Source organism: Meleagris gallopavo, chromosome 5, assembly GCF_905368555.1.
Source record: "Meleagris gallopavo chromosome 5, MGAL_WU_HG_1.1, whole genome shotgun sequence".
NCBI lineage: Eukaryota > Metazoa > Chordata > Aves > Galliformes > Phasianidae > Meleagris > Meleagris gallopavo.
Genome location: NC_139408.1, coordinates 51,567,189 through 51,693,552, shown reverse-complemented (window position 1 = coordinate 51,693,552; position 126,364 = coordinate 51,567,189). Strand labels below are relative to the sequence as shown.

At 44.3% G+C, this 126,364-nt stretch overlaps 2 protein-coding genes across 2 annotated transcripts; one reads left to right on the top strand and one right to left on the bottom strand.

Annotated features, from left to right (window-relative positions):
* The first annotated feature begins 52,082 nt into the window (after window positions 1-52,082).
* AHNAK2 (AHNAK nucleoprotein 2) lies at window positions 52,083-108,793 on the top strand. The gene is given in 9 exon segments (XM_085225742.1): window positions 52,083-52,176; window positions 85,160-85,230; window positions 85,846-85,935; window positions 86,666-86,722; window positions 87,270-87,411; window positions 88,149-88,330; window positions 89,188-93,064; window positions 93,067-95,259; window positions 95,262-108,793. Coding segments are annotated over 9 exon segments (18,903 nt in total). The 5' UTR covers window positions 52,083-52,097; the 3' UTR covers window positions 107,474-108,793.
* Window positions 108,794-111,964: 3,171 nt separating this feature from the next.
* PLD4 (phospholipase D family member 4) lies at window positions 111,965-123,974 on the bottom strand. The gene is given in 13 exon segments (XM_085225743.1): window positions 111,965-112,306; window positions 113,695-113,791; window positions 114,749-114,914; window positions 116,513-116,606; window positions 116,609-116,651; window positions 117,020-117,111; window positions 117,114-117,219; window positions 117,397-117,524; window positions 118,380-118,500; window positions 118,901-119,084; window positions 119,380-119,585; window positions 121,090-121,179; window positions 123,855-123,974. Coding segments are annotated over 13 exon segments (1,539 nt in total). The 5' UTR covers window positions 123,858-123,974; the 3' UTR covers window positions 111,965-112,097.
* Window positions 123,975-126,364: the final 2,390 nt, after the last annotated feature.

Here is a 126,364-nt window from a genome sequence, read left to right as displayed (position 1 = left end):
TTACCCCATTACTCCTTCAAAAAAATCAAACAAAACAACAGTCTTTATATAAATTGTCAGTATGCTAAATGCTTCAAACATGGACTGTAAACTTATATTTAGACCCTTCAATGTATACAGCAAGTAAAGCAGAACCTCACTATTCAAAACTTCACCACTACAAATGGCTGAATTAACTGAACACTCACCTGCAGCTTCTGATGCCACAATTCCTACTGGAAATTTGAGTTTAGAATAATCCTACGGTATATGTACTTTTTCTTTTCCTCATTTTTTCCTTTAGAAATATATATATATATATATATATTGCAATAAAGAACCTCGATAGAATAGCTGAAAAACATTTACTTTCACAGAGATGAGTTCTAAGCACTGGTTTAATCGATCAGCTGTGGCTTCATTTGGAAGTACACTTCATAACTCCATTGAACTCCCTCCTGGAGAAACAGTGATGTTGCCATACCTTCCAGCTTTGCACCACTTCAAAACATAAGTAAAATGCTTTGGCTTTTTCCTGATTGTGTAGCAAGAATAGAAACACTTCAGGGCAAATTTTGCTTCTCTCCAATGCTAGATGGGCCTGGGTTTCCTGCAACCCCTGAAAATATTACTTTGTGGGATGGAAGGAGCTGGCATTAATGAGGGACCTACAGCAGTTACAGTGTCCGGGCTAAAAGATCAACCAGAATGTTTTCAACAGCAGGTGGCAGCTCTCCCCTATTATCTCTTGTATGCATGTAGCAATACACTGATACTCCCTCTGAGTAAGGGAAGAAATTCATCCCCTCTACACACTGTGTTAAAGAGGTATTGGACCACCTGCTTTATGTGCTGACAGCAGAAAAGCCATTTCACTGATGGGCTGTCAGTGTAGAAAGGTACTCTGGGCATGAAAGATGAACAGTAATACACCTCCCAGAGACCCTAAAAATGCAAGAGATGTATGTGCCCTGGCTTTAATGGCTGTGTTTAGCAATTTCATCCAGCCTGGCAGTGTTATTTTAAATCAAACCTTGCAGATGCTCCTGTGGCTTTTTAGAGTGATTTTGAAGAGCTCAAACTAAATGACTTCTTGGGAAAAGCAGTCAAATACAATTACACTCTGGAAGCTCATGGATACACCGTCTTCCAAACCTAGATGTGGGCTGCACTACTTTATGAACCTCCAGGATGTTACCTACCTAACACACGTGTCAAAAGAAGACTCAAACCATTCAGAGTTCCTGCAACATCCTGGGGTAGTTATTGTGCCATATATGAAGCCTTCAACTCTTTGCTACCACTCCATCACCCATTGACACTTCTGGATGGAAATCCTTTCCTGTCTTAAGCTGCTTTCCCTTCTGTTGTCAATCCCACCTGCTGAACCCCTCATCTCTTTCATCAGATCTCATTTTTTCCACCATCTACCAGCCCTTCTTCCTTTAGCCTCCTTAGAGAGTTGCATCTTGGGGCACTAAGGAAGTGATAGTGCTTGTTAATCTGTGTGCCAGTCTCTTGTGTAGCAGAAATCTAGTGGTAGAATCAGGAGGCTGCTGTATAATGGCAACCTCATGGCAGTTGCTGTTATGAGACCACTGGCAAGCAATAGTCCGTAGATTTCAGGAGCATAAAAGTCACCTTCTTGAAGTCCCCTTGCACAACAACCATCATAAACCCTCATAAACTGCTACGAATGGCCCACCCAGTATGGATGGCTTTGCCTCATAACCACACAACTAACACTATCATCACAGGATCGTTTAGGTCAGAAAAGACCCTTAAGATCATCAAGTTCAACCACCAGTAACACAAATCCACCACTAAACCGTGTCCATAAGCGTCACATCCACACATTTCTTATACACCTCCAAGGATGGCAAATCTTCACTTCCCTGGATAGTTTTTTCCACCATTCTTCCTGTGAAGGAATTCTTCCCGCTATCAATTCTAAACCTTCCCTAGAGCAACTTGAGGCCATTTTCTCACATCTTATTATCTGTGATCTGAGAAAACAGACTGACTGCAACCTTCTTTCAGGCAGTTGTAGTACCCATGCTTAACATTCACTGCTCCTTGCTCTATTATAATTTCATATTAAGCTACTGTTCTGTGTCTCTTTTCTGCTGATGATCTGAAGTCATCATAGAGCAGCTCCATAAATCCAACAGGCTTTGCTGCCTGCATAGTTTTGTCAGATATCTAGATACTCATTTATTGAAAGCATGCCTTGTAACTTCTACCAGTGCCCTGCATGCACTGTAAATTGAGCTGTGATCCCTGCAGTTTGCAGCTCACTAATCCTCTGTTTTAATGCCTGATTAGGTCCCAAATCCATTATTGTTAGTGAGATGTCAGTGCAGGGTAGGCAGGAGGACTTCATCCTCTTGGCTATGAGTTAAGCTGCTAAAGGTACACCTGACTTATGCCATGTATTAATTAGCTTGCCAGGAAATTTCATTAGTGCTGTTCAGTGAAGATGCTGAAAGGTCAGGTACTCCATTAGCAGTGCTGTGCTTCAGCATTAAGTTGTAGCACTTGAAACTTAACAAACCTCTAGAAAAAAAAATAATAAAGCCAAACATACCATTAGCACAAAAACAGTTTAAAAAACTTGAATGCTTAATGCAAGTAATATTTGAAAGAATACTGAATTCTATTATTAGCATCTCTGAAGAAGATGCAAGAGATTACAAGCTCTCTTGCATTACCTTGGCTCTATATTCCCCAAGCAAGCTTCAGGTGAACCACGAGGTGAAGGATATTGCTCTTGTGCTACCAATGCTATCACAGCCAAAGCTGCAAGAGGGCAGCACAGGTTTTGTTTAATGGATTATTTGCTTCACTGCTGAGGGCTCAATTCTGAGAGCTAAACAATTCAGCCAGAAAATTAGAGAACTTCTGCTGCCACAGCTGGGTCTGGCTTGGGACTTGAAGTCTGGATCTAGGTTCAAACTCTCCCCAAATGCTCAAGTACTTAAGGTTGTGATAATCTCTATTTATGGTTAAAAGAAAGAAAAGAAAAAAAACAAGACTGAAAAGGCTTAGTATACATTAGCAGCAGTCCCGGGCTTCTTGTGCTATTGTGAATGAGGTAAGCAGTGCTTTACAGAGAACCATCATAAGGATGCAATTAGCAATGAGAATTATGCCACAGACATTTTACATTAAAGAAAACAGTTGTAGCAAAAGTCCAATGTTAAATTCCAGAAACATCAAAGCTTGTAGTTTGTATAAATTAATAATACAGCGAAGCGTAAGCTTTGAATGCATAGACACACCAATAACTTGTTTCTGAAAAAGTTCTTGTTTGAGAAGAATGGCCACACTTAATATTAATTTTCCATTTGGGGATATTTTATAAAAGAGGATTGATTTATTACTAGCTTGCATGCGGACATGATTTATTTTGATATCAAGAGGTCAGGGAAATACATGAGTTATACGGATCTGAACATGCCAGGGAAAGTCATTTTGCTAACTAAAACTGTACTTAAAAACAAATATACTGAGCTAGTAACTTTTATAAAATACTTAACCATGTACAAGCCCTCTAAATATTCACCATCTGCTTTCTACTCACCAGCTATTCACGTTGTATATCCTGTTTATGAGCAGGAACTTGCTGAATAAGGTGACTTGAAAACTTCTGAAGCCTCACAATTTTGAACTTATAGCTAACACCAGGATGTGATTCTCCCTACAGGTGAGATTGGGCCATCAGCTACCACCTGAAAAAAGCCTGAGTTCTCTCTTTTGAAATAACGAAACCAAGGTTTCTCTATTTAAATCAATTCATGGCAGGCAAAAATACACTGAATAAAGAAATGCTTGAAGTAATACAGTGGGGTACAGTATTTCAGATCTTGTCCTTTTTTAATTTTAATGCATTAATTTTGCATTTCTACACAGTCTTTCAACATAGAAATATAAAGCTAAATTTAATGCCCATTACTGCAGCCTCCACTAAATAAATAAGGGCCATGAAAGCATTTGACAGCATGTTTACAAAGGATTGTAACAGTACAAAGTACCTTCCTGCAGAATGTTCCAAATGGATACTCAGAAGTCACTGACTCAGAAGTCACCAGATGGCAAATGCATGTGGTCAGCACGTTGGGCTCAACGTACCAGGACAGTAGGTGCTGCTAGGGACTCTTCCAAGTCCTGGTTGCATTCAGGCTGCCATTTTTTAGGCAGAAGCCTCATGAAGGACTGCAGTTTAATTTTCCCAGGTTGAGCCTGTTGGTGTAACGGGGTGTTGTGCTACCCTGTTCTCCATACTTCCCTAATGGGGCTAAAAATTGTTATTTCGAGATTATTTAAAAGGCTGTTAATGAAGTGGCAAGAGAAAAGCAGAAAAGCAGCACCTGTAACACGGGCAAAAGCATCTGAAGGGGGTTCTACATGTTGAAAATGATCTTCAGACCCAGTGTTCCTACTAATAGAGAGACCGAGGTTTGGTGTGGTAGCTGGGGCAGCCTTGTTGATTTGTCCCCACGCTGGGAATCTGGATAATGCAGTAGAACATGAGCCATGGGCCTGGAGAGGAGCTGGGCTTCATCTGCTTGGAACAGCATGTGGCTGCTGGCTGATCACCCCTTGTGCACAGGGCTGCAGTCTGACCCAGTTTCTACCAAGCCATGTGCAAGGATGCTACAGACCTCAGATATGTGCTGTATGCCTTGTGCTGCTGCACTGTGGGTGGTGCAGCTGAAGATCTTCCCTTTCTCACCCATGAGCAGGAGGAAAAAAATATGATTGCCTGTTAATTGTTCTCCAACTGAACCTTAGCTTCCCATGGGTTGGTGGTTCAGCCAAGGGATAAAATGCATGATTTACACCTCATCCCTCAGACAGCCATGACAGCAGTCTGCAATTCACAGCACTCTAAGTAAGAGTTATCTGTCCCATCTCGGTTCTGTTGCTATTTTTACTCATTTCTTACGCTGCAACTCAACAAACAAATAAATAAATAAATAAAAATCTGCAAAGCCTTAGCTAGTTTGGCTTCATTTGCTGAAACTATTTCAATATTCAACCAGCCAGACCAAGTTACCAATTTCAAATGTCTAATCTATAGCATGGATAGTCTTGAAACAATTAAATCTAGCAGAACTGGCGTGCATACTGAAATGCAGACTGTCTGCAGCATCGTACCCCTTTCCATCTCTGTGCTTTTTGCAGCAACTGAAGAGACGTTTTCAATACAACATGGAGTCTGAATTTTAGAACCATACTTTCTAAAGACAGTTTTGCTGACTGTATCCCAAAGTTCCTGGCGCTCAAAGAAACAAGTCTCAGCAAGAAAACAGAGCATCTCTTTCTGGAGCATAAATCTTGCATGAGGAAAATCTTAGGGATGTGATTTTCCTAAATTTTCTTCATGAAATGCAGTTGCCTTCCCAACTGTTGGAAGTCTCTAGAATCACTATGAATAAAACCACACAAGGTGTAACTGGTAGCTGCAATTGCAACTTAAGGCATTTCCAGCCATCAGTGAATCACACCGCAAAGCAGCAAATTTCTTAGATCTCTCCCATGAGGAAGGAGACCTCCATTCTGTAAGGAGTAAAATCCCATCAGCTGAGCCCTTCCTGTTCACCCCATACACATTTGCTGCTAAGTTAATAAGTGTATTTTGTTTGTTGGGTGAAGCAGATAGAATCGTAGAATATCTTGAGTTGGAAGGGATCCATAAAGATTATCAAGTCCAGCTCCTGGCTATGCACAGTCCAACTCCCATCTTCCCCTTTAGACCATTCACCACCACTGTAGCCCTATAAGATAGAGAGAACACGTGCAAGACTGTGATCAGGTTTGTGGCAGCTTAATAGCTTTTGGTGTTTCCCAAAATATAAGTTACCACGGCTGGTTAGCCCATCCCAATTGCCTATGCCAGGTATGTTTTGTGCTGACAGAGCTCTTCCCTAAGGCCTCAGCTGCTGGTACAGAGGAATAAACCTGTTCGTTTGTTTCTTTAACAATTATTCCTTAATTTGCCCAGTTTTTCTACCATTTTAGCACAATTTTCTAGTAACTAAATTAAGGAAGTAGATTTGTGAAGACCATACTAAAAGATTCTTCTATTTTCTTAAATATCAGTTTACCCTAATTTCAGATATGAAACGATTGTACAATGTGATAAAATTTGTGCCGTGCTTTGGTTGTTCCAACTGATCCAACAGCTTTTTCCAATTAATAACAGTTTTTCCGTAGTATAAAAATGAGTTGAGCCATTTTACAGACTTGCAACCTGAGCTTCTGAACAAATGCATCCAGAATTTTATATTTCTGAAGAGGATTCGTAGCACTAAAAGAGTAGGCATATGCAGCAACTTAAATAATCAGATTAAATGATTCACAGAGTATACATAAAGTTGCAAAATACTCATCTTGAGGAAAGCATATGTTTGATAAATACTTAATGCTTATTCTCCCATTATTTGAGTAATTTTGAGAGGCATTTTTCATATATACATAGTGTTAAGTAAGAAATATTACAATATTTTGCCTTAGGGAGATTGTGTTCTTATCTTTTGACACACAAGAGGCACGATGTGAAATGTCCAAGCTGTTCTAGATGTCACAGCTACATAATACCACCTCGAAGTATGTTAATGCTCTTTTTGAGCTGTTCCACTGCTGTCCACAGAAACCCTCCCATTACAAGTAGCCTTCAAACAACAGAAACAGCTCAAAGAACCACTAATCTTCAGGGCCATATGATGCTGCTGTATTCACGTTGCAAAAGTGGAAGAGGAAAGACAAGAAAACTAACAGATGTGGTTGAACTGTGGAAACTCATGCGTCTTGAATTCCATGGGTTCACTTTAATCAGCTCTGTGATCTGTTTTGCTAAGCAGTTGTAAATCCTAGTGCATGCAGTAGGAGGGATATTTAGCAAGGCCACTACAAGGAGGATTATTTTCCCTAGGCTCTTTCTACAGTCATAGGCTTTATTTAGGAGAAAACTGGGGCTGTGAATTCACTGAAGCGATTTCATGAAAAGGTGCTGAAAGAGCAGTGTCCCTTCCTCCAGTCCTTTTTATTCCTGCAGGCAGCTCGGGTACTCACCAGGCTTCCCATCAGCCCAATCAGCTCTAGCACTGCAGAAAACTGTGCTAGATGTTTTTTCTGTCAGGTTAACCTGCTGCCAGGCTGATGGCTGAATTGCCACACATTGAAGTACAAGTTGGTGGGCAATGCTTTAAGCCACTGAGCACATTCAGAGAGCTCTGTGCCTTACATGGCATCAACACTGTACATTAAGTATTGTACATACACAAATCTACTCATACACACACAGAATTATATTACATATGTAAATATGCATATTTAAATACTTAAGTACTTACACCAACCTATAAAAACAATGCTGAGGAACAGTTTGTTTTAAAATGTTGCTATGGCTGCAGTGACTTTTGTGTATATTTATTTAAAAATGGGCTTATGCAGAATGAAGTGACAGGCTGATGTGTATCATCCTGGGGCCAAATTGACAGTGGTGGTTGATTCAGCTCTGCTTGCTATTTTTGACAAAGGACAGCATCTCTCTGTGTCCTAGTTTAGCAAGTCCAGAGCTCATAATCATCTTCACACAGCTGTGACTCAAGCAAACTCAGACTGTTTCTCCATGCCTAAGAAAGGAAGAGGATGTGTGTCATTTCCTCGTGTAGACAAATAAGGCTTCATTTTCCCTTTTATTTTATTTTATTTTTTACAATTATTTTTATGTGATAGCAAATGGTTTGGAACCAACAGTGCAGTGCAAACTGCATAACAAGATCAAAAGTACCGACAATGAAAAGACTGAAAGGTCCATGTTCCTTTAATGGGTCTTCTTCTGGACTCAGACTTCAAAGTACAGATTGACAAAGCCATGAATGTAACTATTGAAATGAATACCATCCTTTTCTTCCTGTACTCTTGAAAACATTAATGAATAGTCTGCCATTATACACTTGTCCAAAGAAACCAAGTCTAAGACCTGATCCAACAGTGATGTGAACATGGTGCAGATCCCTGCAGTCTGTTAGCAGAAGTCTGTACAAGTGCCCATTTGTAGGTCAGTGTCCAAGTTTTGCCCGTAGAAGGGATAAGTGTAGTTTAAGGATCATGCTCCGCATAAGATACAAAAAATTTTAATACCTTTGGAGGAGGACAAGTAAATAAGTGGTCAGCTCCAAGCCAGCCACCTCTGTGGGTCAGAAGTAATCTGTACTGATCTTCAGGAGCTGTTGGATGCAAACATTGTGTGCAGGAAACAAATCCAGATCCGATGAGATTCCCTCTGCTTTTTCAGATCCACTCTGCCAGAGAAGTCTGCCAAAAGTTCATCTGAAATTGTTTCAATATCTGTGTCTTTATAATAGGGTCATTAATTACCCTCCATGTTGTTTACAACACAGTTTCAGTGATGTGCAGACTTGGCTGTTCCCAGCTGACATCTATGCTCCAGAGATGTATTTGACCAAGGCCCTGATGGCCCAAGAGCTCTGCATGGGCAATCCCCTGCATGGGTGCCACTTCTCTGGAGGTGCGGACTCTCCACTGAGCAATCAGATCAGATCAGAGGTTACAAATAAATCACTGTTTTTCCCACTCACAACTTGAATAATGTCTTCTGAGTCTCTTCACTTTCAGCCATGACGTTATATGGTGGACTAACCTGCTTTTTCCTATGAGATGTACCTCAGCAGGATTTTAAGTACAAGGATTGGTTCAAACCACTCACTTTTTGGCAGCAGAGGTAGAACCACAAGTACAAAAATGTTACCTAGCAAACCCCAAATGAAGAGATGAAGATAGAGAGATCAAATAGATAGCACTTAATTGGCAAGGATTTGGACTGGTTTTGTCAGAAGATACCTTTCTACCCACAAGGGAGATGCCGTCTGCCATCAAGGACTTCATAAGCAGATATATCAATGACGTTTGTGTGGGTTATAGTCCGTGCTCTTAGCTGGTATCCCTGTTATTCACCATCAGGTGTAAATACTGAAATGAAATTTAAAAATGAGACCATCTGTCAATGCTTTCCCAGGAGGTAGGGTAGCAGAAACACTGTAAACTCAGCACTTTAGTTAGTAGAAGTATGGGATTCTGTAGTTTGAACTAAAAGATCATTCTCTGCGAGAAAATAGGATGAGGCCTGGATCTGAACACTGTCTGTGGTCATCACCATCACAAAGCTAATATGATTTTGTCCCTGCGTTTAGAGTTTGTAAAGCCAGTGATCTCTCTTATGGTCATATTGATCAGCCAACAGGTGCTGGTGAGAGGTGCAAGCTGTGCCATACCATGACCAGAGAACAGCTCATGGCCCATTTTTTCTTTTTGCTGGAATGCAACCAAAAATGTAGCATTTGTGCTGAGCACTGTGACTAGCACAGTACTCTGTGTATTGAATACTAGCTGAGAGATGGAGCAGACATTGGCAGCTGTTACACACTCAACATACCAGGCTAAATACATGATCCAAACTGTGGATCCTATGAAAGAAATAGGCCCCCAAAACCCTCTGTGGTTGTAGGTTTAAGGCAAGCTGTGGCTCTGAAAATCCTCCTTCAGCAGACAAGATCCAGAGTATTTAAACATTAAAGATTCTCTACTTCGTGATCTTAACACTTCTCTGAGTTTCAACTAGTATGCTCTGGGCCTGCAGATCTACAGATGCAGCACTTGCCATGTACATCTTACAAACTAGATACAAGAAAACATGGAGGAGACTGTGTCTGCATTTATAGACATTGATAAGGTCTCCCACTGACCTTCTTTTCCAGGCTGAACAGTCTCACTCAGCCTCTCACAGCAGAGGCACACCAGGCCCTTCAGCATCTCAGTGGCCACCTGTTGGACTCTCTGCATTATGCCCAGCTCTCCCTTGCACCAAGGGGCCCAGAACTGGCCACAGAACTCCAGATGCAGCCTCACTATTCCCAAGTAATGCAGAAGGATTACCTCTCTTGACCTGCTGGTGATATTCTGCCTAATGCAGCCAAGAATACCATTAGCCTTCTTAGTGGCAAGAGCGCATTGCTGACTCACGTTCAACTTGGTGTCCACTGGCTTCCTAGGTCCTTTTCTGCAGAGCTTCATCCAACAGGGTGGCCCCTAGCATATATATACAGTTGGTCTAGTATGTGTGAATACATGCTTGGACTGGCAAACAGAGACCATTTCTGACTTATTTGCAATTGCACATTGCAATACCATAGCGGTTGAAGAGTGACATTGAAAAAAAAAAAGAAGAATCAATACCCACGTTAATAAATAATGGTTAAAGCTTATACAGATTGGTTTTCCAAAGATATCAAAGTACTTGGCAAGCATGAGGCTAATTCATGCTTTTTTTATATATAGTCATATTGACTTCAGCGGAAGTGTTTGTGCAGAAAAGGAGCATTCAGCTACTTCATACCAATAAAAGCAGAAAAGGTGAGTGAATCTTGTGTAGTTTCTTTTCAGAAAGGACCTGACATTCCCAGTTTGGCTGGCTGCAATATGGGCAGTTCATGTTCATCCTCTTGAAATTCTGTTAGACAAAGGCTCCTCCTCAGGTCTATGTTTCAGTGCTTTTGATATCCTGCTGGATTTGAAACCTTTTTTTTTGCTAAGTCAGTAGAAATGAAGAGTAATTCAAAATCCCTATCTTTATATTTATCAATGTGCTGGAGCAATTGGAAGGAAGAACTATACTACCATAGAAAGAAGTCTCTGAAGGCAAGGTTAATGAAATTCCTCCAGACACCCTCTACTAGTGTGAGGCACTGTCTCCTTTCCTCTCATCAACCTATGCAATACCCACCCTCAGACATTATTTTGCCAATGTAGAATCAAAGTAGAAAGTCTTAGGGTCTGCAAGGTGAATGAAACAAGCAGGCTGTGACTTATAAATGAGACATTTGTGAAGGGGAAAGAAAGACCATTTTTTCCTTGATTCTGAAATGGTTATTCAGTCAATCCTCAAATCTGGGCCAGTCAAAATTGCTTTTCAATCAGGTTTCAGAGCAAATGATCAGGCACAGATTGAATGTGAGTCAGCAATGTGCCCTTGCCACTAAGAAAGCTAATGGTATTCTTGGCTTCATTAGGCAACATATCACCAGCAGAACAAGAGAGGTGATCTTTCTGCTCAATTCAGCACTGGTGAGGCTGCACCTGGAGTGCTGTGTCCAGTTCCAGATGCCTCAGTGCAAGAAAAAGTTGGACATATTGGAAAGAGTCCAGCAGAGAGTCACCATGATGATCGAAGCACTGGAGTACCTCTTCTGCAATGAGTCTGTTCAGTCTGAAGAAGAGGAGGCTGAGAGGATCTCATCAATGCCCATAAATACCTGAAAAGAGTGCAAAGAGGAGAGAGCAAGGCTTTTTTCAGTGATGCTCAGTGCCAGGACGAAAGGCAGTGGGCACAAACTGTAACACAGGAGGTTCCATCTGAACAACAGGAAGCACTTCTGTGCTACTCAGGTGATGGAGCACTGGCACAGGCTGCCCAGAGATGTTGTAGAATTTCATCTTGATGTTCTTCAAAAGCCTCCACCTGGACACCCTGGGTACCCTGCTCTGGTTGTCCTTGTATAAGGAGGGGTTGGAGTAGAGGGACTCAGTGCTGTGATTCAAATATATCAGCATAGAAGACAGACGAGAAAGGAACAGCACATAAGAAATCAGAGAAACACTGATAAATTCTGGTCGGAAGGCACCTTTAATTGTCATCTAATCCAGCTCTCCACTCTCAACAGCACCAGCTGAATGACTTGCTCATGGCCTCTTCTAGGTTTTTACTAGATTTTTACTGTTTCTCAGGATGACAGTTTCCCATCCTCTGGGCAACCTGCTTGGCCAGTGCTTGCATATCTTCATTGTAATGTCTTTTTCCCTGTCATCTGACCAGAGTTTCTTGCTCACCTACTTGTGTCCATTGCTTTTCGTTCTACTGCTGTGCACCTCCAAGAAGAGTCTAGCTATGTCTTCCAGTACCCTCCTATACGATACTTGAAGACACTGGTAAAATCCACTCAGCCTTCTCATTTTAAGGCTGTACAAGCCTAGTATCCCCAGCCCATCTCTGTATATTATGTGCTCCAGACCTGTGCCTATCCTATCTGCTAAACCTTCTCTCAGAATTTTTGGTCAGGAACAGGTCAGTACAACTGGGAGGTACTGTGATCCATGGTAGAATTCCTGCCCTACTACAATGGGGAGCAACTGCACAGAGGTTGTTGGGGTAGCGTCAGGGCTATCCAGGCTCCAAAACCTTCTTAAAGCTGCAAGTTTCAAAATGCAGCAGTCTCTGAATCAAGCGCTAGTGAATGTTGCTGCCAAGGTAGTTCTACATCTCTGCTCACTGCAGTTACTGCTACAGGAACATTGCTGGCATAACATTCTCTCCTGGAGTTTTTCTAGAGCACCTGCTCCATTCACCACATGTGCAGACATAAGCCAGGACAGATGCTTTGGGAAAGAGAAAGAAACCCCAAGGCTCACAGGGCTGACACCCTTTTATCAGAAAAGAGGCCACCCAAGTTCTTGAATAAGGAGAGAGGCAGTAAAAAAATCCTTGGAAGGGAAGAAACTTCCTTAAAGTGTTTAAGAAAAGCCTTTCCAGAGACAATATTAAAAATACATGGGTGGGGTGAGGGAGAAAGAATTCTTATTTATGTATGAAGTTACACGGGGAGACAATGTCCAAAATCACTGAAAAAAAGAGTCTGTGTGTCTCTGTTTTCCTGAGTTATGATAGCATGTGTTTAGTATTACTGCTAATCCCTTTGAGGAGCCAAAGTTAACATCTTCCAAAATATAAAGTTTTTGTTTTTTTTTTAAAGGCTGAGTTAAATTCTAATGCTTCAAACCTACTCAAACAACAACAAAATCTCTGGAAACGCTTTATTTAGCTTTCTGTAGTCGAAACAATTATGCAATTGGATAAGCAATGAGGCTAGTTCACGTTGGTGAAATTTTGTGTGGCTGAGCAGAACGAATTTTACTTTCTGTGAACTTAGAGAAAATATCCATATTTTAAAAACAAACAAACAAATAAAAAGTACCTTTCTTTTCCATGAAGAAAGGACAGCCACATAGACTCAGTCTAATAGGGTCTTGCTGCAGCTTAAGGAGAGAAGCACAAAGATTTCATAGGATGAAACATCATGCACATCCCACAGTGCAGAGCTGTCACAGGACAGTTGGATACAATGAAAGGTGGCAAAAGAGGGCATCTTTGCAGGCACTGCACAGCTCTCATATACCAACATCTGATGTTGCAGTCACTGAAACTGTTTTCCATGGTTTTTATGTGTTCAGCAGGCTCTGGAGTTTACATGTTGTAAGAGGGATAAAGGAGCAGTTCATGACTCCCCATCCTTTCACTGCACAAATGCGTCTCCTGAGTGACCTAAGTCATGTGTCTTAAACTCAAACACCCTTTGAGTTGTGGAATAACAAGTTTCATTTTTTTAACTCCCTTTTGATGGCCCTTCTACTCAAAGCTGGTGGATGTGGCAGTGTGGCAGTGCCCTTGCCATGGTGACAAGCTGTCAGAGGCAGTATGTGGAGCGCACAGCAGTGCCTAGGCAGGACAAGTCTAGTCTCCTTGCTTGGTTCTACAAGACCCAGGTCTTCTGCTGTGGTCCTCAGTTTATGACTAATAGGGAGTGGGGTTACTTTTTGGATAGGAATTGTTGACGAAAATGCTTCTATTTGTTGTTGTGACAGAGATTTTCTTTAATGATTTTCTTAAAGGACTTAAAGGGAATGGCTGGGACTCGGGACACTTCATAATGCCTTGAGAGACATCAAATTCATGATTGCTTTCAAGGGTCAGCTCTGGCAGGACAAGGAAAACACAATGCTGCAGGAGTTTCTGCACCTCATCCCACTGTCGTCCAAGGACAGTTAATTCCATACAGTTTAAAGCGGGGAAATTGAATAAGAAAGCAGAAAGGTCCCTTAGTTAAAACCTCAGGGATTCGGTGTGGATCCAGTGGCACTCAGTGTCAGCCAAAGTTCTCAATCACCCAGGTTCCATTCCCTGCAATCTGTTCCATCTCACTAAAATACTGCACAACAAATCACCTTCTCAAATACTGTAGGGAGATAAGCTGTAATTCCACAACAAAGCACTGGCAAATAAAATGTTAGTGAGGTCTCCTTAGCTACAGAGCAATCCTGGTAGTGAGAAGATGAATTCTGATTGTTTTCTTTACAAGCAGAGATTCTTTTTTGTTGTTGTTAATTTAGCAGAAGGAGCAAAACACCAAACTGTTGACTCGGTTGATCTTGGCACTTACCAGGCTGACAAACATTTAGCAGCTGATAGCTAATTTGTACAGCTGCTTTCATCTGACCGATCCAGTAACTTTTCTAAAGCTGTAGGAGGAGAACACAACCAGATTCAATATCTGTAAAATTTTCAGAGAATCCACTTCAGCATCAAGCCAGATCAAACATGGGCACATCCTTTCTCTGCACATAAGGCCAGGAGAGCATAAACCACAGGAAAAAACATGAATTTTCCTTGTTTTCAAAACTGGATGGTTCAGCAACTCTTAATGAGCCAAAACAAAGACTGTGGAGAAAATGTTTTACTACAGATCACCAATACAGTCACAAAGAATTATTCTGAGAGAGAAGAGTCACCTCACTGTGGTATTTGTTCATTTTTCCAAGCTTGGGTCCTAGGATTTACCTGCTCACATCTTCCTTTACATTCAAGTCTCTACCTTACACTCCACCTGAAACTCAGAAATAAAATACTTTTCATAGCTGAGCATCCATCTGCTCTGTAGGGATGTGTGTTTGTGCAGTGTTTTGTGCAATGTTACAAACTTGTTCTCCTGTCTGATTATTATATTCTTTAGATTGCACTTCCCTGCTGCCCTTTCCTGGTGTTATGTATTTACAACTTACAGTGGGGGTTTGGATACAATAATATGCAGTTGTTTTAGGACATTAAAAGCAGCAATTTCAAAATCTCTGTTTCTCAAGTCCAGTTACTAATCTTTCCTCTCATGCAGGCAGATCCATCTTTAGATGGAAAAGCCCTATAGGGAATTAGGTAGGTTAAATACACACAAAGATGTAATCTGCAGCAATCTTCCTGAGAGGCTGAGTGGTAGATAGGAACAAGAATCTCCTAGCCAGTTTGTGGTCTAATCATTTTAATCCCTTCTAGAGGAGTTTCAGAGGACCCACCAGCAGAGATGCTAGAGGAAAACCAGGCCATCCAAAATCATGATGAGAGACTGGTGAGTGCTCTGCCCAGTCTGTTGCAGATGTGACTTGCTCACAGGAGTCTATCACACAGCCTGCAAGCAAGGCAAATGAATAATGACCCTCCCACACTCAGATGCGTAATTGACCATCGATTTATCCAGCTCCAGAAGCACGCTGTGCACATCCCACACACACAGCAGACCCACTCCCGGCAATCTTCCAGTTGACGTGTCATCAATTTGACCACAATTTGTTTCACAAATAAACTTGTGTTGCAAAGCATAAATACACACTGGCAGAAAGTCCGTCTAGCAAAGCCTTCTCTCTGACACCAAAAAGAAGCAGATTACTGGGGGAAGAGGTAGAAAACACAGCAGATATTCAGTTACCTATTTCCTGCTTATGCCATCTCAGCCTGATTCCCAGCGACCAGTGTTTTAGGGACTGTGAACTATAGGTAGCATCTCAGCTATCCTATTTAATAGCTCTCTGTGGACTTCTTTTCCTCGAGTTTGTCTAAACCTGTGTAGGCTTTTGGCCTCCACAACATCCTGCAGTGATGAGTCACAATTCAGCTATGCATTGTGTGAACAAGTACTTCCCCTTGTTTATTTTAAAATAAATCTGCTACTTGCTCCTTTCTCTGAGCAGCCTTCAGTTCTCATGTACAACAATTAATGTGCAATTGTTCCTCAGCCACCTTCTCCACACCATTTGCGACTGTAAAACCTTCTTTCATTACACCCTCTAATCATCATTTCTCTCATCTTTCCCATATATTGCCATTCCCTTTGTACCAAGAACCCAACAAGATCAGGGTCAAATAAAATCCAGTATTTTCTGTGGTAACACAGGGGCAAAACACATCATCCATAAAGGCTAGCCTACTTGGGATTAGGTAGAAGTAGATAGATGAGTCTTCTATGGCATAAGATACAAGCTTGCTCTCAGTGTTTGCTGTAAGAAAATAGAACCTGCAAGCCACTCTCTCAGTCTTGTGTTTAATGAGGATCATACACAGATGTCTGAACCAATACTGTGGATACAACTGTGTCTCCTGGCTAAAACCAAACCCACTATGACTTTTTTTATTGTTCAGTAATGCATTTTTTGATAAACCAGTTCTAAGTACAGCTCAAAAGACTTCAGAGGAGATCATGGATGCGCAGTTATCACTGGATTGGCTCTGCTTTCCTTTGAGTTCCATAAATGTATATTTTTGGAAGTTTAAAGTGGAAATGCAATTGAAACCACACACAGCCCACTTTGGGCTATAACTCCAACATTGTTTGGCTTTGGGATTTGCTGGGAGAACAGAATCATCCTCAAACACTAGAACTTGTTTAGAGTTATAAAAAATTAGCCAATTATCCAGCTTTGGGAGAAGATTCGCAAACAAGAAAATGTTTGCCACATTTGTTGGTATCTCATGACTGATTAACAAGCTTTTAATGAGGAACGTTTACTTCAAAACGATCTGACTGCACAATTTGCAAAGAATCTGAGTCATGAGACTGACCCTAAAGTTATACCAAATGAATGTGAAGCCCAGAAAACATGTCTGTCGCCTACATCCAACATGCAACCATGAGGCAGCCATATAGACAATGCTGGGATATTTTCAGAGTTAGTAACATTAGAGCCAGGCAGATTAAGGCACACAGATAAGAATACGAAAATATTAAAAATTATGAATATTAATAGCTGCAGATGGGCTCTTAAAATGGTGTCAGAGGTCTGGCAGCATAAAACAGTCTCCTGACCCTGATGACCAGGCCCTGGGAGACTCCAGGTCTAAAGTCTGATAAAGGAATTTATTCTCCAGAAACAATGGACTGAGGTAACATTTCAGCAGCAGTGTCACAGCAGTGGGATAACGAACTACAGGGGAATCTGTTACTCATCAAAGACTTAATCTCACTGAACTGCAGTTGTCATTCCTAATTTGCACCAGTGCAAAGGTGGGATGAATGGATTCTGTGTTGTGTGAGTGCTTGTGTAAATAAAATGTGATGTGTCTCACCAGCTATGCCAGCATTGAGATCCTCATTCATTAGGCCAGTTCTCCAGGAGGGAAAGTTGGTAACAAGGTCAGAAGGGTTCCGAAAGAGGTCTGTGGAGCTCACACAGCTCTAGTGCTCTGAGCAACACGGGCTGTGATGGTGTAGAGCCACAGGCCAGCTGCGGCATGGTCTGGGCACAACCCTGGTCTCAGAGCTTCTTCCCAGGCTTACCTGCAGCTCACAGGTGGTGTTACCCAGGCCAGCAAGCTGCTGCTGAAATCCTTGTTAAGGAGCTGCTCCTGGCATCTGTGGCCAGTGACACCTAATGAGCCTGGTTCTGGTAAGGTTGGGATTTCCTCTGGACCTGGCTGGAAGGGACTAAGTAAGCTCAGATGCTGTGGAAATGGGGAAGATAGAGATACGTGAAAACCTCTTGTTTTTCCTTAACACAGAGGGCAACAGTGACTGGGGACAGAGAGGGGAGCTAGGGGGTAGTGCACAGATGGTTTCTTATGTAGGGTAGTGAGAAGGTTCTCTGAAATGTATTAATTTTTGCACTTTGTGCCCTCCAGCCTTTTTGGTTTTTCTGAGCCTTTCTAAGCACTGTTAGCCCACTGCTCTGTGCAGAGGAAGGGGAACTTCTTTAATTAACCAAAAAGCAAAAACAGACTTTGTGCAGTGCTGAGACCTGAGAATCTTGATTCTGATTTTATTCTGGGTGAATCCAGTGGAGAAGAATAAAGGCTCACCAAGCAAGGTGTTTTCAGCAAGAATAACAGAAATAGCTTCTGATCTGAACTGAAGGTGGTGGAGATAAAATCTGACCCCCACAGCCTAAGCTGTGAAGCTGGCTGTAAGAAATATGCAAGGGTCTCACAACTACTATTATTTAGGAAGGGATAAGGATGCCATGCCGTAGAAAGATTCCTTATTTTGCTGCTCTGGCAAACAGCTGCCAGCGTCCTTTTAATTTTGTTTCCATCTGCTTAATTTTTCTCCTCTCCTCGTTTGGAAACTTCTGGCCTTTGACCTTCAGCTGTACATGAAGCTGTTTAGTCAACTCCTGGGTAAGGAAGGGGTCAAAGCAAGGAATATCAGAAGAATGGCTCTGGAGAGCATCACTACAAATATTTTTTGAAGGATGATGAAAAACTGTTCTTGCTACATCTTGTGTGGAGCCATTGCAGCCAATGATAGATAAACCTTCCTGCCTGCTAGAGCCTTGGTATGGCAGCAAGCCATCTGATAACTGCCCCACAGACATGAGCCGTTGTGATCTCTGAGAAGAAAAAGAGGCCTCCTCCTTTATTCCTCCTTTCTGCTCTCTTGGGCTGTCTCTCTTCATTCACTAAGATTAAATACTGGAGACAGGGAGAGAGAGCGAAAAACAACCATTCCTCCCCCTCCCTCTGAACTCCCATACCTCCTCTGGCTCCCCCAGCAGGTCTCAGCATCTTGTCTCCATCTCACTTACAGGTAGGATGCGAGATAGCGTCCTGTGCCTGTGAGTTGCTGGGGCTTTGAGCAGCCATGCATGAAGAAGGCTTGGGAGGTTTATTTTTAAGTCTCCCCTGGGACTTTCACTGCCTCATCTAAATGAAATGAATGCTGGCTGAAAGCCCTGCACCCCTGGGAACTGAGACCCTGGACTAAGTGGGGTGGAGAAGCATCCATCCATCTACAATAAGAATATTTTCTTGCTTGTGAGCAGCTGTTTGCCCTCACAATCTTAGTGGTGGTGCTGCAGGAAAAAGGTCTATATGGGAGGAGAAAACTCTAACAAACAGTCCCTGAATGGTCAGCATAGGCTGGGTTTTTGGACATAGGTACCTGGATCCACCTTAGTGCAGAAGATGGCATAGAGGCAATGGGGCAATGACTGTTTGGAGGTGCTTTGGTAGGCATGTTTTGCTTTGTGTTCTTGCTCAGGAGGTATTTTCTGGGGAAACATAAGTCCCCCTCCAGCTTTCCATCAGCAGCTGCCATACCCAGACCTCCATAGCACTGCATTGACCTGAGCATGAAGTCTGGAGAGCACAATTAGTATGAAGATATACAGGTGATCTTCAGTCTGCCTAGAGATATGAGGGCTGCAGGTGCAGGCCTTCCACCCTGTGTGCTTTGGGTTATACCAATAGTGATGACTGAATACTTGCTGTACATGGCAGCTATATACAACGGCTCCATAGGTGTGAGGAGCACTCTGAAGACACAGCAGCAGCTGCAGGAATGAGCATTTGGATTTTGCACGCCTCCATAAATAACAGCTGGAGGGATGGAGGGTGGCAGAGCTGGGGCTTTCAATTATCCTGCTGGGGCTGAGAACTGCAGGGACACCAGGGTGTGGACACAGCCATATCCCCAGCCAGGTCTGTGCAGACAAGCCGGCCCCAGCAGACAGCCCCTGTGCCACCCACACACATTGTGGTGCCTTCTTCTGCGCAACAGACATTTGCCTTCCCACAAGATTGGAATCAGTACCTTCAGTCTTACAATGATCTTGTTTTCTTGCTTAATCTTTCCCTTTACACCTCACATCCAAATGGGGGTTTTGGGAGTAGTTGTGCCCGTGTGTTTTTGAGTAAGCTGACACTGTTCCTGCCTGAGCTTTTGCCATTCTAATGGCTTCAGTTTTAATCATGAAGGACTTATAAATAATGAATTGTGAGAGATGACGTTTTCCAGTAAATCCTGCTGTGCCTACTTGTGTTTGGATCACTGCATTATGCTAAAGTCAGCTGCTTGGAAGCTGTTTGTGTGGGGGAGCATGGGATGGGTGAGGGACAAAGGCAGAGGTGGGTTAATCTGCCTGGATGTGTGATGGTTAAGGGGTGACCAGCACTGGGGTGACTAGACTGGTGCTCAGCATGGCCTGGCTGCTCCATGAGAACCACTGAAAAACCAAGGCTAGGTGCTACAGAATCTGGATCAGACAGCTGTGCTGAATTCATAGTGTTAGGGAGGATGTAAATTACTGATGGACTTGCAAAGGGTCTCTGGCAAAGGGCTCATTTCACCACCCCGTGAAATGGCAACCAGGTTAGCAACCAGGGATGACTGCCTCCATTTCTACAATGAATCCACATGGATCTTGGGAGGAATCTGCTAGCCCCACTGTGAGAATATTTATATTGCTTGTACACTGGAACAAAACAGTCCTCAGGACAGGGCAGATAGGGGCTAGCAGGAGGAGCTTGTCCTCACTAGGAAATGTCTTCCATTATACTGGCTTTTCTCTGAAAACAATGTCATAGTTACACGAGGCCTGAATGGTGTTAATTCAGCAGCAATGGGTGGGACTTCCACAGCCTCCCTTGGGTGGCACCCAGAGTTTTGATGGATTTATCCTCAGGGTATGTGCTCCACAGTTCCCAGTACATTGCTGAAGAGCAGAAACATGAGGAACACAGGCACTGTCCAGCTCTGCAACACCCAGAGAGGATCCATCCACATGACAAGAGGCCAAACCAGTGGTTTTGCAGGTCTCAGGCTCAGAGCTGCACCACACTGCTGTGATGAAGAAGCAGGCCTGGGCAAGGACTGCGTGTGTCCCTGGGCCGCCTGCTGCTCACACTCACACCTCACTGCACAGAATGCCCCAAATCCCCTCCTCAGAATCAGGCCCTCCCTCCCCAGGCTGGCTTTTATGCCACTCTCTCACAGCCAGCCATGGATAATTAATGCTGCTTGAAACAAAGGATGTCACCAGCCCACCCAGAAATGGGTTGATGTGAAACTCCTGCTGCTCACCCGTGTTTTAATGGCTCTACAGAAATAACACAATTGTGTGCCGGCCCCAGACTAACTCAGAACAGCTCCCTAGCACAAAGGCAGCATCACGCCCGCCAGCCACGCATCCTTGCCTCAGGCTGAGGCACAAATTTGGGTTTCCAAATATCCCGTATCACCCCATCAACCTCACTTCGCCTCCTTCCACCCCCATAGACCTTCTGTGTTACAGGAACCTGGAATGGCAGATTTGGATAAGAGTGGGAGCTGAAATATTGTCAGTGAGCATGTTCTTGCAATAAGAGATGACTTCTTAAATTGCAAGAGAGCTGTGGTTGTTTATCTACGTGTTCAAAACTTGTAATTTTTAAGCAAAACTTTTTTTTTTGTTTTGATGTAAAATGAAAAATGCATTGGTATTTCAAGGTTATTCACATTTTTTTTCACTCAGTCAGGTTCTGTGTAGCTGTCTCTCTTTCCTCTTTGCTTTTCCATCCTGACCTCTCCTATCTGACAATAACAGAACTGGAAGAGGGGAGGGAGAGGGAGGAAAAGGAGGGGAAAAAAAAAAAAAAACACAAAGAAAACTGTGACCCACTTTTTGTTTTTATCCACACTTAAACCACAAGAAATTGCTCCTATCACCTTCAGCAGTAGGGTTGCTCCGGTTTCCACCAGATCTCAGCTCTGAGCATACAGTCCCCATGCCTTCCCCTCCTGTCTGCAGTGTGTCAGCCTCCAGCCAATTCAGGGAGCGCTGCAGGCCCCAGCATTTAACCTCTCAAAGGACTCCTCTGTCTTGGAAACACAGAATACAAATCTTCCCTGCTTAATGTGAGCACTTGGCCTGGCCCTGAAATATTGAGTGGTTATGGCAGAGAAAGAGTCTGTGATGGGTGATCAATTTAAGATGGTAAACAGTCTGTCAAGGGCTGTTCCAGGAAATACTTTTTTTTTTTTTTTTTTTTTTTGAGTCATTTTTATGTGAGAACATGAGGGTGAGCAGTGAAAGCTAACAAGTGTATTTGTCTGGAATTAATCACATCTGAGTGAGATATACAGACTTCCCATTAGCTAGCAATAGCACAGAGGCATATTGGAACCTAGATGTCAGGAATGGATGAAGAATAACAAAGACAGGTGATGTAACATCTGCAGGAGCATCAGCTTTTCTGAGGCAGCTTTCACCTCTTAGGCTGCTCAGCTCCCTCCACATCACCCTGGCACAGTCCAGTTTGCGATGGCACTTTTTTCTTCTCAGCTCAAAACAATCTGGGCTCAGACATCCCCAGCTAGTTTGGATCAGTGATCCCTTTCACCACACAAACCAGGGAGTTGAGGCATTTACACAGGTTTAGTCTCTCTCAGGTGATTCACTGAATGGCCTCAAGGATGGGCAGAGTTGAGAGCAACAGCAAGGCGTTTCTGACCTTTTGTCCTGACCCTGCAAGTTGCACCTGGGAGTGCATGAGAGTGTTTTGTTGTTGTTTCTCTCTGCCTGGAGGCTCCTGGGCTTCTCTGGATTGGTGCAGGGAGGGCAAGCTGCCAACACCATTCGTGTAACTAGCTTGGCTAAGTCCTAAAGAGCTCCTAAAACAGCAGGTTGTATTGCTCCTAATACCCCTCCTTTATGTGTTCTCTTTGTTTCCTGCGTTATTTTTTCTCTTCCCTTTGCTGTGACTCAGTCCAGAAGGCCTGGGGTGAAAGCAGCACCCAACAGCAATGATGGGAGTGGGCCAACGCTGCTTTCAGCTCACTTGGTCCCAGGGCAAATAATAAAGTTGTATCCCAGAGCCCATTAACCCATGGATGACTGCTAGTGAGAATCACCCCATGATGGCCAGCTGGCATGGTCTTTCTAGGCTGTTCTTCTGTGTGTCTGTGTGTGCTTAATAAATAGGAGTTCGTAATTGCTACAATGAAAGCAAGCCAGCAATAATGGGATGCAATGTTTACACTTGCTTAACTACTTAATCTTATAATGGAGATTTTCTGTTCTCTTTGCTCTTGAACACTCCTATTCCCTGTCATTTCTTTTTACCTCTTTGGATTCTCTTATCTCTAGGTTGTGTTTTCCCTTTAGCATACTCCTCCATATACATATACATATACATATACATATACGTATACATATACATATACATATACATACCCAAGTTCCTGCCTGCATTCCCCATCTAACTCCTTCACCCTGACCCAGCTTTGTGCCATCTCCCACTTTAAGGACCTGGGTCACATTCCACACATTGCCTGCAATGACTGCCTGCATCCACCTACCCCACTGCAGTGGGATCAGGAGGGCCATTCAGAGCAGCAGGAGAGATTATTGAATGAACAAAACCCACTGGCTTGAACACACAAGGATTGTTACAGGTTCAAAAGCCACATGTGAGTTCAGATGACAGAATCTGGGCAGGAAATTTTAAAAATATGCCAACTTTCCTGTATAAATTCACCTCTCACAGCAGTATATGCACGATTCATTCAGACATATTATTCCACACTTTTGCCATTCTTTTTCCAATTTATTTGTAGTATATTTTTATCTTTTCTTTCCTGGAGAGTATGCTATCATTTCATCAATGAAGAGGAAAAACAGAAAAAAAAAAAAAAAGAGAATTTGTTAAAAAGTAATGAAAAAGAATCCTAATTCAATCTTTTGTCAATGTGATGATGAAAAGAAATTGTCATAACAACTCACTAGTCAGGAAGATCAGTTACTGCCATAGTCAGATCCTTCTGCCTTTTTAAAGCCTTATTTGCTTTATAAACACTCTTTTTACACCGTTAGGATCTCAGTATGAATTAGTTACAGCTAATAACTAAGCTAGTTGCTGCTAGTGTATTAGTTTCTGCTTCCATAAGATCTAAAGATGCGTGCAGTCTAATTAGTAGCAAATTAAGCAAGGATTCAGTCTTTGCCCATACATTTTTTGCAGCAATACAGACCTACTTATCTATTTACTATGGTGCTCTGCCAAAAAAAAAAAATACCATCAACCCTTGGTGTACCTGTATGGATAAGCAGCAATTGTATCTGAAACAGCCTGGGAGGACCAGTAGCAAAATGCTTGCAAGTGGGACAGGGCTTTGTACCAGTGAAGCCTCAAGAGGTCTAAACAGGGTTAGTCACTGCGAAGGTATTTTTAATAGATGAAGTGATAACTCCAGCTGCATACTGCTTCTATGACTATGTCTTGTGTGACTAATTGGTGAAGGTAGAAAGTTATGCCACAGTAATAATTAGCACGCGTTGCCTCATTTTTTAGCTTATTTTTTCTTAGTGTGGACGATGTCTGGGATATCAGAAGAAGGCTTGGAAAGTAAAGCTGCAGATCCCAAGCACACAGCTTAGCTTATCCTGCCAGAAGGATGCCAGAGCATTCAGATGTCCCTGGGTCTCACTCAGAGGACAGATGTGATACCCACTGTTAACCTTTTATGTTTTGGACAAGTCAGCTCTTGCTTCCATTTCTCTATTTGTAAAACAGTGCTAATTATATGTTTATTCTCTTTGTCCAAATGCTTTAAAGACTACTCATAGTAAATGTTACCTACAGGGCTGGTAATGGCTATTACAATGAAATTGCAATCAAATTATATATGATATTTGTATATGCATCATGATTAAATTATAATTAAAGCTGCCATTTAAATTTAATTTTTGCCTGACTTGACACGCAATGTACACAACATATCCCAAAGAGGGAGAAGATCCCAAGTTCTTTTAGTACAGAGCAAAATTGCGCTTTATCTTAAACTGGAGTTTTAGTGTAAGCAAACCAACAAAGGAAAGCCTAAATTAAAGAAGGGTATCAAGGGATTCAAGAACTGTTAGCATTCCATTGAGTATTTAAGTTGCTTAAGCAGAGGTGTTTTTCAACATTGTATTGATGAACACATAAAAGTAGGAGAAACAGAGTTCAGTCCTCTGCATCAAAAGGGAAGATCCAAGATATAGTTTTTGTCCATATTTTTGGTCGAAGCTCTGCATCCCTAATTCATAACTCAGATGGATATGTTGACTTTTTCAAAACTGGCAAAAGGCTTGATTCCACTTTAACTTAAGTGTCTATTGGCTGCCAGTCAAGAGGAACTTTACTCCTTCCCACTGGTTTGCAGAAAAATAATAATTCAAGCTTTGCATTAATTTGAAAGCTCTCTCCTAATATTCTGACTTCCAGTAGCTGTTCAACTGAATAAAAAATATTAAATGTAAGCCAGGTTGATTTATATGTGACTCAAATTCTCCAGGAGTATGAAGTCCAAAAACAGAAAAACATTAATATAATGCAACCACTGTCAGATGCAGGACATAGTTCTCTAACTGAAGATGGAATAAATTGCTTTTTCAATTTACCAACACATCAGTTGTCTTTGTTTCAGAGGCTACGTGACATCTAATGAGTTTGTCTTCTTAATGGGCACTGGACGCATTAGAGAACTAGGGTTAGAGCCAGAAGAGCATTTAGCTGCTTAATACATAATTCCCATTAATTTCAGTAAAAGTAAGGTACAAAAATATCTCTGTGGATAGCTCCGTTTGCATTTAGCTTCAGTGGCTTTACATGTTAGAGGAACCGGCTGCCTAGAGAAGTGGTGGAGTCACCATCCCTGTAGGTAGGTGTTCAAGAACCATGGAGATGTGGCACTGAGGGATGTGGTCAGTGGGCACAGCGGGAAAGGGGTGATGGTTGGACTAAGTGAACTTAGAGGTCTTTTCCAACCTTAATGATTTTAATTGTACGACTCTCTGATTCTATGAAAATCTGACTGTGTACTCGAAGTGCTTGATTCAGCTTTTGTTTCATTGCTCGAGGATATTCACCAAATTCCCTACTGTCCCTTCAGACCTCCTGCTGCTCAGCTTCCTCCCAAGCCTTTGAAGAGCAGGGATGAGGACTGGGGTCAGTAGGTTATAGATCATGGAACTCCCTCCTCAAAAAGACACCATCCATCTGTCACCCAGCAGCATGTCATCCTTCCTGCCAGACCATACTGAGGTATCTCTCCAACCTGCAAGTCCAGGATGCTTGTGGAAAATGGGAACAGTGGATAGGAGGAGGATGACAACACTCAGATCTTGCTTTGACAAGACCATGGTTTATATTACATCTCACCCAAATCCTAGGGCTGAACCCATCCCTCCTGTTGAATGTTTCCTAACAGAATTGAGTAGAAAGCACAGCACACACAAAGACCTCTCTGAAGGCAGGCAGCACAAAGAGCTCTGTCAAACTTGGTTGTAGCACTTGGGAGCTATTTGTAACTGAGTTGGTGTGTTTAGAAAGCTGGCCTGTCTTCAAAAGCCCCTCATTCTGCACACAAGTGGTGCTGGGAGACCACACCAGTTCTCCTGCATCTCTGATGATGGCAACGTGGTTCCCACAGTCACAGCCCAAACGTCATTCCTGCTTCAGGAGAAACTCTTGACATGTTTATCTCTTTGCACTGAGCCAGCTATCAACATGGCTCTGCTCTATGACTACTATGATTAGATTAATTACTGTTTTGTGGAAACTACGCCTGGCGCACACTTCTGGCTCAATATCTGGAGGAAAACGAAGGCTTTATTTAGGTTATCTGCTGTGAGGAGATAAAGTGCTCAGTGCTCTTCTGGCTCAGACATGAAAACTTTGCCACCATCTGCGCTTTATGACAACTGTTCCATGGTGTTGAAGGTGAACTGGAGGCCCAAATCGAAACTGGAGCTCTCTGTTGGTGGATGCTGCAGAGGAGATAGGCTCTGCCACTCAGCACCAACACATCTAAGTCAGCAGGAGGGTCATCAGGAGAAAGGGAAGGCTGCACAGTGTAGGGCCTGAGGAAAAACCTGACCATTGCAGAGGACCTTAACTCACTGGAAACAGGGAACCTGAATATTTGAGTAGAAATGGAGTCCATGGGACATGCTAAAGATCACACACGGAACCTGGCATACAGTTAGGAACTGAAGGAAGTTCCCAGATAGTCAGTCCATGCTTGGACTACAAGGAAATTATCTGACACTATTCTTTATTGTGCCTTGAGAACAGTTGCATGTTTGCCCAAGAAAGAAAGGCAGAAGGCTCTAACTGGCATAACTTGATTCTTGCTGGTTTTGCTCTGTGAGAATTTGCCCTCTAGGACCTATAAGATTCTTTCTTTCTTTTTTCTTATCTCTGCGGTATCTTGGCAGCCATTAAGCCTGAGTAAGCATTTCCCAGCTGTAATTAACAAAAATAAAGGTAATTATTTTTGACTTGAGTTGCTTTTGTCAGCAACAGGTGCTGCTGGAGTATTTCACAATGGTGTATCTGGGAGAGTTGTGACTGGGGAGAAGGCAAGGAGGTTATTGGGGACCTGAAGGCCCCAAGGCTGAAAGAGAAGTTTTTAAAGAAGGTGCAAACAAGATTTTCTCCGTAGGGAAGGAACGTGATCATATACTGTGTCAAGGTACTGTGGGCAACAATTGGCAAAGGCACTTCATTCTGTCAAAACCCAATTTATTTAGTTGAAACCAAGTTGGTGGGAAACATGGTGTTGGATCTGAGCCTCTCTCTCTTTTTTTTTTTTTTTTTTTTTTACATCTCCAAGTGAGCCCTTCGTGGTGCTGCTAGGCTAATAGGGATGAATACTTTCCAGGCTCATGCATACATCATGTGCACCTTACAATGAAGAGAAGTTTTGAAAGAACTAGGAGAAATCAGGAGTTAGCATACCAGATAAAGGTGGAAACTGCTTTAATTATAGATTCAGTCCACATTGCATTAAGGATTACTCAATAATGAGATGGCCACTCAGTCCTCATATAACCTTATTAAAGACTGATACGTTTGTCTTTTAAACATTTTGTCTTCACTGTGCCAGATCTTAAATGGCTCCCTCCCGGTAATGCAGCTGTATCTATTCAGCAGACCTTAGCTTTTTTTAGGTTATTGAAGACGCATAAAAAAATGAATCTGCAGTGTTTCAAAGCTGAAGGCTTAGCCTCTCAGAGGACCTGTGGGGCAGCTGCTGGACTTCTAAAGGTTAAATTCTGCAACTAAATCTCATTATGTTTTTAGCAACATCATCCAAGTCTGGCTGGCTCAGTTACTCACCTGAGGAGTGCTGCATTGGCATGGCCATATCTGCATTTCCATTTGTGATTGCTTTCCCTGGATCTCATTAGATCTACAGAATCTTTCCTGGCAGCTATGAAAGAATCACTGTGAATGTGAACCCACTGGGATGCTAGGAAAATCTCCAGAGGTTGGAGAAAGGCTGGAGACCCACCACCAGCAACGCCTGAGTGTTTCTAGCAAGCTCTCCCTCATCTTGAAATGAGCTAAGATATTTTCTTATAGGAGGAGAAAAGGCCTACACCACTAATATATTGTAGCTGGAGTCAGTGCCATCTTTTCCACAGTTTACTCCCATGCCTCTAGACAAGTAGCTTATCTTATTCTTGCTCTGTTCTCCTCTAAAATAAGGATACCAATAATATTTTCCTATGGTTTGTCTCCATTCAAAGTTGAGGAAAGTTGAGGGCATCTCGATTGGAGTTGATGGAATTGCAAGGACGTAAAGAGGTGAGATAAACAGTGATTGTTTACAGGTCTATTTAGAGGTAAGGCTGTACCTCACTGCATAACTTGTGTACTTGTCACGGGATGTCATGATCTCAGCTGGGGTCATTAGATGATCCTATCCGATCACTAATAAACACCATGTTCACTGTTGTCTAAACAGGCCAGGCCATGCAAAACTTCTAACAGCAGAGTATTTTTCACCCGATAGTCTCAAAGCATTCTCAGACCAGTCCTCTGATTTCTGCTTTAAAAATCTGTGCTTTTCACTGGTCTGGTGGAAATAAAACACCCCTCTCCCTTGTCTCTCAGGGTAGAGAACTAAGGGGAAAAAAAAACATTTCTATGTCTCTGCATTCCTGCCAAAGCGGTTATCAGAATCTTTAACATTTACGGCACTCTGAAGTGAATCACCAGCCTACATCTCATCTGAGCATCTATTTTTTCACCATAATCTGCTTTTAGAAGGGCTTTTAACTGCATCAGACTTTTCTCTTCCATTAAAATGCTGTCTGGATGATTGGAAAATAGAATAGCCTGTCCTCATTGCTTAGTTTCCATAGTGAATGTCTGGAGCAAAGGTCTGTGGGATTATTCAATTGCTGCAATAATGGCCTTTGACCTGGTAAAACAATCCAAAAGGCAGAATTCGTCTATTGGATTATTTTGAACATTAATCATATTCTATTTAGAAATCACAGTAAAAATCTAGAGTTCAAGATAGACTGCAAACTATTTGTGTGCACTGTACAGAAGTGGCTTAAATTTTTATGAACATAATTACATAAGTGATATCTTCTGAGATTTTTTTCTCCTTCACATTTATGTACGTCACAAACTCTGTTTTGGACTGCAAAGCCTCCCATCTTAGCTGCATGTTACCAGCACTAACCACACTCAACAATGTGATGAGTGCTCTATGTTGATACTAAACTGCTGATAAAAAAAGTTCTGGATCCTGGATCTGCAGAAGTGTAGGAGAACAACAACACCTTTTGCTCAATGCTGAACTGCTTGATTCATGAATCAAATGAAGAGTGAACAGCCTCCAACATCTGTCTTGTCATTACCATGTGCCCAGGAAGGGTATAGGAATGGTACAGGGGGCTGTGGGGCCCTGTCAATTAAGCACTGTAGTCAATCATGAGTAGGTCTTAATTTCAAATGCCAAATGAAAAATGTTCACTTTTCCTGCAAACTACTATAGGGTCATATTCCCGCACTGAAATTTCTGGAGGTTTTTGTTGGCGCTATGCTGTACCAGTAGCAAAGACGCATTAAACAAAACAACCAAAGGTCTGGAAAAGGGATTCATGCAGCAGCAACACTGGCAGCCCACGGCTTCTCACCCAGCTGTTTTAGAAACTGCAAAACACATCTGCTGGTAAGCCTGGTGACTCTAACAAAGACGAACACCTGGTATAAAGAGCATGGTGACCTGCTTCAAACACCTTCACCTCCTTGGGAAGGAGGATGAGTTGTTATTCCCTGCCCACAGGGGAAATGGCACCAGGGACCCCAAATCCTCTGTTGGGGTCCCTGCAAGTGACACAAAGACCTGAATGCCCACAGCAGGCTGACACCCTTTGTGAAGACCTCCAGTGTTGCTCGATGGACTTGCTTGGTACCTCTTGCTGATGCTATAATGATGCGGCAGCATCTCCATTACTCAGAGGATAGCAGTCATGCAGGTCAGATGGGAATGGAGAGGGGAGAGCATCCTCAGGGAGACACCTGTTGTGTGTTTGTGGCTGTGCCCTTATGTCCAGGCCAAGTGAAAAGGAGTAATTTCCCATGAGAGGAATACCCTCTGTCACTCTCACAGCAGGATATATGGCACTCATAGGTCAGGTGTAGATGGGCCAACAGAATAATCTGCTTTGCATTGGGTAAAATCAGAAATAATTCAGAGTGGATGATGCAACTTTGCTGAAGGGAAGGTGAGATGCCTGCAGCATGTTAGCTGATGGGGAGTGCAACCAAAGTTGTTGCTAAAAACCCAGTTCTTCACGCAGAGCCTTTCGGCTTGATACTGCTGCCTCATACCCAGAGATGGAGATCTACATCCTGAGCTATGGATGAGCAATTTGGTCAGCCCACTCCCACCCCTGAGCTTCTCCTTTCTGCACACTAAAGCTGTGAGTGCTCAAGGGCAGAGTGCGCTTTTGTTTCTGTGTGTGCACCTTATGCAGGAAGGTACATGAAGGTGTCCTAGGACACCTTGGGGCAGAAGAGGCTCCAGCCTGTCTTATTCTTCTCTGTTCCCCCCCAGAACTCAACAGAACAGGAAGGGTGCAATGAAGTCCCTGGAGCAGGTCCCAGTTCATGACACCAGTGGGAGCAAATGCACAAGAAAAGGGCAATGGCAGCAGCATTGTTTCTGTCAGACATGGACTGAGACTATCCTGGCCTTTCTGGGTCTGTCATTCACACCTCCAGCTCCCTAGGAGCACTGACCCCTGGAGCAATGGACATTTTTATTTAGAAGCGATGGTAATTCACTGATCATGGGTGACATTTCTTCTTAGGACTGGAATTTCCAGTGCTTTCTTCAGCAGCAATGATTTTGCAGCACCTTTACCCAATTGCTCAACACTACACTCAGTGCTTTTGGCCATCTAGCTGTTCTGGGCCACCCAGCTGCTCAGGGCCATCCAACTGTTTCAAGCAATCTGCAGGCAGCTGGAAGGAGTCAGAGAGTTTAGGATTGGAGATGTGCAGACATTATAAAAAAGGCAAACAAGCACACAGTAGCACAGGCTTTTCTAAAAACACATCTCACTGTGTAAGTGCTGCTTTTGAGAGGGCTCTAATTGGGATTTTTTATTCAGCATTGACTCTCTTTTATCAAATCCTTGTCTGCATGAAGTTCTCCTAGGTGCAGTAGAATGAGATTCATATTAGCACATTTCTGCTCTTCCAGGCATTTTCACATCACTTTCCCTCTGTAGATAAAATGCAATGCAGTAATAAGTGGCATTTCTGTAGAATATGCTGCCTTCAGACACAAACTCCATTCCTAATTACTTCTCCCCATGGGGAAAATAACACAACTGAAGACATCCTGATAACAGCACCATGCCTTCAGTGGGCTGCTTTGATCCTGAAGCAGCTCATGGAATTCCAGAAAGTCTGATCCTGAAGCAATGAACTGTAGAAACTGGGCCCAGTATTTACAGGATGATGATGATGATTTTTTTAATTAAAACAACTGTCATACATAGACAAAGCCTGAGAGCTTCTGACTGTCACATCTCCCATGACATATTTGCATGAAAATGGTGAGAGGCTATGAATAACATCCATGGATTAGCATACAGTCCAGGATGAATGCATTTTCTGAGAGGTGGCAACTACTGTTGACTATGCAGAGAGGGGTGACTTGGGTGACAGAGCCCAGATATCACACACCCCATCAAGGGAGAGGGTCAGCATCATGTGGGTTTGGGCATGTGTCTCCTACATGCTCTCCAAGCAGCAGCTAGAGCTCAGTGCCTCTAACTTCTTGTTTTCAAGGAACAAGCAGTCATGCACAAATGGAGAAAGAAATGCATGTGAGGAGGGATTCTCCTTTTCCTTTATTAATTGAGCTTAGAGGCAGGTAACACCAAGGAGGGGCTTTGCAGTCATATAACACAGACTTAGAGCGTGGGGTATAGCTGTGATAGCAGTTTTAGCTGTTGTAATTCAAGGAATGTATTTTAGCCTCGATTAGTCCCAACCCTTACGGTGACACTGACCATATCTAACATTTATGAGAGTGAACTGTAAAGCACAGCAGTGTATTTTAAGAAAAAAAAAAAGTTAGGCGTCTGGCTCTCTCTGTGTAGGATATAGAGAGAGACTTTGTGTGAAGAATTTACATCCCGTAGAGCTCCAGTGCACCGACTGACTTGCGAAAGGATGAGCAGAAAGGCTGAGGTGTGGCACACAGACCTGTAAACCCTGGGAGCTCTCCTTGCTCTTACTTTATGCTGGTGGAAGAAATGATTTCCAGTGCCCAGCTTTCAGCCAGATTTCTTTTTACATTGGCTTTAAACATCACCAGCAGGCCACTGTTCTGGTGGCTCTGGTAGCTGCAGCTTGGCTTCTTGAGCTGCTCGGCTCAGGGAATGGAAACCAGGAGAAGATAAACAGAAAGGAAGGCAGGATAGTATTCCTTATCAGCTAGAAGTGGGTGGTTCCATAGCCTGCCTAAGAAAATCTTCTGAAAATCTGCTTTCATAAGCTCTCCAATCTGCTTTCCACTGCCTGGCTTGCAGTCACTTTGCTGGCTCTATAATGAGCTGTTACAAGAGAGGCTCCTGTAAATCAGATGACTCTGTTGTCATCTGATGCTTATATTGAGCGTGCTGAGTCATGAGGCTGGGGATGCAGTGTGTAACCACACAGATGGATGGCAGCCGGGCACAGGCTGGAAGGTGCAGGAGTTGAGTGGATGTGGTGCAGGGATGCAGGGTCTTGACCCAGCCCTACTCCTAACACAGCCCTTCTGTCTGCAGTGGGAATGTCTGCTGCTGACAATACCTACAGCGAGCTGCTCCATGGCTGCCACACACCCAGGTTCAGAGCAAGGTCGGACAGAGCGTCCCAGCAGGATTTACACAGAAGGCACTGCATTTTTCTTTAAAATAAATAACAAAAAAAAAGCCGAATTATGTTATTTTCCAATGTGTGTTCCCTCTTAGCAGCCAGTCCCAGACCCCTCCCACTGGCTGCACGTTTGCCTCCTTGAACTATAGCTTCACCCTTACAATTCCTCCTTTTCTCCACCTTCCTGGTCCAAGACATCCCATGTCCTGTTTCCTTGTCTCCATGTCCACGCACTGACTTGGTGATAACTGTGAGATAACCCAGGATTCCTAAGGATAGCAGTCCTCACTGAAGAGCCTAAAGAAGTGGAGAAATGCCACAGCCTCTCTCAGAAAACGCCTATGCACTCGCTGTTAAGTAGTGCCCATGCTATTGGTTTTGCCCACCTCTTGCACTGAAACATAAAATCACAGAACCCTTAAGGTTGGAGAAGACCACTAAGAACATCCAGTCCAATCCCAACCCATCCCCACCATGCCCACTAAGCATGCCCCTCAGTGCCACATGTCCACGGTTCTTGAACACCTCCAGGGACAGTGACTTCCCCACCTCCCTGGGCAGCCTGTTCTGATGAATTAGCACACTTTCAGAGAAGGAATTTTTTCATATACCCAATCTGAACGTCCCCTGGTGCAACCTCTTTGTGCTTTGGCTGCTCAGGGTTCACAATGAAACCATGCGGTCAGGCAGAGTGGAAAACAGCCATGTTATCACTTCATTTTCTATGAGGGTGGGGCAGCTTAGAAAAAAGAGCATTTCACTAATTTCTTTTGCATCATAGAATAGCTCAAAAGTCATCAAGCTGAAGTCAGGACAGAGTCCTTTAGCTCGCTAACAAGCAGTGCTATGATATTGGCAATCTGATACCTCCAGTGAAATATTTTGCAGGTTGCTTCTTGCAGAACACTGTCAACTTTCAGTTTTTCTTCTCATTCCAGAATGCAAGGAGATCCCAGAGCATCTGGGAAAGCACAGGGAAAGCGATGACTTGGATGATTTAGCAGACAAACTGCTCACCCACCTTCTTGTGCTCCAGAAATCCATTTCCTTATTTTCTCTGCTAAATAATTAACGTAAAATACACAAAAAGGTTTGACACCCACCTGCATAGGTGCCAATAGCCATTTTTGCTCTGGTGTCTTCCCGGGCTTAACCAGAGGTGAAGTTCTTTGCTGCACAGCAGACCACTTTTCAACAGGAGTAATGAGAAATGCCAGCAGCCTCCACTGGACTAACTGGTTAGCAAGCAGGGATTTGAATCCAGTCATTCACCAAACCTGGGCACTTGTAAAGAAAAGATCTGAGGAGTTCTGTGAAAGACACTGTGTCTACAGGTGCCTTCAGAAAAGTGTCCTGAGTGATAGATCCCAGCTGGGGGGGTGGATCCCAGCTGGGTATTGGCATCTTCTTGCAATCCTGAAAAGGATACTGGTCTGACACAGGGACAAGCTCTTGTGTATATCCTATGCTGGATGCTAATATCCTTGTGGCAATGTCAGCCAGTGATGATCAATGTGAAGAAACCAATGTGCTTAATAGGATGCTGCAGATGGAAAGCGGAAGGGCAAAGAGTCGGTGGCCAGCAGCCCCTTGCTGGCTGCTGGAGAGAGCTGTATTCAGGCACACAGTATCTACCCAAAAGACTTGACAATCCCTGCCAGGCACAGTGCTACACTGAGCACAGGGCAAAGACACCCTCACTTCTCACAGATTAGAAGGGTATAATTTCTTAGGGAGACAGAAAGTCCTTCGTTACCTTCTAGCGTACAGAAATTACCTCCCCTCTCCCTCCTCCAGCCACATATTTCAGCTACGTGACTGCTATTGTGTTTGGAATCATCACTTTGCTCATACAGACAGAATGTTTTCCCAGGGAGATCAACACAAGAGCATCACATATTTTTTTCTCTCTTTTCTCCAGAAGATAGCACTGAGCCAACCAAGGAGGAGAGCAGCGATCTCCGTGAGCCCTCCTGACCATCTTGTGCCTGCAGCCCCAGGCTCTCAGTGCAGTGGTGAGCAGTGGCCGCAGCGGATGCTGTGTCTGTGTGCGTTGGCAGCACGGCTGCTCCCGGAGCCATAAATCCTTTGCTGCGGTGTCTGAGTCACTCTCATACTTTCCTTTCGCAGAGGTACAGCACATAGGAGATAAATAAACACCAGCGGCCCTGCTGAAAGGTTCCCACCTTCCTGAGGATCAAGTTAAATGCTGCTGGGTGGCAGGATTGCCTTTTCTGTGTGTCTCCCTCCTTGTGACCAAGAGGGGCAAAAATCCTGTGGCCACTACCAGTCTCCACCCAAGCAGGATGGAACAACAGGGGTTGCAACACTGAAATGATCCCACAGCACATCTCTGCTATCTGGGTCTGATAACAGCCTCAAGCACTGTCCCTCCTCTCCAGAGCTACTGTGTAATATGAAAGTGCTGGGGTTTTTGGAGAAGAAACATTACATGCAAGTTGATCTCCATAGGATAAGTAATTATAATGTTGTCTGCTGGTGCCTGTGGGGACAGCAGTGCATTTCTGGCAGCTCTCACGTGTTGTTCAAGGCAGATTTCCTGCATAGATACAGGCTCTGGCAGGCAGCCACAAGTGGGACGCGGATGAATGCGCCTGCTCAGGAAATGATAAAGGAACTAAGTGAATGCTTTTGTTTGTGAAGCAGCGTCATCTGGAGAGCCGTCAGATCTTCTTCCAGAGGTGAAGCATGGAAATCGCGAGCAGCTCCCAGTCTGTGCCACTCATCAGGTGCTGGCATGGGGAGCAATAGGCAAAGCTCCCAGCCCTGCTGGAGGTCCCATCCCAGCCTGGATTTGGTGTCAGCCCAAATCAAATAGGAACTTTCACCACCATTTTGCTTGTTAGGACACTTTTCATCCAAGTGCTTGTTACCACCCATAAGGCAAAGGCTGAGCGTAAAATGCAAACACAGGAGAACAAAGCCATCAGCTTTCCCTGCCTGGTCACAGGGGAGTTATCACAACTGCATGAAATCTGCACTCACCAAGCCAGGGTGAGAGCAAGGGTATCTGATGACTCTCCAAAGGGTCTTAATGCACTGTCACCTCCTAAGTGGACCCCTTGGGCATCTCTGATGGGGAAGGGAGATGGCCAAGATTGTCAACCACTTGTTATGAAACCATTTCTATAAAAGTAAAACATTGGGTTTTTTTTTGTTTGTTTGTTTTTTTCTCCACAAAGCCAACCTTAGGAGATCAAGGGAATGATCTTGGTATGGATGAGATGAGAGAAAGAGAGAGCAGATGCCACAAAGGCTAACAGCATGGCAAGCATTACACATCCACCTGCAGTTGACAGAGAAGATCTATTAGCAAAGATGGACTGGACAGTTTTCAGCACCGGGACAACACATGAGACCCTGAGGTTAAAAGGTTTTTCACACGTGGGAGATGAGTTCACAGAAATGAGTCACAATGAGCTTCACAAGGCAGGCATCCTCCAAGCAGTGAACCCTGCAGCTCTGGCTTTACATAAAAAGAAGAGGCACCCACCAGACAAAGCATTTTCCCAGGCATGTTAGATCCCAGAGGACAAGCATTGATTTGACCACTCTCAGAGTAGAGATCTTTCTGCACTGATAATTTTTCTTCAACTGGGAAGAGACTGGAAAATAAATGTAGAGAAAACTGACAGGATATTGATGACCATGGACATTTCCCCAAGCTCACAGCACATCTTCATAGCCCAAGGAAAATAACAGTGAAAAATGTCTCCATGTAGAAGGGAAGAAGTTTCTGTTATTGATTTTCTGGAACCGAAGCACCTGAGACAGAAGGAAAAAAATGAGTCGTGCTCATAAATGAACAAGACAGAGTGTGCAAATAAATTCTTGTAAAGGTTTGGTATACTTGGGGTTGATAGATTTTACTCAGAAACATTCAGATACATTTCAAAGAACCTTGCAAAGCTTTTGTTCCTAGAACACAAGCAAAGAGAGTCCTTCTGGATAAAACGCTGTTACATCTGATTGTACCAAAAAGAGGGCTGAATTCAAACGCATTTTATGAGGGATATCTGTACTGCGCTTTTGTGTTACTATAGTTTGATGATGGTCCAGAGGACTAAGCTGGCCCAGGTTTTCTCCATGCTTTAGGGAAGTGAAATCTTTTCTACCTAAGCCTTGATCTCTGTCTGGAGGCTTATTAAGAGACCAAAACAGACAGCAGAAAACTCCTGTAAAAATGCATTCAGAGTACTAGAATTTTGGATTCTGCGTATGCACAGCTCCAGCAGATGAGCAAATGACAGACATATTTAAAAAGAAGGGATGCAGCAGGAAGGAGGAAATTGAGCTGGTCTTTTTTTTTTATTTTCAGACATAATATTTTAATATTTTGTCTCTATTTTTTCCATGCACAATTACAAGCTTTGCATGCCTGGAGGTACTGTAGGAACAGTTTCGGGCAACTTCTAAACTTGCTTCTGAATTATCTGTTCTGTTCTTGCAATAGTGCTTAAAGCAGCAATACTACAGGATGACAGAAATGAATGACACTCATTTGGCTCCAGAGAACTTTGTTGCCTTACTTTCACATGGCATTTGTGCCAATAAAAGTTTGTACATCAGAGATCAAAGCAGCTCCCTAAGCAGATTTTTACCCTGGGGAAGTGGCTATCTGGATGTTACCAGCAGAGAAGACTGTATAACTCAGCAGATCCAAAATCACAAATGTCAGGTGGGAAGAGTCACTGGAACTTGTCCATGACACAGACTAAAACACCTTACAGGCTAGAAAGTTAATTTAAAAAATCCTAGAAAATGCACAGAGGCTTAGATAGGATGAATAAGACAACAGGTAATTCAGGAGAGGTTGCAGCAAGCCTTCTTACAGCATCTCAAATGACTGAGCTGGCCAGACCATGAATCTAAGCAAAATAGACCTAGCAAATATGAACAGATGCACTTCAGGAGGCCACTGATTAGAGAAGGCTGGGACAGGACTTGCTGGACCTTCTGCTGGGCATGGCAGTATCGACATGTTTCCCAGGACAACAGAGCAACCTGCTGGCCCCAATAGATGTTGGTGAAAAAGCATCACACCAGCCATTTTCTGTGCAGTGGCAGCCCCATCTGACCACTAAATAGACATTTAGAAGCAGTGCTAAGGAATGGAGGGACTCTCACCATAAAAGCAAGAAAGAGGTGAAGGAGGAGAGAGCAATCAGAGCTTTAAGAAGAAAAAGGATATTTGGCTTCTAGAGTGCAAATGCAGGGAGGAATGTTGGAATAGAGGCTGTCAGACAGTTGTGCAACTTGGGGAGTTACAGTGCAGAGTGACAGTGACATCCGGTCCAATGGAAATGAAGGAACTTCTCCCACTTAAGAAACATGCCATTGGAGAGCAGCTGGAGTGCTAGAGAAGGCACTGCAAGTCTCACACAGCCAGCCCCACTAAGAACAGATGCCATGGCCAACCAGCCTTCCTCCAGCTGTATGTTTCAAAGGACTGACTGTGTTCACCATGTTTTCTCCACATCTTAGAGGATCAGGGAGGTATTTGACCCCGTTAACCTTTCAGTGGTATGAGAGTTGCCATGAAAGAGGACAGCTGGAATTCCTTCCCCTATATACACTATCAGTGACCAATGGCAAAGTCATTCAAACACATTCGTGTTGAGATGCAGTGAGGCTGACCCAGCCAAAACTTGAAAAAATTGCTCAGGATACCTCCAAGAAGTAGATCTGCAGTCCAAACCCTTTGCTTGTACTTTTATTTTTGGCAAAAGCATAGCCTCATGTGCAGCTGCCCATCAATCAGCTGCAGGAGGGGATCAGGTAGATGAAGCTATCCCAACTGGTCCATGCCCTACTTTTGCCCTGTCTTTGCATTCCTGTGATGGCTGCCCTCCTTGAGCCATGCTGAGGGATGTGGTGCACTGGATGAGCTTATTAAATCATGCTAGGAGAGCCCTACCCATGACTTGAACTAGGTCATGGATGTCTGAACTTCTGGCTTGCCTGGACTGTGCTGAGTGAAGAGGAATTGTCTTGGGTCACAAACATAGTATTGTACTGACAGTAATGCTTCCTATTTATTTCCATGGAAATTATGGCAGATGCAAAGAGCACAACTACACAGTGTGATAGAGCAAATTCTCAGCTACAGAACACCATTTTTCAACATAGTCACCACCATTAGGTATACATTTTCGCCAGCAATGAACAAGAGCCTACATGCCGTGCTCATAAAAATCTGCACCAGCGGAGGTGACTCACTGTCACCAGTGCTGAAATGCACCACCCACCACCTCACTGTGCTCACATCCACTATTTCATCTCCATAAACGTTCAGCAATTATCAAGGAATGTCAATAGGTGCCCTCTTTTCCACACAAAGGAATTCAATGACACACCTTTGCTTCATACTCACTTCCATGTCAGACGCCATTCTGTCAGACTGCCCCTCTGCTGCCATCTGTCACATGGCAGCAAAATGTAAAGGGATGTTGGTGGGAACGTTCGACCTCTACTTCATACCACCAATATCCCCCTCTGACGTTGTGGGCCAACATAATAAAATAGGAGGCATTGCTTGTGGAATAGCCCTTATAAAATATGCAATATTGATAATATATAATTAAGAAAACATTTCAAATTTTAATATTTTTCTTAGTTTAAAAAAAAAGAAAAAAGAGAGGAACAAAAACAAACAAGTGGGATATTTGACCCTGTTTTTGTGAAACAAATGCATCGCTCTGATTTGATGGCACTGGCTGCAGTTCTTGGTGAGGTCTCAAAGTGTTCATCAGAGATTTTTTGATGAAATTTTACTCTTCCTGGCAATTGTTCATTGTCAAAAAGTGATAATGTGAACGCAGCATGACTGTGAAGCAAAGGAACCCTCCCAGTACCTCACTTTAGGGACTTTTTAGACTCTGCAAAGGGTCCAAAACTATCATACCGTCAACCTCCTTCTGACATACAATGATGTATCCTCACAACAGCATCGCTCTCTTGGTGGCCTGGTTGGGCCTCACAGCTCCATCATAACACAGCCAACTCTGCTGCGCTGGTGGATCAAAGTCATGGCCTGAAGCAGAGGGACACTGTGCCCAGATGGAAAAAGGCCATAGGACAGGCAGTTTTCCCAACCACAGTCCATGGGGCACTTACACCGGAGGCTGCTCTTCCCCTGGTACAACAATTCTGGGCACAAAACATCACGAGAAAGGTCTGTTATTGTCTTTGTTTAATCTCATTCTCCTTCGCAGCCCCTCAGGGGGAGCGTTAGCACACAGAAATTGCTTCTCCCATTCTTCTGTCATCTGTTGTGTTTCCATGACACGCTTGCCCAGAGGCCATCAGCCTCAGCTGCCAGTCCCCAGGGCCTCTCCACCTGGCTGGATGTAATGGACCGTGGAGGGAGGGCATTTTCAGAGCCTGAGACATTTGGGTTTTACAAAGGAAAGGCAGACTGTCTGAAGGAGTTAATTCAGCAAGAATTGTACACAATGACACAGTGGCCTCAAGAGAGTGTTTATCAGATCTAGTGCTCATGTCTCAGGTTCTTCTGAGATAAAGAAGATATGGATCCAAACCCTTGCAAAACAGAGAGAGAGTTGGACCCAGATCACCCACATTCCAGGAGAGCCTCCAAACACTAGAGTGCTATTCTGGAAGCAGGCAACACCCTAAACCACTACACTACACTACTAGGTTTATAAATATCTGAGGTGTGACGGCCATATTGGTGAGGCCAATCTCTTTTCAGTGGTACGTGGAGACAGGACGAGGGGAAACGGACATAAGCTGCAGCATAGGAAGTTTCGCACAAATGTGCGTAAGAACTTCTTCACGGTGAGGGTGACGGAGCACTGGAACAGGCTGCCCAGGGGGGTTGTGGAGTCTCCTTCTCTAGAGATATTCAAGTCTTGCCTGGACGCCTACCTGTGTGACCTGGTGTAGGGAACCTGCTTTGGCAGGGGGGTTGGTCTCGATGATCTCTAGAGGTCCCTTCCAACCCCTACAATTCTGTGATTCTGTGACACTGTGAGAAATCCAAACCTGCCAGCATGGATTACACATGCTTCAAGGGCACCAAACTTCTCTGGAGATCTAGCAGAGATCCAGGGGCTGAGGAGGCTCTGGAGTCCAGAAAGACTGAGCTTGTCTACAGTTGTGCCAATCTCTTGGGTAACAAAAACGAAGTGCATCCAGAGTGTATTGATGCTCAGCATCAGACAACAGACAAGCAGAGAGTTGGGGTGTTAAGCAGCACAGTACTGATTAATTTCTGCACACATCATGCTTCAAGCTCCAAAACTTCATCTGAATCTAGTTCTCAACTATGGATCTCTTCCAGGTCCTGCCTTGCTGCTTCCTGGGCTGGATGGTGACATATTGTGACATTCCTTCCACTTCAAATTTTCTGTGTTCTACAGGAATTCACTGCTGTTATTACATGCAAAAATCAAGCTAAAAAAAAAAAAAAAAAAAAAAAAAAAAAAAAATCTGCTCCAAGAAATATTTTGGCTTTGTCACTAAAGTTTCAAGGCTGAAATGAGTAAATAGGGGTAATCTTCCAGCTGAGCTGTGTGTTGTCAGAGCGCATGTGCTTGCACATGCATTTTTACTGGAACTGTTGTCATCTTCACTAACTATCTTACTATATTAAAAAACATGTCTTGTAAAAGGCTGTCAACAGTAGAAATAATAGATGATTTTTCATGCTTATGCTGCACTAAGAAACATTAATTTGTCAGATGCCACATCGCTCTCCTGCTCAGCTGGTTTTGTAAATACAGAGAAACCACATCCTATATGCACAAGAAAAAATCCCTGAGTCACCTCTCTCTATATCCTGATTCTCCTCCCCCGCACTTGATCAGCGACAAACAGTGGGGCTTTGGATCACCTCTGTCATCCATGGTTATGTCATCAGATATAGATAGCAGAATATAAAGCTTAGGAATATAGCACTCTAAAAAAGTATTTATCAACTGTTACTACTGCTCTGATCCAAGTGGTGCCTTGATAAGCTATGCTGAGATGGTGAATATCTGCTTCTTAAGCCCTCTGAGCTCCAGGTGGCTGTGAGGGACTCACATAAGTACAGGTTTTGTGATCTCACTGTCCCTTCCTACAGCAGAAGCTTCAATGGTCATAGGCACTGGCCCAGCATGGCGACTGCTGGTTCAGATGTGCTGGTGTATTTAACACAAACTTCAGTCCCATCTCTTGATCCTCTGCAGCTACTCACAACCTCATAAGCAATCTACAGTCCCACAGACAGCTGGAGTGGAATTCCTCTCACCTGACTGGTGACTAGGTCTCTACATCTAGCTTGGCACTGGGGCCTCTGGGGCAGGCCAAGGAGTCAAGGGTCTACAGCCTTGGAGTCAAGACTGTAGGCTGCATGGTCCATAAAGATACTGAAGTCAAGAGAAGTCTCTTAGCACCAGCGTATGGTTTGGTGACTACAGTGGGACACAGGGTACAGACATTTATTCTGTAGATATCTTAAGTCACAGGAGTTGAACCCTAACCTCAGAAGCCCATGTATCCCAGTTCTGGTGGGAATTAGCACACCTGTGCTCTTTGAGACACTGAATCCCCATAGTCCTGACTGGGACCAGCTAATTTGTTTATGGGGGTCATGCCCATTAAGGCTGGTTATGAGCTAACCTGGATGCCAGAAGCAGTGCAGCTATGTGTGCTTTCATGGGCATGAAATGCCAGCCACAGGGGCATCACCTACCATCCAGCCATCCATCTCCAGCAGCAAGCTCTGGAGCTCCATCCTGACTCATCTTCCTTACCAGTACAGTTGCAGCAGTCAAAAACAAATCAGGGGAGACAGAAGAGGTGCATTCCCTGCCTTTAGCAGCAGTCACCTATTGGCTCACACTGGTTGCTTTCATAGAATCATAAAGATTGGAAAGACCTCTAAGATCATCTACTCCAATCATTGACCCATTCTCACCATGTCCCTCAGTGCCACATGGCACATTCTTAAACACCTCCAGGGACTATGACTCCACCACTTCCCTGGGCAGCCTGTGCCAATGCATTGCCACTCTTCCTGAGAAGCAATTACTCCCAATATCCCTAATATCCAACATTTTCTCTTCAGGTCCAACCGGTGTCAGAGAAATCGGTCCCAGTGATCTCAGTGGGCACTGGATCGGAGCTAGCATCCATTCTTGCATAGCAGCTATTCCTGGCTTCAGACTAGTTACATTGGAACGGGCATCATAATTTCCAAGTTTTGTAAAATTCAGTATTAAAAAGCACAGAGGGCTTTAGGGCTTTCTTTGCCTCATGTGCATTTGCATTAATGTATGAGCATTTTAACAAGGACGACATTAAGATCTTGATGTAATTTATATCTTGCTCTTTTCCATCCTTGGTTCTAATTAGCTGACCATGAACCGAAGCTCATTCTCAGGCTGGGTTTCCCATTCCTTTGCTGGGAGACCAGGCATTAAATGCGTGATTTTTAACCATTAGCGGACGAATGGGATCGTTTCTGCAGGCAGTGAAGGGCTCTGGATCAGGTCCTTCCCTACCTCCCAGGGAAGCATGCAGAATCTCACCCTGCTCAGCCCTGTCCCCCAGGGGCTCCCTGGCTCTCTCCATCCCAGAGGCTGCCGCGCTCGCTCTCAGTTTGCCCTCTCAACAGGAGCTCAGGGAGAGCAGCAGCCAATCGGACAGCCCGGGTATCCTCCATCAATCTCCCTGAGTGCCTTTGGGCTCTGCTTGGAACATCCACATCACTCCTTTTCTCTCTCTGCAATGACCTGAAGCTCTGGCTCTGCAAGCCGTGATCAGCCAGGCATAATGCAATGCAGGGCAGCCCGGAATAATCTGGTTGGCATCCGTGGATGTATTTTCACCGGGAGTCTAAGGAGTGTGCTAGCATTTAGTTTCAGTCTAGCTGCACTTCTCCTGCAGCACAGAGTCACAAAGTCTCCATCTCCTCCTCTGGATTGGGACTGATTCTGCACGGGGATCTCTGCAAAGACAAAGTTTTCCTCTCTTGTTATTGCTGTACCTCCATAATCTACCAAGATGTGTGACTGCTTTCATCTAGTTCTTCCTAACTGGCCAGGATCTCCAGCCAGTGGTGGGCTTACATTTTCTATACTTTTCTGTATTCTGCTTCTGCTTTTCTGTGCTCTGCTAGCTGCGAATCAACCGCCGAGACAAACCCTGCAGCTTCTAGGGTGTGGCTTTTTCTGATGCTGCATGAATCAGATAAGAAAAAATAGTGTTAAGAAAAGCCTCCTCTAAACTTTCCTCAGTGTCTGCGTTATGTTGAAGCTGAGCTTGAGGAAGCCTTTGACTCTGTATACAAATTAAATTCAATTGTGTATAAATTTACTGCTTCAGCTTGCATGCCTGAATTCACATGCTTGCCCTTCATTTCTCATAGCGATTCGGAAGTGAGTGGCAGGGTATGGTGCATGATACAATCTACCTGGCATTTACAGTAGCTAGAAGCTGCACTGCATAGTGTATGTTTGCAAATCCAACGTGTCCTATGCTCTGTATTCAATCTGTTGGCTGAACAATCTAGCGCTCTGGAAGAAGGTCTTTTTTTCCTTGTGTTTCCCTGCTGCACAGCAGAAGGAAATTACAAATTTAACCTATTTTTTAAAGGGGTAAATATACATATTTGAATATAAAATATTGCTGAAACAGAACAGTGATTATTGCAAGAATGAGTCAAAAGAGTAATGAAAAGCAGTTTTTAGCTGGCAGAAGCATATCAGTAAATCACAAATCTGCTCTTTAGTTTATGCACGGATTAGTGTGTTTTAAAATAAGCAACTAGTAGTCTTAATGTTGTAGCTACAAAAATGTTAAGAATCTGAACTTCCTACAGGATCTTTTTTTCCTAAAACATACAAAATCTATGTTTATCTACATTCTGCAATAAATTTCTTTGCTATTTATTCTGGTTGTAATCTACAAAAAAAAAAATCTGTAAACATTCTGATAGACTGAAAGTGGAGAGTATATATTTTTTTAACTACATCTGATTATTTCAGATTTCTTTTGTAAATAATTGAGGATTATATTTTCCACAGCAATGGAAAATCAGAGATTGCTTGTTAGGCTCCCAGCAGACAAAGTAGCATCTCATTGCTTGAACTGCCTTGTTGAAATCATGGAACCGACTCAAGGAGTAAGTCATTGCTCTCTCCACCCACTGAAAAGATATGTTCCAACTTTGTGCTGCTTACCTGGTGCTTGGATTAGGTAATTGAATTGGTGTAGAGAGATTATAGCAAATAATTTAGGGCCACACTCAGACAGTAATTCCATTTGATTTTCTCAAAATATACACCATGTAAGTTTTGGGGAAATATTTTCTTTTGTAGATGTGACTTTTTCAGCAGTATCATCTTCCTGTTGTTTCCCTGCCTGTGGAGATTTACCTATTTAGCAAATAAGCTTGTTTCATGGCTTTTACTATATTCCACATAAGAGATGTGTTTTTGGGATTTCTAGGTGCTACCTAAGAGAAATAGAAGCATAAAGCTAGCAAGGCGCTCCACACTGCCACCCTGCAGGCTTTTCCCATCAGTTAGCAAAAAGCTTTGAGTATTAGTTGCTCAGGAAGCAGCACAGCAGCATACTCCCATGGGTTGGATCTCCCCAGCAGCAGTTTTCCAGCAGTGTGAAAGGATGCTGCTGTGGGTCATGGGCAAGGGGAGCATCTTGGTGATCACTGAGGGCTATGCTGGGATGAGGGGCAGCAGTGATAGTCAATTGCATGCAGAAGTTGTCAAGCATCTGTTTTCCAAACAGTTATTGCTGATGTTTCTTGCCAGTGGGTTATCATCCCAAGAGGTCAGGGTGGGGCAGGGAGACTCAGGTCTGTTTTTCTCAGACAGGTAGGCTGGCTGGCTGCCCGCAGCATGTGATGTGTTTGGGAAAGCCTGCCAAGTATCAGAGAAAGAAAGAAGGGATGTTAGCATTGCAATCAGGCAGGCCCATCCGAGCAAGGGTGGGGAAACGACACAATGGATCCCACATCAAGAAGCGTATATTAATTGTCTTGTTTCCTCTGCAGCATGGAAGTAAAGCTTGTTAAAAATAGGCTCATTTCGTAAGTTGCTATCTCTGTTGGCTATGTTCATCTGCCCTTGCATTAGCTGACTGTCATGATGATAGAGGTGAGAAACAGATAAACAAAACTTCGTCAGTTTTCCTTATTAGTCAGGCAAGCACAAGCCTGCACTCAGGCCTGGTGTCTGGAGGATGCCAGGAGCATTTTGCAGCTGTTGATCAATACCAAGACAATATTTTCCATGGATAATTTTTGAGTGAGAATAATAAATAAGCAGGAAAATAGAATGTATCCATCAGCAAACAGTGGCATTTGGCCAAATTTGAAAATATAAAGATCTTTATAGCATAAATGTTTACAACGTTTATTCCTTATCTTCTCTGGGGCTTGGACTAAATCCCCAGAAATTAATGGCAGCCATTAAAAGACTCAGCTCAGTGAGACACTTGAGCAATTTAGGATGATCTTAGTGGCCTTTTCTAACATTAATGATTCTACGATTCTATGATGGCCTCCTGATAGTCCCCCAGTGGCCACATGACTGGATTACAGGGTCAAAACAAGACACTCATTTTAGGTTTTTGTTGAATGAGCATTTGGACCACAATATTGTTGCTTTTCAAGTGCTAGATTTATCTTTGCATTGTGTGAGAACAGCGCATGAATGAATTCATAAAATGGGCCAGAGCTGTAAAAATCCACGGGCTGGACTCCAGTGCTAGCTGATTGAATCAATGTCCTTGGAGGTGTTGAAGAAATGTTTAGATGTCATACTAAGGGACATGGTTTAGTGGGGAAATATTGGTGGTGGTGAATGGTTGGACTGGAAGATCTTGGAGGTCTTTTCCAACTTTGATGGTTCTATGATTCTATGACATTCAAAAAACACTAGCAGCTCTAACATAACCCTTCTTCTCTGCTACTGTCTGTAGCAGATGTGGCGAGGGCTGGGCATGTCCTCAGAGCTGCTGAATGCGGCCCAGAAATTAAGAGGATCTAAACGAAAGCTGCATTTTTTTCCTTAGAAATATTTTCAGAAGATGTTTGTCTACGTGCTGCAGCAGCATTTCTCCCTCCCCATTACAAGACAGATAAACAAAACCTGCAGGAGTCAGGCTCCCAGTACAGGCAAGGAGCAACATCCCTGGCCCTCAGGAGAGGCTCTGACCTGACATGTTATCATATTTCATTTTCCCTATTTTTAACTCCTTTCAGTGAGCATAATGTTAAAATGACACAAGCTACTTCAGTTTCAGCGCACACGTCTGAGTGTCTATACTCACTGTCTGTCCAAACATGCTTCCCAAATATATGCTCCTTCTACCCATGGTGACACCAAAATAACTGCGATGCCAGCGGAGACTGAAAGGAAATCTGATTCACTTGGCTCTTCACTGTGCTGGCAGGGAGCTCCCTGCCAGCACAGTGAATCAGGCTCAGTAAATTGCATACCTCTGGCTTCTTTCTCCCTAGAGCCATCTCACTAGTTTTTATTTTTGGTTAAGTTCACACTTCTAATTCCAATGGGTGCGCACCAGCCATACTGGTGACATACCAGTGCCAAGTGGAAAAGAAACATCAGCATGACAGAGAACAAGGCTTTCTTTGTCTGTCCACGGGAAAATAAGCTGAACTGCTGCTCTCCATCTAACTGCAAGGAACAGGGATGGTATGTACCCGATAGAGGGACAGCACACTGTGTTTGCCACTGCTTCTGATTCATAAGAGGAGCAGTCATACCCTAGAAGGACATACCAAAACCAAGTGAAAAATGTGATTTTTCTTGACCGCTGCATTTCAAAACTTCAAGGAAGAGGAATTGGCAGTGGTGTCTTTTGCAGGACCCTGGTACTGTGCAAGAGGTGGAGGAATGTGAAGAAAAGCCATGGAGAGCCCTCACCGTCTCTTGCTGTTCACTCTGGTGAGGGCTGCCACTATCAGAGACAAAGGATACTCTCAGTTCAATATAAGGACTCACTGCCAAGACAAATAATCAAATAAATAGCCGGGCTGGGCTCCTCTACAAAGAGGACTGGCTGCCAAAGATGCCTGGATCCATTGTTCCCTTGCCCTCACCACTATCCCATTTCCAGCACAGTCATGGATCCCTGAAATGCTTTGGGGCTGTGATGCTTAGCAATGGGAGAGCCCCATGGATTTTTGGTTGACAGTGAGGTTGCTGAAAGGTAACTGTCACCCTGCTCCAATGTAGGGTACACCTTTGAAAACAAGGTGGTGCTGAGGAGAGGCAGGGGAAAACGTATCTGTCAGTACTGCTGCCAAAGAAAAGGCACCTGAAGCTGTTCCCACATACAAGGGAGCTTCCTCCATCCGGGCCAGCCCATGAAGGATCCCATTCACTCTGGAAAATGAATGCCACCAATCTATCAAATACTGAAGGAATAGCTATCTCTCCAGGTTACATGTCTGTTTTTATGTCAGTACAGGCAATTACATAATTTTACTTCGTTACAAGATACAGATGATTTTTAAAATGCCTTCAAGATCCTGATTTTTTCGAGGTTTAACCCTATGAACTTATTAAGTAGTAGTATCTACGTACCAAAACTTACTGGCATAACATCTTCATTCCATATAAAAGTATCTTTGTGGCCATAAGGGTTGCACAAGTGTGGACTTTCGTTTCTCCATTAGTTTGTTTCTCTATGAGCCTTGCCAGCCCATGTGCTTGCACAAAGCCTAGCCGTATGGATAGCAGCCAGGTCTGAGGTTAGTGTAATTAGCCCTGGCTGTGCTTGCAGGGTTCTCCTTGGTACAACTGTACCATCAGATTTCTATCAGTGTGAGTTCCTCAGTCAGAGCAGGCAGGAAAAAAAAAATGTGCCCAGTTGATTAAGTTACCCTGGATGAAATTTATGCTGGTAAATACATTGTAAATCATAGCACACACACTATCTGCATTCAGTGCTGCATTTATAGAATACATAAAAGACAAGGACAAAACTGCTTCATTTTTCCTTCACCAACACAAAGCTTTCAATCTCACCTCAACATAGAATTTCAGTAAGGAAATGCATAGGTGCGACAGACCAGTGGATTAGCTCACTGAGGATGCACCTATGCACCAAAAGAAAAAAAAGGAACAGCCTTATATCCTTCACCATTTTCTGAGGGCACAGAAGACAGTTGCACTGCATAATCTGGGAATTTTTCCAAACTCTCTACTTTTTTTAAAGTTCACAACATGCAGCACGAAGCAGCATACTTTAAGCTAATGCAGGATCACACTTTGCTCAGGAGACGCCCTCAGTATGTGTGTAAATACAGAACAGGTTCCCTACTCTTTTGGTTTCAAGGGCAGGCCATACTGAAGCAGTACTCACATCTGTCTGGTTGCAGTATCAGTAACTCCCACTGAGACTCAGCACCAGCAGGAAAGGGGTGAAACTACTCCCAGAGTCCTGGGGGAATGCAAATCTTGCTGCCACTCGATGGGAGAGGAAAAATGATAGTCCCCCCATGAAAGCTAGTGCTACTACATGGGCTGGTTTGCCTCAGAAATTCACATTTGAGAGCATAGTTTTTATGCTGTAAAGGTGTCCTCTGCCACTATTTAGCATAAATACAAGAAGGGATCCTTTCACTGACCCCAAATTCACCACATCTAAGCTATATAGGGGACTCTTCTATGGCACCCATTTTCTCAGTGGGATCAGTGTTCTGGCAGCACAGGGATGAGAGATGGGGACTCTCCTGCTGACTCATATCACTGATTCTGAGTTTATACAATCAACGGGGGATTTCACCACAAAGGTTGGACCCTTGATATGTGCCTTTGACAATATTGCTGCCTTCACAGTACCTCACCCTGAAAATGAAAGCCCTCATCTTTACTGGTCTCCTGTATTTAATTACTATCTGTAAAGCATTTGGAGATGGTTATAGCAGGGATGTTATGCAACTTAACTCCAAGTCTGATGATTAGTATCACCATTCCCAGGCTATATTCTCTCTTTGATATCAGGAACAACAGCAAGAAAGATGCTGATGATGGTGGCATTGGTTTTGGCTCCAGCTGATGGAATCCATAGTCATCTCCTATCTTTCAATCCCGATTACACCAGCAGATTTACTCTAGATTCACACTAGTGTAACTGGAAGATGTAGTTGGGCCACAAAAAGCTTTTGTGAGTGGGATTTGAAGCAATTATTAGAAAAATAAAAAGGATTAAAACAGAAGGCATAGAAAAAGGTGGAAAGGTGAGTCTCAGCAGCTAAGTGAGAAGGAGCAGGAACCCAAGCTTTTCTAAAGTATAGAGCAATTGGTGATCTGAACCAAAGGTCAGTTTCTGAGCCTCCAGCAGCTGCTCACTGTATTAGAGAGAATGGATAGGAATCCTAATGAGAAGAGAGAAGCAGGGCTGAGCTCCAGTCCCTACAAAGATGAGGAGGAGCAGGAGAAAATACGAGACTTGGAGTGCTGCATAGGTCCTGCATCACCAGAAAGGCAGCAGTAGCATTAAAGGGAGGAGATGAAAAACATCCTAGAAAATCTTTTCATGAAAAATCATGAAATTATATCTTAAGCAGCCTACATGCTGTCTCAAGGAAAAGTTAAATAACAAGACTTCTGTTCTTCTCTCCCTCCCTTTGTGTTTGTTGTTAAACCAGAGTGACCTTAGCAAAACAGCACAAAGAAAGTTGGACTACACATAACTCAGTCTAAAGATAATTTACCTCCTTTGTACACTCAAATTCTGCCATGCTTTTCTCTTACGCTCTGATCTCTGCCCTGTCTCACAATGGGAGTCAAATGGAAAGGAGAAGTGCTAATCTTCTCTTCGGTAAGCAAGACATGATGGATGTGAGGGGACAGCAATGCTTTGCCTGGCTGCTGCAACAGGCAAGCAGAGGAAAAGCTGTCATTTGCATGTCACTATCCTGATTTCCAAAAGGGAAAATGTTGTAAACGATAATCTGCACCTCGCCCTCATCAATCCTGCAATTTGACTGAACTTTAGCAGAATATTTGCTGGGTTATGTAATAGAGACAGATTACAACAGCCTGCCACATCCTTGGAAACTGCAGTTTTAACCCTTGGACAGACTGCATCCTGGTAGGTAAAGATAAACAAGTCATGGAAATATGAAATTAACAGACAGATCAGACAAACCTCAAAAATACACCTTGAGGACCCATCTGGCAGCTCCAAATACCTGAGGACACTCTCCTTTCTGATTGTCTTGGCTGTGCCCAACCTTCCCATCTTCTTCCTCCCATCCCAAGCAGTCCCAGAGAAGTTCCCCCCATACCCCAGCTGCCCCTTTCTCAGGCTCCTCACCCTTCCTGGATGCCAGGGACCCCTCAGAGGTGACCCCTTGGAACTGTCCCCTTGCAGACTGAGCCTTCAGCATCACCCTTCCTTTGTGTCCTGCAGCTGCAGGTGTTGTCCAGATATTACCTTCATTCAGATTGCTCTGCAAGGACTAAGAGTGAAGATGTGGACGTATGGGCTGCAGGGCAGTGCAGAAAGCGAGGCACCATCCCTGCTACAGTCATTAAACCCAAATCACTGCATCTTCTCTGCTGCTCTAATCCCACCGGCTGGATGAATCTGTCACACAGCACAGGTGTGTGTGCAGGTGCAGTTTCACCTCCTTTTCCCAGTATAGCAATATGCACTGCATGGACTTTAAGATCTCCCTATGTCTGATCAGCTATCGCGTGGGCAGCACTTAAGAACAAGGGAAGCTCGAGAAGCTGAGCACTGGAGCTCATGAAATAAGCCAGAGAGACACGAAGAATGTTTCAAAGAGAAGAAAAACAACAAATGAAGTGCTGGCTCACGCTGAAAGGCGAGGTGGGCTGGCGGGAGCTCCGCATGCGGAGGAGCTCACTCAGGAGGGCTGACAAAAACATGGGCAGAGGGCGTTGGCTTCGGGCAGCACTCACACCGAGCTGCACACATGATGCAAGGCGGGGTTCGGAGCTGCAACCGCCCCACCCTGGGCCTGCGAATGACCCAAAGCACCTCATTCATCACACAGGGACAGCTGCTGGACTGGGAACTGAGACAGAGCTGCCCGCTGCTTCCAGGTAGGCCCTGACATTCCCTTGCCCGGCCACCAGCCAGGCCTCACAGGGGCTCTGGATCCCTCATACCTGCAGCTTCTTGCTTCTCTGGGCACAGAGCACAACCAGAGCTTCCACCTGCGTGTTGCACCTCTCTCTTTTCTCCATCTGCTGGGGCTTGAGGACTTGGCTGAGTGTGTGCTAAGGTGATAAGCTGGGTTAATTTTCCTCCTCCTGGCACTGCTCTCATGATGAACACAAGGAAAGAGGATACCCCATCCTGATAGAGCAAGCTACGTGCTGCTGTAGCATGTATGTTTGCTTTCTCTGCAAAATAGAGAGTGGCAAGGAGCTTCCTGAAGCAGCTATGAATCATTGGACTTAACTGGCACCCACCCAGGGCCCCAGATGGGAGAAGAAGAGCTTTTTCTAAGCCCTTCTCACATTCTTGTGCAAATAGGAGGGATGAATGATCTCCATCCCCGATGCCAGACAGTTTTCTGGGCCAAATTCACACATGAGTCTAAGGAAGCCAAGGGGAACTGAAACTGGTGTAGCTCCCCCTTCCTTCCGCTCCTCACGATGACTATATTTCATATATTCAGATCCTTCTGGGACTGCTTAGACTGACTTTGTGTAATTATTTTCATCCTTGGATTAAACAGGCCAAATATGTAAGCTGGATCTCAGCTTGCTCTTATTTTACATCATATTTTCTGCCTTTGGCATATACATTACACAGCAGCAGATTGGATTTAAGTAGGGTTTTTTTTTTCAGAATAAAAGCCCGTCTTGACTTGAGGGTGTCAATTCCTTAGTAATTATTGCTGCTGTATCTTATTTGAGTACTTCAAAGGACCACAGAAAAGTCTTAAACTTTTTAATCTGTTCATACTGGCTCTCAGTATACACATACAGTCTGACACCCTCCAGTCGTAGAGCACACACAGCTCACTCAGCCTACAGGTTATGGGAAAGCTGTGACTTGGTGCATAAGCCTGTAACTACAGCCTTATCTCTGCCAGCTGTGCTCCATCCTTCTTTGCTTGCAATCACTGATGAGATATGCAGAGGTGTACACATTCACGAGTGCACCTAAATCTGATGGATATCCCTCCTCTCAAATTAAAATGCTGATTCAAGTCAAAGATAAAAGAATACAATGGCTGTGGGATCCCTAGCGGAGGGTTTGAAATCAGCTTTCATCTGCCGTGTCAGATGTGTGGGGCCTGTAGGTACAGGAGAAGGGATAGACTTTCAGTGAATTGTGCTTTGTAAAGTCCTGCAGTCTCTTCTGCATGGAGTTGCACAGTATTTACACATTATGAAATGTATGACATAGTCCACCTGCTGGAGGGTCAGGGTCAACAGGTGCAGTCAAAATTAACAATATTTTTGATGTGTAGCACCTTTCTTGCTATTGGCAAAGTGCCATCTAAAAGTTTTAAGCTCCCATAATAGAAAATCATTTGCTGAGCAGCTTTTATGAGCAGCCAGAGATTTCCATGCTTTCTAGGGAAGTAACAATAGTTTTGGTATCTTCAGCTGTGGCTCATCTGCACTATGGTCTGTCTTAATTGTTCTGCGATCACTTAAGAGTCTAAAATTAGAATTCTGTTCCTTGGTTCTTGTGAGATCTTACAGTCCAGTGTCTACACTTACTATTAATACATGGCCACAACCTTCTTCCAGGCTCTTCTCTCTAAATTTGTGTGCTAAACAATTGATGAAAATACAGTTGTGATGAGCAGAAACAGCACAAGGGGCAAATCTTAGCCACACACCTGAGCGGATATTTTCCCACCAGTCCCAGCTCTCCTAAACTTCTTTCCTCACTGCCCCACACAATAAATTCCATCTTCTCTGCACTGCTGATGTCTCCTAGGGGCTCAGGAGGTTTCCATTATGCTTCTTTTTCAGCACAGGTGAACATATGTTCTTCACCAAGGCTCGCCTACGTCCAACCTATAAGCCCATTTCCTCTAGAGATAATACAGGAATGCCTACCATGGCTTTTGTCCATTCTCCTCTCTGTCCCTGTAACCTGCAGGTGCCAAGCAGGGAAGATTGCTTCAGGTTGCTGTGTGTCTCATGTTGGTTTTGTCAGGAGTGCTTACTCCAACACCACTCTTCTATTCTGTTTAATTTTCATAAAATATTTGTTTCTTGAAATTTAGGATTGCTTGGCTATTAAGGCTGTAGGCAACTTCTGTCAGGATGACTTTTTCTTTGTTGCAGATCCCTGGGTAATGACAGTGGGCCTTGTGTTGCCGATTCCCAAACTTGTTCTGGTTTGTAGGCACCCCAAGGGCTGTTCTGCAGTGCTGCTCTGTTGTAACTTGTTCCACTATTAAAAGTGAAAAGCTCCCTCAGATTAAAAAAGTGTAAACGAAGAAAATGAAAGATTAATGCTGTACCTGAACCTAATCCCTCTTCAAAGCTGTCTGTAAGATCTCCCTTGCAGTTACCCAAGACCTCTCCAGCCATGCTCATGTTCCTCTATCATACAGCCCTTGGCCCCACTCTCTCCAAGTTAATTGGAAAGTCAGCGGGTGCTATGGGGTGAAAATAAGCACCTCCTTTCTTCAGATCAGTGTGGGGAGTTATATTTGCAGTTTTCTCTGGGATTTAGGCATACTGAGACTGTAAATAAAATACTGTTCAAACTTGTTTGCAGTATTCACAGTTGCCTGGATATGCTGATTTTGCACTAGACTTGCGCTGCTGTTTAGCAGTGAATTGGCTACCCCGTCTCATCTCTTCCTGGATAGCATGACTCATGTTAGAAATTGCTTCATGAGTTTCTAATAACTTGATTACAGAGTGTATACATATGGCATCTTTTCGAAGGTCTCAGAGCTTGTGAGATACAGCTAGCTTTTCACAGCAACCACACGTGATTTATAATAAAACTTAGTAATAGGGCATTTGGAATATCTCACTCCTTCATTCCTTTGCAGTTTTGAAGTTTCAGGCAGTTTTCTGAGGACTTTCCATTACCTTTGAGAGCTTCTGGTTTTCTGTGGCACCTGATCAGCTTGGAAACGGAAGTGGGAAAGTGTTCTTCACTTCTTTCTAAAAGATCTTTACAGTAGGAATAAAGTTTAAACTCTGGGAGAGGAAAGTCAATGTTTCGTCCAGAGAAAAAAATAGCCATTTCATTTTAAGTGACAATTTTGTATCCAAATATAAATCACATTTCATTTGCTTTTCCCTGCTGTTCAGCAGGGGAATGAGAGGGCCTTCCCAGAAAGGAGGGAGGATGCTCAGGAAGGAGAGTCTGCAGCCTCAGCCTGAAATGAAAGGAGGAGGGGACATAAGACTGTCAGAGCGAATCTGGGTCATCACTGTTGTTCTGTTGCTGTTTGTACCTGCTGGACAAAACCTTCTCCACCCTCTCCTCTGGGAGGACTAAGTCCCATAGAGGCTCTTTGTGCTGTTTTAAGGGCTGAGAGGGAGTCAAATGTTACCATGAACGAGCTGAATTATTAGCCCCCGGTGCTGTACTTAACAGCACCACCGATCTACATCCAGTGAGGCCCATTTTCCACACTGCATGAATCACTTGCTCGTTTTTTGTGCTCACTAGCTTCACATTTTAATTTTCCATTCCTCTGGCTTTCCTCATGTGGATGAATAATGGACCATTTATAATACATCAACAATATCAGTGCACACGATTATGGCCTCAGTCAGTGTAATCCCTTCAGACAGCTCGCAGAGCACAAATGTGCTTTCTCTGTCAGGACAGATAAATGCCCATCATGCAGAGCCACGTCCTGCTCCCACCCAGTCAGTAGAAGGAGATGCCAGCCTGGCAATTTGTCCCTCTGCCACCCTGAATATCTCTCAGAAGCTGAGTCATGAAGTGGAACCCATAATAATGGGTGATTCTTTGAACCAAGGGACAACCATCAGCTGTGCTAACAATTACAGATGGAAATGGGCTTCAGGCAGCAGTTTATCATCAAGCAAGCTGTGCCCTTCTATTGCTGTAAATAAATGTCTGGGTAAACTTTTACTGAATTTGAATAATTAAGGCAATTCCACTGAAGTCTACTGCGTGGCATTAGGGGCTGAGCCTGTTCCTGCTATGCTCACTGCAGTGGCTGTGGGGCTCTGTGCAGAGGCAGCCTTGAGGATCGAGCCCTGCTTCTTGCCCTGTGCTGGATGCTGGCTGATTCATTCTTATCTTGTGGGGATGCTACTTGAAGGATGGCATGCTTCAATCTGTGCATCCAAAGATCTTCATCAAGTACTAAGAGATGAGGCTTAAGCAAAGAACTTGTACTAATCACAGTTTTGCCTTTCTATTTCCTTAACATACACCTTTGTCTGCTGAATTTCTTCAATATTTGGAAAAGGCATATTTTCCTGAAACCAGAATTTTGAGTTTGGAAATCTATAGGGTGAACACTGCTTAACCAAATCACTCCATACTCAGTATACCATCAGTAGGAGGTGATGAAATGTGCTTATTTCGCATGAAATGGGAACAGAGCCACTGTCACATGTGCTGGCTCCTGACCACCCCATGCACAAACCGAGGCCTGTGTTGCAGTTGCCTGTGGGATTTGGAGAGAGCCCCAGAGCCTGTGAGCAGGGAGTATTGCATGAGCAGATATATCAGAAAACAAACACACTCATGTGAGCCAGCAGCTGATGGAAGAACCCAGCTCACCTCTGATGGCTCCCAGTTTGCTGTGCTCCCATAGAAAGGCTTTGCTTCCAGCCTGCAGGGCTTCTGGGGCTCTGCCATCTTCCTTTTCATCCCCTGTTCACTGAGTTTGCATCAGAAACTGAGGGCACTTCTGTTGCCCAAACTCCACCATATACGTAATCTCTCCTCTTATAACAATGAGAGTTATTTGCTTTCATTTCATCTATGGACAAATGTAGCTGGAACCAGCATGGCCCCATGTTTTGTGCAAGACTGAACAGTAACTTTGTTTACCATCACCATTATTATTAAGTTAGGGGGAAATAATTGTGGCGCATAAGAGTTCATTCAGTCATTTGGGTCATCTGCAGCTGAGCTCAAAGACAACAGTGCAGTGAGGGGAAAAGATTTTTGCAGCATATCAGGGATACCAGGGCTGCTTTGTGTAGCATACAGCTCCAGGAGGAGGGTGCCTTTCAGATGGGACCTTTCCAATAGCTTCACAACAGCAAACATGGAGCAAAGAAGCCCAGAACTACAAAGCACCGAGATGCAAAGAGGAAGTCAATGTCCTTCTGGGGCACTTGCAAGCTGCTTCAGCTGAAAAAGCTGAGGTGCCAATGTCAGATAAATTTACAAGTTATCTGATCTTGTATTTCCCCAGAAATTCTTGCTTTTCCCCCCACGAGGGAATTCTATCACTCTGTGGTGAGTGGTTCATTTAAAACAAAGTCCTCCAACTTGGATCTGCCCCATCACTTGACTTAACAGATACTTGATACCAACCAAGCAGCATAAGAAATCAATCCCACCACACTTCTGATTTCCAATAGCAAACAGTGTCTCCAGTGTCACCCACTGAGTCCCTTCCCTGTGGCAGCCAACAACACACACCAAGCCAGGGCACAATGGCAGCAATGACCCTGGTTTTCCACAGAACACCCTCGTTGAGTCCCAGCAAGGGAAGGACAAAATGGGGCGAACATTCACAGCCTGGAGGTGGGCAGTTTGTGAGATAAGGAAGAAGGAAGCTGGGGCTGGATTGTTTGCAGTTAGATTTTCCTGCTCGCCTGGGCTTCCCAAGGGTCAGCTCATGTCCACAGATTTGCTCGGAAGAATCACCTTTGTCATAAGCCCTGACCATACAAGCCCCCACTCTATGGAGTGCTTGATAGAAAGGAAATTAGCCAAGAACACCAAAGCGAAACAAACAATTTATGATTTTTTTTACAATAACTGAAAATTTCTCTTTTCCAGTGGGGTCTGAACTATTGCATGGAATGTTTATACTTTACTTTTTATCAGTGTCTGCTCTTTATACAAGATCTAAAAACATCAGGGATACATCCTTGTAACTTCAAATTTGATAGAAAAAATGTGTCTTGCTCAAATACAACAAATGTCTCACAAAAATTTTTATGGTACATTTCTCTTCAGAAATATCCAGCTCAGTATACTGTCACTCAAAAATACAGAACTTGTTAACGTTGTATTTACAGTTTGGCAGGTTTTAGGACATTTTTCCCTTATGGGTGTCCAAACTGAAGAAAAATGACCAATCTGAGCTGGTAATAAAAGAGAAGGATTTAAGACAGACTAATGCATCAGAGAAAACAAATAATTTGTTTTAAATCATTCCTTTCTCAGATACTTGAGCATTGCCACCTGGCACGATCGGGTTATTCGTTCGCAGTAACACCCTTCTCTCCAGCTTGAACTTTTGTTCTTCTCTTGTCAGCTGTTTGACGCTAATTTTCACTTTTCAAGGGCACTCTTGGTTCTGCTTTCTGTCCAATATTGCAGGTTCTAAAATATTAAAATAATAAATGTCCAGGGTCAGCCAGCTCTGAACTGTGGTTGAGAAGGGAATTAAGTGCAGCAGAGAAAATGAATAGAGCTGATTGGTGAGAACACAGTATAAATACTAACTTTTAATTAAAGCCCTTTGCAGCACGCAGTCTGGAGGCAGGTCTCCAGTGGGGAGGAGGACACTGGCTTTAGGTGGACCATCAGCCAGATTCTCCTCAGCTCCATATGCACTAATCCACAGCTGATGGGGCAGGAAGGTAGCAAATCCACAAGAATTATGGTTTTCTTCAATTCCTGCACAGGCTCTGCTAATTATAGCAGTTTTCCGCCAAGTCTATGGTTGCATTGGCCCTGGGTCTGGGTGGCTCCTTTTTTCTGGTTCATTGTGTCCAAGCCACTTTGTCTGTAGGAGGTCAATGCCAGCACTGTCAGAGCTGGTGAAACTGCATTTGGAGGACAAAGGGAGATGGAACATATGCCCCAGGACAAAGTAAAAGAAGCTTTCCAGCGTGAATTGGTTTCCTTTTTCTACTCCTTTTTCATCTTCTATTCATGAAATGATTGGTCTTGGAATTGTCTCATGTTGTTTCATTTCTAAACAATGCTTTCTCTGTTGTTGGCAAAGTTTTTTATTTACACTTGCAGATCAGCATTTTTGGCTTCCTTAATTTTTTTTCTCTCCTCATCAGCAAGAATATTAACCACTAAATTGAAAAATATATATTTAGGAATCCCAGAAGAAAACATGCAACTTTCTGAAAATGCACAATTCTTCCCTCGGTTTGTTTTCCTTTAGCCCAAATTCAGTTTCTCCACCTCCGATACTGTGGAGTTGACGTGTATTTTTCTTAACAGAGGAGAAACCTGTCACTACATGAAATTCTAGCATTTCCAGCCTGCCACACAGTGCTGGTAGAGCCCACCAAGAGCAGGTAGACAGTGGAGCTTCTTTTGGGTAAATTCTCAGATGAAAAGATCATAAAGAGCACAAGACTAACCTGTTCCAAAGACAGATTCCAGTTAAGTTACAAGATACGTGAATTACACCCATTCATTTTTTTTTTTTTTTTTTTTTTTTTTTTTTTTTTTTTTTTTTTTTTGAGAGGAGGGGAATTTGTTTGTATTGCCTAGCTTCAGAATGAGGTCTTTGAGTTCAACACCAAGGCTTCTTAAAGGGAGCAGTGATGAAATCTCATTTCCATACCTGGCTCTCTCTCTGTTTATGAGGTTATATGCCTACCTGCAGATGGATGAGATCTATGCAAAAAAGTTTTGGAGAAAATCAATCAAATTGATGGCTGATGTATTGCAAAAGAGAAGAAATTCAGAGGAAATCTGTGTGGCTGGCAAATGTATCTTTTTACTTCAAACCTCAAGCTTATAAAATATATAAATTCTCTTGTCTTAATAACATGTAGAATCACAGGTAACAAAGATGTCTACAAGTCAGTGACTACAGTGATATTTATCTTCTTCTGGGCTGATCTGATTGTTGGTGGCCCAATCCACAGACAACTATTTATTCCTTTCATGGCTTGTCTGATATCCACCTTTTCTACACCTTCTGTTCACACTGATCTTGGTTTTCCTTTCCTTTTTCTTACTTCTCCAATTCCTCCTCTTCTCCGCCTATTTCCCTTTAAGCATGAGGATCACAAATTTTTAAATCATTTCTGAGTTAACAAGCCCATTTCATGTAACTGGTCTCTGCTATCCTTGAGGAAGTTGCTGACCTCCCATTTTTCTCCCAAATTTCTTAACGGTCAAAATTGCTAAAAAGGAAGAAGAATGGAAATGATCATCCTTACATCCTCTATGAAAAAGCGCATGAATTTGTGTTTCAGAGCATGCTTTATTGTAGTCTCTGTGAACATCCTGTCTCCGTCTCTTTAGAACAAAGGACAAAGAAGAAAATTCTCATTGTTTTTCCTCTCCTTTCTCAATTACTAATAATGCATCACGCCCTTATGTGCAGGCTTATTATCAATCCATTCACAAGTCAGGGTGTGAATAACAATAATAAAAGCAAGCTTATATAATTCCACTGTGTATTCTCAGCCTTACCTTTGAACCTAGGAAAGAAAACAAATTTGTAATACAGGGAGCTGTAAAACAGGGCTAGAGGTGGAATAGAGAAATGCAAGATATAGTTGTACTCCCTGGCAAGGCAACAGAGTGGAGATCTTTCAGTATTACTTTGGTATAATTTAGAGTTTCTCTTAATATTTAGATATCTGTCACAAAGAGTAAATAAGAAGAGATACCTGGAGCATGCCTGGTGAATTAGTTGGTTCTATTGTGGTAAAATCATTTGGAGAAAATGATCAGCTTGGTATAATGTTTTTAATAGCCCAGGAGGCAAGTTTGATGAAGATTGTGCTGCTCTGTTGCTTTTTTACAGATAAATCAAGCAAGCATAGTGTATTCATGTCAGTCAGATAAAGATAAAACACTTAAATAGCCTTGAAACTCCACCATATGGATCTTCTATTGATTGTCAAGAGGAAAGATTTTAGGCTTCAAGTTATGTGGAGATAAATCTCTACTATACGAGTTTCATTCTGTAGAGTTATAGCAACACGGCACCACTCAGATGTCAGTGCTTACGCATTCAGTCCTGAGCTGAAACTGGAAAAAGGCCAGGGACAATGAACGTAGATGCCTTAAAAAAAAAAAGTACATAAAAATTTCTTCCACGTTTATGGAAAAAACAGTTGGCTTCTGTCAACTTAGCCATGTATTTGTCTCATGTGGGCTTTAAAAATGCTGGAAAGATCGAAGAAACACCCATCAATATAGAATCATAGAATCCTTAGAGTTGGAAGGGATCCTTAAGGGTCATCTAGTCCAACTCCCCTGCAGTGAGCAGGGACATGCACAGCTAGATTAGATTGCCTGGGGCCTGATCCAGCATCACTTTGAAAGTCTCCAGAGATGGGGCATCCACCACCTCTGGGCAACCTGTGCCAGTACCCCTCCACCCTCACTATAAGAGACTTTTTCTTTATATCCAAACTAAACCTACCCTCTTTAAGCTCTTTATTTCCCCTTGTTCTATCACCATAGACCGTGATAAAGAATCTGTCTTCTTCTTTCCGGTAGCTCCCCTTCAGATATTGAAAGGCGGCTATCAGGTATATATTGTATTCAGCAATGAGTTTAAACAAAGCACACACTGGGGATGGAACACACTGCTTCTGAATTCTGATGGGACTGCAGCCCGCTGAAGTGCTGTGGGTTGCACTTCTGGTTCTGAAGGCGGGAGCCAAATTTTTGCATCCAAACAAACTGTCTCTGCCTAGAACCACCATGTCAGGCTGGGCTCCTTGTTTGCATGCCTGTTTCTAAAAATATATGTTGTTTGTCAGGATTACGTCAAAAGATGGTTCAGAAAGTCTGAACACTAGTATAATTCCAACGACTGTAATCACCCAGGGAGGTGGTAGAGTCATCACCCTGGGAGGTGCTCATGAAACGTGTAGATGTGGCACTGAGGGACGTGGTGGAGATGGGGGGGATGGTCTTTTCCAACCTTAACGATACTATGATACTATGACTGAGCATAGAAATGGCGATATTAGAAAAGCAAGCCAAAAAATGAGCTGAATTCTAGAGGTCTTGAAGCTCAGGAGGCTCCATCCCAGGAGCAGCTGCAGCAGGTCTTGCTTGATGCCTGATACGGCGAGGAACCTTGGCTCTCCTGCACCTGCACACTCACATCATCTCTCCTCCCTCCTTCATTGCCAGGCCTCTCTACTTTGCCTGCAGCCCACTGAGTTATTCTGTTTCATGAGTGTAGATGTGACATGAGAAAATACTGCTTGCATATGAGCTGGGTGTGCCTCACATGACATTTAGATTAATTGTATAAGATTATATATATATAATTGTGTATCCTATATCATAACTAATTATATAATTATTATATACGTTATATATTAATATAGTAATATGAAACACTGTCTACTTCATACGCAGAGAAATTGTGTATTAAAGAAAATTATATATAGTATTGATTCATTTTCCTATATATGCAATCTTATATAACTAATATATAATAGTCTGCATTAATTACACAAAATTCTTTCCAGAATTGGCTATAATATAAACACTGTAGTTCTGTTAAGACTTGGTTTTACAAAATGCCTGTGTTAAGCATCCGCTCATGACAGGAAGCTGAGCATTACCTTTGATTTTCACTGACCAATTTCAGTGCGCCCACTGAAGAAATCGGGTGCATCCATTCTAAAGCTGGGTCTGAAAATACAGCACCTACAGAACTTGAGATCCTGAAATCTATTCACAGGCGACAGCATAAAAATCCACAGCATATCTGCCACAAGATGAAAGCAGCCCATCAGCAAACACAAGTTCCTTTAGCTGGTATAGGATTTTACCTGTTCTCATCCTGCTTCAGTGTGCTGGCAAAGCAGCCGGGGCTGCTTATGTATTATTTGTTTTCGCACCCCTTCACCTCTCATCTGTTTGACAGCATGCAAACAAACAGGCAAATACTTCTGCAAAACAAGGAAATCCCAACTGGGACCTCTTACTGTGATTTTTCAAAACTTCAGGGAAGTGTAATCTGAAGAGGGAAGAATTCCTCAGATGGGGAGGGAGAAATCAGCTGTGTTATGAATTCCTTGCCCTTGTTGGGGGTGGGGAAATGTCAACAGGTGAGAGGAGAGCTGGGAGTTTGAGTAAAGCAGTTTCTGCTTGTGCTGAGTGGCTTTCTGCACATGTTGGTGTTGCAAAGTGTGCTGGCACCCCAAGCTGTGAATCATGGTAGCACTGAACGTGGTGCATGGTCTGTCAGCTCTCAGTTCTCAGGCTTTTGGGAAAAGAATTAAACTGCTGGGGAAAAAAAAGAAAAAAAAAACTGTCAAGAAAAAAAATAATGTGAAGAGGACAGAGGAGCAGCCTTGAAACTCGTTCGTACTGTGCTGTTTGTGACAGACTGTATCCTGCCTGTGTGCATGCTTGCATGAGAGTTTACTAATACATATAATGTTAATTACCCACTTATGTCCTGAAGCAAGGCTGGGAATGAATTTCAGGAAAAGAGATGTTTGTTTTGCACCAGCGCCCACATCCCATATACTCTCGGTCACGAGGAAATTGCCCCGTACCTCCACCCTGCGAGTGCTCGTTCCTGCAGCTGTAGGCACCAAGCAGGGAGAACCCACAGAGCTTACAGGAACCCCTGTTCCTCAACCTCCCCCACCATGGAAAACTCATTCGGGAGCAACCCTGGGTCTGCACACTGCTCCTGCCCCAGCTGAAGCAGTACAGCTGTTGCTTTAGTAGAGAAAGGGATTGGATTTCACAGGCTGTGTAATCTGCGACAGAGTTCTTTGGCTTGGGGAGAGCAACGAGCCTCACCCAGGCTTAGCCATCCCCTTTCTGCCCGTAGAGGAACGCCCCGGTTGACATAGAAGGAAAATTGTTTGCTGAATTTCTGCACAGCCCTCCTTCCAATTGCTGGAGAGAGAGGGGGGAGTGAGAGAGTTTAAGGCAGGCTCTGCACTGGTGTTCTGGGCTATTTCAACTTCAGGGCAACTTTAGAGAACTTCAGTTATTTTTGGTAAGTTTTTTTTTTTTTTTTCTAACAAAAGTCTCTCTCTTTCTTTTTCATCTTTGATGCACAAGTTTGTAGCAGACAACGGGCTTTCAGTACTGCGAGGAGATGTGGGCGTGTGCGTTTGGTGTTCTTTGATGCAGAAACTGAGCATTCTGAGTATAAAATCGTAGTGTTCCCAGCTGCTTGTTAAGTGAAACCTGCAGCCTCTGTGGGTTAAGTGTTACTGCTGGGGGAAGGCACAGCGAGCGCTGCAGCTGAGGTGCATCCCACCTGGCACATAGTTTTGCTTCTTTCTTGCGGATGGGAAGATATACAGTCAGGGATGAAATGTGTTCAGCCTGCCTGAAGTTTCTGAGCTCCTCTGGTACTGCAGGAGTTTCTAGTTTCTGTGCTCAGCCTCCCAAAGTTTTCCGAGAGATGTTGGTTCTCAGTGCCACACACACCCCTCCATTCAGTAATCTCTATTCCAGATCACGCACGTTGTTTTTCTGACTGCTTCTCCCTGTACACTTAACCCATCGTATGATCTCAAACATAGCAAAACTCTTTCCGTAGTACACAGAGCCTTATTCCCAATTGTTCCAGTTGTTGCAAGGTGCAAACTGTAATTTATGTACTATGAGGTTGTTTTCTGATGAATGAGGGGGTTTTGTGTGCTTTCCTTATATATATATATATATATATATATATATATATATATATATATATATATATATTCAGATGTTTATAATATCAGTGCTTCTGCAAGTGGAATTTATCTGTCTGGATATTATATCTCAAGAAATACCATTTGCAATATATATAGATATCATGATAACAGACTGACTTGGAACCAGAATCTCTGTACGTTAGTGGTATTTGAGACTTAAGACCAACCTTGAAGAATTAAATAACAGAGATAAGTGATGCTGTCTATAGAAGTGGAATCCTGAATGTCTTCATTGCAAGGCTGATGAGGCCAGGTGACAAAATGCTAGTAAATATGCTGGGTAACAATCTTCTGTCCACCTGTCTAGATCCTTTGCCTCATCCAGCACCTTAATATGTTTCTGAACACATGACTTCAGATGCTCTGAGTTTTATCAGTGGCCACCTGTAGAAAAGCTAAAAAATGTTCTTAATGCTTTGAGAGAAAAGAGAAAAACCATCACTCAAGAGAAAGCACTAGAAGTTTATCCTTCTACAACAAAAACACTGTTCTTACAAAACAAGAAACGCAGAAAGTTGAAAGGTGACTAATTAAAGAGATAGAGAACTTTGCTTACAATCACCTATTGCATACATAAGGGAAAACTTCTAAGCATTGCTTTGCTCTGCATCTTACTACAGTAAAGAAAAACTATAAGGAATTGTGCAGGTCCAAGCAAATTAAAGGAAAAGAAGCTTACGTCAGCCAATTTATTCTCAAAATCCCCATCTTAGCAGTTCAAAAGTCCAGTGTGAAATGGTTGCAGATGTTTAGTGGTGCAGGAAAACACATCATGTCTCAGAATTTATTAGGTTTTATTAGTTATGGTTAAAATGATAAGTGTGACTGGAGCTTTTAATTGCCGTAACTCTGTAACAATGGAGTTAACAATAACTCTTCGACCATAAACTGAAAACTATAAATCTGCATGAGGCCCTGTGCAGCACTGACATGTTCTGTGATGGCTGGAGCTTTTCCGTGGAAGCATGTAGATTTGTTAGTGAAAATTGCATTTTACTATCTTTGGTGTGGCACTCTCATAAAGTAAACTCTACTATTAGATTACGAGGCTTGTGTAAATCTCTAGCTGAAGCCAGCCTGCCTCTAGTCAGAGCCTGTAAGTAATTCATTGGGGATGGCTGCCTTCCAACCTCTATGAAGAGGGTGTTAAAGTCTTCGCAGGCAGACAGGGCAGCAGTAACTTCTAGCACTGATTTGCCAGGGATTTGGAGATGGTGTGTGCTTTATGCTTATAATTGTCTTGGACGCTCAATCTGCATTCACAGCTATGAGGTCAACGTGCCTCTGTTCACTTTTGGCTGTACTTGAAGCTCATCACTGAAACAAAATCCAACTGTCTGTAATCCATAGTAGAGGGAATCACTGTGCTCTGAGTTAACCTCCTGCTGACTTTGGTGGGTTCAGTGCCCTGTGCTCAGTTCAGGGAGGCTGGGCTGGAGCCACTCTTCTTCAGGGAACAACACTGGGAACTTCACTGACACTTTCCATATTGGTATCAGTGTCAGTGGAGGGGGTAGGATGTGCGGTGTTGGGATCGTGTGGAAATATCATGCCTTCTGTGAAGCCATAGGAATGTATATTGCCTTGGTTTCAACCTCTGAGAATGCACAGAGGCTTGGTTTTATTTTTCCTTGAGCCTTCTACTAGGGCAAAGTAGCCGATCTACGCAAGTACGGTAACCAAGGGGCATAAGTAATTTTTTTTCTAGGATTCCTCTAATTAGGAGCTCTAAATAGTCAGAATACCAGCCCATGCATTCCAAAAGTATGAAAGCTACTGGATTATATTCTGAGTGAAAATTATTTTCCGGATAGCATCACCTGACAGCTGCTGCCTTTCCTGCTTCCCTTAGCTGTAACTACCAATCTGCCTGGCAGGCATTTCCCTCCAACACTGAGCAGAAGAGCAGTGCTGAGTGAAGGTTAGACCCTGCTGGGACCGTGCTGCTGTCTCCATGCAGGTGATAGATAGGATAACACTCCTGAGGCAAGAAGGATCCCTCAGATGACCTGCAGCAATGGCAACTCACTAAATCTATGTGTTCACTAATGCCTTGTGCTCAGGATGTTAAGGTAGAGGTTGAAATACATTATTTTATATTGGGGAAACAAAACTGCATGCTAGGGGAGGACGTTTTGCGTGCTAAACACTCCTTACCAACATTTTTATATTCTGTGAGGAGGCTACAGGTAGCTAATTGAATATCTGGAAGGAAGTGCTGCCCTACTGCAGAGCATAGGTCTATAGTTTGCTGTCAGAGAAGGAGGTGCCATGAGTTTGCCATCCATATCTGGCCAAATGCTCTTAGAGAGGGTGAAGCAAAATACATTAATGTTTCTATGGCACATAATAAGCCAAGCTAACCACTGGAGGATGCATCAGCTCCCACGTCCCAGGCACTGCAGCTCTGCAGGGAGTCCCAGGTTGCAGGAACAGTCCCTGTGAAATTCCACTAAGCAAGGATGCAAGTGCCTGAAGAAGAGCAGGCACCTAGCCTGTCCACTCCAGCTGCCCAATAAAGATAGCAGTGTCTTCAGAGGACAGAATTATCTGTTTGTTTTTGTTTTGTTTTGTTTTGTTTTTAATTTAAAGGAGGAGATAAGGTTTATATGATTTCCAAGCCCACTGAAAAATGCTTGAGACTCCAAAATCATAGTAACTTCACTGCTGGACAAATGTTATTTCTCCTCTGTAGCTGAGAACAAACAGCATTTGATTTTGATAGTAGTGACTATGTCTGATATTTGCAGAGTTGGGGAGCAGCTGTTATCCCTGCTGCCATTGGATTTTAAATATCTTTCTACCTGTCCACTGACCTCTCAACAATCCCCCCTTGACTAGTGGTGTGTTTGCATCTCAGCCTCCCAGCATCTAAAAGCAAAGGTTCAAGCTGCATGCATTTCTTCTCATTTCTGCATATTGACAGAAAATCTTCACCATGCAGTGAGTCCTAGAAGCTCCCACACTTCACCAGTCTAATTATCCCTGTTTTTCCTAAGTATCCTCACACTCCAGCACTAGAAAGTTAATGCCATTCCACTTTCCACAGGTCACTTCTTCATTTGCTTGCTGTGTGGTTTGCCACAGCATCCAGAGTTTTGACTCTCAGCAAGTCTTAACTCTCCTTTTCCCTCAAAATAAGTATGCGCCTGAAGTTTTCCTTTCCTTGCCTCACGTTGTTCTTGTTGTAATCCAAAGATCCAGCTTTGACAGAATTATATGGGGCAGTGAACTGAAAAATGGAAATTTCAGCTTGAAGGAGAAGCTCAAAGGAATTCCAGGATGTTCTTGCCACATAGCAAGAGCTACTTTAACCAATGTTGGCATTATATTCCAAAGGGGAAAAAATGCCTAAGAGGTATTAGACATAATTTTGAGAATTAGTTAGAAAACAGCTTTTGGTGAGCCTCAAAGAGGTTAACAGCTCACCCTCAGGTCAGATAAGTATCCAAAAAGTTGCGGGCTTCTTGTTTGCTTGAAATTTCTGAGTGTTTATCAGAAGGCTTATGAGCTGGAGATCTGTGAAACTAATGTGAGAAAGCTAGTGGTTTCAGGTGATGATATTCCTTGGTGTGAGCTGAGCTTTCCCTGTTACCATTTCTAAAATCAGCCCAAAGCAGAAAATTTACAAGAATGCAAAAATGTCGTTAAACATTCCCCAAATATTTTCATATATGCCAGAATGGGTCTGATTTATGTTCTAGTGAAAGGTTGCATTGATTTTTATACGAACTGTGTCCTCACCCTCCTTAAGGTTGGCTTTTTTCACATAATGGGCTTGATTGTGAGGAAAAAAATGACTTGTGCAACAAATAGCTTGGACAATTCAGTGTTGAATTAAAGTGAACTCAGTCAGAGCCCATTTTGGAGGCAGAGTGGGCATTTCCTCGTGAGAATGACCTGCATGTATGGTTTGTACTCACGGTGATGGATGACTACGAACGCAAATAATGTGCACAGTTATGAGGATAACTAATTTGTCATGCTTGCTATGACCAGAGTGCTGGAGGTGTTATGAAAGGCAGTGTGTTCATAGGCCTGGCTATTACTCACTACTTCTGGGGAAAGTGTTTGTCTAGAAGATTATCAACTTTGATGTAAAACAGACTTTAGAAAAGTATTTCACACACCGGTATTTACAAGAGGACATTTCAGTTATTCTGTGATTTACAGAGCTGGATGGAAGCAGAACCCCACAGATCTATCATGAGGAAAACACATTTAGTAATAGCACAGAAATCAGTGATCTAAGTCAATATTTGGATTCGTTGTCCTCAGTGGATTTAACAACCATTTCTGTCAGTCTAACAGGAATCTGTGAATGAAATAGGTTGAGTAGAGATAGCAGGAAAAAATTATTTCTTTTTATAGTTATACCTTCTTAGAGATTAAAGAAAAGCTTTTGGATAACTGCACTGGATTACGCCAGGAAATCTCATCATAGGGAATAAATTACATAATTATAATGTATATACTTATTCTTTACCAACACTGTATACACTGCAGCAAAAAGATATATTTTGGAGCAGGGGAACCCACTGTGTGCTCCTCTGCCACAGCCAATACCAGCCTGCAGAGCTTTGTGCTGCAGTGCAGAACAGCACACATAGAATACAGCCTCGTGAGCCCAAGGGGCTTCCCCTTGCACCAGAGCAAAGAGAATAAAGAAGAGGTACAAAAAAGCCATGACAGTTAGCATTTTCTCCTTCCCAAAAATCCTTCTTTTTTAAATACCTGATAAGAGATGGAGAAGGAAGGAAAACCATCATCTTCTAATCCCAAACAGGAGCTGGCTGTCACCCCAGCACAAACAGACCTGCTAACTATTCATTAGCTCTGTTCTTGTGAGGAGACAGAGATGGACTGTGATAAGTTTTTGGCTCTCAGATACACTTGAAAAATACAGGCGTGGACAGCCAGGGCCTGCATGCTCAGTCAGAGGGAGCTGGGACTGGCCAAGCTGGCACTGACCAATTGCAGGAAGAAGCAATGTCCTTAACCTGGCTGCACATCCATTGGAGAGAAGGAGTGATGCTTTTCTGCTCTGAAGAGGATTTGCAGAAGCAAACACCTCTGGGAGGAAGGCAGAGTCAAATCTGTCAGAATTACTATTGTTTTACAAAAAAGCCACAACCCAGTTATGTTTCTCAAGATTTATTCTTGTCATTTATTGCTGCTGCAGGCTGATTGCAGGTTAATGTTCTCACCACAGTAAGTGAAAAATAGCCACCTACTAGATGTGCCTCAGAGGACTTACAAGCTTTGTGTCCAGCCAATCAAGCTAAACAGGGGTGGCAGAAATGAGGAAATAGTTTTACAGGGAAAGGAAGGAGGCTTTTTTGGGCTGTGTTTTGGTTTGTCTCATTGTCTAGAAGATCCGAGAAATTTGCAGTCATAATAAATCCCTGCTGGTTGGAGCAAAGCTGGGGATCCTGTAATCCAGCATGTGGGTGCATGCAAAGTGCTTGTGGTGCAGGCACGCTGAATGGCCACATGCAATTGTTTTCTGAAATAAAGGGAATCTTGCAAAAAGAAGCTTAATATTTTAGGTAGACTGCAGCTGCTAAAATTTTTCTTCCCACTGTCAAGTCGTGCCCTGTGAGTGTTTGGAGGAAAGACGGACACAACATGTAACACTGCATTTCCTCATGACGTCTGTCCAGCTCCTCTGAAGTCCCCTCCGGTAGCCACAGCAGCTCACAGGCAGCAGAGTTATGGCAACACAACACAACACTTACCGCTCTCTGACAGACTTTTATAAATACAGGCAGGAAAAACAGAGAGGCTTTTGCCTTGAGGATGAAAAATAGTTAGAGTGCTTTTAACTACTCAGAGACCTGAACTCACCTTGGGCTGAAAGAGGTAATGATACTCTGCTGGAAGGGCACGACTTGTTCTCGTGAAATTAGATTACGTTGGTTTTAGAAAGTACATGGAACTGGCCCTCTGCACAGACTCCACAGGTGGTTCAGCAACCAAATATTAAATAATTGTATGCTCTTCAAAAAATAAACAGATGGAAAATTGATACTAATGAGCCACCAATCTTTAAGCAGAACTCAGAACATTCAGTCCAAGAATTGTCCTGTCAAATTCTTATTCAAATTCAGATATCTGTCAACACAATACAAAGGTACATAGCCTTAGATTTAAACCTGTACTTATAAAAATAATGATGCTGCTTCTTTTTTTAATAGTAGATAAGTGTTTGCTGGCTGAGTTGCAACTATAGTCTTTTTGCAATTAGCAGTTCTTTGCAAATATGTGTATATGCAATACATATCTGTATAATATGTGCTTAGGCAAGTTTTGCACTGATAGACAAGTTGGCAGAGAAATCAGTTTTCGTTGTCCATCAGGGCTGGATTCAATAGAAATGTTGGCTGACTTCATCACAAGCCTTGGAAGCCATTAGAGTATTCAAGACTTAGGCAGTCAGATGCCTGCTTTTATTTCTATTGACAAAGGAAGAGGGGGGATGAGTAAATGTAAAACATTTCCTTTCAACATTGAGCTCAGAGAAGGCAGCGTGGTGCAGGGAGGAGGTGGGATCCAGGACATCTGGGTTGTATTTATTGCTGGCTTTGCTGCCAACTTGCTTTGTGACTTTGTGCAAGTCACTTTTTTGCTTTGCTACCTCACTTTTTGTGAGACAGGGAGAGCTGGTCACCTTCATGAGGTGCTCTGTGCAAGTGCAGGGACTTTCTTGGTGGCCATGACTAGATGCTGCAGCATGTCTATGTGCATTATATCAGACAATGCTGGCTAGGTGATCAGTACCCCAGAGTATGCCATTGGAGAACCCAAAGTGAAAGGTGCTCACTGTGTAGCACTGCACTAGTATAAATACCTACCATAGGTATTAGTAACCAGTGCCTTCTGTTACTTCAGATGGGAAGGTCATTCACGGCGTGAGTCAGGTTTGCAGCCTCTCATCCGTGCTTATGATCTTACAAGATGAGCATGCTATAGTTTCATTGAGGCCAATGGATGTTTTCCTTGAGTATGCACGGAATGAAATCTGAGTGCTTCATGATTTGATCCTGTGATACTGAATGACCAGCAGGTATCATCTGAGTCCTACAGAGTTTTGTAGACTTCCAGTTGTGGCATTTTCCTATCCATTTAGCCTACTGCTGGGTTAGAATAACTTTCATGAATATCCCCTTGAAAATGCCTGGAACACTAGAGCTTGGTCAGACCGTCCTCTCCACAGAGCTGTATACAATCACACATTTCTCTATTAAGCGCTGGGAGAGACGATGGGAGAACTTGCCATGAATTGTGATAATCCTGTCTTTATTCAGAGTAGAATCTGTGAATAAAGATGCAGTGTAGGGCCAGAGTAATTAACAGAAAACACCAATCTTTTCTGTGTCTGTTCATTATGTAGCAATAGTCTTATTTATTTTTTTCACCCATGAAGGAGAGAAATTATTAAGAATAACAGAGCAATGATACAGATTTTCCAAAGATAGAGAGCAAAGATACAAATTTTGCCTGGCATAATGTAGATTTGCTGTAAACTATTCTAGATTAGGAATCACTTTAACTGCTCTGATCTTTTCTCCTGTGCAGGGTAGACATGCATTTTTCTTCCCATGGTAACATATTTGGCAACCTGAATCAGGCAAGTGAACTGGGGTGCGAGACACCTGAGTTCATCCTTATGTTTGGTAGTAGCACAGTCACATTGCCTCTCTCTTTGCTTTCCGCTATGCTCTGTCCACTGTCCTCTCCCTTTGTCTCTCCCCATTGGTTTGATGAAAAAGCTGATTGGGATAGCATTGTTCTTTCGCTGTGTATTTGTACAATGTAGTGAGTGTCACTCTTGGGACAGGCTCTTGGAAACTCCTGAGGTATAAATCGTACTAGAAATTAATTAAGTGAATATCACTGTCTTAGGTGTCAAGATAAAGTGTAAAAATTATCTTCAGTAAAGTGATCTGAATGTTTTATAGTGTGATCCAAAGCTTCTCCAGACTTCATAGGCTTAAATCCATCCCTTAACATCCAGCCAGGACTTCCTGCAGTGTACTCCAGTGCTACACAGACAAGTCTGCAGTGTGAAATAAAAGTTGTGCTTGAGTTGCTGAGGGTTAAAGCCAGTTATTCCCACAGTTCCCATTTCCTAATGTTTTTCCATTCTTGATGTTCTTCACTTTTAATGTTCGTAGTAGCTCATGCCAAAAAAGGTGTTTCCTATCATGTTCTGCTCGCATTGTGTTGCGAGGATTTTGTTTTTATTCCATATTTTCAATCCCCAGAGAGCTAAGGTTAGTCATAAACTTGCTTTTGGCTATCAGATTCATGTGTGGTTTGCTATAGCAACAAACAAAAGCATTAGTCAGAAACTGGCATGAAGCTATAAACACATATTTTTTTTGTGATATTACCCAGAGTTAGCTTAATTTATGTGGTACACTGTTGCCACACAACTGAGTCCCAGTTAGACTACTATTGTAGAATATGAGCTTTATTAAAAATACAAAGAATATATTACAGTGAAATGATCAAATCAGTGAATTGATGTTGTCATTTGAAGATCGTAAGCTGAATTCTGCTATTGCACTGCTGTAAGTCAGTCTGAACTCCTTCATCATGTATACTTAGGTCAGAGGACAATATCTCAACGTGGATCTATCGGATAAGAGGAAAATCATCATCAAGCAAACAAAAAGGCACTTTGCCTTTGCTGTTTCAACTCCATAATTTTACTGCAGCAAAATGATTAGAGGTAAGCATTATCAGATTGCAGTAGATGGATTCAGTTCATTGCCAACAGAGTTGGAAAGCATTATCTGCAGCATGGCAGGGACGGGGAGGCTTGGTTAAAGATAGTCTCTCCGGATGTGTTGATGCAGCACTGGGAAGGTGCGGTTTGTGCAGAGCCACTGTCCATCTGGCTCTGGGGACGAGAGGAGTGGCTTGTGCAGCAAGCACTGGCATCTCTGAGGAGCTGGCTGGGTTTGCGCAGCATTCACTGAAATCCCACAGCTAGACAGCTACCAGTCCGTGAGCCAGCTCGTTTAAAGGTTGCCTCAGAGGGTCTGTGGAAGCGGTGATTATTGCCTAAGCAGGGCAGGCACATTCCTGTTAATTCTTTATTCCAACTGTTTGTCTTCGCTGCACCTTTTCAGGAACGTGAGCCCTCCTTGTTTTTGACAGCTGTATTTAATGGAAAACACATGCATGAGAAATGTGTTTTCCAGTCTCCCTGGGCTGGCATTGTTCAGAAAGGAGAGCTTATACTTCCCTAGAAACCGTTTGGATACGTTTTCAGACCCCTCTCTTCAGGCATTTAGCTGTAGAAGTGTTTGTGACCTTCTCTGCTAAACTGTATGCGGAATAAGATATGAGTACTATCCATGTGTGTCCAAGCAATGAGTAACAACTGTCCCAGAGCCTTTATATCCCTATATGATGCTATTACCAGTCCAGGAGTTCTTAAATGGACTGGTGGTTCCAGCTGCAGCAGATAAGCCCGCAGCAACGTGTACTTTGCATGGCACTCTTAAAATGGGCCTTTGACATCCAGGGATCAGGAACAAGATCTAGCACCAAGTGTTGGCAAGCTGTGTTCCAAAAATCAAAGAACTCTTTTCCCTGAATCAATCAGTGGAAGAACATGTCCCAGCTGACCTTACATTTTTGTCCTGGCCCTGTTCACTATGCTTAGCTCAGCATAATGGCCCTGAGTTCTGAGCACTGGTGTCTTTTCAAAATCTTTTGAGATAATCTTACTGTATCAGATTTGCCTAGCACGAAAGTGTAAAAGGACTTATTGTTGAGATAGCAGCTCCTGAAGTAGGACCGACTGTAGGCAATGGATGGGTTGTATTGGTTGATTTCCCATCCATGCCCAATTGCATCAAACCATGCACTGAAAGATGCCGAAGAATTTCTTTCAAAACAGGTACACGCTGGTTTCTTGTCCTCTTCAAAGATCAGCCTGGACATTTTTCTGTTTCCTTTTTTCCCTTTGTCAAAAAGGGACAGACCTTTCCCATAGGAATGTTGAAAGGATGTTGAGGCACTGGCACAGGTTGTCTAGAGAGGTGGTGGATGCCTCATCCCTGGAGACACTAAAGGTGAGGCTGAACCTCAGGGCTCTGAGCACCTGATGAAGCTGTCAGTGTCTGTGTTCAGTGTAAAGGAGTTGGGCCGGATGGTCTTTAAGGATCCCTCCCAACTCAGGTGATTCTATGATTCTCTGAAGTAGTGTTCAAATTACTTGTAATAAAGAAAAAACAAATTCTGCGCTCAGAATAGTTGCAGAAGTCTGTCAAACCCAACCCCAAGCAGTAGTATATAAAGCAAATTGTTCAGTCAGTGCTGAAATGTTATTGACATCTACTTTCACAGAGAACCTTGGGAATACAGAATTCAAAAATACTACGCTAAGATAATGATGAAGCTTTTTGTTTTTTGACAGTAAATTGAAAATTATTCCACCTTAAGATTTCAAGGTAGGAATCACTTTCCTTTTCAGGCTTCACTGAAAGCTTTATGTGATTTATACTCTGTTTATACTTCTGATATGTTAGTCTCAATCTAGAACAGCTGTTCATAAAGAAAAATATTACAATGTGCCTTCAAAAGGAGCACATCCTGTTTTAAACGAATTGAAAAAATATTTACCCTATGTTTGAACAGAGCATTATGATAAAGAAAGTTACTTATTTCATAAAATAACATTATTTTCTTATGACAAGAAGGGCTCTGAATGTTTGCAACTGTTATGATTCAGCCTTAGGGTTGATAATCAAACCCAAAAAATAGCTTTCTTGGTGCTTTCAAACAACTCCACCCATCTCAATTATTCTCCCAGTTACTACATGAGTGAACCTCAGCACAGTTAATTTCTCATTAGTTCAGTCTTTAATCTTAAAGAAATCCAGGATTGTAGTAACGAGTCTTTAAAAACTGCTTTTTTTTTTTTTTTTCCCCTGTTGTTTATACTAGCTTCTGTGAAACATAAAACTGAAGTCTACTTCCTTAACTAAATTATGCTTTCATCTAATCTGTTAGACAAGCATGCTGCTTTTTATTTTTGGGTGCCCCAGTGGGTGTCTAAAATGGTGCAGAGGGGGAAAATGAGATGATTCAAATAATTCTCCTTCTATAACTTAATACGTAAATCCAGTGCTTTTCAGCCTCAACTTTATGATTCTAATTTCAAGGAGTACTGATTAAGTTCACAAATTGAATACGTAAATGAGAAACCGTTATCAAATTGGAGTTTAGTATATGCTGAGGCAAAAAGGGAATTCTGGTGTATACCTTTGCTAGGGAAAGCCTTCCAAAAAAGAGGTGAGCACCAAGTAACCAAAACAAAGAGGCAGTGTTTTCAGAAAGAATTGGTAGGTCATCTGTTGAATTTTTTTGAAAACTGACTATTTAGGGACTGAAAACTCAGTCTGTAGTTCACATTTGAACTACATTGATGTGAATAGTGCTATATTCATAAATTTATTAATTGACTCAGTGCATGAATTTACCTGAAAATGAGCTTTTGTGCTTTTGTAAACTCTCAGTTTGTTTCCAGAAACTCTTAGTTTGTAGGGAGACTTCCCTACACTACATAAAAACAAGAGAAATTGGGCGGTGCCAAATACTGCCTTGCTACTAGCATCACTGTTTATTGACAGAAAATATTTTTATCTTAACAAAGTGAGGGAATGACTAACTTTATCTTTGATGTAAAATATTTTCCCACAAGTATTTTCTGTCACCTTTTCCCCATATCTCTGGTATTACATATACATTAAGGAACTTAAAAGCTTAGAAGATATTTTCTTCTGGCGTGATTTACGTCCAAACAAGTTGCCCGGGGAACTCTTTCTCAAACAGAAAACCTGCTTCCAAGGGCTGTTATTTATATAAAAGCCCCCATAAAAGGTTGTGAAAAAGCTACAGGGTTTTTTCCTGCATTCCTGTTTTGAGAGGGGCTATACCCAGCATACCAGAGAGACATGCACAGTAACATCCCTCTATTAATACTGCTAAATCTGGGTATTTAATTTTGACTGAATTTTATCAGCAGAGTCAAGAGAAATAAAAGTCTTCCTAGAGAGCAAGAATCTTTAGCTTAAACTATGTAAATACACAATATATAAATATAATCATAAAATCACAGAATCACCAACGTTGGAAAAAACCTCTAAGATCTTCCAGTCCAATCATTCACCTACTATCAATATTTCCCTACTAAACCATGTCCCTCAGTACAACATCTAAACAGTTCCTGAACACCTCCAGGGACAGTGACTCAACCACGTCCCTGGGCAGCCCGTTCCAGTGCCTGACCACTCTCTTGGAGGAGAAGTATTTCCTAACGTCCAACTTAATCTTTTTTTTACAACACATTGATTCTGGTTATGATGTTTCTTAAGTGGTTTTGAGCGGTGATCCCTTTTGAAAAATCTGTTTCTAACTTGGAGTAGTAAGTGGCATTTATAGAAAGCCTGTATGCATTGGTTTGGGCTTTTTACATAATGTTAGTATTCCTTCTGAGACACGTTCTTAGGGGAAGAACGTGCATCCTATCAATAGCACTGAGAATTAGCATCCTTCTTTAGTGAGAGAGCAGGCAGTAGTCAGCTTATCCTGCTCCTTCCTGAGGGGCATGGTTTAGAGGTATGGTGAGGATGGGTTGATGGTTGGAATAGATGATTTTGGTGATCTTTTCCAACCTTAGTGATCTCTAGATCACCACCGGGCTACTTTAAGAGACAGCTTTGGGCTATGGCTGCTACTTCTCAAGCAATACTTTCTCTGAAGACTGAGAAATTTAGTTTGCAGGGCTGTCAATCAAGACTACACAGGGAGAATGATGGTTTTTAATATATTTGTCTGATTGTTTCTAATTCTGGACAGGGCTGTGTTTTGGTAATGTAGCAGGCAGTCTGCTGTGGGAGAAACCTAGATTCTTGGGGTGATGAATCAGTGAGGAGAGGGAATGTGGGAAAGTGAATTCATGTGAGCTTTATGGGCCTTATCTGTAATAGGCACCCACCTGCCGCTGCTTCTAGGCAAGCCATTGTAAGAGTTGAATTCACAGCTATCTAGTGGGGAGGACAGCAAGACGAGTGCAACCCATGGGAGGAAGGCAGCTTCACACTCACTTTCATAAGGCTTGTTTGTTATATAGATGGAGGAGGAGTTTATTTCTGAGGAATATCAGAAACAACCCTGGTTGTTTTGTTGGTGCCAAGAGCATTTTCCAGCTGCCTTTTTCACCCTGTCATTTTCAGCTGTATTTTAACCAGCAAGACAAAGGATAAATGAGGATAGAAAAATTCAGGTATCAGCCACTACCGCCCGCTTTTGCTGTTTGATTTGGACATCATTCTAGCACTGTTCTCACAACAAACTTGAGTAGGGAGTTTCTTTTCAAACATTCTGTCACTCCTGTAAAATATTCTTTTTCAGTACTAGGTGAGATATTGGACTATTCAAATACTTTACTAAGTATTTTATTCTAGCACCAGAAGAATTGTGTGGATCCAGCTAAATGCTTTCATTAATCACGAGAACTACTGAAATCGTGTTGCAGTAATTTTCACCAAAGTAGTGGAAAATGGTGGTAGCTGGATCAAACCCACTGACCCAGGATCTGGAAAATTTCAATTTGGCAAAAGAAAAAAAAAGGGAAAAAAAAATCCCCTGTGCTTTTCTTGCTTAAATATGACTCAAGCTGAGAGTCTGTGCAGAGCCCTGTTAGGGTGCTTTTGTTCTGATGGTGTGTAATGTCCTATGGATTCTGTTAAGTTTATCTTTACGATCAGAGGAAAGATGTACGACTGTAAAAATAAAGAGCTCCTTTCTGATTGCTATCATGAAAGGTTTTGCTCACATTCTGAAGTCTGAGCAGGCATGCTTTTAATAGTTTTAAATCTGTGGACAGAGCTTATCAATAAACACACACTCATGGGAAAGCCATTCACTCCCCTTTTCATCTAGGGGCTCTGAGTTTCTCTTTTTATGGTAGTGTTTATATCTGTTCTTAGATGCCAGTGCTCCTCCACATCTTCCCTGATATTTGTCAACCTGTAGAAAATGCTCTGCAAAATCCTATACAGCTCAGTCTGGGGTGTAAGAAACTTTAGTTCCCTGAATGCTGCTCTAATTTGCAGAGCAGAGGCTTGTTCTCTTTGATGAAAATAGGAGCTAACTTCACAAACAGCTCTCTGGCTGGGAGAGGAGGCTGATGATTGTAATAGGTGCATTTTCTGATTTCAGAAGATTTTGAGATGAGATGATTTGAAGGCTTTTAATGAAGTACTCTAACTGCCTACAAGGGCAGCTTAACATACCAAGGCTTTGATTTGAAACATCTTGTCCATGCCTTGAATGGAAGGAAACTATTCACACGTTGGTTATTTGGGAGTAGCCGCTCCTTCAGCGCTGCTCCAAGCCCCTGCTTTCAGCTCGGAGGCTCAGTTACATTCATCACGGTGCAAGTATGCAGCTAAGTGACAGAGTGCAGCCAGGGGGTTTTACCAAACCAAATGCAAAACAAAGGCGGGAGTGGAGCTCAAACACAGACCAAACTGGTTCTGATAGCATCCTGCAGATAGGAAGGCCTGTTAAACCCCTTCAGCTGCATGCATCATCATTATTGCCATTCCACAGGCTAGACCTTTGGCCTTCATCCCACAGAATCCTAGAATTTCAGGGCTTGGTGGGGAGGGTCCCTTTCCCAACTCAGGGGTTGCTATTCCTCGTTATATCACTTTTTTCTGAGTCAGAGCGGCTGTTTTTTCCACTGTGGCAGTAGTTCATTTGGGAGCTGACAAGTTAGTTAACCTAGGCGAAGCACCGGGTGCCCCCTCTCTCGCTGGCAGTGGTTCAAATGAAGTAACGTAGCATTCCTGGCAGAGGGTGGGAGAGGCAGCCTTCTGCGTGACATTGCACCCGCACCTCCCCACTGCCAGCAGTGCTGCCCGGATAGAGTGACAGGCAAAGCATTCCTGCTGCGGTCCTGCCATGCCCCGCAGCTCTGCCCAGCAGTTGCTGTAACGCAGCCCATGGGATCTCGCAGGACAATGGAATGAAACCAGTTCTCTGAAACGTGCTTGCAAGTTTCTGTAAAAAAATGGACCTCTGGGTTTTTAGCTGATGCTTCTCCCCAGCATAGTTGGAGCTGCTTACCGATAATGCCTTGAGGAAGCTTCCCTAAGGAGCATGGTGCATGTGTATGGTTTACTTGCAGTTCCTTTCAGATTCTTACCTTCACCAAGCATTGCTTGCAGGATAGTTTGTCTCACAGACAGCATTGTTTGCTTGGAAGACTGTGGCTGTTCCACATTGCCCAGGATGATGTGCATGGTGGGGATGAACAGCTATAGCCAAGGCCCTCATGCTGAGCACACCCCTGTATATTCTTATTTGCTGGGTTTTTGTTTTTTGGGGGGGTTTTGGGAAATTTGCAGCTGAATCCAAGCTATGGTGTTAAGGCAGATGCTGTTTGCCATGCAGTCTGCGGACACAAATCTGCCATGGTTTCTTTTTAACAGCAGCCCTTGAAGGCTTCTAGTCTTCTTTAATGTAGCTTGAGGTCATCACTTCCATGTGTAATTTGAGCTGTAGAATAAAGCTCCGGGAGAAACAAAGAAAAATAGTAAAACATTTGAGGCTGCTGCTGGTACTGAGTAACTATTTTTGTGCTTGTGCATATTATTTGCAGAACATTTTTTAGCAGGGGGATTTGGCAAATCGGGGCTCATCAAGCCAGTTGATGCAGCTAGGAGAACACAAAGATCTACAGATCTCTGAACCCACAAGGAGTACAGCTGAGTGGAAAGTAGTGAATATTGTTTTTTAAGTGCCAAGAATTCATTTTTATATTCAGAAAATGGTAGTCGAGATAGAAAAGATTTTTCGCAGTCAATGTAACCTTGTGAAGGCTTTTAAAAAATCCAGTTTTAGACTATTTTTCAGTCGTGAGCTTAAATACTTGATGATGCTGCCTAGCTGAAATAACATTCTAATTAGTTGGTTGATCTACATTTATTCATCACTCCTCAGTCTCCTGGAATGTTCTTGGAAATCCAAAGAACCCAGTGCGAGACACATGCATTAATTAAGTAACCTATCAAAATAATTGAGACCATGGATTGGGATAGATAAAAAATAAAATTGGGTATGGAAAACACCAAGGATGCCAAAGAAAAAGTAAAATATTTGAATGCTGCCTTTTTGCTTATTACTTCAAAGCGAGGATTTTCTCTTAGCCAACTCAAGTCAGATGAACTTACCTATCAGAAAATGTACTCTTGAGAGGCTGAGTTAAATGCCAAGCATGTGCATAGTGTTCCTGTTACCAAGTGCTTTTCTGAACTGGGAGCTAGAATTTTAAATATTCTAATTATTCTAAATATTTTCTATTTCAAATATGAGAAGCGAATCAGATGGGACTGTGGGGCTCTGAGGGAAGAAAAGGAATCCAAGCAATTGTGATACCTGAAAGAGGGGGAGAATGAGCCATGGACTAAAGATTTGGGCACAGTGTTTGTTTCAAGAAAGGCATTCCATTTAGAAAACAGGAGCTAAGCAGTGTCTAAGCATGAGTCCTGTAACTGGCTGTGGGCTCGAGGCTGTTGTTTCCATAAAAGCCAGGTCAACGCTGACAAATGGAAAGGTTTGTGTTTTAGCACAGCTAAGAAATGATAGTATACACCAAATCCTAGTAGAGAAAAGGCATGGTTTTGTGTCTTTCATATATTAACAAAGAATAATAAACGAGTGAGCAAAGCATAAACATGTCTTGTATGTTTACCACAGCTCAGGTTCTGTCTATTAAGAGAAACCCAGTGTTGAAGCAAAGTTGGATAATTCATGCCAGTCAGTACGTAGCAGAATGAAACCTCTTCTCCTGGATCAGGATCTTACCTGAGAATGAGCAATACTTAATCTTTGTCAAAAATATGTGCAATGATTGCTCAGATCTCAGATTTCCCCAGTCTGGGTTAAAATCCCAGGGAAAACAAAACAAGAGTGGGATTTTAGTTTGCTCCCACAAAAATAAACAAATAAAACAAAATAAAACAAAAGAAAGCCACTTTTGGCAGAAAATCTAACATAACAGTACTATGAAACCTTAAGAAGAAAGAAGGGAATACAATCTGTAAGAATTTGATCTGGAATGAACAGCAAAATAGGTTAGTTTCTTTTTTTTTTTTTTTTTTTTTTTTTTTTAACAACACATCCGGTGTTATCATTTGCTGCTATACTGTTAATCTGATCTTAAAGCTTTCAGGTTATGATAAATTTATATGCTGGTGTCCCAGTTGAAGATGGCTTTCTCTTTAGTTTATACAATACATTAACATACATTTTTGCTTGCATTAGATGACACTGTCATACTTTAAATTGATTGCAATATCTCAAATGTGTTTTTGGAAACTGTTACTCAGAGAATGCATATATTACCAAAAAAAAAAAAAAATAGAGCTGGTTTTGCATTTTTGCAGTTTTATCCCAAACAGCCCAGCTGGATTGCTAAGGTAGAGATAAAATATGTTTTTTAATGTGTTTTAAAAAGCAAACACAATTTTCAGTCATATGATATAAAAACGTCCCATTCTATATAACTCCTACTGCCTACTTTCAAAAAATTCCCTTGTTCTGAAGTCAGTTCACTGGCTATTAGAAACAGTCACTGATGTAAATTCCATCTTGTTTATGAAAACATTCTGAACAAAGCATTAATTGTCCAGGATTTATAAAAAAAACCCTCAAACCTATAAAACGTTGGCATCACTACTATTTGGGGCATAAGAATGACATGCATATAAATCATAGTTTACTGACACAATCTTATATACACAGAAAGAAGCTTTGCTGAAAATGGAATGTACTGTAATTCCCCTCTTTTACAGATTTGCTTTTAAGGAAAAAAAATCTGAAGCAAGTCATAGGCGTACTCTACAGTGGGAATGAGGGGTACAAGCCTTCTTGACATAGGCTGACTATGGTGGGAGAGAGAATTAATATAGGTAGAGTCTGGCAAAATCAGGAGGTGGGTGAAAGCTCACAGATTTGTGAGGATGTTTCAGGATGTTTCTGATGACATTTGACATTTTGTCAAGCCTTGATCCCTAGTAAGGACAAGGAAAACAAGCACCTGTCAGCAAGTGTCCAAGCAAGTGAAGCCACCCGTGTGCGTCATACAGCTCTGCTTTGCTTGTTAAATGGCTGATGAAAAATAAGAAACATCTCTCCTGATCTAGGCACAGATGAGATATTATCTAGGCCGAGTCTACCTTTCCACATCCATGCTAAACAAGACTTGGCAGAGTCATTTGTTGTTTTAGAATGTAATCCTGATGGGAAGTAAGTGTTCAAGTTTCACTGTGGGAAGTGATGTAATTATCCTGGGGTTACGAGTAGCCCGCTCTTAGCAACAGGAGGATTTTGAAGCTATTGGCTGCCTAATCATTCTAAATATCCTTGGTTTAAAGCGACTGGTTTTAAAATTTTTACTTGTGCTAGAACCTGTAGGATATACCCTACTGGATGGTGAGATAAATCAACTGTGCAAACTGTGCAGGACCATTCAAATCCCAAGAAAGGAGAACCCCACAGTTGCAGTGCTCTAGTTCTAAACAAATAAAACATCTCTAGAGTAAAACAAGGGAAACAGCAGTGAACCAGTCCAAGAATCCTTCCAGACAATTCTTTCCTTTTACTTTTCCAGTAGCAAAATCATTGGCATCCACCAGGGATTGATGCAGAATTAGCCTTAAAGTGCTGCACTGAAGAGCAAACATTCTAGCAACCCAAGCACTATTCTGTTAAGTCATTCTAATGGACTTCAAAGCTTGTGGGTGGGATTTTCCCAAGTGAAAAATACGGCAATGCCAGAAGTCTGAGTCCCTACTATTTCTTGGAATTTTAGTAACAGCCATAAAATTCGCTGTTGGCACCTGAATCTTTAGAAGCACTAAACAAATTAGACAATAAAACCTCAGTCCTGCAGGTCTTCCCCCAGTATGATACTTATTAATGTGGATGTGGTGAAGAATTTCATGAATGAATTCCAGGTTTCTAGATACACATTTGAACACTCATTTTCTAATTTTGTTCAGCTTCTGAAAACTGCATATACCAGAGCTTTTGAAAAAATCAGACCAATTTCTGTAGGTATTTAATCTGAATTGTGGCCTACAGGAAGACCATTTTCTGCAGTTTTCTAAGTTGATCTTAGTTCTTTGGAGCTAAAATGTCATAGGGCAGATAGTTAAGATGATTTAAATGATGAAGTTAGCCTTGGACTGACCTGGAACATTTCCATCGGAAGCACATCACCATTCATCTTAATGAAGTAGTCCACCACTGATTACATGGTAAAGATTTTTATGAACTTGCCAACACTAACCAATTTTCAGATGCAAAAAAGGTAAGGAAAAAAAATAAATGTAGAATATCAGTAAACTCTGAAAACAAGCTATCAAGACCACAGCCGTTTTAACAAGAGCTTAGCAATTTGTAGAGTGATTGCATGCATATACGAGACATGCTAGCTTGTCTGCACATACAGGATGCAATATCCACAGTCAGAAATATTATTTTCCAGCCCAATAATTCTTTGTTTAAACTAGACAGTGAAAGAGTCATGCAATGTTGCTTGTGGCTGTTCAAGCATATTTTTAAGCCAGGGGATATGTTTAGGCAAGCCAAAACTATGTATGATAATGGCAGTTGCAGAATTGGACCCAAGAGAGAGAGAGAGACAGCTCAATGCCTTGAAAATAACATATCGTGGAGACAGAAAGGAGGTATGATCATCAGGACAAGAATTTCTGTATGTATGTAGAATATCCTGTACATCAGGGAGTGTTCATCTCAGCCATACTGTCAGCTACTGGGTAAGCCTGAATTGCTAAAAATGATGATATATCCATTCTGGTTTCATTCTTTATGGCATTACTTCAGGCATTTCAAAATAAACCTACTTTCAAACAGCCTGTGTCTTTTAGCCCATCCCTCTCTGCCCTGGATACTTTTAAAACTCATGAAAAAAAGAGTCTGTATGACAATCAAAAATTCATGATGCTTACTCTCTGAAAACCACTTTGGAAAGATCAGCCTGATGAGATAAGGAATTTGAACAAAAGCAGTCCTTTCTACAACCAGCCATGCACATTTCCCAGGTGTGCTGCTTGGGGGTTGGCTTGGCAGCTCTTTGCTCTCTGCTTTGCACAGCTCGTATCAACTCCAACAACCTGTGTGCTGCTTTCAGGTTCTGGACGACAGCTAAGACCGGCAGAGCCTCCAGGAGATGCTGATGCTGATGCAGAAGATGAAGATTCTGTGAGTTTTTTAGGTTGTTTTATCCCAAAATCTAGCAAATTATGGCTGCTGATTGTAAACTCATTTCTTTAAAGCTTTATCTATGGTTCATTATCGACTGACTCCACAAGGAAGTATGCTGAGAGTTTGTCAGCCAAGTTCCTTCTGGGACTCCTATATGGTTTGCTTGTTTATAGAGGGCAGTATAGTTTGAAGTTACATGATGCAGAGTTTAACCATGCAAATGAAGCAAGAGATGGCATAAGATGGCCTTTTTTAATTGTTAATAATTGATCTGTTAATACTTTCAGTCTGTCCAGCCCACAGATGCATACAATTCATAAAGTAAATCAAAGCCATTCTATCAGCTCTTCTGTCAATAGGTGCCATTTTTTCCACGTGGAGGAATTCAACGACACATCTTCTCTGATGTTGTGAGCCAGCATAATGAAATAGGAGACATCACTTTCAGGGCATCCCTCATATTGTTGACCAAAGAGTTACTGGTTTATCTTCATTAAACATTACTAATGAAAGATGCTTACACAGAAGGAGATGAAAAAATCTCTCCTAAAAAAATTGGGTCACTGTTTAATGGTGGATGTGTCTGTCCCACCCCTCATTTCTTTCCTGCAGGTTAATGAAGTGGCAGTAGAAGACATCCGTCCAAGGCCACAGGGATCCTCACCAGTTTATGAATATTCCGTAGAAGAAGAATACTTAAAGGTAAGAATACTAAGATTTTATGCAGGCATGGCTTTATTGGATTGATTCAGAGGGCTTTAGCTCCCATAGCTAGCCAAGACTCCTATGTCATGTACATAATGTAGTTGCAGCTGTATTGTCTTCCTACCTACCCTCACCAAAATCCAGGCCGTGTTCATTGATGTTGTGTTGGATTTGTTGTTGGTCATCTTTTTGTTTCTCAGCAAAAAATACAATTGACTGCATTCTTTAAGGAATACGGGACAGAAAGCATCAAGAAATGGCAATGTTTTCTATAATTAAGATATTTAACTGGCTTGAATCTAGTAAATATTTCAAAATCACCTGTACCGGTTAATTTTTCAAGAGAAAAGATTTAATTATTGCAGTCATGTTAAGTAGGCAACATTTTGAAATTGATGCTGAAAGTCAAATAAATGAAAAACATGTATGTTATTCACAAAGATGAAAGCATGAGAAAGGTGTTGTATGAGAAAAATTATCAATGTCTTAATACAGCTGGTCTCCAGCATTCATTTCTGTCAAAGGCATCTAATTTACTGCTGGGGATAATATAGTTAAATCACTACCACTGTACATCATACTTGTACATTCCTGTTTTGCCTCTGTTGCTAATAAAGTCAGCCTCAATTCTTGGTCTAAACCAGGCTTTATAACTGAGGCAGGGCTTTTGTTGTATGCTATGACAGTACAACTTTTGAACACTAAATAATTGAAATCTATGTTTCAGCTGCAGGAAGAAAACAAAAAATATAGTACCGACAAATCAAAACAGAGTCATCCACAGGTCAGTCTAAAAGCACTCAACTGTTTTATGAATGTGGTTTGAAAAAAATTCTGTTACAACACACAGATGTTGATGGGTGAACAGAAAGAAAAAATGGGTAGATAATCAGTTTAGAGTTATTTTGGCTGAGAACTTAACAAGTTGTTTAGATTTGGCACAGGTATGTTCATTTAATTCCTAGTTTGGAGTCCTTCTGTAATTCTTCTAAACACTCTTTAGTCTTCTCTGATTTGAGTACAGCGCAGCAGTAGCTGTTATTAATTCAGGTGCCTAGCATCTTCACAGAAAATGCAGTCCTTCAGCCTTAAGAAATTCCATATGTTTCACATTTTAAAATTATAATCTATTTTGCCTGTGGCTCCGATGCAGCATGGCCTAATATATATGCTTAATTTAATTTAGGACACCCACACCAAGCAGGTGCATTCTCTGCTTTAAATATACTTTCCTGAGCTACTGAAAATATACTTGAGGACAGTAATTGTATGATCTCAAACACTTCAATACGAATTAATACTTTTAAATTCACATCTTTTTCTACACGTAGGAGACAATGGAAGTGACCTTGAAAACAGAAGTGGAAGCTGGTGCTAGTGGTTTTAGCGTGGCTGGTGGAGGAAATGAAGGAATATTTATTAAAAAAGTACTTAAGGAATCTCCTGCTTCAAAAGTGTTTAGTCTGAGAGAAGGTACAGTCCGATTTTCTGATATATTTTTAGTCTTAGAATAATGAGGCACGTAGCTGTGTTTACCTATGGATACCTTCTGATCTGTCATCTCTTTGTATAATTGAAATAATAAATGCCAAACCAGCTAATAATATAACCTTTCCGTATTAATAGTTCTAAAATTGGTTTCTTCAAGAGTAACGAAATGTGAATTGTTTTATATACTGTAAGAAATCTTATTTTTACTCAAACGGTGAAAAGAATATTCAGTAAGTAGTATACACACAATTAAAATGAAAAGAAAGATCAACTTATTCCATTCACAGAGAACCTGCCTTTGATTCTTTTGCAAAATATTATGCAACAAAACTACTCATGATTTAATTAAGAACAAAACTCCAAATTCTAAGTAGTGAAAAATGTAAGAAAATAACGTTACTGTCATGGTGATCAGACCCTGAAGCAGGTTACCCAGAGAAGTTGTGGAGTCACCATGCTTAGAAACATTCAAAACCTGACAGACCTGAGCAACATGCTGTAGCTGACCATGCTCAAAGCAAGACCCTGTCCAAACAGAGCAGTTTGACTAGATGATTTACTGTTCTGTGACTCTAGACTGTGAACATAATTTTGAATTTTAAATGAATGGTAGGTATTGATTATTTTATTCTGCATGTGAACACGAATGCAACAGAATTTGAAGAATCACAAGAAGATACAAACTAATTAAAATAATATCCATCTGATTCCGCTTGCAGGTGATCAGCTTCTAAGTGCTACAATATTTTTTGATAATATCAAATATGAAGATGCACTCAAGATTCTTCAGTATTCAGAGCCATACAGAGTCCAATTCAGCCTGAAAAGAAAAATTTCTGGGAAAGAAGAGCTAGAACATTTTCACTCTACAGCTCAGTACAAAAAGGAACGATTAAGTCAGGTCATTACTTGTCTTATTTACAAAGTTTGGATAACACCATAGTGACATGCTGTGTGGAAATATAGAATAGAAAATACATTCACCTGTCTTCTTAAGACATAGCCATGTGTTTAAACTTAATAAAATTAATACCTGTTGGCATAAAAGCTACAGTCTTGATGTAAGGTGGTGAGTCAGCATTGGTATTGTTGTTAAGTCCACTGACAAAATGAGCGCAGATGAACTGTACTACTTACATTCAATATTCTTTAAAAATGTGAAGCACCAGTAAATATTTTTCTCAAAATCACTGCAAGAAAATTTCTATTAAATATATGTATAATCCCTGATATTTACATACACAAGAGCTCCTCACAGATCTTCACTGCATTCATAGAATCACAAGGTTAGAAAGGACCTATAAGATCATCTAGTCCAACTGTCCTCCCATCACCATTACTACCACAAGCCACTAAACCATATCTCATAGCTCCTCATCCAGATGCCTCTGGAACACTTCAAAATTCTTTCTGTAAATTTTCTCTTCATATCATACAAAAATGAATAATATTTTTACAAACATTATGATAAATATAGATTATAAATATAGACAATTATTGAAACTTCTATTTAATGCAGTGTTTTGCAAAGAAGGTACACCTTCTTAAATCTACATATTACAGTCACGAAATCCATTTACTTAATAGTAATAGTAATCTATTTAATTATCTACTTCATTTTTAGGATTTTTTAAAACGTAACGGAGATAATGTGAATACAAAGCTCAATTTTATACATATTTTATATTACCTCTTTTGTTCTGTGTTGTTTCCATATTATTTTACACTTGATTTAGTAACTACCGTTTGTTCTTTCAGGATAAAGAACTCAGTGAAAGCATTCCTGAAGAAACACTGCATGTTTTGGGAAAAGCTACTTCAGAAGAAGATAGAGAAACATTAATTGTAAACCAAAGGGTTGGAAGAAGCAAAAGACCTAAAAAAGATAGATTATCATGGCCAAAATTCCAGTCAATTAAAAATAAAAAGATACTGGGACACAGAAGATCTCACAGTACATCAGATGCATATGAGCCTGCTATACAGGATATTTCCCCTACAAGCACAGATACAGAGTCTCAACAAGAAATTCATATCAAACAAAAAAAGGGAAGCCAAAAGAAGCTGAAGTTCCCTAGTATTGGATTCAAAATGTACAGATCCAAAACAGAACAACAAGACAAGCAAAAAAAAGAAATAAATGCTACACTGTTATATGAAAAACAAAAAATACATAAAGAAGATATCAGCCTGGAAGGTCCTGAAATACTGACTGTTGAATATACTGCTTCTGCTTCTGAAATGAAAACAGAGGAATTAAATGAAACTTCAACAAAAGACTTAAAAGATGTGGAAAACGGTATTCCCATGTATGCAAAAAAATGCCCTGAAGTTGAAATAAGCATTAAAAAGGAAAAAGAAAAGGAATCAACATTGAAGTATACTGTACCTGAAGTGCAAGATATAACAAGAAAGGTATCAAAGCCAAGTTTAGAAGCAGATCTGAAAGAAACCCCAACAAAGCAAACACCAAAAACCTCATCAAAATCCCGAAAAAAGAAGCAAAAAGGAACAGAAGATAAAACAGAAGGAGAAAACGGAATTAAAGTAGACGTAATGGATCACAAAGCAGAAGTACACATAGAGGAAAGAGGTTTAGAAATAGGTAGAGCTAGAGTTGAATTACAGTCACCCGAGATACTGGAAGCAAGAGAAAAACAAGCAGAAGATGACAAACAGATACCAACAATTCAGAAAACAAAATTTTGGATGTCAGTGCCAAAAAGAAAAGAAACAGACACTAAAAAGATATTAACAAAACCAGAAATAGATGTATCAGATTCAGTACCGGAAACACAGGCTGATAAAGAAATTGACAAAGGAAGGAAAATGGATATGAAAGCTCAGATACCTGCTACAGAAAAAGAAGAATCTACATGGAAAATAACAATACCATCAATCGAAATGGCCACATTACCTGTAGATGATATAAAAATAGAAGACAGCAAAATTGATGTCGAATACACAGTAAAAAAGGATCCGACAGAAGAAAGAAACAAAAAGAGAAGTGACAGAAGTTCAAAGATAGAAATTATTGCAAAGAAAGGAGAAAAAGATGTTGATGGAAAAGAAAGCAAACAAAGATTACCTAAGTTTAAATTACCGACATTTACCTGGGGAACAACAAAAGATGAAACACTCAAACATGAAATTCCAGTCAGTGAGACGATGACTGCCAGCGCTCCCAAAGTGGACGCCAGCCTCCCCGAGGCAGAGGTCAAGGCCGGCGCCGTCGACATCAGCATCTCGGCCCCCGACATCAAGCCGCCCTCCGTGGAGGGCTCCCTCGACCTCCAGGCGCCCAAGGTAGACCTGAAAGTGCCCTCTGCCGAAGGCTCGCTCGACGGAGCCGAGCTGGAAGCCGCGGGCCTCAAAGGCAAGTTTAAGATGCCCAAGTTCGACAAGCCCAAATTCGGAGTGTCGGTGCCCAAGGCGGAAGGGCCCGAAGGCGAGGTCAGCCTGCCCACCGCAGAGGTCGAGCTGCCCTCCGGCACCGTGACGGTCACAGGGGAAGGCCCCTCACTGGACCTCAAAGCTGACGTTTCCGGTGCCAAAACCGAAGGGGCTGGCTGGAAACTGGAGAAGCCCTCCCTCAAAATGCCCAAAGCTGACATCAAAGCTCCCAAGGTGGACATCAGCCTGCCCTCCGTCGACATCACCCTTCCAAAGGCCGGTGTCGACCTGCAGGCGCCCGAGGCGGCGCTCAGCCTCGAGGGGGAGGTAAAAGCCCCGGAGAAGGAGGCCACCAAGGCAAAAGACGGCAAGTTCAAAATGCCCAAGTTCGGCATGCCTTCCTTTGGCTGGTCCAGCAGCAGAGAGGCCAAGGGCACCGTAGCTGCCGATGTGGACGTGAGCCTCAAGGAGCCCCAGGTGACGGCACCCTCGGGAACCGCCGAAGTCGACGTGACCCTGCCCGGGGCCGAGATCCAAGCGCCCGGCGCCGAGGTGACCATCGAGGCGGCCGCCGGCGCAGACGCGGAGAAAGGCCGCTTCAAAATGCCCGACGTCAAGATGCCCAGCGTCAAGCTGCCCAAAGTCAAAGCTCCCCACGTGCAGGTCAGCCTGCCAAAGGCCGAGATCTCGCTGCCCAAAGCCCAGGGCGAAATCCCGGAGGGCGAGCTCGCCCTGCAGGGCCCCGATGCCGAAGGCAGCCTGGACGTGGCTGCCAGCAAAGCGGAGGGCGGCGGCATGAAACTACACATGCCAAAAGTCAAGGTGCCCAGCGTGGCCTTCTCCAAGCCGACCGTCAAGGCTCCCAAAGTCGACGTGGACGTCAGCGTGCCCAAAGTGGACGCCAGCCTCCCCGAGGCAGAGGTCAAGGCCGGCGCCGTCGACATCAGCATCTCGGCCCCCGACATCAAGCCGCCCTCCGTGGAGGGCTCCCTCGACCTCCAGGCGCCCAAGGTAGACCTGAAAGTGCCCTCTGCCGAAGGCTCGCTCGACGGAGCCGAGCTGGAAGCCGCGGGCCTCAAAGGCAAGTTTAAGATGCCCAAGTTCGACAAGCCCAAATTCGGAGTGTCGGTGCCCAAGGCGGAAGGGCCCGAAGGCGAGGTCAGCCTGCCCACCGCAGAGGTCGAGCTGCCCTCCGGCACCGTGACGGTCACAGGGGAAGGCCCCTCACTGGACCTCAAAGCTGACGTTTCCGGTGCCAAAACCGAAGGGGCTGGCTGGAAACTGGAGAAGCCCTCCCTCAAAATGCCCAAAGCTGACATCAAAGCTCCCAAGGTGGACATCAGCCTGCCCTCCGTCGACATCACCCTTCCAAAGGCCGGTGTCGACCTGCAGGCGCCCGAGGCGGCGCTCAGCCTCGAGGGGGAGGTAAAAGCCCCGGAGAAGGAGGCCACCAAGGCAAAAGACGGCAAGTTCAAAATGCCCAAGTTCGGCATGCCTTCCTTTGGCTGGTCCAGCAGCAGAGAGGCCAAGGGCACCGTAGCTGCCGATGTGGACGTGAGCCTCAAGGAGCCCCAGGTGACGGCACCCTCGGGAACCGCCGAAGTCGACGTGACCCTGCCCGGGGCCGAGATCCAAGCGCCCGGCGCCGAGGTGACCATCGAGGCGGCCGCCGGCGCAGACGCGGAGAAAGGCCGCTTCAAAATGCCCGACGTCAAGATGCCCAGCGTCAAGCTGCCCAAAGTCAAAGCTCCCCACGTGCAGGTCAGCCTGCCAAAGGCCGAGATCTCGCTGCCCAAAGCCCAGGGCGAAATCCCGGAGGGCGAGCTCGCCCTGCAGGGCCCCGATGCCGAAGGCAGCCTGGACGTGGCTGCCGGCAAAGCGGAGGGCGGCGGCATGAAACTACACATGCCAAAAGTCAAGGTGCCCAGCGTGGCCTTCTCCAAGCCGACCGTCAAGGCTCCCAAAGTCGACGTGGACGTCAGCGTGCCCAAAGTGGACGCCAGCCTCCCCGAGGCAGAGGTCAAGGCCGGCGCCGTCGACATCAGCATCTCGGCCCCCGACATCAAGCCGCCCTCCGTGGAGGGCTCCCTCGACCTCCAGGCGCCCAAGGTAGACCTGAAAGTGCCCTCTGCCGAAGGCTCGCTCGACGGAGCCGAGCTGGAAGCCGCGGGCCTCAAAGGCAAGTTTAAGATGCCCAAGTTCGACAAGCCCAAATTCGGAGTGTCGGTGCCCAAGGCGGAAGGGCCGAAGGCGAGGTCAGCCTGCCCACCGCAGAGGTCGAGCTGCCCTCCGGCACCGTGACGGTCACAGGGGAAGGCCCCTCACTGGACCTCAAAGCTGACGTTTCCGGTGCCAAAACCGAAGGGGCTGGCTGGAAACTGGAGAAGCCCTCCCTCAAAATGCCCAAAGCTGACATCAAAGCTCCCAAGGTGGACATCAGCCTGCCCTCCGTCGACATCACCCTTCCAAAGGCCGGTGTCGACCTGCAGGCGCCCGAGGCGGCGCTCAGCCTCGAGGGGGAGGTAAAAGCCCCGGAGAAGGAGGCCACCAAGGCAAAAGACGGCAAGTTCAAAATGCCCAAGTTCGGCATGCCTTCCTTTGGCTGGTCCAGCAGCAGAGAGGCCAAGGGCACCGTAGCTGCCGATGTGGACGTGAGCCTCAAGGAGCCCCAGGTGACGGCACCCTCGGGAACCGCCGAAGTCGACGTGACCCTGCCCGGGGCCGAGATCCAAGCGCCCGGCGCCGAGGTGACCATCGAGGCGGCCGCCGGCGCAGACGCGGAGAAAGGCCGCTTCAAAATGCCCGACGTCAAGATGCCCAGCGTCAAGCTGCCCAAAGTCAAAGCTCCCCACGTGCAGGTCAGCCTGCCAAAGGCCGAGATCTCGCTGCCCAAAGCCCAGGGCGAAATCCCGGAGGGCGAGCTCGCCCTGCAGGGCCCCGATGCCGAAGGCAGCCTGGACGTGGCTGCCGGCAAAGCGGAGGGCGGCGGCATGAAACTACACATGCCAAAAGTCAAGGTGCCCAGCGTGGCCTTCTCCAAGCCGACCGTCAAGGCTCCCAAAGTCGACGTGGACGTCAGCGTGCCCAAAGTGGACGCCAGCCTCCCCGAGGCAGAGGTCAAGGCCGGCGCCGTCGACATCAGCATCTCGGCCCCCGACATCAAGCCGCCCTCCGTGGAGGGCTCCCTCGACCTCCAGGCGCCCAAGGTAGACCTGAAAGTGCCCTCTGCCGAAGGCTCGCTCGACGGAGCCGAGCTGGAAGCCGCGGGCCTCAAAGGCAAGTTTAAGATGCCCAAGTTCGACAAGCCCAAATTCGGAGTGTCGGTGCCCAAGGCGGAAGGGCCGGAAGGCGAGGTCAGCCTGCCCACCGCAGAGGTCGAGCTGCCCTCCGGCACCGTGACGGTCACAGGGGAAGGCCCCTCACTGGACCTCAAAGCTGACGTTTCCGGTGCCAAAACCGAAGGGGCTGGCTGGAAACTGGAGAAGCCCTCCCTCAAAATGCCCAAAGCTGACATCAAAGCTCCCAAGGTGGACATCAGCCTGCCCTCTGTCGACATCACCCTTCCAAAGGCCGGTGTCGACCTGCAGGCGCCCGAGGCGGCGCTCAGCCTCGAGGGGGAGGTAAAAGCCCCGGAGAAGGAGGCCACCAAGGCAAAAGACGGCAAGTTCAAAATGCCCAAGTTCGGCATGCCTTCCTTTGGCTGGTCCAGCAGCAGAGAGGCCAAGGGCACCGTAGCTGCCGATGTGGACGTGAGCCTCAAGGAGCCCCAGGTGACGGCACCCTCGGGAACCGCCGAAGTCGACGTGACCCTGCCCGGGGCCGAGATCCAAGCGCCCGGCGCCGAGGTGACCATCGAGGCGGCCGCCGGCGCAGACGCGGAGAAAGGCCGCTTCAAAATGCCCGACGTCAAGATGCCCAGCGTCAAGCTGCCCAAAGTCAAAGCTCCCCACGTGCAGGTCAGCCTGCCAAAGGCCGAGATCTCGCTGCCCAAAGCCCAGGGCGAAATCCCGGAGGGCGAGCTCGCCCTGCAGGGCCCCGATGCCGAAGGCAGCCTGGACGTGGCTGCCGGCAAAGCGGAGGGTGGCGGCATGAAACTACACATGCCAAAAGTCAAGGTGCCCAGCGTGGCCTTCTCCAAGCCGACCGTCAAGGCTCCCAAAGTCGACGTGGACGTCAGCGTGCCCAAAGTGGACGCCAGCCTCCCCGAGGCAGAGGTCAAGGCCGGCGCCGTCGACATCAGCATCTCGGCCCCCGACATCAAGCCGCCCTCCGTGGAGGGCTCCCTCGACCTCCAGGCGCCCAAGGTAGACCTGAAAGTGCCCTCTGCCGAAGGCTCGCTCGACGGAGCCGAGCTGGAAGCCGCGGGCCTCAAAGGCAAGTTTAAGATGCCCAAGTTCGACAAGCCCAAATTCGGAGTGTCGGTGCCCAAGGCGGAAGGGCCGAAGGCGAGGTCAGCCTGCCCACCGCAGAGGTCAAGCTGCCCTCCGGCACCGTGACGGTCACAGGGGAAGGCCCCTCACTGGACCTCAAAGCTGACGTTTCCGGTGCCAAAACCGAAGGGGCTGGCTGGAAACTGGAGAAGCCCTCCCTCAAAATGCCCAAAGCTGACATCAAAGCTCCCAAGGTGGACATCAGCCTGCCCTCCGTCGACATCACCCTTCCAAAGGCCGGTGTCGACCTGCAGGCGCCCGAGGCGGCGCTCAGCCTCGAGGGGGAGGTAAAAGCCCCGGAGAAGGAGGCCACCAAGGCAAAAGACGGCAAGTTCAAAATGCCCAAGTTCGGCATGCCTTCCTTTGGCTGGTCCAGCAGCAGAGAGGCCAAGGGCACCGTAGCTGCCGATGTGGACGTGAGCCTCAAGGAGCCCCAGGTGACGGCACCCTCGGGAACCGCCGAAGTCGACGTGACCCTGCCCGGGGCCGAGATCCAAGCGCCCGGCGCCGAGGTGACCATCGAGGCGGCCGCCGGCGCAGACGCGGAGAAAGGCCGCTTCAAAATGCCCGACGTCAAGATGCCCAGCGTCAAGCTGCCCAAAGTCAAAGCTCCCCACGTGCAGGTCAGCCTGCCAAAGGCCGAGATCTCGCTGCCCAAAGCCCAGGGCGAAATCCCGGAGGGCGAGCTCGCCCTGCAGGGCCCCGATGCCGAAGGCAGCCTGGACGTGGCTGCCGGCAAAGCGGAGGGTGGCGGCATGAAACTACACATGCCAAAAGTCAAGGTGCCCAGCGTGGCCTTCTCCAAGCCGACCGTCAAGGCTCCCAAAGTCGACGTGGACGTCAGCGTGCCCAAAGTGGACGCCAGCCTCCCCGAGGCAGAGGTCAAGGCCGGCGCCGTCGACATCAGCATCTCGGCCCCCGACATCAAGCCGCCCTCCGTGGAGGGCTCCCTCGACCTCCAGGCGCCCAAGGTAGACCTGAAAGTGCCCTCTGCCGAAGGCTCGCTCGACGGAGCCGAGCTGGAAGCCGCGGGCCTCAAAGGCAAGTTTAAGATGCCCAAGTTCGACAAGCCCAAATTCGGAGTGTCGGTGCCCAAGGCGGAAGGGCCCGAAGGCGAGGTCAGCCTGCCCACCGCAGAGGTCAAGCTGCCCTCCGGCACCGTGACGGTCACAGGGGAAGGCCCCTCACTGGACCTCAAAGCTGACGTTTCCGGTGCCAAAACCGAAGGGGCTGGCTGGAAACTGGAGAAGCCCTCCCTCAAAATGCCCAAAGCTGACATCAAAGCTCCCAAGGTGGACATCAGCCTGCCCTCCGTCGACATCACCCTTCCAAAGGCCGGTGTCGACCTGCAGGCGCCCGAGGCGGCGCTCAGCCTCGAGGGGGAGGTAAAAGCCCCGGAGAAGGAGGCCACCAAGGCAAAAGACGGCAAGTTCAAAATGCCCAAGTTCGGCATGCCTTCCTTTGGCTGGTCCAGCAGCAGAGAGGCCAAGGGCACCGTAGCTGCCGATGTGGACGTGAGCCTCAAGGAGCCCCAGGTGACGGCACCCTCGGGAACCGCCGAAGTCGACGTGACCCTGCCCGGGGCCGAGATCCAAGCGCCCGGCGCCGAGGTGACCATCGAGGCGGCCGCCGGCGCAGACGCGGAGAAAGGCCGCTTCAAAATGCCCGACGTCAAGATGCCCAGCGTCAAGCTGCCCAAAGTCAAAGCTCCCCACGTGCAGGTCAGCCTGCCAAAGGCCGAGATCTCGCTGCCCAAAGCCCAGGGCGAAATCCCGGAGGGCGAGCTCGCCCTGCAGGGCCCCGATGCCGAAGGCAGCCTGGACGTGGCTGCCGGCAAAGCGGAGGGCGGCGGCATGAAACTACACATGCCAAAAGTCAAGGTGCCCAGCGTGGCCTTCTCCAAGCCGACCGTCAAGGCTCCCAAAGTCGACGTGGACGTCAGCGTGCCCAAAGTGGACGCCAGCCTCCCCGAGGCAGAGGTCAAGGCCGGCGCCGTCGACATCAGCATCTCGGCCCCCGACATCAAGCCGCCCTCCGTGGAGGGCTCCCTCGACCTCCAGGCGCCCAAGGTAGACCTGAAAGTGCCCTCTGCCGAAGGCTCGCTCGACGGAGCCGAGCTGGAAGCCGCGGGCCTCAAAGGCAAGTTTAAGATGCCCAAGTTCGACAAGCCCAAATTCGGAGTGTCGGTGCCCAAGGCGGAAGGGCCCGAAGGCGAGGTCAGCCTGCCCACCGCAGAGGTCAAGCTGCCCTCCGGCACCGTGACGGTCACAGGGGAAGGCCCCTCACTGGACCTCAAAGCTGACGTTTCCGGTGCCAAAACCGAAGGGGCTGGCTGGAAACTGGAGAAGCCCTCCCTCAAAATGCCCAAAGCTGACATCAAAGCTCCCAAGGTGGACATCAGCCTGCCCTCCGTCGACATCACCCTTCCAAAGGCCGGTGTCGACCTGCAGGCGCCCGAGGCGGCGCTCAGCCTCGAGGGGGAGGTAAAAGCCCCGGAGAAGGAGGCCACCAAGGCAAAAGACGGCAAGTTCAAAATGCCCAAGTTCGGCATGCCTTCCTTTGGCTGGTCCAGCAGCAGAGAGGCCAAGGGCACCGTAGCTGCCGATGTGGACGTGAGCCTCAAGGAGCCCCAGGTGACGGCACCCTCGGGAACCGCCGAAGTCGACGTGACCCTGCCCGGGGCCGAGATCCAAGCGCCCGGCGCCGAGGTGACCATCGAGGCGGCCGCCGGCGCAGACGCGGAGAAAGGCCGCTTCAAAATGCCCGACGTCAAGATGCCCAGCGTCAAGCTGCCCAAAGTCAAAGCTCCCCACGTGCAGGTCAGCCTGCCAAAGGCCGAGATCTCGCTGCCCAAAGCCCAGGGCGAAATCCCGGAGGGCGAGCTCGCCCTGCAGGGCCCCGATGCCGAAGGCAGCCTGGACGTGGCTGCCGGCAAAGCGGAGGGCGGCGGCATGAAACTACACATGCCAAAAGTCAAGGTGCCCAGCGTGGCCTTCTCCAAGCCGACCGTCAAGGCTCCCAAAGTCGACGTGGACGTCAGCGTGCCCAAAGTGGACGCCAGCCTCCCCGAGGCAGAGGTCAAGGCCGGCGCCGTCGACATCAGCATCTCGGCCCCCGACATCAAGCCGCCCTCCGTGGAGGGCTCCCTCGACCTCCAGGCGCCCAAGGTAGACCTGAAAGTGCCCTCTGCCGAAGGCTCGCTCGACGGAGCCGAGCTGGAAGCCGCGGGCCTCAAAGGCAAGTTTAAGATGCCCAAGTTCGACAAGCCCAAATTCGGAGTGTCGGTGCCCAAGGCGGAAGGGCCCGAAGGCGAGGTCAGCCTGCCCACCGCAGAGGTCGAGCTGCCCTCCGGCACCGTGACGGTCACAGGGGAAGGCCCCTCACTGGACCTCAAAGCTGACGTTTCCGGTGCCAAAACCGAAGGGGCTGGCTGGAAACTGGAGAAGCCCTCCCTCAAAATGCCCAAAGCTGACATCAAAGCTCCCAAGGTGGACATCAGCCTGCCCTCCGTCGACATCACCCTTCCAAAGGCCGGTGTCGACCTGCAGGCGCCCGAGGCGGCGCTCAGCCTCGAGGGGGAGGTAAAAGCCCCGGAGAAGGAGGCCACCAAGGCAAAAGACGGCAAGTTCAAAATGCCCAAGTTCGGCATGCCTTCCTTTGGCTGGTCCAGCAGCAGAGAGGCCAAGGGCACCGTAGCTGCCGATGTGGACGTGAGCCTCAAGGAGCCCCAGGTGACGGCACCCTCGGGAACCGCCGAAGTCGACGTGACCCTGCCCGGGGCCGAGATCCAAGCGCCCGGCGCCGAGGTGACCATCGAGGCGGCCGCCGGCGCAGACGCGGAGAAAGGCCGCTTCAAAATGCCCGACGTCAAGATGCCCAGCGTCAAGCTGCCCAAAGTCAAAGCTCCCCACGTGCAGGTCAGCCTGCCAAAGGCCGAGATCTCGCTGCCCAAAGCCCAGGGCGAAATCCCGGAGGGCGAGCTCGCCCTGCAGGGCCCCGATGCCGAAGGCAGCCTGGACGTGGCTGCCGGCAAAGCGGAGGGTGGCGGCATGAAACTACACATGCCAAAAGTCAAGGTGCCCAGCGTGGCCTTCTCCAAGCCGACCGTCAAGGCTCCCAAAGTCGACGTGGACGTCAGCGTGCCCAAAGTGGACGCCAGCCTCCCCGAGGCAGAGGTCAAGGCCGGCGCCGTCGACATCAGCATCTCGGCCCCCGACATCAAGCCGCCCTCCGTGGAGGGCTCCCTCGACCTCCAGGCGCCCAAGGTAGACCTGAAAGTGCCCTCTGCCGAAGGCTCGCTCGACGGAGCCGAGCTGGAAGCCGCGGGCCTCAAAGGCAAGTTTAAGATGCCCAAGTTCGACAAGCCCAAATTCGGAGTGTCGGTGCCCAAGGCGGAAGGGCCCGAAGGCGAGGTCAGCCTGCCCACCGCAGAGGTCAAGCTGCCCTCCGGCCCCGTGACGGTCACAGGGGAAGGCCCCTCACTGGACCTCAAAGCTGACGTTTCCGGTGCCAAAACCGAAGGGGCTGGCTGGAAACTGGAGAAGCCCTCCCTCAAAATGCCCAAAGCTGACATCAAAGCTCCCAAGGTGGACATCAGCCTGCCCTCCGTCGACATCACCCTTCCAAAGGCCGGTGTCGACCTGCAGGCGCCCGAGGCGGCGCTCAGCCTCGAGGGGGAGGTAAAAGCCCCGGAGAAGGAGGCCACCAAGGCAAAAGACGGCAAGTTCAAAATGCCCAAGTTCGGCATGCCTTCCTTTGGCTGGTCCAGCAGCAGAGAGGCCAAGGGCACCGTAGCTGCCGATGTGGACGTGAGCCTCAAGGAGCCCCAGGTGACGGCACCCTCGGGAACCGCCGAAGTCGACGTGACCCTGCCCGGGGCCGAGATCCAAGCGCCCGGCGCCGAGGTGACCATCGAGGCGGCCGCCGGCGCAGACGCGGAGAAAGGCCGCTTCAAAATGCCCGACGTCAAGATGCCCAGCGTCAAGCTGCCCAAAGTCAAAGCTCCCCACGTGCAGGTCAGCCTGCCAAAGGCCGAGATCTCGCTGCCCAAAGCCCAGGGCGAAATCCCGGAGGGCGAGCTCGCCCTGCAGGGCCCCGATGCCGAAGGCAGCCTGGACGTGGCTGCCGGCAAAGCGGAGGGCGGCGGCATGAAACTACACATGCCAAAAGTCAAGGTGCCCAGCGTGGCCTTCTCCAAGCCGACCGTCAAGGCTCCCAAAGTCGACGTGGACGTCAGCGTGCCCAAAGTGGACGCCAGCCTCCCCGAGGCAGAGGTCAAGGCCGGCGCCGTCGACATCAGCATCTCGGCCCCCGACATCAAGCCGCCCTCCGTGGAGGGCTCCCTCGACCTCCAGGCGCCCAAGGTAGACCTGAAAGTGCCCTCTGCCGAAGGCTCGCTCGACGGAGCCGAGCTGGAAGCCGCGGGCCTCAAAGGCAAGTTTAAGATGCCCAAGTTCGACAAGCCCAAATTCGGAGTGTCGGTGCCCAAGGCGGAAGGGCCCGAAGGCGAGGTCAGCCTGCCCACCGCAGAGGTCGAGCTGCCCTCCGGCACCGTGACGGTCACAGGGGAAGGCCCCTCACTGGACCTCAAAGCTGACGTTTCCGGTGCCAAAACCGAAGGGGCTGGCTGGAAACTGGAGAAGCCCTCCCTCAAAATGCCCAAAGCTGACATCAAAGCTCCCAAGGTGGACATCAGCCTGCCCTCCGTCGACATCACCCTTCCAAAGGCCGGTGTCGACCTGCAGGCGCCCGAGGCGGCGCTCAGCCTCGAGGGGGAGGTAAAAGCCCCGGAGAAGGAGGCCACCAAGGCAAAAGACGGCAAGTTCAAAATGCCCAAGTTCGGCATGCCTTCCTTTGGCTGGTCCAGCAGCAGAGAGGCCAAGGGCACCGTAGCTGCCGATGTGGACGTGAGCCTCAAGGAGCCCCAGGTGACGGCACCCTCGGGAACCGCTGAAGTCGACGTGACCCTGCCCGGGGCCGAGATCCAAGCGCCCGGCGCCGAGGTGACCATCGAGGCGGCCGCCGGCGCAGACGCGGAGAAAGGCCGCTTCAAAATGCCCGACGTCAAGATGCCCAGCGTCAAGCTGCCCAAAGTCAAAGCTCCCCACGTGCAGGTCAGCCTGCCAAAGGCCGAGATCTCGCTGCCCAAAGCCCAGGGCGAAATCCCGGAGGGCGAGCTCGCCCTGCAGGGCCCCGATGCCGAAGGCAGCCTGGACGTGGCTGCCGGCAAAGCGGAGGGCGGCGGCATGAAACTACACATGCCAAAAGTCAAGGTGCCCAGCGTGGCCTTCTCCAAGCCGACCGTCAAGGCTCCCAAAGTCGACGTGGACGTCAGCGTGCCCAAAGTGGACGCCAGCCTCCCCGAGGCAGAGGTCAAGGCCGGCGCCGTCGACATCAGCATCTCGGCCCCCGACATCAAGCCGCCCTCCGTGGAGGGCTCCCTCGACCTCCAGGCGCCCAAGGTAGACCTGAAAGTGCCCTCTGCCGAAGGCTCGCTCGACAGAGCCGAGCTGGAAGCCGCGGGCCTCAAAGGCAAGTTTAAGATGCCCAAGTTCGACAAGCCCAAATTCGGAGTGTCGGTGCCCAAGGCGGAAGGGCCCGAAGGCGAGGTCAGCCTGCCCACCGCAGAGGTCGAGCTGCCCTCCGGCACCGTGACGGTCACAGGGGAAGGCCCCTCACTGGACCTCAAAGCTGACGTTTCCGGTGCCAAAACCGAAGGGGCTGGCTGGAAACTGGAGAAGCCCTCCCTCAAAATGCCCAAAGCTGACATCAAAGCTCCCAAGGTGGACATCAGCCTGCCCTCCGTCGACATCACCCTTCCAAAGGCCGGTGTCGACCTGCAGGCGCCCGAGGCGGCGCTCAGCCTCGAGGGGGAGGTAAAAGCCCCGGAGAAGGAGGCCACCAAGGCAAAAGACGGCAAGTTCAAAATGCCCAAGTTCGGCATGCCTTCCTTTGGCTGGTCCAGCAGCAGAGAGGCCAAGGGCACCGTAGCTGCCGATGTGGACGTGAGTCTCAAGGAGCCTCCACATGACATCACCCTACCTGGTGCTGAGATACAAGCACCTGACATTGCTGTTACCTCTAGTTCATCCTCTGTAAGGGAGGATTCTAATGGCAAATCTAAAGGTTCTTTATTCAGTATGCATAGAGTTTCACTTTCTAAACGTTCAAAGCTTGAGCTTCAGAGTAAGTCTACTACTGAATGTTCTGAGTCAGAGTCTATTTGTTATTCTGTAACAGAGGAGTCTCCTGCTGTTATTTCTGGCAGTGTCGGAAGTAAACCTGCTCCTGACTTTAAGGGAGACAGCTCTTCTAAAAGCAGTAAATTTAGAATTCCTAGTTTGGGTTTCTCCAAAGTTGATATTAGTTCTTCTAAGTTTGATCCAGATTCCCCATTATCAAAAGAGGATATAACTCTTACCAAATATCAAATGAATGTAGCAGAATCTGAATCAAAAATTTCATCTTCTGCTGATATGAACATTTCATTTACAGATTTTGAGATTTTGAATGCAGAAGGTTCTTGTGAACAAGGAAGTATAAAGCCAGGAAGAGTAAAATCACCAACTGCTGAGTTGTGTGTTAGTGACACAGAATATACCGTTAAAATACCTAAGTTCCGAAAACCAAAGTTTGGAATTTCTTGGTCAAAGGGAAAACCACCAGAAATTGATGTTGGTTCCAAATCTGAATCTCAATTTTCCCAGGAAAAGATGACATCTGAAACGTTTGATATTGAAAATCCAGCTCAGATTCCTGAATCTGAGTTTGGCCTAAATATGCCAAAGCCGTCACCTGAATTTGTTATGGGTCCTTCAGTTTTGGATGTTAGTCTTCCATCACCGGAGGTTACCATGCAGAAGTTAGAAAAGGATATTCATGGTCCAGAGTGCAGGAAAGAGCACTCTGGTGAGAAGGACACTGAGGAGAAAGAAAGCAAATTTAAAATGTCAAAATTCAAACTACTGTCATTTAATTGGTCCCCAAAGAAAGAAGCTGTTGCTCCTTCTGAAGCTGAAGGGCATCTGGAAGAATCTGAAGTTGAAGGACCCAAAATAGAAATGGATATTAGCATGCCTGCAGGTGAGGTCATACTTACTGCTTGTGAACAAGATGACCTGAACCAGAAATCAGCTGCTGTTGATATTCCTTCCTCAGGTACTAAGATGACAACTGAAGCCTTGCTTGAGGTAAAGAGTCCTGAGGCAAGTGTTGAAAGAATATCAAGTGAAATTGCCATGAGTAGTGTAGAAATAAAAGTTGAAGGTCCTGAAGGGAAAACAAAAATGTCAAAATTCCAAATGCCAAAGTTTGGAATGACAAATTCTAAAGGGAAAGGATCAGAAAAGGAGGTCAGCCAAACCAAATCAGAAGCCAAGGTTCCCCAACTAAAAGCTACGATAGAAATAGCTGACATTGCCGTGGAAGCACCAAATTTGGAGGTGGAATGTACTGAAGGAAAAGAATCTTCCAGCTCTAAATTGAAAATAACCAAAGCTGAAAAGAAGGCATCAGAAGCTGATACTCACTTCCCAATGGGTGAGATTTCTATCTCAAAAACAGACAGTGATATTCAAGATTCAGATATGGTACTAAAAATTAAAGAGGAAACAAAGCACAGGAATGAAGACGGAGAAGAGAAAGAAGGACATTTCAAAATGCCAAAATTCAAACTTCCATCCTTCAGTTGGTCACCAAAGAAGGAAGCAACTGTTAAGGCAGATTCTGAAGCAAATTTAGAAGACAATCAAGTTGCTGTATCATCAGGTGGAATAGACACAGAAGTGGAAGGAACCGTAGCTGATGATCAAGGCCCCAGGCCTGCTGTTGATCTGGAAATACCTGCTGGAAAAGATCAACAGAAAAGTCCAATTAAAAAGCCTCAGTTTGTCATGCCTAAAATTTCACTTTCCAAGATCAAGATTCCCAAATCTCAGGGACATTCATTAAAAGTTGAAGCTGGAAGTACTGTAACTAAAACAGAAAGAGATGGAGTTGATTCAATACAGATACCTGATATAGAAAGAAGTCATTCCACACAGACAGAAGAAGGGGCACAAATAAGCATAAAAACAGCTGCAGTTAAGATCCCCACTTTGGAGCTTTCCAAAACAGAAGCCTTCCAAGCTGATTTGGGAGTCAGCTCAGCCAAGATCGATACTGCTCCAACTGTTTCAGAGGAAAGTTTTCAACAGGTTGTCCTAAAATCGAGTTCTGATAAAGATTCTATTCAAAAAACAGGCATTGAGTTCCCCAAAGGAGAAACTTCAGCTGAACTGAGAAGCACCAAAATAGCAACAGAAGGATCATTAGTTATGGATGGAAGAAAGATGAAATTGGAAGGTCACGATGTACAGATAAAAATGCCCAAATTCCAGAAGCCAAAGTTTGGAATCTCCCTGACAAAAGGGAAAGGCCCAGATCCAGAGATCAGCTCTCCAAAATTAGAAGCTGAGCTACCTCAGCTAAAAATGACAGCAGAAGTTGCTGACATTACTGGGAGAGTGCCAGCATCAGAATTTACATCTGATATGGCAGATCCTGGGCTAGAGGTTTGTGCTTCGAAGGCAAAAACACCCCAAGTTCTGACGGCTGTCATTGAAGCTCCAAAGGTAGACATAAGTCCCCAGTCAGAGTCTAAAGCAGTGACAGAGGGACACGCTGAGAGCCTTAAGGAGAAAGAAATCAAAACAGAAGAAGAAATGAAAGCTGAAGAAGCTCAGACTGAAGAACATCAGGGATGGTTTAAAATGCCAAAATTCAGAATACCTGCATTTGGCCGCACATCCTTAAAGGAAAAGAAGGGTGATACTGATGTTGAAAGAAGTCTAGAAAAGCCTCAGGCAGGCATTCCTTCTGCCAAAGTACAAACTGAAGCTGAAATTACTATTGGAAAAGAAGAAACTCCAAAATTAGGAGATTCTGTGGAGAGTTCTGTTATTAGCTTGCCACAGGTAGAAGGAGATATTTCATTATCTGCAGAAAGCAGAGATAGTAGAGTGAATATTCAAAAAACTGAAACTTACGCAGAGATAGTTAAGCGTGGTGCTGAAGGACAAAAAATGCACAGTTCAGAATTTACAGTGTCTTCAGTGGAATTATCTAAAATGGAAATAAGTGCTTCAATAATTGACAGAGATAACAGTTCACCAAGTAAGTTCCCTAAGGGTATACTGACTCTTCAAGACCAAAAAGTCAAATCACAGGACATAGATACTCCAAAAGTAGAAAGTTCCACTGAACTAAAGACTTCAAGTGGAGAATTTAAAACATTATCAGGTGAAATTACTCTGGAGAGAACACAGGAAAAAACAGATGCAAATCTTGCAAAGGGAGGATTAGACCTTCAAAATCAAGGGGCAGTGATTAAAACAGTAAAGATAAGGACAAGTGAGATGAAAATTGTAGGAAAAGACAGTGAATTAAAATGGTCTACAGGTGAGTGGGCTACTGCAAAGGGATCAGAAGATGCTGTTTATGTTGCAGCTAAGTTGGAAGATTTAAAGGTAGATGTTCCAGAAGTGAAAACAGATGTTGAAATTGAGAGGGTAGATCCTGAAATGGAACGTCAAGTGAAACGTGTTGAAAAGGATGTGTCTGCAAATGTGGAGGCGCAAGTAGAAGACAGTGCAGAAGCAAGTAAAATTAAAACATACAAATTTAAGATTCCAAAGTTTGGAGTATTACATTCAGAAGCGAAGGGTTTTGAAGATGATATCAGTTTGCTAAAGTCAGGAGCTGTTTCAGTGTCTAAAACTGAAATAGGCAGAGTGGAAACGCAGTTACAAAAATCAGAAGGATCCATTGGCCCAACAAGTCCAACTATAGATCACAAAGAATCATGTGCTAGAATAACAGTGGAAACAGTGGACAAGTCACAAGGTGGTCCAGAAGTAAATATAAAAATTCCCAAACTAAAAATACCAAGATTCACTTTCAGAGTTCTCCCAAGTGAAGCTGATGTTTCACTGTCAAAAGTGGTAACAGATCCAAAAGGAACTAGTGCTGACATTGAAGTGGTGCACTTGCAAGCAAGCTCTACTATCCCCGAGGAAATACCAGAGACTCTGGAAGGTGATATTCAGAAAGCAAAAAGCAAAATTCTAACACTTACTGAACCTGACATTAAAACAGCACAGATGACTGCTACCATAGACTCCTGCCTTTCAAATGCAGGGCAAGACATTCATTGGTCATACGTAGAAGGCCAAGAAGAGAGAGAGAAAGTAGAACCTGAACATGTTTCTATTGAAAGGTGTGAAATTTACTCTACCCAGATACTGAAGGAATCAGAGATTCTCTCATCAGAAGTTAAAACTGCTACTTTGGGATTTTCATTGCTCAAGGCAAAGTTGCCTGAATCACATAGCAACTTAGAAGTGCTAGTCCAGCAGAGCCCTTCAATGGAAAATGCATCATCAGTGAACAAACCTGACCATTCTGATGAAAGTTTTGCAGTAAGTGCACAGAGGACTGTCACTGCTGAGCTTAAACTATGTGACAAACCACACAGTGAGACTGAAGAATCTAGCGGAATGATAGGTTTACCAACATTAAAAACATTTGCTGCTGAAGTAAAGCCTTCCAGTAAACCTGAAGAGAGTCATTCTGACAAGGCACCAGAGAAAATAGCTGCAGCTCCTCTCTCTAAAGATGAGGATATAGCTGAAGCACAAGAAGATGAAGAAAAGTATGTAACTAATGAAAAAGAAAAGGCTGACAGCAAAAGGTCTCCTGGAAGATTCAAATTTTGGCTTCCAAGCATTGGCTTTTCATCTTCTGGTGATGAAACAAGCTCAGATTCAAAAACAGAAGTAAAAAAATCAGAAGAAACAAAGCCAGAAGATATGAAACCTGCTGACACATCAGTTATTGATTCTTCTAAGCAAACTGAAAAAACTGGATGGTTTAGATTTCCCAAACTAGGTTTCACATCTCCTTCCAAAAAAGCTAAGACTGTTGACAAAGAAGAGACAGGTGATAAAGAGAGAAGAATATCAGATGAAGATAGCCCTTCAGATAAACCTGATGTATTTTTTGATGCACAGGAAAGCTTATCACCTAAAGAAATAGCCGAGAGTGAAAAACAAGAAATTGACGGGACTTCATCTAATATTCCAGTTTCTCAAACTATCGTTACATCTTCAGCAAGGACTGAACTAATCTTGTTGGAGGAAGAAAAAGCTAGTCAACCTAATATCCCTGGGGATGCAACCAAATGAAGATTGTCTTCTGCCAACCACCCAGAGAAAAGAGAATAATCTAACAGGAGAAAAGTTAAAAAAAAAAAAAAAAAAAATTAAAAATTCCTAATTTGCCAGTAACCAAAAATTAAACAAAACCTACAGGTGATATTTATGAAAACAGTTCCTTGAAGAGAATTTACCACACCTAAATCTTCCTGTACTTGAATGTGCTATACTGTTGTATGGGGCTGCTGAACCACAGCCTGAACCTGTGATTGATCACCTGAGGCAAGCAATGAGTCAGCCACAGGAGCACAGGTGAAGGCAATTCACCTGTGCTGCAGGAAAGGGTGGAGTCTGGCTCCACCTCTCCTAGACCCATTTAAGAGCTGACTGCTGGGGGGAAGGATCTCTTCTGGAGATCTGCTCCACTGGAGTCTATTTTGTGAGCCGAGGATAGGGTGAGTGTCTTTCTTTTCCTACTCTAATATAATAATTACATCAGCCAAGCTCCTGGATATACTATGCCATCTGTATATTCATTAATTATTCAACTCTGCACTAATAAAAATAGTGATCTTTCCAAATCTGCTCCAAAGGCAAGAACAGGTAGAGGAGAGTTCATAGTTCTAATAAGGTCTGAAAAGATACCTGAACCATGAAAGTAAACCTTTGAAAGACTCAATGACAGCAAAATGTCTTGTTAAATACGCTTCTCAAAAACACGCCAGTTAGGGTTAGATGATATATTATTTGCAGAGCAGAGTATAAACTAGTACTATGAGAATTATATTTACCTGTTTAGATTTTGGATCTCTCTGACTTATTTTTGCTTTCTTACTAAAGCATCTTTCTGTATTTCAGCTAAAGTAAACATATACTCTCCACAATCACTTTAAAAAGCAGAATAAAAACAAAATACTAGTGTAGACAGACAGAGACTTTACCCCTTCCTCTCTTCCCATGTTTTTGTTTTTTTTTTTTTAATTATTGTGGTGGGTCATATTTAGCCTTAAAAGATTAATAAATAAATAAATTCAAGACAAAAAAAAAATATTTCACATTCTTAAGGTACCCAAATAATGGTGATAACTATTATAAAAATGTGGATAAATAAATTTTTATGTGTATATTTACTGAATAGTTAAATGCACAGAATGATCTGCCATGCTTTGGTGGAATTGCTTCAGATATTTTTTGGGAAAGAAGATGTATATAGTTATTTACCTCTTTGTTTATATTAATGCTTCTCTCAAGTGCACAGCCAAAACCAGAGTGCATATATGACGGCCTTCATATGTATCATTAAAACACTACATTCTTAATTCACAATAAATTCACTACATGGAAAAATAACATGAGTAGCCTGAGTTACTGCTAGTGCCACTAACATTGGCTCACTCTCAAAACTACAGCTGGAAATGCCAGCCTAAATTTGCATAAGATTTGATCATCACCCACTCTCTGCTGAAATGACTGCCTAATGGCAGCGTGGTTTCTAAATATGATGGTGTTGGATACAAACTAATTTGAGACTTTTCACCCATTGCATTTCTGAGTTTTGTAGATTTGCGTGTGTAGTCATGCTTCTTTATGGTGCTTTTCTCATCCTATATTTTCTTTCTCCACGTTCTATTTACAACAGGGAAAAGAGACAAAGCAAATTGTTCAGAAATTTAGTTATAAAGGAAATGTACTTGGTTGTGTAACCATGTGGGACTTGAGGCGTTCTCCATTTCTGCAGCTTTGCAGAAAGGATGAGGTCAGTTAAAGCTCTGAGACAGCAATAACCACAGAGCAAGACTCACTACTCTGTTTTTAAAAGATGAATGCACTACATGAGGAAGGAAGAGGAGAGAAAAAAGCAACAATAAAACCTTCCTCTAAATGGGCTCCTGACAGCTTAAGGGGAAGCAGAAGTTAGGGGAAAAAAAAAAACCAACCAGATTAATAAGGCATAACTTAAGGGTCTGACCACAGGAATAGCTAAAGACAGAGCCCAAAAGAGTGCAAGGAACAGAGACGAATCTTCAAAACACACATACTTCATACTTTTGTCAACAGACTCTTGTGGTTCTGGCTCCACCTACCTGGTCTGAGAATGTTGGGTTTGTTTTTGTTGTTTTTTTTGAAATTGTGTTAGGTTTCCTTGGTTAATGCTACTTCATTTTTAACACCTGCAATAGTGGGCTGTTCTGCTAAACATCTGCGTCCAGACAAACAGCCGTACAACTGCACATGCAAAGGAAGGTGTAAACACCTTGAAAAGACAGATAGTTTGCCTCCCCAACCCTGCGATATCCCACATTGTTGAGACATGAGTGCAAAGAATGATAGAATATCTTGAGTTGGAAGGGAACCATAAGGATCACTGAGTCTAACCCCTGGCTCCACTCAGGCCCACACTAAAATCAGATCGTGTCTGAGAACACTGTCCAGGCACTTTTTGAACTCCAGCAGCTTGGGGCCAGGCCCACTGCCCTGCAGAGCCTCTTTCATGCCCACCACCCTCTGGTGCAGAACCTTTTCCTATGTAATAATACGTCCGTTGGTTGACTATTTCCTAGTTATATTTGGAGTAGAACTTCTGATGTCAGAGAATCATCGAATCATTGAGGTTAGCGAAGACCACTAAAATCACCCAGTCCAAGTACCAACCAACCCCCACCATGACTATGTTCCTCAGTGCTGCATCTGCCCTTTTCTTGAACACCTCCTGAGGCGGTGACTCCACCACCTCCTTGGGCAGCCTGTGTCAATGCCTCACCATTCTTTCTAAGAAATGTTTTCTAATATCCCACCTGAACTTCCCCTGGAGCAACTTAAAGCCATCACCTCTCATTCCAAATGCTAAAGTTAATACTGAACAAAATAAAACAGATATCTGGTAGTCAGTGCCCCTTACAGAAGAGCTATATTCCAGGGGATACGGAAATACTATTAAAAAAATTAGATATACATTGATGTAGCGTAATTGACACAGGAAAGGTTTTCTCAATACCTGAATGAAAACAACTCAGGTATGCTTTTTCTGGAACAACTGCAAAGGGCAAATTGTGGGTGAGGGGATTGAAAACACATAATGCTAATGCTTTGGGATAATACATGAACTCAGATGACTTAGTAGTCCTATCCAAACATACTGACCTGTGGAGCCTGCTAGGCATTTCACTGAGCCAAGTACTCTCAGAAAAGAGATGACTGGATCAGTATTAAAAAGCTATCTGAACTGCCTGCAACTAGAGTTTAGTTGACCTCCAAAATAGAGAAATCCATCTGAAGTTAGTAGATGATAATTAAAAATACTAATTAATTACATTTGGGAAAGTCTTTAACGTAAAGAAATCACAGTCTAAATGAGACAAGCGATGGGTGGGAGGATAAGGATAAAGATAAATATTATTTTGCAAGTGGAAAAAATGAAAATACTGAGAGATTCAAGGCCCAGTTATAATTTTCACCATGTTCTACCATTTTAATAGCGATCAAGCAAAGAGAAGATACCAAGAAACCAAGCTCAAGTTCCACTGAGATCCAGTTAATTGTCTTAATTGGAAAACTCTCCTTCATCTGTGGAGAAAAAAAAACAATACAGGTGATGACAGTAAAGAAAATAAAGGTCACTGTAATAAGCATCCATTTTTCCCTCGTAGTTGAACCTTATCCCAACATTCCATTCTCTTACCTTACCCAGAAACTGCTCCACTACGCAACTTATCCAGCATTGTCAGGTTTGGTCTCTTAAGGGAAGGAGAAAGAAGTTTTCCTGTTCATGTAAAATTTACCCTCTCAAAAGCAGTGAAAACATAGCTTCGAGTGCCATCTAGAGGAGTGCACTCCTCTATCGAAAATAGTTATGCCGAAACATGCAAAGTCTCAGAAGGTTTTTCAAAATCACTGACTGTTCACGTATGCTCCTTGTAGTGAGTCAAATCTGAGCAGGTGTTGTTCCTGAATGCACGTATTCCTGCACTTTGTGGCCAGATGTATTTGTTAGTGCAGGATAATAAACCTGTGAAGTACAACTGGTGAAGAGCAGTGATAGAATCATTTGAATTAAGGGCTACCTAGTCCAACCCCCCTGCAGTGAACAAGGACACCTACAGCTCCAGCAGGTGCTCAGAGCCCCATCCAGCCTGATTATAAATGCTGAATCTAAACACATTCCTTGTGCCACAAGTGCCTAGATGCTTTTAAAAATCTGACCTTGTTGTTGCGATTATTCAAATCTTACAGTGACCAGGACTTTATTTGAAAAATGTTTAACACACAAGCAAACAGCATTAGTAGAACATTATGGTTGAATATATGGCATCCCAAGATAAGCACAGTGCAGCAATAGTGATGCACTTCTCTAGTGTATTCAGATCTGATCATACCTTCCGTGTTTTCTTTAATATCAGGCAGACTGTGCTACAACACTGTATGCATTTCATTAACTCTGAGATGGGCTAATGGTACACAGCAAAGGAAACATCACACACTGGCTGAGGAGTAGGAAGGCTCAACTACTAGAAGTTCCCACATTGTCAGGCAGTGTGGACACCACCAGGAAGAAATTTCTCTGATAAAAGCCATAAAGCAGAAAGCTGCTCTTTTTGCACAGGAACAACATCCAGATATGTATTTCTTTCTAAAAAAATGTATTCTCCTGTTCACATCAGAGTCTGTCTCTCCAGTTGCAGTCTTTCTGACCTTGCACATCCTCCACATTCACTGAATATTTGGAATTCCAGTCTCGCTCAAAAATGCTTTTTAATTGTTCCTGGACAGGCTGTTGCCTCCTCTGCAGGTTGGTTGAACTCTGCTTGATAATTAGTCCCACGCCGGCTGTGTTAGTGAAGTAATCTTCTGACCAATTGGAAGTCCCTACATAATGCAAAAGGGGCTAATTAGTAAACATTCAAACAGTGATTTGTTTGATCTCTGTACTTGTTAAGTACGCATTGCCTCGCTTTGCTGAGGTGCTGTACAACTGCAGATCTCATGAGGGCCAACAAGCAGCAAAAAATCAGGTCAGCTCTTTCTTACTGCACATCTCAGGTTTCAGAGCAGTGTTGACTGCTGCCCTAAGGCTTCTGATGCCTTACCCTGTGTTATCTGCTCATTATAAATGTAGGACTAGAGTGAAGTATTTGTATATGCAGAGGGTAAAAGCTGGGGTTTGATATGGGGCTCTGCATTTAAAAACAAAAAATCCTCAATCTACCTAATTGTTTAATCTGTGGGGCAGCATGCAACTAATAAAATAGCCTCAAGCACTTCGTATTCCATCAGAAGCAAAGGCCTAGCAAAAAATGAGCTTCAGAACAGATCTTTACACGTTAAAGGAAAACAAGAGGAGAAATTGGATCCCTGATCAATACATCCTCATCAGCTGTTCTGAGCTCAGTATGCAGTGCCTGCTTTTAGACCAGGCAAAGCTGAGATCCACCTACAAGCATTGTGTAGGGTTCTCTCCAAAACCACCACCATCCAGAAAAATCAAACATCGAGTAAAAAATATTTTACATGTATTTTAGCACTTAGCATTTCTTCTGGTGTTCACCTTTGCCAGAAAAATCTGTCAATTGAAGAGGATGCTCAGGCATGAAAAACTTATCTGCACATCTATCTTCAAGATACAACTTAATAAGAAGCAAGGTGTCATTAAAGGTGATTGGAGCTGCAAGTCTGTCGGAAGGTCTGGCCACACTGCTTGGAGTATGGACTGACTGAAATGACAGACTCCTTCTGCATTCCATTTTAGAGGCATTTGAATCAAAGAGCACGAAAATAACACCATCCCGATTTTCAGGAATAGAGCAACAGCTGACACTAGAGTTTCCTCATTTCCATTCCTAGAATTCAGTTCAGCAAATAGTGTGTGGAATTAAACCCTCCTAGCAATTCCTTTTTATTAAAGCACAGTGATGTTCTATACCAGAGCATTAGCTATCACTGCATCATTCTGAGCACACCGTTTGTGAAGTTCCCACTGTGCTTGTTACAAACTGCACGCTCAGACTCAGCATACTCTGTTCTTAATGGTTCACAGTCATATGAGATAATCTCCTCTTGAACTTAACCTACATTATATTTCTCGCTTTTCCACCTCTACTCCTGTCAAAGCAGACATTCTGACATAATATTTTGTTATGTTTATCAACTTTCTATGGCAAAGTGACCTCTTTTTTGATATTGAAGCTCATCCCATCCCAATCTCAGCCCTACAGAACTGAAGATGCTTTAAGCTGTCATAATCACAGAATACGCACCAATATAGGCTGCTTTATCTGTGACCATAAATTTGTTGTGATTCACTCTCCCATGAGGAATATTTGTGTGATTCAAAACCGGAACAATGAAGAGTTTCTGGATGGAGAGAAATCAAAACATACATAGAAATATCATATGAGAAATAGGGCAGTGCAGATTCCCTCTATTTTCATAGAAAAGAATGCTAGAGAAATAAGAGAGTAATCCTCACACTGGTATTAAATGTACCATAAAAGAGATTTTACTCTTACCCAAGAAAACTAACAAAAACTATTTTCACTATACATAAAATTTGATAAGCAATTGAGATCAGATAAGGATAATGTTTGCTTCACAATGTTCCATTAGTGACACAGCTATTATCATTACAGGGCAGACAATTAAGTGCTGTTTTAGGCAGCTGTTTAATAGATCTGCATTTACCACTGATTGCCACTCTTATTTTGTGCTAAAATGGGCTGATCACATGCAAGGGAGTACTGCAGATATCAATAATGCCAAACTTTTTGTGTGAAATCTTACTAAAATCTAGATTTCTGTGTGATTTTTTTTCTTTCCCTTGGTAAAAACCTCATTTCTGCTATTTCTTTCTGTCCTGGTAAGTGCACTGTGCTGGGAGCTTCCATATAGTAGAATCATTATTGTTGGAAAAGACCACTAAGATCATCTTGTCCAACCCCAGTCCACCCTCACCTGCCCACTGACAATGTCCCTTGGTACCACATTTACCCTTTTCCTGAACACCTCCAGAGTCAGTGACTCCCCCACCTCCCTGGGCAGCTGTGCCAACACCTCACCAATCTTTTGGAAAATAAACGTTTCCTAATATCCAGCCTGAACCCTCTCCTCACTCTGTGCTTTCCATTCTAGTGCCTACAGCCTGTGTGTAATATTTATTGTAGAAAAAAATGCCTCAATACGTAGAGGCAGGTAGAAGAGCTCTCAACTACCAAAAAACTGATACTAGAGCCACCTGAGATAGTCCATACAAACAAGGATCGTTAAGAAGACCACCAAGTCCTCAGTCAGTAGGTTACTGTCATGTTATCATACCACGCTGACACTCAAGTGGGTGTGAGGGTTGTTGAGAGCACGCAGGGACCTCAGGTAGTGGAGCATGGATGGGTCGGTGTGGGTCCAGCAGCTGACCAGAAGCCGGATTTGTACTCTATAGTTGAAAGCCACACGTCTCAGAGCATTGTCAATGGCTGGCCAGTATCTAGAGAAAAGCAGGTGGGTAGAGAGAAGAGGGTTTTTTGTAAAGATCTCTTCTTGCTCCCTTCAGCTTTAATTCAGCTTCCATTTTTTTGGCGCATTGGTTCCTAGTTGATTAACACTCAGGCATTAGGACAGCAGTTTTATTCCCCTGTCTCAGCTGCTGGAGAGACCAAAGCTGAACTGATCAGCCTCAATTCACCCCGCTGTAGCTGGTTGCTGTGGAGATAGCCAGAGGCTCAGCACTGCTCCCCCTCGGTCTTTCAAACTCCTGTTCACATCAGATCAGGCCCTAGATGTCAAAAATGTTGGATTTAAGGCTTCAGATGAAGTATGAGTAGTATTAGCACTTCCATTCCTACAGGGAAAAAAAGAGTTTCTGTGAACCTAATCTTAGTTAAAAGCAGGAAATGAGAAACCCACACGTTCAACAACACAGAAACTGAAAATCCTCTCAGCTGTTGGATTTACAAAAAGATCCTCCAGGAGAAAACTGGCCTTAGAGGTTTTGTTTCCAGGACAGCAGAATTATCTCTGTTAGCCTTCACACTTCATGTACACACTGTGCTTCACAGCTGAATGGCACAGGCCACAGTCATTCCAGAGGACATGATGCATGATAAAATTATGGCAAACTGGTAACCTAGGGCTCACTCTATTCTTGACAAGCCACCTCGTATGTAATTGGTTTGCTTGGGCTACTTTCTCAGTCAGATTATTTAGATGATTGGAAAGCCCACAGATGTTGTAAGCAGGTAATACTCAAAGCCCTTTGTTGCACATATATATTCTAATTCAAGCTTATCAAAGAGGATTGGAATCTTTGTAGCTGGCCCATGACTGAATAGCTTTCTGTTACTCAGATCAGAGCTGATGTACAAAGTATGCACAATTCTGCTGGGACCTTGGGCAACTCAGTGGTCCACCAAACAATTTAGTCACTCCAAGTGACCACTGCACCTCTTCTGTCAGAAATTTGCCTCCATACACCCAGCACTCCTGACAAACTTAGATGTTCAAGATGAGATAGTAGAAAAGGAAAATAACAGCTCAGAACTTTTCGTGGGGACTACCTCAACTACCAGTGCAGAGGTGAGCAAGAACAGTTAAGAACTGGGTTCTACAGCATGATTCAGGTGTATCGAGCAGGCAGTAGAGCAAGAAGTCAGGAGTCCTCGGAAGAACTGTAAGGAAGAGACAGGAGCAGAAGAAGGGGGCAAAGCAATATTTTCTTTGAGAAGTCTGATACATATATATTTCCGCTGTTCCCATTCCTTCCTCTATTCAAAGAGCTGGTGCACTGTATTTTTAATAGAGCTAGACCCAACTGTCCCTAGTCTGGCATTTTGCAGTTTTCTTGCTGTTTGAAGGGCAGAGGAAGCTGCTTCAAAATGCTAGAAAAGCACAGGGGTAGTATGGTAAAACATTCTTCCTGTACATCACAAGTTGAACAGTCTACAAGGCAATCATGAACGTGGAGCAAAGCCTCAGCTCTTTTTAGTCAAAAAAAAAAAGTTGGTGCTGTGGGAGAGAATCATACATTTTCCCTTGAAATAGCCCAAGTTTGGAAGCCAACCAGTTTGGTCAGGATTAAAATCATACCTTTCTGGGTGAACAAAACGGCTGGTAGGGAAATAGTCCATAACAGAAATATAGACAAATTTATGTGCCGCGCTGATAACACTGATAATAGCAAGAGGTCATGGGTGCGACCTTCTGGACAAAATGCAGGAGGAGAAGCCTGTCAGAAGAAAACATGCAGGTCAGTGACTTCATTCTTTTGTTAAACTGTGATGGATTCACATTTGAGTCTGTTCAGTTTTGATTGCAATACCATAAAGCATTTAAGGCAGGGTATTCCTCGTGCTTTCCAAGTCCCAGTGGGTCAGATACTCACTGATACATTAAGCCCACAGGAGACCTGCGCCCTATCCTTACTGGACAACCTGATAACCCAAGCCATGTTAACCTGTATTCCTTCAGTAGTAACCTGTTGACTTAATTATTATCCATCTAGAGCAGAAGCAGCTAAGGAGCACTAAAAACACTTTTCTGGTCAAACCTTAACCATAATTTATAGTCTGTCTTGTTATTTTAAAGCATACTTACAGAAAAATAGACTTTTGTCAAGGTTCCATTAAATTCTACTTCCAGAGGCCGAGAGTTGTTAATGTGGGTAGAATAGTTTTGGGGCCAAGGGATGGGATGGTAGCACTAGCATGTCCAAGATCCCAGTAAGTTTTAAATGTCTTCCAGAGATCTGTGGCTAAGCAGCTGCAGTTGTATATCACAGCACCAAACTCTTTCACCTGCAAAGACAGCACGCTGTGTCACAGCCCCAGAAAGCTCCTCCTCCTCCCTCAGTGGATTCTTTGCTGTTTGTCCCTCTCGGTCAACATTTGACATTGTTAGGATTTTCTGTTGTGTTCTTGGACGTTAATTCCCCCCCCCCCCCAAGAGTTTGAATATGCAACAGCAGAGCTTACCTGAGATAAAGATCTCCAGTCCATATTTGCACTACCAATATATATGTGTTTCATATCTATGATCCAGAACTTGCTGTGCAATACTCCTCCTGTCAAACGTCCAAAGTCAATTTTTTTTATATGAGCTCCTAAAGATGGGGAAGAAGAAGCAAGCTTAGATAGAGGTGGTATATAGCACTGTCTCTCTGACAGCCAGAACGTGCAGTCATAGAACCACAAAATCATTAAGGTTGGAAAGACCAATAAGATCATCTTGTCCGACCAACAGCCCACACCTGTTATTGCTCTAGATCATGTCAGTGCCACATCTGCCCTTTTCTTGAACACCTCCAGGGACACCACCTCCCTGGACAGCCTGTGTCAAACGCATCACCACCCTCCGAGAAGAAATTTTCCCTAATATCCAACCTGAACCTCCCCTGCTGCAACTTAAGACCACTACCTCTTATCCTATTGTTATTACCCGAGAGAAGAGGCCAACCCTCACCTCAACACAATTTTTTAGGCCACTGTAGAGAACGATAAGATCTCCCCTGAACCTCCGCTCTTCTCCAGACTGAACCACCCCAGGTCCCTCAGCCACACCCCATAAGATTTGTGCTCCAGACCCTTCACAGTCTGCTGCTCTTCTCTTGGCAACAAGTCTAGATCTCTAATGCTTGCAGCCATTTGCAACCAAAACTCACAGGCATCGATTGCTGGGCATAAAGTAACTTGAAAAAACATACATAGAAAACATGAACTTTCAAAAAACAAAACAAAACAAAAAAACAAAAACAAACAAACAAAAAAACTTTGAGGGCACAACAGTGCAGACAGAAATCGAGAAGCAGTGAATACGCAGCGCTCGTTCCATGAACAGCATGGCTTCAAGTTCAGAGCCATGAAAGCACATTGCTGGCATAAGTCTCAGCAGCCAGTTTATCTCAGATGCATTTTAGCAATACTGAAGTTCAGAGGACACCACTGTGTGAGACAATTACCTTTTTTCTCTAAAAGCTCAAGGTCAGTTGAATTCATAGCCAAAGTTGGCATACTTGCTGCAATGTACAGGGAGACATTCTCTGCAAGTAATTTCTCAAATCTCTTCAGAATTTCTTCACCCTGCACAATGCATTGTGTGTTATTTGTTGCATTTGATTTTATAGGTAACAGAGACAGTGCTGGACTGGGCTGTCCCTTGAAAGGAGGCAGGGCTCAACCCCACATCTGCCACTTCTCAAGTGCAGGATGTGAGTCCACCTACACCACTAGGCGCCCTGGGAGGAAGGGGCCGGGGTCCTGAGGACTATAAAGAAGCACCTCAGGAGGAAGGCAGCAGCTCTGCCCATAGCAGCAAACAAGACTGTGGCATCTGCTCTCTGCAGAGGAGCCAGAGTGTCCAAGAGAACAACTCTACAATAGGAGTCCCCATTTTAAGTGGCTTAAGGCAGGCCATACAGTCAGTCTGCCATCCACCACATAGACACGAGATGTACAACCTCAATCACTGATTTCAGCCTACCTGCTTTGAAGATGAGTCATTAACACTGATGTCTTTCCCAGTAAGGGACCAGTAGTAAGAAGCCACATGGATTTCTTCCTGGGCTATATCAAGGAGGTTCATCCAGGCGCGGTACAAGGGTTTGGCTGCAGTGCTATTTATCTCAAAAGCTAAGTCGTAAGGAACGCTTTCCACAAGTTCAAAGCTGCAACAGCAATTGTATAGTTTGAAGTTAGCAGCTGTGGCCTGAGCAGGAAACCATGCACCTGCCATGATGTACAGTACTTTCTGCTCACCCTGCTGCCTCTCGTTCTGCTGTAAAGGGAGGATGTTTAGGGGTATGTTGAGCCTTCAAGCACAGGACCATAGTAGAGCTGTGTTAGTATTCCTACCACCCCTCAGCAGAGGATTACTAATAGTGACCCTGCATCCAAACAATGCTGTTGTAGCTATTTCTCCACTGCTGATTACTTCTCCACGAGCCATTACGCCTAGCTTACCTGCAGGAATCATTGGATCTATTTGTGTCCTCCTCAGTTACTGTGGTTCTCTGGAAATCTTCATAGAGTTCTTCATCCTTCATCTCTTGGTAAACACTGACAACTGTTTCTTCTCCCTTAAGATCAACTGTGCTGTCTGCTCTCATGAAGTAAACAGCCATCAGGGCAACAAAACCAAGCATCAAAATTACCCCAGAGATTTGAAACTGGAACAGAATCCAAACCGGATAAGAATTAAGCACCCACCTTAGTCACCCAAACAGCAGCTAATGGATAACTACCTGTCACAGGTGAGTAAATTAAAACCATTGAACATTAGTGCTTTCAGCTGCTGGCAGACAGCATTCCTAGAGCATCACTTCAGATGAGGACCATGACCTAAATAGGGGTTGGTTTGTGTAAGGACCCTGAGTTTAGTTATCTTTTAATTTTTCGTGTGCCAGCATGTCAAAAATGAGCTTTTCCTCTCAGACCCTCAAATTAGTTTGACGTTGACTATTTTTAGTTTAGTGAGGGACAAATGGGTGTTCAACAGTATCTCCATCAAAAAAAAACAAAGCAAGAAAATCCACAGCACAGAATTAACTGTGAGATCAAGTGCAGTAGGACCATAAAGAGGAAATTCATAAAGTCATGGGGAAGAAATGGAGCTGGGAGAATTCCCCACCCCATGGAAGGCAATGTGCAATTCAGAGCTGAGCATTTGGACCCTTCTGGGCAGGAGAAGTGAGTCTGGGAAGGAGAAGTCAAGAGGCTGTAGCTGTAAATGTGAACTCCTGAAATGGCACATATGAAAATTGAGTGGAAGCCAATTTGCTCTGAAAGCATCTGTTTCTGTTTCTATGTGAACAGAGTCTCTTACTTTTCATTTTCTATGCTTTTTTCAAGATCTACAGTGCTGTCATCAATTTCAGGCAGTGATTTGACCTAGATAGAGAAAAATGCTTTTATGCCAACTATCAACTTAAAATTTTGCCTTCCTGCTTGTTCTCCTTTTCACTGATGGCAAAGAGAATCCCACCACTTTTTAATGGTTGTGAATTTCACCCTGGGAACAGTGAAGCACAGGTTTTAGAAGACATTTCTCAGGCCAGAGGTGTGTTTTGAAATCATATCTTGGCTGTCACCATACTCTCATGCTGTAATGCCAGGTGCTACAAGCATGCCAAATTAATCAAGTGATTCCAGAAGCTTCTTATGGTGAGACCAAGCCTGAAGGACAGTCTGCCCAGCGTCAGACAGCAACAGGCTTTGCAAGGTAGGGTAAGTGAGGCCTTAGAATGAATTTCAGCATGTTATATAGACCAAATTCCTTTTGTGTTACATGGAATACAGCACGTTAAGAGGAACTGCGTGTAATCAGTGCTTATTTACAGCAGGAGAAGAAATACCAACATCTTTTACTCACTTGGCTCTCATTAGCACCTGTGCTAATGAAGGAAGTGAGACTATTTTTGCACAGCAAGGCTCACTGTTCTGAGTGAGGGCTGCAGGATTGGAGTCCACATTACTCCTGCTTGGCAAGGTTTGATCATCCTACTGGATAAATCAATGAGGGGTTTGTCATCACTTGCTTACAAGTAGGATTAAAATCTACAAAGATTACCACAAGAAGCAATAAAATCATTCTTCTTTATCTGCTCTGTCTTTTCAGAAGCATCAACGTCATCTCAGCTCTTGTGAGCAAATGTAGTGCATCTCAATAATTACCATTTTGACATCTTTTTGATTGTTCACGCTTAATTTCACGTTGGAAGACTCATTAACCATCGGGGATGCTTTTAATGCTCTTTTTACAATCTGAAAAACAGAAATGCATGCAAGGGAGAAAATAAAGCTTTATGGCAGCATTTGTAGAAAGCCAGTTACAGACTGAAAAAAGCAGGTCACTGCCATTGCTTTATATAGTGCTTTGAGATTAAAGTACGAATGTGTGCAACGTTCTCTGTGTGTTATGGATCTTGAGTGACACTAACAGATTCCAAAGGGGGAGAGAGACAGTCCCCTGCAGTTTTTCCCTGTGCTGTCTACATAGAGAAACCTCTGCAGTAATTAATGTGTAAACAACTGCATCACTGCCTTTTCAGGTTATCCTCTGACACCCACTTTATCCTGCTGTAGGCTAACACGTTTGCCAACCATTAATAGCTAAGTGCAAAAACCATGGGTGATGCTGTACAACACCAATGTCATTGTGTGTCTGACTATTATTACAGAGTCATAGAACCGTTTGAGTTGGAAGGGACCTAGCAGGACAAGGGGAAATGGTTTTAAGTTGAGGGAGGGAAGATTTAGATGTCAGGAGGATGTTCTTTGCTTTGAGAGTGGTGAGGTGCTGGACCAGGCTGCCCGGAGAGGTTGTGGATGCCCCGTCCATCCCTGGAGGTGTTCAAGGCCAGGTTGATGGGGTCCTGGGCAGCCTGGTCTGGTATTAAATGGGGAGGTTGGTGGCCCTGCATGTGGCAGGGGGTTGGAGATTCATGATCCTTGAGGTCCCTTCCAACCCGGGCCATTCTGTGATTCTGTGAAAGGCCATCTAGTCCTACTCCCTGCCATGGGCAGCTCTCAGACTCCTCCTTTCTTCCTAATGCACATGAGTTGTCTTCAATGCTGGTGTCTTTTTCAGAAGGGATTCTGTTAATAGGACATGAAAACCAGATAGGGCAAAAGCGAAACTCCTTCCTTACTCCTCCTTCCCTCTATAATCACGAGGCAAGGAAATTAGTTAACTTCTTTTCCAGACAGGATTGCTCCTAGTCTTATCACCAGAAGAGGCAACCACAGGAGCAAATCCCAAACTATGTCCCAATTCAAAGCAGGCAGTAGGGCAGGGTAGTTAGCCACCTGTCTGCTCTGTCTTTTCAAACATCCAAACCCTTCACACGTGCCTTTGAATGATGCCTGTGTGACAGCACTGCACACACACCAGAGGTGAACTTACTCACTGGAGTCAGTCAGCTGTTGTTTATCATGCTGAGAAGCAAGAAGCACATCCTGGGATATGGTAAATCTCAGGAAGTGATGCCAGATGATACCACCTGTCAGGTTCCCAAACTATAGCTTCCTATCCCTTAGCCGCTGGGCATTTGTAGCCTGAAGATGAACATGCTGTGATGATACGAGATACCCATAGCTGTGTGGGTGGTCATACTTGAGCTAGTTGTAGCTAGTTTTGTCTTGCCAGGCTTGTCCCATCCATCTGGTCTAGTATTATATATGGAGGTTGGCAGCCCTGCCTACAGCAGGGGTCTGGAGCTTGATGATCCTTGAGGTCCCTTCCAACCCAAGCCATTCTATGATCATGGACGCAGCACGGGCATAGCCCCAAAGTCTTCTTGTGGGGCCAACTCAGAAGAACGAGGGGGAGTGAATAAAAGAATGGAGGATGTCCGGGGATATGGGGGAGGTGGGTGTGAAACACTGACTTGGGGAACGCAGAGAGAGTCGTGTGGTAACTGTCAGGTCCTCATGACCTTGAAATCCCACTTCATGTTTTAAGCCCAGTAGAAAGACATGCTACCCTACCCCAAAGAGCTTGTAGTCCAAATGGAGAAAGCTGTGACAACAACACTAGTCTGGGTTGAACGCTGAGCCAGGAGATTTAGTGGGAAGAAAATGAGGGGCTATTAAGGCTGAAGAGACCAAGGAGTTTGGTAGGAAACTGAGGCAAAGGGGTTTTGAAGGAGGAGCAGAAGGATAACAGCAAAACAGCAGCCCCTCAATCCAGGCCAGGGGAAGCCCGCGGGGCTGCAGGTGTGATGGCTTTAAAAGGACTGAGCTTTGAGAAACAACTTGTTTCAGTTCTCTTTTTCAGCAACAGCCACAAAATGGCTTCAAAAAAAGCAGCATTTCTCTCGAAATATGAGAGTGAACAGATCTGTATGTGCCATAATAAAGTCATCTGCCATTTGGTTCAAATGAAGTCCTTTTCTTGATGGTTTTGGCTGGGCTGTGTTCCCAGCTGCTGCGAGGAACTTGTGAGAACTGTATTAAATACATGGGGGGAAGGAGGAAGCAGGGAGGGAGGGCACCGCTCGGAGTTTAATTTTCACAAAAGAAAACACAGCAGACAGCAAAATTCTTAAGAATAATACTGTAGCGGGTCAGTAATTAGCAATGGCTCCCTCTAAGCTTTCAGAGCTTTACCAGCTGCCAGTTTCAAGAACAATAAATACAAGCGCTGCTTAGTGCTGCTCCACAGGCAGGAACACAAGTCTGCACCACAACCTGCACAGCACACACAGGCGACTGCTGTTTCCACTGTTAGGTTGGTTTCTCCCAGCTCCCCAAATATTTTTTGTTATTTCTTGTCTCCATCAGCATCAATTATTTTCTTGGATTTCAAAGACAAGGATGAGGCATTTTCAGTACACACTATCTTCCCCAGCAAATGATTGGAGGTTCTCATATGTATAAAGTGCATCCCTACCCCCATTGCCACCCCAGCACTCTCAAGAGCTCTCCCATGTACTCACCATCCTGGAGGACCTCCGGTGTGGCTGTCCTGCTGCAGTCAGATGTTATGTCCAACCACGCACACAGGAGATGGTGCGCACACACCAGCAGATTCATTTCAGGTTCTGCTTTCTTCCTCCTTCAGCTGCAGATTAGTTCCCCTTAACCTCCGAGTTTCATGGTGCATACTAATAGTTAAGAGTCCCAAATTGCCATCTAGATGTTGCTACCCCGTTCTTAGATGCTTACCTCCACCTGCTTGATATAATTACTCAAATAGAGCAAAATGGATACAAAAAGAAGGTAGTGGAGCAGATGCAAAGCCTGCTCGCCATCCTCCTCTCTCCTGAATTTACTGCTTTATACAGATTACCCACCAGCAGGACCACCCCACCATTGAAGCAGGGCTCGGTCAAGATGAAGGCTGCTGCTATCCTTTTAGGCTCAAGTTAGCAGAAAGCTAAAGTCAGCATTGTGCTGGAGCCAGGTTTTTTCTGCCCTCAGGGAAGTGGTAACTCCAGCAAAGCAGCCATGCTAAGGGTCCAAACTGCTTCTGGAAAGTGCCCATGTTTCCCCTGCTGTCCTCCGCAGACGAGCCAGTCCTTACTGCTCCCTTCAGTTTTGGATCATAGAATCACAGAATATCTCAAGTTGGAAGAGACCCACAAGGATCATCATCAAGTCCAAGCCCACAGCATCACCCAAATCCAACCCTATGTCCGAGAGTGGTGTCTCAACACTCTCTGAGCTCCCTACAGCTTACAGCTGTAGCTGTGATTTAGGATGAAAGCAGGTTTGAGGAGCAATGTAAAATGTTTTATCTGAGGGGGGAAAAAAAAAGACTGGCAAGGTTCTGGGCAAACAAGTGATTTGCTTCATATCTCCACTTCTGTTCCGCAGACAAGACTCCTTCTATCAATTGCCACCTTCCCACACACAAAGTAAATACATCTCTCACAGCCATATACACTCTGGTTAGCAGACTCCCTCTAAAAACCACGCTTGGTCTCCAGTTAGAAACATGTATAAACTACACGGTGGAAGATCTTTAAACGTGTATGCGGAAGGTTTGCTATGAAGAAGCTGCCAGCTTAATGTGCTCTCATCTCAAAGAGCTACTAATGGATAGGAACATTGCTACCACTGCAGAGATCACTACAAAATCACACTCTGGTTTGCACGAGAACAAAGCTGCTGGGTCTGGGCACCAGCAGCCAACAGAAGGATGGAAGCAGAACAGCCCGGGTCCTCATGCCTGAGAGGAAAAACACTCTGCTGATGCACTGTGCCAAAGGACTGTAAAATCAGCTGAAAGAAAACGTCACTTCAGGTCAAGAGCGCTGAAATGGTTCAGCTGACAAGCCTACAGAAAATTCCAATGTCTACGTAAAAATATGGCTTTTTGTTTGAAAATATTTTTAAAGATTTACTCAATTTTAACTGTTTGAATAATTCAGTAAATATCATTAACCTCAGACGTGAAACATTTAGCGCTTTACATGTCATAGAACCATAGAATCGTTGGAGTTGGAAGGGACCCTTAAAGACCATCTGTTCCAACTCCCCTGCAATGAACAAGGACACCCACAGCTCTATCAGGCGCTCACAGCCCTGTCCAACCTGACCTTGGTTGTCCCCAGGGATGGGGCATCCACCAACTCTCTGGGCAAGCTCCTCCAGGTTCCATATCCGAAATAATTCTTTTCAATACAATGTTCAGGGCTCGTTAGCTGTATTTTGGTTGGAGGAAGTGCTGACTTCAGTGTAAAAGATTGTCAACTGGTGTAGCTCTATGATTGCTTTTAGAGAGAGCTTTTCAGTCTCAGTCTCATCACTCCTCTTTTCACTGCCCCTCCAGCTGCACCTAGGAAACATGACCTACAAACATTAGAAAAAACTTTAATATGATCTACCTTTGCTTTCCAGATATTACATTCCTCCTCTTTGTTTTGCAAAGCTCCCAGTGGCCTCACTAATTTCACAGCAGTTGCTTTCCTCGGGTGAAAACGTGCTGCAGTTCTTACAGCCCACCAGCAGGCAGAAGAAACCATTCCCTGCAGGACCCCACCCCCAGCTGCCACTGCTGATTTCAATAGGCTACTTTGCATGGCATCCAAACTCAAGTACCTCTCAGCGCTGCTAGGAAAGCCCGTGGAGAGGCAACAGTGTGTGCAACTCAGTCCTGTGCTCTAGTTTGCAAAGTGGGGTGGGTGAAGCTGCAGCCAGCTGAAGCCGTGCAGAGGGAAAGGAAGAGTAAACATCGTTCATGAAGTGCCAGGAAGGATGCCAAGGTCAGAGAGAACTCCAGGAAGAAGGGATGACAGGGAGGCAGCAAAGAGAAGAATTTCACGGATGTAAACTCCAATATGTATAAATAGAAGGCACAGAGTGGGTAAAGCCACCATTTTCTATCATTCGTGCAGGGGCATGAACATACCTAGGCTGGGCTTAACCTTTAAAAACACCACTGTTAATCACGGCAACACAATCAAATAGTACTAAAACCAAAACTAATGATCACTGTACCACA